Raw genomic sequence first — 144,179 nt, forward strand, 5'->3', positions numbered from 1 at the left:
AATACCTAATATGTATACTTTTTTTTATTTGTTTCACTTTAACACAATAATAGCATTTTTGAAACAAAAAAAATTATGTTTTAGTGTCTCCATGTTCTAAGAGCTATAGTTTTTTTTATTTTTTTAGAGATTTTCTTATGTAGGGGCTCATTTTTTGCGGGATAAGGTGACGGTTTTATTGGTACCATTTTGTGGGACATACGCGTTTTTGATCACTTGGTGTTGCACCTTTTGTGATGCAAGGTGACAATAATTGCTTGTTTTGACACAGTTTTTTTTATTTATTTTTTACGGTGTTCACCCGAGGGGTTAGGTCATGTGATATTTTTATAGAGCTGGTTTTTACGGACGCGGCAATACTAAATATGTCTATTTTATTTTATTTTTTCTATTTTTAATTTTTTTTTTTATTCCTTACTTGGGTTTTTTTTTTTTTTTACATGTGAAACTTTTTTTTATTTTTTTTTTTCAACCCTTTATTTTATTTTTATTTTATTTTACACTTTTCGTCCCCCATAAGGTCATACAAGACCTCTGGGGGACATTTACTTCACTTTTTTTTTTTTTTACACTGTTGATTTCTCCTGTAACTGGGGCTGACATAGTAGCCCCAGTTACAGGACAAATGCACCCCTATAGAGGCTGTACAGCAGCAATCCTGCGCTGTACAGCCTCACAGCAGGGCTGATCGAGGTCTCTGAGAGACCTCACACAGCCCCTGCACTCTCCGGTCACGGCGGTCACATGACCGCCGGGCCGGAACAGGAAGCGCACAGCGCTTCCTGCTCTGCAGACACAGCGCTCGGTGAGCGCTGTGTCTGCAGCGATCGTGAAGGCAGGGACACCTGGGCACTGTCCCTGCCTTGTCTTAGGGTTGCCCTGCTGTCACTGACAGCGGGCAACCCGATCAGCAGCTGCACGATTAGCGTGCAGCTGCTATTTCTGACAGGACGTTTTAAAACGTGCTGTCAGAAATAGACGTCCACCCATAGGACGTTTATATCCTATGGGCGGACGTGAGGCGGTTAAAGATAAAATAGTTAGGGCCGACATTGGCAGTAACAAGCGAGAATTGAGACAGAGTGCGTTATCCTCTCCCAGACAGGGCACATTTCCGTGCCTGAATTGTGTTAACTGCTCAAGCGTCATCAGGGGGACTCATTTTTCTTACCCAAATTCTGGAGAGAGAATTCCCATAAGAGGTGTATTCACGTGTGATAGCAGATTTGTCATTTATATCCTGAAATGTCAGTGTGGACTACTATACGTGGGTGAAACCTCTATGAGAATTAAAGACAGGCTGAGTAAACACAAGTTCACCATCAGAAAGGCTAATTTATTGCTCCCCATACCATATCATTTCCATGAGAAAAAGCATACAATAGCACAATTACGTTACCAGGTGATTGAAAGTGTTCCATTTCCCCGTGGTGGTGACCGAAATAAATTGTTTTTGAAAAAATAAGCGTATTGGATCTATCGTTTGCAAACAATGGAGCCAAGAGGTTTGAACCGTGAATACAATATAAGCAGTCTGATCTGATACTTAAAATCCCTTTTTTTCCTTTTCAGCAGAACTAATTATGGGACTTTTTCCATTGCAACATATAGAGACTTACGGAGCTTCCCTATCCATTAATGTATCTTGTCAGGGGGAGGAGTCAGTGTTGTGATGTCAGTTCCTTTGCATTTGTCTGTTATTTAAGACATGTCATTAGGACACTTGTACATAGTCTGATGAAAGCACGTTTGAGTGCTGAAACGCGTCACTATGAATTAATATGTGACTGGAAATTAAATTCTGCATCTAAAATCAAGCGCGAGTGTCGGTCCTTCCTTTACAACCACAATCCTGTCACCTGTCTTGAGTTTCCGATCTGCTGTTTTTCTCCAACAACACCCCATCTTAGATCAGTTTGAACAGCGTAGGGTTCACTCTTTCCTCCTGTGATTACCTTTCGTGGTACCAAGGCTTCGGGACAATCGTAACCTATCAACAGTCCAACACCAAACTCCTTCAAGCGGGGACATTTCATGACATATGACAGATAGGTGCTCCCATTTTTGACTGTTTCATAGGTAGGTATACAATCTTGATCTAGAGGTATATCGTCTTTTGTATAAGCTGGAGGTAGCTCTAATGTGAAGTTTGAATGAAGTCCTCTAACTCTCAGTCCTTTGACCCTTTGACTGTTCACTACTGTGTCTCTTCCCATCATCGTGGTGAGTTTGAGCTTCACTGGTTCTGTAGCCACTTGTAATTTATTGCAGATTTCTTCATCAATGAAGGTGACGTCACTCTGGGCATCCAGTAGCGCATAGGCGTATACCTTCTTATTCCTCCTTTTAGGATTTGAAATGCATACTGGTACAACCATTGATGTGCCGTTGCTTTCTCCTTCCCTCACTCTGCAAGAGAATACCGATACTTTCTTTTCTTCCTCAGTATCTTTAGGTATTGAGGATTTATCTTTCTTTGGACGATCTTCATGTAGTGGTGTAGGATGGCGTCCTTTGCAAACGCTGCATGTGGCCTTTTTCTTACACTCCTTAGTAACATGGCCTTTTCTTAGACATCCAAAACACAGTTGGTTATCAAGCACAAATTTATTCTTTTCTTCTGGGGACTTCTCCTTCAATTGTTGGCACTTGTGTATGGAGTGGTTCTCTCCACAGAACATATACTTGAAGGTAGTCTGAAGATTTTGAACTTGCTCTCATAGGTATCTGGACCTTTAGCTGCTGTGTTGGTTGCAAAGCCAGTTGCTCTTGCACGTTGTCACGGCCTATGGTGTACGCTGTGACACTGTTGCCACACTTGCGGTTGCCCGCGGCAACGTGTTGCTGTGAAAGCATGCGGTGGCAGTGTCTCGGCCTTCTGGGTGATTGCCGTGACATGGTTGCCACGCATGCTGGTGGTTACGTGTTTGGTATGCTTGTGTATGCACTTCCCCTTTTAGTTGTAGCCTCCCTCTGTCTGGTGCTGTAAGGGTTAACATCCTGACTGGGTGTGGTCACTTGGCTTATCTTCTGTGGTTTCCTGGCTGGCTTTAGTGGTACTTCAGCTGTGGTTGGTGCTGGAGCTCTGCTACAGTCCAGGGTGTTCCATCTGTCCAGTGAGGGCCACCCTTATGGTCATCAATGTCATCTCGGTGTCTCCTTCCCTTCCTGTCCCTGTTTGTATGGAGTGGGTTATGTTCAGGGTGTTTATATGTCTAGCTTGGTGTTACATGTTTGGTTGTGTTTGGTGTCATGTTTACTAGACAGTCCCCTGTCTCATGTTATTGCAGCTATGGTGTCCTGGTCCCTGTGTGGTTTGTGGTGTGTGCTGTGTCCTTTAATGGTGGTGTGGACACCAGCACTTGTACATGGGTTCCAGTCAGTGTGTCTGTGGCAGGTAAGTGTGTTATGGGTTTCGCTTACCTGCCATCTCCATATGCTGTATGTGTTCCCCTCTCCTTGCAGCCTGGCCTCCGTTAGAGACTCCTGTTCCTCCATTACTGGGATGAACAGGTCGTCTCTTCCCTGCTCCTTGGTGAGGGATTACCAGGGTGACTTAGGATTTCTAGGAATCCTGAGTATGAGTCGTCCTACGATCGGGGTCCGCTCATACGGTGAGGAGTCAGGGAGAAGATTAGGGAAGTTGTAGGAGGTGACCTGCTCCCTTATTACTACTTTTGGCCAGTCTGATTCCCTTTTACCTTTTGACACCGCACAGTGGGGGGTTTCCCCCACTCCCCGCCGTGACACATGTCTTATCTCTCTTGCAGGCCTTTCTTCTAAGGATTTTAAGACATAAGATGATGTTACTGGATTACATGCTATCTGTGCTTCCTTATTGACGAACTCAGAGAACTCTTTAAAACTTGGGAAGTTCTTGCCTAGATCTAACTGTTTAATCACATAGCGATTCCATCTAGAAGCCACTTCATCAGATAGCTTGGCTAGCATCCTGTGGTTTTCTAGATAGTCGTTCAGTACTTCCAGTCCTTGAACGTGTGGGATGGCATTGCTGCATGCTTGCAGGAAGTCACCATACTTTTGGAGTCTGAAGTGTTCTTTAGGACTTATTTTAGGCCAGTTATTCAGTTTCTCTCTAAAGGCTCTTTGTACTAAGAAAGGATGACCATATCTTGCATTCAATTTTTCCCAAGATTGCTTGTAGGCTTCTTCGTATTTTCTAAAGAAGTTACCTTCAAGAACTTCCTTGGCTTCTCCACCAACATATCTCCGAAGTTAGAATAACTTGTCAACTGGACTGAAGCAATGATGCTCAATGATCATCTCAAAACTTGCCTTCCACTCTATGAACTTCAGTAAGTCTCCTGAAAATACTGTAGGTTCCGGAATGGGAAGTCTAGCTAGGACTGTTCTCTGTGGTCTTGCTGGCACAATGGTTGTAACATTCTCCTGACCGTTGCCATGGTTGACATCCAGAGATAGAATCATCCGGTTTTATTTTCTCACTTAGTTCTGAATTAGGTGAGTCTCTCTCTTCATCTTTTCCGGTAGAGATAGAGGGTATATTCACACACCTTTTTCCTAACACTGGACTAGGCCTCACTTTGTCTTTCTGAGCAGGGATGGAATGATAATGACTTATTTCCTCACTACATGCTGGAGATTTCCTTCCATTCTCTTGGGAGTATGTAGGAAAGTAGGAGTCTGTCTCCTCACTTAGTACAGATTTGAACCTATGACTACTCTGATTCATATCCTCTTTGTGTACTCTGAGTCTGGCTTCTATGATCTTAAATTCTCTTTGCTTTTCCAGACTTTTCATCTGTTGGTGCTGTGCATTTATTTTAGCTTCCTTTTCAGCCATTAGTTGGCTCTGTGACTCGATGGCAGCTTCTATTTCAATTTCTGCTCTCTTGCCAGCAAGTTGTTCAGCTAATTCCTTTCTTTTGGCTGAAGTATTTGAGGACTCTGATATGTGGGTGGCACTTCTGCTAGCAAAGGAAGTCACACTTGAGATTGTGGTTCCCCCTAAGGACCTAGCATAGTCTCTCATAAAAAGCTTATTCATTCTACTTCTTGGTTTAACTTCATCATAGTTTTCTGCAGATGAAAGTTCTCTCATTAACTTTACCAAATCTTTAGTGACCGCAGTACATGTGTCCATGTTCCTTACAATATCCTAGGAAGGCGTCGTAGACGACCGCAGGTTGACATATGCTGCCAAAGGCTCCGATTCAGATTCTTCTACCGTCTCTACCATATCACTCAAGTTTCCTTTTATACTTTCTTGTTTCAGCTTTCTACGAATGTCTTTAATGTATGATTTCCACCTATCATACATCCAGGCAAACTTTTTTTCTTTTAATGCTGCTTCTTGCTCCAGATTTTCCAGCATTTGTGGGGTCGGTTTTCTGGCATGTGATGAACGTCTTAGTTCATTTGTTTGGGCTAGATTTGTTTGATGCAAGACTAATGCTGCATCAGACTCTTCTAACTCTGACAGGTTCTCTTGCTCTTCACCTTCTATCCTATCTGTCTTTGTATCCTCTAATAATGGCATGGTAATACTAGGCTCAGACATTTTACTTTAAATACCATAACAATCAATACGAATAATAAGGACCTTTCACTTTAAATGCAATTGATAAATGCAGAAATAAATGACTTTCAGTTTAACCACCTCAGCCCCCCTAGCTTAAACACCCTTAATAACCAGGCCACTTTTTACACTTCTGCACTCCACTACTTTCACCGTTTATTACTCGGTCATGCAACTTACCACCCAAATGAATTTTACCTCCTTTTCTTCTCACTAATAGAGCTTTTATTTGGTGGTATTTCATTGCTGCTGACATTTTTACTTTTTTTGTTATTAATCGAAATTTAACAACATTTTTTCAAAAAAATGACATTTTTCACTTTCAGTTGTAAAATTTTTCAAAAAAAACTACATCCATATATAAATTTTTCTCTAAATTTATTGTTCTACATGTCTTTGATAAAAAAAAAATGTTTGGGTAAAAAAAAAATGGTTTGGGTAAAAGTTATAGCGTTTACAACCTATGGTACAAAAATGTGAATTTCCGCTTTTTGAAGCAGCTCTGACTTTCTGAGCACCTGTCATGTTTCCTGAGGTTCTACAATGCCCAGACAGTAGAAAAACCCCACAAATGACCCCATTTCGGAAAGTAGACACCCTCAGGTATTCGCTGATGGGCAAAGTGAGTTAATAGAACTTTTTATTTTTTGTCACAAGTTAGCGGAAAATGATGATTTTTTTTTTTTTTTTTTTCTTACAAAGTCTCATATTCCACTAACTTGTGACAAAAAATAAAAACTTCCATGAACTCACTATGCTCATCAGCGAATACCTTGGGATGTCTTCTTTCCAAAATGGGGTCACTTATGGGGTAGTTATACTGCCCTGGCAATTTAGGGGCCCTAATGTGTGGTAAGTAGTTTGAAATCAAAATGTGTAAAAAATGACCTGTGAAATCCTAAAGGTGCTCTTTGGAATATGGGCCCCTTTGCCCACCTAGGCTGCAAAAAAGTGTCACACATCTGGTATCTCCGTATTCAGGAGAAGTTGGAGAATGTGTTTTGGGGTGTCATTTTACATATACCCATGCTGGGTGAGAGAAATATCTTGGTCAAATGCCAACTTTGTATAAAAAATGGTAAAAGTTGTCTCATTTTCCGCTAACTTGTGACAAAAAATAAAAAATTCTAGGAACTCGCCATGCCCCTCACGGAATACCTTGGGGTGTCTTCTTTCCAAAATGGGGTCACTTATGGGGTAGTTATACTGCCCTGGCAATTTAGGGGCCCTAAGGTGTGGTAAGTAGTTTGAAATCAAAATGTGTAAAAAATGACCTGTGAAATCCTAAAGGTGCTCTTTGGAATGTGGGCCCCTTTGTCCACCTAGGCTGCAAAAAAGTGTCACACATCTGGTATCGCCGTACTCAGGAGAAGTTGGGCAATGTGTTTTAGGGTGTCATTTTACATATACCCATGCTGGGTGAGAGAAATATCTCGGCAAAAGACAACTTTTCCCATTTTTTTTATACAAAGTTGGCATTTGACAAAGATATTTATCTCACCCAGCATGGGTATATGTAAAATGACACCACAAAACACATTCCCCAACTTCTCCTGAGTACGGCGATACCAGATGTGTGACATTTTTTTGCAGCCTAGATGCGCAAAGGGGCCCACATTCCTTTTAGGAGGGCATTTTTAGACATTTGGATCCCAGACTTCTTCTTCACGCTTTAGGGCCTCTAAAATGCCAGGGCAGTATAAATACCCCACATGTGACCCCATTTTGGAAAGAAGACACCCCAAGGTATTCAATGAGGGGCATGGCGAGTTCATAGAATTTTTTTTTTTTTTCCACAAGTTAGCGGAAATTGTTTTTTTTTTTATTTTCTCTCACAAAGTCTCCCTTTCCGCTAACTTGTGACAAAAATTTCAATCTTTCATGGACTCAATATGCCCCTCAGTGAATACCTTGGGGGGCCTTCTTTCCAAAATTGGGTCATTTGTGGGGTGTTTGTACTGCCCTGGCATTTGAGGGTCTCCGCAATCATTACATGTATGGCCAGCATTAGGAGTTTCTGCTATTCTCCTTATATTGAGCATACGGGTAATGAGATATATTTTTTTCCGTTCAGCCTCTGGGCTGAAAGAAAAAATGAACAGCACAGATTTCTTCATTCGCATCGATCAATGTGGATGAAAAAAATCTCTGCCAAAAAAAAAAAAAAGGAGGGGAAAGGCGTCTGCCAGGACATAGGAGCTCCGCCCCAACATCCATACCCACTTAGCTCGTATGCCCTGGCAAACCCGATTTCTCCATTCACATCAATCGATGTGGATGAATAAATCATTGCCGGGATTTTTATTTTTTTTATATATACAAAGTGTTTGCCAAAGTATATGAACACAGCCGCCTCCTCAGCTCATATGCCTCGGCAAACGTATCTTTTACTGCAGAGGAGAAATCTCGTCTTGCAGCGCCGCATACACTGACTTTTGTGTAATCTGGCAGCAGAGCAATGCTTCTGTCAGAATGCACATCAGTGCTGCAGCTAGTCGATCGGTTGGTCCACCTGGAAGGTAAAAAACAAAAAACAAAAAAAAACAGGCCGCAACGCAATAAATTTATTAACTTTATAATAACATTTGAACAGAACATATAAACTTTATTTAACTTTTTGAACTGAACGTTAACTTTTTTGCTTACCGGTGTTTTTTTTTTTTTTTTTTTTTACCTTTATAGGGCAAACCTCTCCTTCCCCATGGGACAATGTGCAAAGCGCAAATCGCCCAAAGATGTGGCGAAGTACATTATGCACTTTATCCCAGGTGAAAGGAGAGGTTTGCAGCAGCTGTGAGTGAAAGGGCCCTAATAGCCCTGTGTGCCTGTCCTGTGAGATGCAATCCCTATGCTAAGTGTACCTGTGTGTGGTACTTCCGGAAACACTCCCCTAAGCATAGGGCAGGGTGGTCAGGGCAGTCAGGACAGAAATAGCGGGTGTCACGCCTTATTCCACTCCTGCTACAGATACGACATCTTTTTCGGGGTGACGGTTGGGTTGAGGTACCAGCAACGACATTGGGGAAATGTCGCTCGTGTAGACGGCTCACTACACTGGTGGTTGGGGCCACGGAACTTCCTGGATACAGGAGGTTCGCGATGATCTCTTCCTGAAATTTGAGGAAGGATCCCGTTCTCCCAGCCTTACTGTAGAGAACAAAACTATTGTACATCGCCAATTGAATCAAATATACAGACACCTTCTTATACCAGCGTCTGGTGCGTCGGGAAACTAAATAGGGAGCCAACATCTGGTCATTGAAGTCCACCCCTCCCATGAGCGCATTATAGTCGTGGACTGAGAGGGGCTTTTCAATGACACTGGTTGCCCGTTCAATTTGTATTGTCATGTCTGCGTGAATGGAGGAGAGCATGTAAACGTCACGCTTGTCTCTCCATTGCACCGCGAGCAGTTCCTCGTTACACAAGGCAGCCCTCTCCCCCCTTGCAAGATGGGTGGTAACGAGCCGTTGGGGGAAGTCCCGGCGACTAGGTCTCACGGTGCCACAGCAGCCAATCTGTTCTAGGAACAAATGCCTGAAGAGGGGCACACTTGTGTAAGAATTGTCCACATAAAGATGGTACCCCTTGCCAAATAAGGGTGACACCAAGTCCCAGACTGTCTTCCCACTGCTCCCAAGGTAGTCAGGGCAACCGACCGGCTCCAGGGTCTGATCTTTTCCCTCATAGATCCAAAATTTGTGGGAATAGCCTGTGGCCCTTTCACAGAGCTTATACAATTTGACCCCATACCGGGCGCGCTTGCTTGGGATGTATTGTTTGAAGCCAAGGCGCCCGGTAAAATGTATAAGTGACTCGTCTACGCAGATGTTTTGCTCAGGGGTATACAAATCTGCAAATTTGTTGTTGAAGTGGTCTATGAGGGGCCGAATTTTGTGGAGCCGGTCAAATACTGGGTGGCATCTGGGACAGGAGGTGGTGTTGTCGCTAAAGTGCAGGAAACGCAGGATGGCCTCAAATCGTGCCCTGGACATAGCAGCAGAGAACATGGGCATGTGAAGAATTGGGTTCGTGGACCAATATGACCGCAATTCATGCTTTTTGGTTAGACCCATGTTGAGGAGAAGGCCCAGAATTTTTTTTAATTCGGAAACTTGGCCTGTATTACACCGGAAAGACTGGGGATAATAGCTTCCCGGGTTGGCGGCTATAAATTGAGTGGCATACCGATTTGTTTCTGCCACGACTAAGTCCAAGAGCTCCGCAGTCAAGAACAGCTCAAAAAATCCCAGTGCCGAACCGATCTGAGCTGTCTCAACCCGAACTCCAGACTGGGCGGTGAAAGGGGGAACTACAGGTGCGGCTGAAGTTGGGGACTGCCAATCAGGGTTTGCCAGCACCTCAGGGACTCTAGGGGCTCTACGGGCCTGTCTGTGCGGTGGCTGCGACGGGGTAACTATTGCACGTGCCACTGTACCAGCTTCAACTGCACTTCTGGTGCTCGCCACTTCACCATGTTGTACGGCAGTGCTGGTACTAGGTCCAGGGGGGGCTGCTGGTGTATGCCTCACCACGTAATCTGACAGCGCCAGCCCCACTCTGCTGCTCTTGAAGCGGATCCTGCGCAACCTGTGGTCTAGCAACAAGGGCCGGGTACACCTGGTGCTATCAGGGACCTCAACCTCCTCATCCGAACTTTGGGTCAGACTGTGTCACAGCCAGACAGCTGAGAAGCGCTCATAGGAGTTTTTCAGATCCTCCTCCTTGAATTTCTTTGTTTTGGTTTAGTTTCTCATCTCGTTAGTCTATCTCAGCTGTCATGCAGTCGGACTGATTGATGTCCTTTAAATTCCTCCCCATAATGCAGTAGTGTGCGGCTGATACAACTTCCTGGAGTGTGTGTGCATGCTGTTCCCAGTTCCCAGTCCTCAGTCGTCTGCAAGTTAAGTGCTGTTTATGTATTTATGATTATCTCTTTTCTGGATCCAGGTGACCCTGACTCCCTCCGTGTCAGTGTAGGGAGCCGGTGGTCGTGTCCCCTCACTATTGTAGGGTCTTCAGGTAATAGATAGCCGAGGAACGTGGATATGCGCCCATCCACCTTTGAGGTGTTCGCATAGGCTGAGCAGTGAGGGAGAGCGGCAGGTCTATTGCAGGGGTCTCCCTTTGTTCCTTAGTTGGGGATCCAGAGAGACATTGTTTATATGGTTTTGTCTTGTTTCCTGTACACCATCCGTGACATTATCAGCCGCCAAAACCGTCTCAAGCATGGATCCGGTTTCACTTTTGGCTGAACGCTTTTAGGGTCTTGCTTTGGAGGTAGCTGATCTCCGTAAGACTTTTTCTCAGTTTCAAGTGACCGGTTCAGCTTGCGTTCATGGAGTTTGTGCTGAGCCTAAGATCTCGCTCCCGGATACGTTCTCCGGGGGTAGTGAGAATTTTGTGCGTTTTAGAGAGGCTTGCAAACTCCATTTTCGCCTTCTTCCCCATTCTTCTGGTGATGAAGAACGGAGGGTGGGGATCATTATATCACTGCTCAGGGGTAACGCTCAGTCCTGGGCCTTTTCGCTGCCGGAGGGGGCACGGCCCCTCCGTTCAGTGGATGAATTCTTTTAGCCCTGGGTCAGATATATGATGATCCGGATCGTATTGCTCTGGCTGAGTCTAGACTACGTCTGTTATGCCAGGGTAAACAATCCGCAGAGATATACTGCTCAGAATTTCGGAGATGGGCAGCAGATACGGGTTGGAATGATGCTGCACTCCGAAGTCAATTTTGCTATGGTCTTTCAGAGGGATTGAGAGATGCATTTGCCTTTCATGAGAGACCTACCTCCTTGGATTCTGCTATGTCTCAGGCTGTTCGTATTGACAGGCGTCTTAGAGAGAGAGGAGAGATCTCTCCTTCCTGTCATACTCAGTCCTGGGACAGTGCAGCGGTCTCATTCTGTGCACAGGGGTCTCAGTCGCTGTCAGCCCCTTCTGAGCAGGAGCCCATGCAGCTGGGGTTGATTGCCTCTGACAATAGAAGATTCAGCCCGCAGGGGAGGGTTTGTTTTTGTTGTGGAGGTATAAATCATCTGGCAAATGTTTGTCCCTCTAGGAGATTCAGGCAGTTTTCTGGGAGCAATAAAGAGACAAAAAGGAAAAAATCTTTTAAAAATGTTCCGTCTGTTACTATTGGCAGGGTTGAGGCGGAAATTGAAGGTTTCCCGTTTGCTTGTAGTTCCCATTTTGTCCTGCCTGCTAGGGTGGCGCTAGAGAGCAAGAGCATTTTTTGTGAGATTTTTGTGGATAGTGGAGCAGCTGTCAACCTCATTGATAATCAATTTGCAATAACTCATGGTTTTCAGGTATGCACTTTGGGAAAAGATATTCCTGTTTTTGCTATTGATTCAGCTCCACTTTCTCAGAAATCATTAAAGGGCATAGTTCACAATATCCGTTTAATTGTGAGTGATGCTCATGTTGAGGATGTGTCATGTTTCGTCCTTAGCGGTTTGCCTACTCCTCTAGTGTTGGGGCTACCCTGGCTCACTAAACATAACCCCACCATTGATTGGCAAGCGAGGCAAATAAATGGTTGGAGTAACTTTTGCAGAGAGAATTGCCTCATAACATCTGTTTCTGAGGTTTTCTACTAAGACTGTACCACCTTTCCTCTCTGAATTTTTGGATGTCTTCTCTGAGAGTGGAGTTCAGGGTTTGCCTCCGCACAGGGAGTATGATTGCCCTATTAATCTCATCCCAGGCGCCAAGCTGCCTAAATCTCGTTTATACAATCTCTCCCAACCTGAGAGGGTCGCTATGCGTGCTTATATCTCTGAGAGTCTGAGAAAAGGACACATACGACCCTCGAAGTCACCTGTTGCCGCTGGTTTTTTCTTTGTTAAGAAAAAAGATGGTTCTTTAAGACCTTGTCTGGATTTCAGGGAGCTGAACAGTATCACTATTCGTGATCCTTATCTGCTTCCTCTGATCCCGGACCTGTTTAACCAGGTTGTTGGGGCTAAAGTCTTTTCCAAATTAGACCTAAGAGGGGCATACAACCTGGTTAGGGTCAGAGAAGGAGACGAATGGAAGACGGCTTTCAATACCCCTGAGGGCCTTTTTGAGAATTTGGTTATGTCTTTTGGTTTGATGAATGCCCCAGCCGTTTTTCAGCATTTCGTCAACAGCATTTTTTATCATTTAATGGGAAAATTTGTATTAGTGTATTTGGATGACATTTTGATTTTTTCTCCTGATTTCAAGACTCATAAGGAACACTTACGTCAGGTCTTGCTCATCCTGCAGGAGAATAAATTATACGCGAAACTGGAAAAATGTGTGTTTGCGGTTCCAGAGATCCAATTTCTGGGGTTTCTTGTCTCCGCTTCTGGTTTTCGCATGGACCCCGAGAAGGTCCGCGCTGTGCTTGAGTGGGAGCTTCCTGAGAATCAGAAGGCGCTGATGCGTTTTTTGGGCTTTGCTAATTATTACAGGAAATTTATTTTGAATTATTCCTCTGTTGTTAAACCACTCACTGATATGACCAGAAAGGGGGTAGATTTTTCTTCCTGGTCGGTAGAGGCGCGTAAGGCCTTTTCTAATATCAAGGAGAGTTTTGCTTCCGCTCCCATCCTAGTACAACCTGATATTTCGTTACTTACCCTTCATAGTTGAGGTTGATGCTTCTGAGGTGGGTGTGGGTGCGGTCTTGTCTCAGGGTTCCTCTCCTGCCAAATGGCGACCGTGTGCCTTTTTCTCGAACAAACTCTCCTCTGCAGAGAGAAATTACGATGTGGGAGATAGGGAGTTGTTGGCCATCAAGTTAGCTTTTGAGGAATGGCGCCATTGGCTAGAGGGAGCCAGACACCCTATTACCGTGTTTACTGACCATAAGAATCTGGCCTACTTGGAGTCAGCCAAGCGTCTAAACCCGAGACAGGCCAGATGGTCTTTGTTCTTTTCAAGGTTTAATTTTGTTGTCACGTTCCGCCCTGGGGTTAAGAATGTGAAGGCAGATGCCCTGTCACGTTGTTTTTTCAGGGAGGTGGGAATTTTGAAGACCCGGGTCCCATTTTGGCTGAAGGTGTGGTGGTCTCTGCTCTTTTTCCTGAATTGGAGGCAGAGGTGCAGGCAGCCCAGTCAGAAGCTCCTGATCTTTGTCCTCCTGGGAGGTTGTTTGTGCCTCTCGCTTTGAGACACAAGATTTTTAAAGAACACCACGATACGGTCCTTGCTGGGCACCCGGGGGCAAGAGCCACACTGGATCTCATTGCTCTGAGATTCTGGTGGCCTGCGCTTCGTAAGTCGGTTGAGGGTTTTGTGGCAGCTTGCGAGACTTGCGCTCGTGCCAAGGTCCCTCATTCACGGCCATCAGGTCCTCTCCTTCCTTTGCCCATTCCTTCCCGTCCTTGGACACATCTGTCCATGGACTTCATAACGGACTTGCCTCGTTCCTCGGGGTAGTCTGTGATTCTGGTGGTGGTGGACCGTTTTAGCAAAATGGTGCATTTTATCCCTTTTCCTGGTTTGCCCAATGCTAAGACGCTGGCGCAGGCATTTATTGACCACATTGTCAAATTGCATGGGATTCCTTCAGACATAGTCTCTGATAGGGGGCACGCAGTTTGTTTCCAGATTCTGGAAGGCTTTCTGTTCTCGCTTGGGGATTCGGTTGTCATTCTCTTCTGCTTTCCATCCGCAGTCGAATGGCCAGACAGAGCGCGTCAATCAGAATCTGGAGACATATCTGCGCTGTTTTGTGGCGGAGAATCAGGAGGATTAGTGTTCTTTTTTGTCCCTTGCTGAGTTTGCTTTAAATAACCGTCGTCAGGAGTCCTCTGATAAGTCACCATTTTTTGGTGCATATGGGTTTCATCCGCAGTTTGGGACTTTCTCGGGAGAGGGCTCTTCTGGTTTGCCTGATGAGGACAGATTCTCCTCGTCTTTGTCATCTATTTGGCAAAAGATTCAGGATAATCTAAAGAGCATGAGTGAGAGATATAAGCGTGTGGCGGATAAGAGACGTGTGCCTGGTCCGGACCTAAATGTTGGTGATCTGGTGTGGTTGTCTACCAAGAATATCAAATTGAAGGTTCCTTCCTGGAAGTTGGGTCCTAGGTTTATTGGGCCTTACAAGATCCTGTCTGTCATCAATCCTGTTGCCTACCATCTTGATCTTCCTCAGACTTGGAAGATCCATAATGTTTTTCATAAGTCCTTATTGAAACCTTATGTTCAACCTATTGTACCCTCGCCTTTGGCCGCCTCCTCGATTTATGGTTGATTGGAAATCTTGAATTTCAGGTCTCTAGATTGTGGATTCTCGTCTTGTCCGCGGTTCCCTCCAGTACCTCGTTCATTGGGAGGGTTATGGTCCTGAGGAGAGGATGTGGGTCCCAGTGACGGACATTAAGGCCTCTCGTCTCATCAGGGCTTTCCATAGGTCCCATCCTGAGAAGGTGGGCTCTGAGTGTCCGGAGTCCACTCCTAGAGGGAGGGGTACTGTCACAGCCAGACAGCTGAGAAGCGCTCATAGGAGCTTTTCAGATCCTCCTCCTTGAATTTCTTTGTTTTGGTTTAGTTTCTCATCTCGTTAGTCTATCTCAGCTGTCATGCAGTCGGATTGATTGCTGCCCTTTAAATTCCTCCCCATAATGCAGTAGTGTGCGGCTGATACAACTTCCTGGAGTGTGTGCATGCTGTTCCCAGTTCCCAGTCCTCAGTCGTCTGCAAGTTAAGTGCTGTTTATGTATTTATGATTATCTCTTTTCTGGATCCAGGTGACCCTGACTCCCTCCGTGTCAGTGTAGGAGCCGGTGGTCGTGTCCCTCACTATTGTAGGGTCTTCAGGTAATAGATTGCCGAGGAACGTGGATATGCGCCCATCCACCTTTGGGGTGTTCGCATAGGCTGAGCAGTGAGGGAGAGCGGCAGGTCTATTGCAGGGGTCTCCCTTTGTTCCTTAGTTGTGGATCCAGAGAGACATTGTTTATATGGTTTTGTCTTGTTTCCTGTACACCATCCGTGACAGACTGCCACTGCTTTCTACAGGTTCATATTCTGACCCGCTAGATTCGTCAGATGAGGGTTCCCATTCCTCATCCGACTGGGTCAGAAGCCTGTAGGCCTCTTCAGAAGAATACCCCCTGTTTGACATTTGGACTACTAAATTTAGGGGTATTCCCTGAGACTACCCAAGAAAAAAAGCAAGCCTGTCTTACAAATGGGAGGCTAGCGAAGTACCGGAGGCCGCTGCGATTGATAAAAAATATCAAAACTGTTTTTTTTATCGCCGCAGCGCTTGTAAAATGATTGTGCAGTGATCAAAAAATAATATTTTTTTTGTCACTGCGGCGGGGCGGGCGTGGGTGAACGCACGTGTGGGCGACCGATCAGGCCCTGATCGGGCAAACACTGCGTTTTGGGTGGAGGGTGAACTAAGGTGACACTAATACTATTATAGATCTGACTGTGATCAGTTTTGATCACTTACAGATACTATAAAAGTACAAATGCTGATTAGCGATACGCTAATCAGCGAATAAGTGACTGCGGTGCGGTGGGCTGGGCGCTAACTGATGCTAACTACCTAACCAAGGGACCTAAACTATCCTAAAACCTAACAGTCAATACTAGTGGGAAAAAAAAGTGACAGTTTACACTGATCACTTTTTTCCCTTTCACTAGTGATTGACAGGGGTGATCAAGGGGTTAATTGGGGTGATGGGGGGGTGATCTGGGGGCTAAGTGTGGTGTTGGGTGTACTCACTGTGATGTCTGCTCCTCTGCTGGAACCAACCGACCAAACGGACCAGCAGAGGAGCAGAGGAGCAGAGGAGCAGAGAAGCCATTTAACACCTTATATTTATAAATACAAGGTGTTAGATGGCTTGTGATTCGATTTTTAAAAATTCAGCAACCTGCCAGCAACGATCATTGGCTGGCAGGTTGCTGACGAAATACTCCTTGAACTTTTGCCGGCCCGCGATGCGCATGCGCGGGCCGGCTTTGAGCGAAATCTCGCGTCTCGCGAGATGACGCGTATATGCGTGACTCTGCCTGCAGCTGCCGCCTCCGGAACGCGATCCTGCGTTAGGCGGTCCGGAGGCGGTTAAATGCAATAGCAATAGATGCAGGCAATAAATGACTTTAACTTTAAATACTTTAGAGTCCGTGTATTACAAACTGTCCTTTTTCTTTTATTCCTGAACACGAAAATGTCTCTTTATACCAAAACCTATGTGCAATGATAAGTAATAAAAGGAAAGCTCTGACTTTATTCTGAAGAGCAGGAACAAATGTCAGTCTTAAAGGAGACGTGTCTTTTCTTGCTGTGATGCGATGCTCTGCGCTGACTTGCGATGCTCTGTGATGACTTGCGATGCTTTGTGCAGACTTGCGATGCTTTGTGCAGACTTGCGATGCTTTGTGCAGACTTGCGATGCTTTGTGCAGACTTGCGATGCTCTGTGCAGACTTGCGCTGGCTTGGATATGCTGCTTCTGGCTTTGGACCTAATGGCGGGAAACTAGCTGGCTGCAGTATGTGGCCTCTTCGTGGATAGCGGTGCGGGCACTCTAGCTCTGGACTTTGGCCTCCCACCATACGTCTCTTTCTCTCTCTAGGGATCGCAGGAGGGTTGGCGCTCTTTCTCTGACTATTTTGCCTTTGCCATTCTGCCACTTTTTGAGTCGGCTGCAGTTTGACTAATGCGCATGTTCTATGGCCTCTATGGTAGCTCCGATGAGGTGTCTTTGCTTGCTCACTTACAGAACAGTTGCTGCGTGGCGGTAAATGCTGGCGCTCTGCTGCTCTAATGCGCTCTTTTCTGTGCAAGTTGAGGAGCGCTATCGCTTCGCCCTCTGAGGGTAATAGTTCCACTGTGGCAGGCGCAGCACTATGAAGTGCCTTTTGCTCTGTGGCATTAGAAGAATTTTGATATCTCAAACTTTTTTAGTCCAACCAGACTGTTACTCTGTAATTCTTCTAGCGCCATTCTATGGAAACAGTAGGTTTAAAGAGCACACCAAATGCTTCAAATAACTTCTTTATTAACTTCAACGTTTCTTCATATATAACACTGCCGCCTCCACAGCAGATAGTCCATGTACATAACACGTGTTGAATAAAGTATCACAAAATGGCCGTATGCATAAGATGGTTGTTTATCTGTTCAATCTGTTCAATCTTGTCATTCAACATAAAATTGTGGATATATTTCTCTCTTCAGTATCTGTACTCTTACTTTAAGTTATTTAATCACTTTATGATCTCTCTGAGAGGTAAATCTGAGGTTAACCGATAGCTCTACTTGCTCAACTGGGTTTGTAGTTTGCCCTATACAATTGCTTATGATCTGGTATAAGCAGTTCGCAGTTTGTATGCAATTTGCAATTTGTGGTTTGGATTGGTGGAACTGTAAGTAAACATACATATAACTAGTTCAGTATACAGTTCTAATCACTACATTAACAATAGGAACATTATATAACTAAATACCTATTTTGTCCTCTTGCTTCCATAAAACACAGCTCTTAGTGGAGTGAATGTCTGTTCAGCTCCTCTCTCTGGTGAATAATGATTCCAGCAGCTCCTGCTAGGGGAATTTCCCACACAAGCTGTGTGTGAGGCTGTCTGTAATTGGTCAAAACTCCTGGGCTGTGTGAGGATAGCTAGGATTGGTGAAGACTTCTGCTTAGCAACAACAGTTTAAATCTATGCTTTCTGTTGTGTCTGCTGTGTCATTGAGCTTACCTTACATTATATAATGAATCTTAAGGCACATTATATTTTTCTGCTTCTGTGTACACAAAATATAACTATTACATGACATCCAAACATGAAGTCACTGTAAATAACTCTGCTTTTGTCTTTAACACACAAACATAGGAACTGTATTAAGGTTATTGGCAGGACTAGCTGTATAAACATACAGTATAAGCTATGTTAGCAACCTAAGACAGATCTGAGCTGGCCAGCTACACCAGTGCAGTAATGCAGTAACATGTAAACTATTTTATTCCATGCCAGTGCAGTAATGCAGTAACATTTTATTCCATGAAATGTAAAAATGTAAAAAACAATGGCATAATTGCTTTTTTCCACCCCCCCCAAAAAAAACTAAATTCCATGTACCCAGAATGGTTTTATTAAAAAATATAAATTGTCCCAAAAAAGCAATGCCATATACATCTATATCAAAGTAATGCAGTAACATGTAAGCTATTTAATTCCATGAAATGTAAAAAATGGTGTTCATGAATAGATATACGCCAATTATGGGGGATTTGCGACCAAATCTGCGACTTCTTCCCTATCCACGCCACGTACGCCAGTTCTAAAAAAAAGGGGGGCGTATCATTTTCTATGCCACTTTTCGGGCTCATGCACACGACCGTTGTTGTTTTGCGGTTTGTTTTTCACAGATCCGTTGTTCCGTATCTGAGTTTTTTTTTCTCTGATTTAATTCCTCTTCCATTCCATTATTCCATAAAACATATCCGTATGGTTTCCGTATGCTATCCGTTTTTTGCGGATCGGAAACGGAAACAGTAACTTATTAATCACCAAACACATGAGAAATATGGGCTGGGCATAGCATTTCTACAGTATGGATCTGCAAAATACAGATGACATGCAGATGTGTTCCGTGTGCGTTCTGTATTTTTTGCGGACCCATTGACTTGAATGGGGCCTTGAACCTTGATTTGCGGCCAATAATAGGACATGCACTACTTTTTTGCGGAACGGAAATACGGAAACGGAACGCACACGGAGTACCTTCTGTTGTTTTTGTGGACCCATTGAAGTGAATGTTTCCTTATACGGTCCACACAAAAAAAACTGAACGGAAGCAAAAAGAAAATACGTTCGTGTGCATAAGCCCTTAGGTTTAGAAAATTATCTAAATCTATACTAGCAAGCGAGCTGGAGTAGATTTAGGCCACATGCGCCTCTACATAATTTAGGCGCATCAAGCGCCAGTGCAGGGTCATTAATAAATGACCCCAAATGTATTTAGCGTCTCACTCGTCTCAAACTAGGGAGAGGGGGTGTTCTACTATCTGACATTCCCATTGCCAGATATATAATGATTTTAAACCTTGTATTTACTGCCAGTGTTGGTTCGGTGGAGACGAGTTTCTCGATTTGTCATATCTAAAAGGGACAACAAGTATATATGTAAAACATATCAGAAACCATCAGCAAAAAACGCATTTATTCTACATTCAAGCTGCCATTTACCCAGCTGGTTACTTAATGTCCCATTCGGACAGTTCCGAAGACTAAAACGGAACTGTACCGAAGAGGTACAATTTGAAAAAGAAGCTTCTGCCATGAAAATGAATTTCATGGCAAAACAATATCCAAGCTTGACATTAGAAGATGCTCTGAAAACGTGAAAAAAATACCAAGGATTTCTCTCTATCAGATAAGTCGGTCCAAAAAACTCAACAGGAGTCTCAATTCAGAATGGTGCTCCCTTCACCACACAATATAGAGGAATTAAAGAAATAATAAAAAGACACTGCACCATCTGTTACAAGACAGACATTGGGTTGCACTTGTACCAGTGAGACCCCAGATCACTTTTACAAGGGCACCCAATTTGGGGATAAAAGTGGCGCCATCTGTTAAGAATAAACTAACCAAAACCCCAGGAAACGGCAACTGGATGAGCCTTAAGAGCTTTTATAGGTGTGGTCAATGTGCCGGTTGTAAGGTCACAAAAGCCCCTAGAAATATCAAAAAGATAGACTCAACCCAAAATACTTCTCCTGGGATGATTAAACAATTCCTGACCTGCAATTCCACCAGCGTGATATATCTCGTCCAATGCCCTTGCTCTAGACAATATATTGGGAGAACCAAAAGGACTTTGAAGGTGAGGATTTCTGAACATGTGTCCAATATAAAAAAAGGATACCTGAAACACTCGCTTTCGAAGCACTTTAAAAGAGGCACATAACCAAGACCCTGGGGGACTGATATTTATGGCCTTGGAGAAGATAGAGACACACTGGAGAGGGGGGAAACATGTAGAAAAATGTCTAGAGCAGAATCCCGACGTATATATGATTTTGGAAGTTTACTACCGGCAGGTTTGAATGCTGAACTTGGAATTTTCGGCTTCCTCTAGATTATGGTGGGTGTGCCCCCCATCTAATGGGGGATCATATGTCTGGCCATTTATTGGCACTCTGATTCCCCCTTGGAGGCGGGCCCACTCACCTATCCCTACGACAGAATCAGAAAGAATATAAATCAAAGAAAATACAGACCGAATTACGCTATGGTTTCTGTCCCTTTTACTACGGGGTACTCCGTCTCCATGTATAATCAAGCATTTGCAGTAACTTTTATTATTTTATACTATTATTTTATATCCATGTCTTTTTTAGAATTTTTAAACATTATCTATTTATATTGTTGTATAATAAAAAAAATTCATTATATATTGATTTATAATTTTTATCACAGATGTATTTATGAGAACATGGATTTAAAACTGTATGTGGCCATTACACCCAGGCCCACTTATATTTACATTTTTAGAATAAATATATAGTAATTTGTATATGTTTATATATTTATATATATTTTTGAGTTTATTTTGAGACAGCAACATCGCAGAGATGTCTCTTTTAGCATATGATCTAATTGCAAACAGATGGAGAGAATATGCAAAAAAACGCAGAAAGATAGGAAAAACCGCATAAAAAACGCATTGATGCCCAGGAAACAGGAAAAAAGTGGATTTCGGTCCAGATTTTCATTAAACCCAGGTGAACTATAAAAGGAAGCAATATTCTAATGGGGGTTGAGCCACTGAGGAAGGGGAGAGACGTCCCTGAAACGCGTCTGGCAAAGTTCACCCCCATAAAGAAAGATCCGGACTAACTGTACAGGACCGAGGACTATATTACTTGTGGAGTGCTCCATATAAATCTTCCGGATTGATATTCGTACGAAAGACCGGACCAAACAGGCAGGTCCCGCGAGACAAACACCACGTGACGCGGAAGTCTCGGACGAGGACGCCAAGCGGGAGGAGAAGACGCCGGCACTAGGCGGTGAGTGGAAATTCAAGTGGCGTTCCCGACACAACAGGGGTAAGGAATTAATTCACGCCCTATCCACCAACTATACCTAACAACTACAGTAACCGGCATACTTAGGTCCCGCCCCCCGACTTTATTCATCGTCCGTACTGTCCCTATCCTAGGGAATACCACCGAGAGAACGCAGTGACATTCAAGTAACTGATATATATAATTATTGTCTCTCTCCAAATACAGTCTTATATCTTGATTTATTCTATGAACTATACGCGACTTTACAATTCATTTAACTGAAAGACTAAGACACATACGCACTTTATCCAGTGCCATCAGTGTGCATATTATCTGCGATTATTTATTTTTTATATTTATTTATTTTCTTATATTTATTCTTTGGATTTTATTGTATGTTTATAATTGTGATTTTATAACAATTGATTGCTGCATTAAATTGCCACGTTCTATGTGATCCACATAATTGAGTGCCAGTCTCATACTATTTCTTACTGCATAGGATCTCCCAACTAAAATTTCAAATAATTGAGTATATTCCAACATCAAGAAGAGGCGGTGATCGATCCAAGACGCTGAAACATAGGGAGGCGTTCTGGATCCATACCTTACAAACCATGACGCCAAAAGGACTTAACAGGGAATACGAGGTACAGGCCTTTATTTAATAAAACTTTTCATCCGGACGGTAACCATATGGATTTCTTTGGAATAGTGGATCAGAAATACATTTCAACCATTTGATAAAACTGTACTCGATGGTCCCCACTATCACCTGACCACGATGATTTATTACCACAAGGATTATGACATTTTATAATATTCTAATATCATCTCTTCTTAATTCCTTCCAGGCTCCATGAATATGAAGCTATACCCAGTGCCGCAGGGGGTATCCTTTTCTATTTTTATTTTATTTATTTTTTTACTTATAGCAATCCTATACCTATATGTCGACCGAGTGGCAGCAGAGTCCATTGGCTATTATTAAATATCTTCAGTCTAGTTTACTGTTAATCCTACAATTTAGCTACCTTCTCTCCCATGGTAACGTACCACTATGTATGCAGTAGATCCAGGTGGAACGCAAGCTTGACCCACCTCCTTCCGGCCGGTGGAACGCACCGCAATACTAGCGGTGCGTTCCACCTATCCACACTTCCGTCACTTCCGGCCGGTGGAACGCACCGCGATACTAGCAGTGCGTTCCACTCTACTTCCGGTCTTTCTAGCGCGAACTGGCCTGCACATCCCGCCCACCACGCCACTGCATGCCAGTCTTATGGCTCCTTTAAAAGAGCAAAGACCGGCCTGGAGTCTATGCACTTATGTACATCTCGGCGGCCATAGGCCCCCATCACTGCACTCTACCAGCATCTCTTTTTACCTCCAGAGGCACGGGTAAGTAACCAATAGCCATACTATTAATCCTGCTTTACAAGGAGACTACTGTTGATGAAGATAACTAATGTAATGGTCACTCTAAAAATGCGAATTTTAGGCACATCTGTGATCTGTGATAACATTGAGAATCTTATCTTTATGCACATCTGTGATAAGACTACTATATTGATCGAATGTTACATAATATATCTTAGAGTACTACTATTAAAAATGTGATGTCAGTAAATGCAATACCCTGAGAATTGATCAGGTACAAGGAACATTTACAAACAGTGAAATATTTTCCTTTCCTTAACAAATAACTAGATATTTGTACCATTGTATTAGATATGAAAATGACTGCATAATCAGGAGACGGCGATTGTTTGTTATATATATATATATATATATATCATGGATATGTACTGAAAAACAATGATGTAATTGAACTGAAACTAATTTTTACTGAAAATACCTATTGTAACCTTTACAGTGCCTGACGAAGGCCAGACACGGCCGAAAACGTTTGCACAACTTTTGCCGCAATCCATTGCAAATAAAACCAATGACAGAAAACCCTTCTGCTGTGATTTATGATTTTGATGATAACGGGGCTGGGAGCCCTATCTACAGCACAAAAAGGCAGACAGCCACAAAGTTTGGTATAAAAAATATATTTATATAGCGTCATATTATTAGTATGGAAGCGTGCCTCCTATCAAGAGTTCATATTTATACAGCAGATGAGCTGATTAATTAGTTACCAAACAATGTTGCAGCATGATCTAATAACATTTCAGCTATGCCAGTCTCCTTATTAGTGTCAATCCCGTATTGTTGGAGCTCTGCATTGTGAGTATGAGATGTTGGCTTCTGTAGTGTACAGTAATGGAGTAGAGGGTGTTGTACCCCAATGTTCGCCGGACATTTTGTTGTAATCTCCTAATTACTACTACTACTTCTTTGATAACAGTGCCAGCGATAGTACCAATAGTATCAGCTGTAGTACATACATAATACCAGCTATAGTACATACATAATACCAGCTATATGGTATAAATGGTAAAAAGTAAAAATCTGAAGGTGTCGGCCTTTTACAGAATGATGAGGGGGGAGTTGCAGACAGCGATGAGGAGAAAGCAAAGCTTAAACTACAAATTGGCGTGGTATTAAAAAGCAGGGAGTGCTCAACCCCATATGCAGTGGTGCATCTATACCGGGGGGGCGGGGGGGGGGGGAAGATCCTGCACTTGTGGTCCGCTGCTAATGGCAATCCCCAGCAAAAATGCATACAATGGAGGATGCCTGCAGTGGACCACAAGTACCACAATGGACATCCTACACAGGATAGCAAATGTGTGGATGTGATAAACAGTGTATATAATATAACAAAAACAGACAGGTGCACTCTGCGGTCTTACTAAGCCCTCAAACTGGTGTTAAAATTGAGAGATTAGCCAACATGTCCTACGTGAGGACATGTCTGAGCCCGAGCACCGCGCCAAGGTTTCTCAAGTAGCTCGGGACCTAACGCTAAACCTACCTGGGCCATGTGGGCAATACCAGGAGCCAGTGGGCGAATTACAGGAGCGCAAGGTCCGACTCAAAGCAATCTCCCAGTAACCTCCAGCATTTTAGAGACAACAAAGTGTACCAGTTCCTAACTGACCCTCCTGTTACCCAGAATACCGACCTCTCATCCACAGACACGGAAGCTTCAGATACAAAGGATAGGTACTCTAAAAATCGAGGCTGTGGGCATGGATCTTATAGATCTAGGGGACGTGGTAATTGCCCCAGGCATAATCCACAGAATCCCCCTCAATCCTTACCTACTGCTTCCTCTGGCTCCCCTTTTTTTAGATCAGGGGGCACACTACCCACTGAGAAGCCGGAACACCCAACAGTCGGTACAACACCCCTAATCTCCACTGATAAACGTGTTATAAATTTATCTTCCCGCCCCCTGACGGCAACTGAGTTGAGGCTACTTAAATGCGGACTCAATTTTGTCTCAACTAACAAGTTTGACATTTTTCGTTGGACGCGTGACCTCCATCTCTTTGCCCGTAAACTCAAGTGGCATAAATTTTCTAAATTGAAAGATAAGAAGGAAAGCCGCGAATTGGGCATCCCGGTAGAAATCCTAAAGGACGTCCATTTACTTTTTTATTTAGACCACTTGCCTACCAATGTCGAAGGGGTCGGCCCCTTCACCTCCCTATAGAATAAGAGTACTAAAATGCCCCCCATGGGAGATCTGTCATGTGTTGACGTTTTTTTACAGCATACCACCTCTGAACTCTCCACCCTCTGTTCCGTCCCGTCTAGATTCAACTGCAGCAAGGAAGAGAGGTTGGCCATTAAAATCCTTGAGACAGACAAAAACATTATAATTAAACCTTCAGACAAGGGAGGCAACGTGGTTGTTATGGATACACCATCGTACAGAGAAATGTGTCTTGCTATCCTAAGGGACCAAACGGTTTATGAGATTCTTCCCACCAATCCCACCAATAGGTTACAGAGGATACTAAGACACATTTTACAGCAAGCTAAAACCGCTAACCTGATCAGTAGTGACGAATTTGATTTTCTTTATACACATCATCCAGTAACAGCCACGTTTTACTGCTTGCCGAAGGTCCACAAGGGGACCTCCCCACTAAGGGGCGACCGATCATCTCGGGGGTGGGCAGCCTATCTCAAAATTGTGGGATTTATGTAGATCAAGTGCTGCGCCCCTTTGTACTGTCATTACCCTCTTATGTGAGGGACACAAGTGACCTGTTAGGTAAACTTGAGGACATCTGTGTAGAACCACATTGGTTCTTGGCCTCCATTGACGTAGAGTCTCTCTACTCTTCTATTCCGCATGAGAAGGGTTTAGAGGCTACTAGTCACTTCCTAAAAACGAGGGGACGACAGTTCATGATGCATAATGCTTTTATTCTTGAGTTGCTGGACTTCATCCTCTCAAGCAATTTCTTTCTTTTTGACAATCGGATTTATCACCAGCTCAGGGGCACTGCTATGGGCAGCTCTTGCGCGCCTTCAAACGCAAATTTGCTCCTGGGCTGGTGGGAGGAATCTGTTGTCTTTGGCGAACCTTCACGGTGGTTCATGGATTATATCGCTCTCTGGTCCCACTTCATCGATTACTTTTTTGTTGTGGAGCAGGCCAGAGAGCGAATTTGATAGACTCGTTTCTGAGCTGAATGTAAATAATCTGAATCTCAGATTTACTTCAGTCATCGTTAAGGATTGTCTCCCATTTTTGGATGTTCTCATTTCTAGAGACGACAAGGGTGGATTATGTACATTTATTTATCGGTCAATATCTTAGATTGAAAAGGAATTGTTCAGAGGAAATTGACTTTAAGTGCCAGGCAAGGGATTTGAGAAATAGCTTTCAGGAGAGGGGGTATCCCGACAAGACCCTTAGATTAGCCTATCAAAGAACACAAGCACATACACGTACAGAACTGCTTCACCCCATGACTCGTGCAGTGCATGAATCACAAGATACTGTTCGGGTCATAGGTACATATGATGCAGCGGCATCCCAGGTCAGGAAGATCTGGCGGAGGTCCTCAGTCCCTCTGTTTCAGTAACTTTCAGGAGGAGCCACAATCTAAAGGATAGGCTGGTACATAGCCATTTTACCCCCCCAGCAAGACCTCATACATGGTTGGATGTGCCATTGACGGGTTGTTATAGATGCGGTCATTGTAGCTTCTGCGACTACCTATCACAAGGAAAAACTCTTAGGGGTGAACCTAACGACACCGTCTATCATGTACGAGATTTTATAAATTGTCGCAAAACTGGCGTAATATACTTAATGACATGCATTTGTGGACTGCGCTATGTTGGCAAGACTTTTAGAGAACTGCGCAAGCGCATGTGTGAACACATCAGTGACATACGGAACAGCAGGGATACACCTATAGCGCGACACGTGCAGAGCTCTCACAACGGCTGTATCTCATCAATCAGTTTCATGGCCATTGAACATATCAAAAAACCACAACGAGGTGGAAACTGGGACAAATACATCCTTCAAAAAGAATGCTGGTGGACCTTCACATTAAATACGATTACTCCCTATGGCCTCAACGAGCAATTGAATTTCGGTTGCTTCTTGTGACCATTTTTTGGCCTTACCAGCCCTTTGGTCCTTTATCCTGTCAATTAATACTTCTTTTTTTTGGTCTGCTTAGAGGGACATTATATAGATTTCTGTGCCCCTCAGCACACATGGAGGTGGTCGGTTGGAGTTGTGGTTTCCCAAAGCCAGTGAGAGGTCTTTTTTCCTCCTCCCCCCCCCTCCCATTTGTTAAAGTTGACACCGGGTTTATGCCCTTCCTTTTGTCATGTCTTTACCAGTATGACCAATAGGGGGCGCCCTTGTATAGTGCCGTGCAAACATAAGGAGATGTGTTGTATGGCATATTGATGCGGTGGCCAGATATGTTACTTTGTTCACCTGTGTAGCTCTTACTGGCCTTAAGGTGTTTACTTGTCTCGCCAGCGCATCTTTGTGCAAGCGCGGCCGGCTCTTTCCCGATCACGTGACCGGCATGATGTTGCCGCTGTATGTGACGTCAGCGGTCGGTGTCCGGTCACGTGACACGGAAGTTACTGCCAGCTTGCGTTCCACCAGGCCTCATGAAATACATTGGGGCTGTCATCTTTGCGCATGCGTGGTCACATGTCTTCTGTACTTTCGATCACGTGACCACAATGGTGAGTCGCATTCACTGACATCATCAGCGGACGACTGGTCATGTGACGCTGATTAACAGGTATGCGTCTCATCTGGCCCCTCTGCCTACATAATGGGGCTGTTTGGCCCCATAAGCTGCTGGTCTCTTCATCCAGGCAGACACCACCACCCTGGTTCTCCCCTTTATTTGGGTCCACAGCCATACGCTGACCGCAGCCATCAAACAGTAAGTCGCCACTTCCCAATCGTCCTGTTTTGTGGACGAATGGTGGTGTTTTATGGTTATTATTCTTATGTGGTTTTCTTTTTCTGTTATGTTTTAGGCTCAGCCATACACTGACTGCAGCCATCAAACAGCTACCCCCTATCTGTTGAGCCATACGCCAGCTGGGGTCACCATCATTATGCCCCGTGTCCCCTGAAGAATCTTGGGCTCACTCTGAGGAAACGCGTCGGGACACCTAAGTATTTTTTTGCTACAAGCCTAATTGTTTTTTTTTGGGATAGTTTTTCCCACACTCTCAATTGAGATTTTTAGCCATGATTTGTATCACTTTATGGGTATATGGTTCCTATATCGCTGTCTAGGGCCTCAACTGGGCATCCAGCATAGGACCAGAGTTCCAGTCGGGGCCACCCCTTGCGGGGGGGTTTTTTGGACCCCGTTCCAAGGATACATTAGTAGGGTGGACTAGGACAAGTAGGGATCCACTAGGGTCAGTGAATACACCATACCAATAGCCTCCACTTCCCTGACTTGATACACCATTCGCTAGTCCATTACTAGTACCCACGGTGACATTTCAGCTTCTCATGGTATTCCTTCTGTAGGTACCTAGCTGAACGATAAATTTTGCGCTATGCGCTGTGTGGTTACTCTTTTCACCTGATGGTCTTATCGTAGCCTCTGTGGTTCTACACATCATTTGATCACACAGGTTTCGATATTACCTTTCTTACATGTTTGTTTGTCTGTAGGGGCTTTTTTATCCTTAATATGATTAAAAGTGATATTTTATTTAGCTACTGCCCCCTCACAATAGTTTAATTCTCATTTTTGTAGCAGCGTTCAGGTAGGGCTTTACCGCCTATCCTGTTTGACCTTCTTTATTATATTAGAGAAAGCAAAGCTATTCATTTTTTTATTCCTAAGAGAACATGATTAGTCTCTGTAACCACGTTTCCATTATGCAGGACTCCCCTGCAAAATAGAAAAGGGTCGGATCTATTTTGCAGCCCATAGACTTCTATTATGACGGAATGAATAAAGGAATACCTGTAAATAGTGATGGACGAACATCTGCCGGGACGGTTCGCGAACGCGATCAAATGTTCGCAAACCGCAAGTTCGCGGCGGGTCCTATTCATTTTAATGGCAGGCGAACCTGAAAAACCTTCAGCTGATATTTGCAGCCAAGAAATAATTACTAGAAGTGCACAAATAGTCCCACAACATGGACAGTGACATACTAGATGTATTATTCGAATTTGCGATCTCCATTCATTTTTTTTTCAATGCGAAATATCGGCAATATAATTTTCGCGTACGCGCATGTGCAAATCCACTATAAAGAAAGTATATTGGTATATAACACCCCGCTTCAATCTGTTTTTTTGGGGGACGACTGGTATATCACACCAGTAGAAAATATTTGTTCCAATAACGCTTGTCCCTCTATATACCTGCAGTATCGCAGCAGAACCGCACACAACTGCCGCACAATACAAATGCACTATAATATACTTTCTAACATAGAAAGTATATTATAACATTGTACAAGGAAGGCAATCCATTAGAATATACATGAAGATAAAACGTAACCTTTAATAATTTTACTATGAGGGTACATTCACACTTCCGTAAGTGTTTTGCGGATCCGCAAAACACGGACACCAGCAATGTGCATTCCGCAATTTGTGGACCGCACATCGCCAGCACTATAATAGAAAATGCCTGATCTTGTTTGCAATTGCGGACAAGAATAGGACATGTTCTATTTTTTGGCGGAAACTGAAGCACAGATGCGGAAGTGCGGATGCGCAAATGCGGAAGTGAATCCGCAAATGCGGATGTGGATCCCCAATGTGGATGCGGACAGCACATTCCGGCCCCATTGAAAATGAATAGGTCTTTACCCGTTCCGCAAAATTGCGGAACGGATGCGGACCCATTTTGCGGACGTGTGAATGGAAAAGATATCCCTCAAAATGAAAATAAATTAAATTATTAAAGTTAAGCAAAAAGCATAGATGTGGTAGGCAATAACAAGTGCTCGGCAGCACTAAATCAAGTGCTCGGCGGCACCAAATCAGAAACCATATGTCCTACCACAATCCGGGGGGTTCCAGTGCACATCGATAAATCCAGGAGGGAAAGCAAAAAAACATCCATCCCTGGGCTAGATGATGATGTGGTATTGAAGGACAGGGTGGGCAAAGAACTGTCCCTGATATTGCCCTACAGGGGGGTGCTATTCTGGCCCCGATAGCCTAACCACAGACCACCCGCCCTGATAAGAGCGACCCCGCCCGGAACCTTACCCTATATAAAAATGGCCCTAGTAAGCCCCTAGCCCCTAACTTCCAGGTGATCACTATATAGATCTATGTGTTTTTGACTCATTTTAAAAGTATATTATAAGTATATCGCACCCCTCTGTGTATCACACATATCGATTGCACACCTATACTAGTGCTTAAAATGACTTTTGTGGCCCTATTAGCTAGCGTTTGGTGTCCCTAACCGCCTGTCCCTGCTCCACACAGCAACCTCTCCCTACACTGGCAAAACACTGAATGTAAAATGGCGGCCAGATCAGGTTTATTTAGAAGGTAGGGGGTATGTCCATGTGCTGAAACGTCTCAATTGGCTGTCCTGTACCACCTGATGGATGTGTCATGGGTCAAAGTTCTTCACAATGTAAAAGAATATGGCGGGCGCGAATTTCTCCATATGTTCGCATGTTCGGCGAATCGCGCACACGCAAAGTTCGCCGCGAAACGACCGCCGGGCGAACCGCAAGGCCATCTCTACCTGTAAAGGCATTCCGTTATGCATTCCGTCATAGAATTGCGTTATAGTTATAGTAATTCTGCTTTTACCACCAAATGAAGCATGAACGAATTTCAAAATATTACATTTGCTCATCTCTAGTGACGAATCAATGGATGTCGTATATCTTGACTTTTCCAAAGCATTTGACACTGTAAAAGGTTAGTATATAAAATGAGAATGCTCGGACTGGGAGAAAATGTCTGTATGTGGGTAAGTAACTTGCTCAGTGATAGAAAACAGATGGTTATTAATGGTACACACTCAGATTGGGTCACTGTCACTAGTTGGGTACCACAGGGGTCAGTATTGGGCCCTAAGTGAGTGATAGAATGGAGAACCACACTCAATTCAGTAGTCTCTGGTGCCAATCAAGGGCTGGGAACAGCCAATGTACATATAGCGAAAATTGAGGCACTCAGGCCCAATATTAATCCTTGGTATAAACAGTGTACAGTCGTGGCCAAAAGTTTTGAGAATTACATAAATATTGGAAATTGGAAAAGTTGCTGCTTAAGTTTTTATAATAGCAATTTGCATATACTCCAGAATGTTATGAAGAGTGATCAGATGAATTGCATAGTCCTTCTTTGCCATGAAAATTAACTTTTTTTTTAAATTTATCTTTATTTTTATTTTTAAAAAAGAAACATAGAATTGATACATAGCCAATTAATAATCACTTTAGTGTATAGTATATGTAAATATATCACATATCACGACCGTGTACATAACATAAAAAACATGCACATTCCTATAGCCCCCCTCCCATTGGCTGTCGTTCCCCTCAGTTCAGTCAAGAAAAAGCACGAAACATAAATAGCTTATTTCTACGTGGCTCTACGTGCATCTCTCCGATTCCTTTCAATCTCTTCATATATTTTAATTTGCTGCAAGTATAGAGCCCACTCCCTTGACGAGGGCGGGGCGGCAGCGCCCCAATACCTGACCAATATGACCTTTGCTACCATCAATCCTCTCATCCAGATCCGTCTGACATACGAGGGAACTTCTGTTTCTGAGCCATAATCGCCAAAGATTACTATCAAGATCCCCGGGTTATAATTCATTGAGGATTCCTTTTGTAAGGCAAGAAAAACCTCGTCCCAGAATTTCCTAACTTTGCTGCAGCTCCAGAGCAAATGAACATAATTCGCATCCACAAATCCACATTTAGGGCAACAACAGGCCCGATCCCTGTTTTGGGGAAACTTTCCCTGGGTTTTAGGGGTATAATACAGTCTATGGAGAATCTTAAATTGGGTTAATCTATGAGCACTGGAAACTGATGCCCTTCTCACATTCCTATAGATAGTGGGCCACTGTAGGGGAGAGCAATTCAGCTCTTGCTCCCATCTACTTGGGCTTTTAAAAGGCGTTACAGTTGCCAGTGCTCTACGGAATTTAGCGTATAAGCTAGATAGCTTCACCTTCACATCCCTCTGGGCGTCACAGTAATCAAAGAAAATATTCTCTTGTGGAAAAATACGGCCCCTATTCCTAGAGGCTTCGAATATATGTTTCAAGCGTGCATACATAAATAAGTCTAATGGTGAACTATCGGTTAAACCAAATTCTGAAAGTGACTTAAAGTGACCTAAATAAAATAAGTGAGACACCCTACTGATGCCTTTACGTGTCCAGTAACCAAAATCAGTAATTTTACAAAATTCCTCTAGCCCCTCGTTCCTCCACAAAGGGGTGAAAACAAGCGGGCCGGGAACTTTAAGTATCTCTTTTAACCTATTCCACACCCTCTGTAGTGAATAAGGGATCAACAGCGACTTCCTCATTCCCATAATCCCTGTTTCCAAACATGCAAAAATATTATCTATTGGTTTATTAATAACTTTATTCAGAAAACGTATAAGTAGGTTCTCTTTCCCATTACAACACTGTTGAATCTGTGCACAAAAATAGTAGCCCTGAAAGAAGGGCAATGACAGCCCACCATCCACCTCCGAGAGACATAAATATTTCTGCTTTATACGCACCCTCTTTCTGCCCCAAATTAGGTCATTAATGGAGGTCTCCAATCTATGAAAAAAGATGTCATCAATCCAAATAGGAGAGGCACATATTGGGAACAGAACCATAGGCAGAATAATCATCCTAATCAATGCGATTCGATCTATCTGTGCCAGATTCAATTTACGCCAAGCACCAACCTTAGTCCTAACTTTATCCAGAACTGGGGCCAGATTAAGATCATAAAACCTACTTATTGGAATCCCGATCTTAACCCCTAAATAATCTAAAGTATCATCAGGGGCCAAAACTCGAACTCGCGTCCCTACATCTACAGCTTTCCGGCTCAGCGGGAGGAGCGATGACTTTATCCAGTTAATCATATATCCTGATAATTTACCATACTGTTCTATTACCTCTATAACATATGGGAGGATTTTATAACCCTGGTCCAAAAACAGAATCACGTCATCTGCATATAGACTTATTTTGTCGCTCACTCCCGCGAGCCCAAAGACCTCTATGGATTTATCAAGACGGATCCGACAAGCCAGCGGTTCTATAAAGAGAGCGAAGAGGAGAGGAGACAGGGGGCAACCCTGTCTCATCCCTCTCCGCATCATAACAGGAGAAGTACCCATACCATTGATCTTAATATATGCAACCGGCTGTTCATATAGCATTTGAGTCATGTCCAAAAATGGTTTACCGAAACCAAAGCAAGACATTGTACCCCAAAGAAAAGGCCACTCCATCCTGTCAAATGCCTTTGCGGCGTCTAATGACAGGATGGAGTGGTCCTCACTGCCCCCTACAGACAGATTCAGATGGACCCTATATATGCTCGTGTGTATTTGGCGACCCGGGATAAAGCCCGTCTGATCAGGATGCACCAGACCGGGCTATAACTCTCTCAAGCGAGTAGCCAGGATTTTTGCGAAAATCTTATAGTCGGTATTTAGGAGCGATATAGGTCTATATGACCCCACATCGCGCGGGTCCTTATCCTTCTTCAAGACCATAACAATCACGGCTTCTCTAAATGAAGGGGGTAAAGAACCGAATGCACAGGATTCATTAAAGAGCCCGAAGAGATAGGCAAGAGTGATTTTGCATGATACCTATAGATTTCAAATGGCAGACCATCTAAACCGGGAGATGAACTATACTTTAGGGCCGGGAGAGTCGCCTGAAGTTCCTCCAAAAGAATCGGAAAATCCAACATTTTTCTGGCTGCACTAGATAGCTGAGAGAGCGATAATTGTTGCAGGTAGTAATCAATGTCAGAGCGACTAACCATAGACTCAGATTTATATAGAATAGAGTAATATTTCACGAATTCCTCTCTAATCTCCTCTGCTGATCTCACTCCAATTCCCTGTGAATTCCTAATTTCTTTAATAGTAGTATCCTCTCTCTGATTGGCCACCAAACGAGCCAAAAACCTGCCCATTTTACCAGACTCGCAAAAACGATTTTGGCCCTGAAATAAAAGCTTGTGTTGTGCCTTTTTATATAAAAGTGTCTTAAGCTGAAAATTAGCCTCCTTTATTTGGGTAATGAGTTGCTCACTATGGCAACCAATCAATGCGGCACGTAAGCTCCTTATTAAGTCTGTGAGTTCTTTCTCCCTTCGTCGTGCTTCCTTTCTAAATCTATGGATCTTATTAAAGTACAAACCCCGAATGTGGGCCTTCAACGCGTCCCACACAAAATGTATGTGTGTCGAACCAACGTTTGAAGCCCCAAAATTCCTGAATATCCTGATCTACTTGGGACTGCTCCCCTATCACCTCAAACCAATGCGAGTTCAATTTAAAAGTTCTTCCGGAGGGTAAATCCTCCGTAAACGCAATCAGAACTGGGGAATGGTCCGAAATTCCATGCGGTTCATACCTCATCCTCAGGACCGCGGCCGCACAGATTCCCGACTTGCGAAGGCATAGACCCGTATGACTGGCTAAAGCAAGAAAAGATTTTTTTGTTGCCATAAAGGTGGCGCCAGATATCAACCAGCGCCAGCTCTTGGCACACATCGATCAAAGGAGATCCACTGCGACCACGCCTGGATGCAGAGGAAAACCGATCCAACTCAGGATCTAGTACTGCATTGAAATCACCTGCCACAAATAAGGCACATTGATTTTTGGTAGTTATATATTGGGCTAAATGAGAAAAAACCGTTGATTTAAATGGCGGGGGGACATAAAGGCCAGTATCACCTCCTGCCCTTTCCAATACCCGTGGAGGAATACATATCTCCCTTCTTTATCATTGATACTATCTAGTGGATGGAAATCCAACCCACGATGGATATATACACTAACACCTCTTGCATAAGAAGAGTAGCAGGCATGGTACTCAAAAGAAGCCCATTTCCTTTTCAATGTAAAAATCCTATCTTCTATTACGTGGGTCTCTAGTAGTGCCACAATCGCAGGCAAATGACGGACCACAAGATCGAAAACCACCGTCCTCTTCACTCTATCTCCCAACCCTCTCACATTCCAACATAGAATGTTACCTACCATAAGAAATACAAGGAAGTAACCCCCCTCTCAGTGAAGAGGCACGCACAGCCACGAAGAAAAAGAGAACGACAGCCAATCCCTCCCTCAAACCCACCCCCAAGAAACCCCCCTGAATGGTTGACAGGGCATTGTACAATACCCATCAACCTCTCTCCTTCCACCAGACCGCCCCCCCCGCCACCTCCCCTCATTAACCTCCCCCCTCACCCCCTCTTCATTTTGTTTCAAAAACCCCTAGAATCCAACCATTGCGCCGCCTCGAGATGTGTGGGGAAAAAGCAAACAGAGTCATTGTGTACTACTCTTAATTTAGCAGGGTATATCATTGAATACTTAATTTGGGCTGAAATCAGCCTTTTTTTAACCTCAAAAAAAGATCTTCTTTTGTTTTGAGTCTCTCGGGAAAAGTCCGGAAATATTAATATCAAGTTACCATCAAAAAAAATTTCTGATACCTCTCTTTTGCGTCTAAGAACCCAATCCCGATCTTTTGAACAGACAAATTTTGCTAGAATTGCCCTGGGGGGGCACCTGGAGGAGGTTTTTTAAAAGGGATTCTGTGAGCCCTTTCCACACAGAAGGAGGCTACGTCATAGTCTGGCCCCAAACTTTCTATCAACCATTTCTGGATAAATTTTGCCGGATCATTCTGTTCTACCCCTTCTGGAAATCCTACTAATCGAAGATTATATCTACGGGATCTATCCTCCAACTCTATCACTTTCCTTCTTAACCAGATACGATCTTCATCTACTTCTACCAGTCTGTTCTTTAATGCCCCGTTCTCTGCAGTGACAGATTTCACTGCGGTCTCCAATTTCTTAACCTTTACTCTCAACTTCGTCACTTCATCTCTTATTATAGTAACGTCCCCTTGTACTACCGCCAGAGAGGAAGTCAACTCTGCAACCGAGGTACTAGTGGCATTTACCACTCCCAGTATATCCTGCAATTTATTATTTATACTCTCAAAGCCTTCACTATGAGAGGAACCGGTCTTTGATAAGGCCTGCTCCAACCGGTCCGCATTGTCTGGGACTAGCTCAGCCTGTGGGCCGGATCTCAGTACCCCTCCTCTAGTTTTAGGTGGTGGTGACTTCAAAAACTTATCTAGACGAGCCTGTGGGCTCCCCTCTGAACCACTTTTTGGGGAGGTCAGACCACCAGATTTACGGTATTTTGGCGGCATTTTTACACAGAACAATATATTGTGTCTACCTACAAAACTCCTTGAAAGTAAAATTGAGGCACACAATTTTACTTTCATGTATATTGGCTGCTTGCAGCCCTTGATCGGCACCAAAATATTAGTAGTGTGCGGTTCTCAATTTTTCTTCAAATTCTACCTACAAAACTCCCACTCGGCAATATCTCATGTATACAGATCACCACCTCTCAAAAAATTAGCAAAACCCTATAGAGGGAGGGTACAATTGAGTATATAGAAAGAAATAAACAAAGAAGAGATACAGAAATTCTAATAATGATAAATGCTGAAACCATATAAAAACTTCAGGTAACCGTGATAGATGCGAGCTAGCTGGTTAGTCCCCCACAGATAAGAAGAGAATATACATGCCCACAACTAAAAAGCGGACATATAACTATGGATGGCACAAAACCAATCAAGCTCTTAACCAGTTACTGAAGCTCAGATTTATAAATCTTTAACGGAAGGTTAGTGTCTCTAGTTCGGCAAACAATATCGAAGTGTCCAGGAATTTTCCAGTTGGCAACGGTATCTTACCAGCACCGATACCCAGCACCTCCCAGGCAGCCAGAGAGAAAGCGGCTGATCACAACAAGGTGGGTCAGGCAAGCCGAGATGACCTGGCGGCACAGATCAGAGCACAGCTCCTGCGCCTGGCGCGCAGCAGCACCTGCAGCAACGGAGCACCACACGGCCGGTCCCAGCAGAAGTGCAATAGCGGGTCAAAGCAAGCGGCGTTCGGTATTCACTCGGAGGATTGGTGTCCCAGGAGTACTTATAAAGCTGCTGTCTATTTTACAACAGAGTAGTCCTCCAGCAGGGTTCTAATTACCACTCAGGATTCATTCCTCTGGACACTCTCTCTCAAATATGATCCAATCCACAAAGCCCCAGCCGGATCCAGACCCCCAGAAAGGACAGAGGGAAAAACGTATCAGCTCCACTGAATGTGAAAGTCAATGCCCACACCATCACAGGCGGGCCTCCCACAGAGGAACCACACGAATAGCTCAACTGGTCCAGCTGCCACCACGAAAAGCAAACACCACCAGTCTGGTGTTCCCTGGGGTATTGCATGAGATAGAGGAGGGTTTAAATCACCTAACGAGCACTCATATTGCTCATATCTTTTCGGTTTTGATGTCCCATCCCTTCTTTACTAATATGGCATAGGCTTATCACCACAGTCCATACAGTTCAATCATGCAGAGCGATCCAAGCAAGTTCTGTCTTCATCCACCTGTACAGGGATCTGTCACTCCACTCCACTCTTATTCCATCGGCACTATCCGCACAGCCCCCAAAAATAGGGAACACATTGAGACCACCAACCTCTGGCTTCCTTGTCTGTTATCCAGGGGTCAAGTGCGCACACCAGAGCTTCCTTCTCCCGTCCCGTTTGTTACGGCCGCAGACCGGGTGGGGGAGGATGCCATCGCAGGGCCAGGGCAGGAGCAGCGAAACCCGCAGGCGAATAGAGGGACGCCAGTACAGGGTGAGGAACAAAGGCAACAGGCTAGGAGAGGATTACCGGCATAAGTCCAGAGTTTGAGGCGCTCGAAGCGGCGAGGTCAGGTCAGCGTTCGCATGGCATCGCTGAAGTCCGGGAGCCGGGTGGAGGAGGAGGAGAAGGACGGGAGGAGCCGCAGCACGCTTACGTGCTTACGTCATGCCGTCCGCTGAAGACCCTTACGTGCTTACGTCATGCCGTCCGCTCAAGACCATGAAAATTAACTTAATCCAAAAAAAAAACTTTCCACTGCATTTCATTGCTGTCATTAAAGGACCTGCTGAGATCATTTCGGTAATCGTCTTGTTAAATCAGGTGAGAATGTTGACGAGCACAAGGCTGGAGATCATTATGTCAGGCTGATTGGGTTAAAATGGCAGACTTGACATGTTAAAAGGAGGGTGATGCTTGAAATCATTGTTCTTCCATTGTTAACCATGGTGACCTGCAAAGAAACGCGTGCAGCCATCATTGCGTTGCATAAAAATGGCTTCACAGGCAAGGATATTGTGGCTACTAAGATTGCACCTCAATCAAAATTTATAGGATCATCAAGAACTTCAAGGAAAGAGGTTCAATTCTTGTTAAGAAGGCTTCAGGGCGTCCAAGAAAGTCCAGCAAGCGCCAGGATCGTCTCCTAAAGAGGATTCAGCTGCGGGATCGGAGTGCCACCAGTGCAGAGCTTGCCCAGGAATGGCAGCAGGCAGGTGTGAGCGCATCTGCACGCACAGTGAGACTTTTGGAAGATGGCCTGGTGTCAAGAAGGGCAGCAAAGAAGCCACTTCTCTCCAAAAAAAACATCAGGGAAAGATTGATCTTATGCAGAAAGTATGGTGAATGGACTGCTGAGGACTGGGGCAAAGTCATATTCTCCGATGAAGCCTCTTTCCGATTGTTTGGGGCATCTGGAAAAAGGCTTGTCCGGAGAAGAAAAGGTGAGCGCTATCATCAGTCCTGTGTCATGCCAACAGTAAAGCATCCTGAGACCATTCATGTGTGGGGTTGCTTCTCATCCGAGGGAGTGGGCTCACTCACAATTTTGCCCAAAAACACAGCCATGAATAAAGAAAGGTACCAAAACATCCTCCAACAGCAACTTCTTCCAACAATCCAACAACAGTTTGGTGAAGAACAATGCATTTTCCAGCACAATGGAGCACCGTGCCATAAGGCAAAAGTGATAACTAAGTGGCTCGGGGACCAAAACGTTGACATTTTGGGTCCATGGCCTGGAAACTCCCCAGATCTTAATCCCATTGAGAACTTGTGGTCAATCCTCAAGAGGCGGTGTGGACAAAACAAAAACCCACTAATTCTGACAACACCGACAGAAGTGATTATGAAAGAATGGTTGCTATCAGTCAGTAATTCTGGCCCAGGAAGTTGATTGAGAGCATGCCCAGTCGAATTGCAGAGGTCCTGAAAAGAAGGGCCAACACTGCAAATACTGACTCTTTGCATAAATGTCATGTAATTGTCGAGTAAAAGCCTTTGAAACGAATGAAGTGCGTGTAATTATATTTCACTACATCACAGAAACAAACTGAAACAAAGATCTAAAAGCAGTTATAGCAGCAAACTTTGTGAAAAACTATATTTGTGTCATTCTCAAAACTTTGGGCCACGACTGTATTGAGGACCAGAATTTCGGTCATTTCAGGACATTCATCAGTGGTCACATTTTTTTTATCTGAACAATATATAGTACAAAGATGTGAGTTGGTATGGAAAAAAAACGGGAAAATTTATTTTTTTACATAAAAAAGGAAATTTTTGTTATATACATGTATGTAGTAATCCAATTCGTTGCTAAATTGACACATAATGGAACTTCCACAGACGTCTTAGGATGGGAAAAAAACTAGATAATGCAGAGTTTCACGAGACTCAGGGATATTTAGAAAAAGAAAAAAAGGTACACGGAGATGTTTCTGTACAGAGTTGGTCAGATGGATGTTGTCAGGGAAACCCGTATAGTATATCACAATACAGGGAGTGCAGAATTATTAGGCAAATGAGTATTTTGACCACATCATCCTCTTTATGCATGTTGTCTTACTCCAAGCTGTATAGGCTCGAAAGCCTACTACCAATTAAGCATATTAGGTGATGTGCATCTCTGTAATGAGAAGGGGTGTGGTCTAATGACATCAACACCCTATATCAGGTGTGCATAATTATTAGGCAACTTCCTTTCCTTTGGCAAAATGGGTCAAAAGAAGGACTTGGACAGGCTCAGAAAAGTCAAAAATAGTGAGATATCTTGCAGAGGATGCAGCACTCTTAAAATTGCAAAGCTTCTGAAGCGTGATCATCGAACAATCATGCATTCATTCAAAATAGTCAACAGGGTCGCAGAAGCGTGTGGGAAAAACCAAGGCGCAAAAATAACTGCCCATGAACTGAGAAAACGTCAAGCGTGCAGCTGCCAAGATGCCACTTGCCACCAGTTTTGGCCATATTCAGAGCTGCAACATCACTGGAGTGCCCAAAAGCACAAGGTGTGCAATACTCACAGACATGGCCAAGGTAAGGAAAGGGCTGAAAGACGACCACCACTGAACAAGACACACAAGCTGAAACGTCAAGACTGGGCCAAGGAAATATCTCAAGACTGATTTTTCTAAGGTTTTATGGACTGATGAAATGGAAAGTGAGTCTTGATGGGCCAGATGGATGGGCCCGTGGCTGGATTGGTAAAGGGGGGCAGAGAAGCTCCAGTCCGACTCAGACGCCAGCAAGGTGAAGTGTGGAGTACTGGTTTGGGCTGGTATCATCAAAGATGAGCTTGTGGGGCCTTTTCGGGTTGAGGATGGAGTCAAGCTCAACTCCCAGTCCTACTGCCAGTTTCTGGAAGACACCTTCTTCAAGCAGTGGTACAGGAAGAAGTCTGCATCCTTCAAGAAAAACATGATTTTCATGCAGGACAATGCTCCATCACACGCGTCCAAGTACTCCACAGCGTGGCTGGCAAGAAAGGGTATAAAATAAGAAAATCTAATAACATGGCCTCCTTGTTCACCTGATCTGAACCCCATTGAGAACCTGTGGTCCATCATCAAATGTGAGATTTACAAGGAGGGAAACAGTACACCTCTCTGAACAGTGTCTGGGAGGCTGTGGTTGCTGCTGCACGCAATGTTGATGGTGAACAGATCAAAACACTGACAGAATCCATGGATGGCAGGCTTTTGAGTGTCCTTGCAAAGAAAGGTGGCTATATTGGTCACTGATTTGTTTTTGTTTTGTTTTTGAATGTCAGAAATGTATATTTGTGAATGTTGAGATGTTGTATTGGTGTCACTGGTAAAAATAAATAATTGAAATGTGTATATATTTGTTTTTTGTTAAGTTGCCTAATAATTATGCACAGTAATAGTCACCTGCACACACAGATATCCCCCTAAAATAGCTAAAACTAAAAACAAACTAAAAACTACTTCCAAAAATATTCAGCTTTGATATTAATGAGTTTTTTGGGTTCATTGAGAACATGGTTGTTGTTCAATAATAAAATTAATCCTCAAAAATACAACTTGCCTAATAATTCTGCACTCCCTGTAGGGTGTATGGAAATCATAAGCGGATGCACAAAGCGCAATAACGTACATACTCGGTTATTGGCAACATCTATATCTCGTACAGAGTTGTAGATGGGTAAGTAATAGCGTCTAGACGGTATCTGTCGGACGCATAATAGAATATTTTCGCATAATGTGGAGTTGGCATATGTGGGTAGGTAATATAATCTGGGCGGGATCTGCTGAATACACAGGATAACATTGTCATGTTCTATCGATGGATGGCTATACAAACGCATATGCATCATATGGTATCACCTGTAACGTACAGTTGTTTTCAAAATTATTCAACCCCCACTGAAATTGAGTGTTTTGGCCAGTTTGACATTGATTTTGATCATTTCGGTCATCTTGTTTACAATTAAATCAAAGAGGCACTTGTAAGTCAGACAAATATAACATACCATTTATAATGAAATAACCACAAATGTCTTTTCTGTGCTCACATCATTATCAGTTTTATTCAACCCCCAAGTGACATTCAATCTTAGTACTTAGTACAACATGCTTTTCCAGTTATAACAGCTTTTAAACATGAAGGCATAGCTTGGACCCCAAGTGTCTTGCAGCGATCTACGGGTATCTTCGTCCCCATTCTTCATGGGCATAAAGCCTCCAGTTCAGTCACTTCTTAGGCTTGCGCGCTGCAACTGCTTTCTTTAAGTCCCACCAGAGGTTCTCAATCGGATTTAAGTCTGGTGGGACTGCGATGGCCACTTCAAAAATGTTCCAGCCTTTAATCTGCAACCATGCTCTAGTGGACTTGGAGATATGCTTGGGATCATTGTCCTGTTGAAAGGTCCAACGTCTCCCAAGCCTCAGGTTTGTGACGGGACTGCATCACATTTTCATCCAATATCTCCTGGTACTGAAGAGATTTCATGGTACCCTTGCTTGCGCTGAAGCTTCCCTGTACTGTAGAAGCAAAAACAGCCCCCAAAGCATGATTGACCCCCCACCATGCTTCACTGTAGGGCAAGGTGTTCTTTTCTTCATAGGCCTTGTTCTTCCTCCTCCAAACATAGCGTTGATCCATGGGCCCAAACAGTTTAATTTTGTTTCATCAGGTCCACAGAACACTATCCCAAAACTTGTGTGGTTTGTTCCCACATGACTTTTGGCATACTGCCAGTCGACTCTTCTTATTCTTTGGAGACAGCAAGGGGGTGCGCCTGGGAGTTTCTGGCATGGAGACCTTCATTACGCAGTGTGCGCCTTATTGTCTGAGCTGAAAAACTTCAGTACCCACATCTGACAAATCTTTTTTCAGTTCCTCAGCAGTCATACACGGGGACTTTTCTCCACTTGCGCTTCAGGTAGCGCACAGCAGATCGAAGTCAGCATCTTCTTTCTGCCATGACCAGGTAGCATTTCAACAGTGCCCTTTGCCTTGAATTTGCGAATGATGCTTCCTATGGTGTCTCTTGGTATGTTTAACATCTTTGCAATCTTCTTATAACCATTGCCCCTTCCTGTGAAGAGAAAATCCCTCTTCTCATGTCTTCCTGGGACCATTCTCTTGACTTCACCATGTTTGTAAACACAACCAGTAAATGTCTAGAAGAAGCTGAGTATCACAGTCCTTTTAAATCTGCCTAATTGGTCCTTGTTATGCTTGATTGCTGCTCCTTGACATTCCACAGTGTGTTTTCAATACCCTGATCGAAAAACACTTGAATGAACCTCTGTTCTTAAGAGTGGTAGTCTTTTAATTGGCGGTTGAATATTGTGTCAATGAAGAAATAACAAAAAAAACATTGTAATACTGTATTGCAAAAACAATTGATGTCATTTTAGTTGCATTTGGTTCTTTAAAAAGTCCTTGTAAGATTTCATTCTGAACACAATTACAAATGTGCACTAAATTCTCTAAAACCCTTTACAGCATTGGGGGTTGAATAATTTGAAACACAACTGTACATTCAAGAGGTTTGTGTTGAATCTGACTTATGTACAAATAGCAGTACCAGAATGGGATGTATTATTTTCATGGACGGCGGTATATAACAAGGTATCTAGAGGTATTGTATGGTATATGCCGGGTACATGTACTAGATATATCTGACAATCCTATGTATATATACATGTTGGATACATCTTCAAATAGACAGTGCTCTATTGGGTATATAGTACAGTGACGCAAAAATCAGGTTCCACGTGTAAATAACGAAGCCGCTGAGGTGAAACGCGCGTCGAGGTCTCGCGCTCAGGGTCTGACATCCACCTTGCTACCATGTCTTCAGGTACGTCTTGTCACTAGTACAGCTCCATACATCCTATAGGGCACCTCTGTATGTATCCATAGTGGGTCCTTTGTATTTAGGTGCATGCTATTTCTGATTTCCAGCCATTGATTCTTATAATTTGGATTTACTACTATTGGTCGGTCTTGGCGCCTATGTATTTTGGTGTATGTGCGGTTATGGCTCACGGTTCACCAGATTTGGTCTGTTGTACCTTGTTGTACATAACCCTATTGGGGCGACCCTTATATGTCATACTATTCTGGTTATCCCTGAGCTTTACGCCTTGATTTTTTGGTCGTACCTACCTGTGCTTTACACTGCACAGATTTACTGGTAGTTTTCTTGGTGTTACTGGCCCTGTGCTTCTCCGTACACTGTATACCATCCTGTTGTTTTTCCATACTTTATATATTTTATAATATAAATGGACATTTTGATACATTATTTCCACTTGTTTGGTTTTTGTCTATTCTGGATGTTGTACAAGTGGTAATTATAGCTGTCTAAGTTGACAGAGCTGCCTTTGTGTAGGTTAATAATCCACGTGTAAGTAAGGCAGATATGAAGGATATGTATATATATATACACACATGCCAGGTATAACAACATCAATATGAGGGCAGAGCTCCAATAGGTATTGCTACAGAGTTGATACCACAATCTATTATGTATTGGTTTCCAGGCCGAAGTTCACTGGATGACAGGTGTCTATACAAGGGATGCCCCGGTCTTCCGTTACCTAAAAAAGACATATGTTTAACTTTTTACCTGTTCTGGCAGGGAGGTTTGGACATCAGGGCTCGGATGTGCGGTGTCACTATCGCACCTACCCGTGCCTTAAATGTATGGGCTCTCTGTACATGTACCCGGCATATACCATACATATACCATGACTAACGTATTTCCTACGACACAAACACAGCAGAAAGCATAGTATTGGGGGTACATCTTCCCAACGAATTTCTACACATACCGAATTACGAGATTAAAATTCAGGAATATGAACGTGACCGCAGACGCCTTACTGGATGGGAGCTACACTGCAGCACACTGACGGAATATTACAAGAATAATCGCATACCACGAGGTCTGAGGTCGAATCTGAGACCTACACTCTTTGCGGAGAAGAAAAATTCCTGTGAACGATTCGAAAACATCCTTAACAAATGTTCCTTTGACCTTATTCTCTTACCAATCGAAGAATTACAGACCTCAATTAGCGACCTATCCAAGAAAATCGAAACCACTGAAGTCCAACTTACATCTACTACCCCGGAAGAAGAATTGACAAAGGCCAAAGAAAGGATTGAGAAACAACTACAAGAACACAAGAGAAACACCGAACAAAATAAAAGCCTGAAATTTCTACGCGACGCTGAGGACTACAGAGCAGATACAGTCTACCGGTGGAAAAACAGCAACCAACAACAATCAAGCTACAAAGGATATCGCAACACCTACGACTGCGCGTCTCATCAAATTCGGACAGCTATAGATCCGGAAACTACGGATACCAGCCTAGTTTTTTAGGCCATTATCCACGGAGAGGCAGAGGAAGACGCGGAAGACCAGGAGGGGTGGCAGAAAGTCAATAAGATCGCATACAGACACGCTCCCAGGTGAGGACAACTTAGTTATTAACATCTCATCCACCACTCTATCACCTGCAGAGATTACTGTCCTACAGAAGGGCTTATCATTTTGCCCAACTCCAAAACTTAATACCTTCACTCTAGAACAGGAATTACAAAGGTTCTACCGGACATTGAGACTAAAAACCCACTTTCAGGAACTCCCAACACAAGAACCACACACACCCACGATGCCAGGATTATTATCCATTGATCACTTAAGCTTAAGGAATAAGAGCTCTTTCATGCCACCCAAGAACAAACATCCAGTAGAGACATATATGTCCCTGTCTCAGAATCTGATAAAAGACATACTCACGACACATACACAGGGCCATTACAAACACACCAACAACTTATCCTCTGAAGAAAAATTGGCGCTTGATTCGCTACAAAACAGCAAGGAAATTATCATCAAACTGGCGGACAAGGGAGGGGCACTAGTTGTAATGGACAAGGCCGATTACCTAATGGAGGTTAGGAGACAATTATCTGACACAGATACATACAAAATATTACTTAGGGATCCCACCATACAGAAAAAAGGTCTAATCTCCAGCACCATTAATAGGTATTCTGAATCCGGAGTCATTGGAACCAAAGGACTTTCCTCACTAAACAAAATCCCATTATTCCCGTTTTTTATACATTACCAAAAATTCATAAAAGCCTCATCAACCCCCCAGGTCGCCCCATAGTGGCCTCCACCGACTCTATCCTCTCCCCTCTTGCCATCTATATGGAGAAGATACTCACACCACTAATTGAAACATCCAAATCTTTCATATTAGACACCACCGACTTTTTCTCAAATATCGACTGCCTGGAAGAACGTATTAAGAAAAAAAAAAAGTATTTATTAAACTCTAGATAAAAGACGGGAAAGGACTGTATATCACTTTCCGTGACTATCAGGCTTCCAGACTCAGGTAATGTAGGTGTAGGAGTTTGATTGGATCCACAACACAGCCTAGAGTCTGGACAAAATCCGTATCCAGTTAGCACATTGGTGCCAATAATATACTGGGAAGGGAATCAGGACACGGTTTCTTATATTTGAACCAGGCACAGGTGCGTGATCAAAAGCAGTCCTACCTAGCATAAATTGTAAAGCAGCTTCGAGTGAATATTAAGCTGGTTGTCAGGCAATCCAGCATCCTCACAGAGTGCTATTATTTATGTGAACGCTCACCCAGCTGCCTACAATAAGCTACCCATTCATGTAGTCACACCACTGGGTCTCGTATCAGACCGCATACACACTGGCAGTCAGCTGTTGCGCTGCTTGACACTGAATCTGCACCCTGCCTAGGAGAGCCGTGTCCTAATTGTAGATCACCGGCTCAACGCGTTTCATATGGCACTGTAAGCCACAATCATCAGGAGCGAGAATCTCTCATTAAATAGAATAGCCTGTGGAGCAGAACCAGCCTCACACCTTTTGCGTGTCAAGGGGCTCTCCGGCGCTAGATTGCCGCACGCAGGCCGCTCAGACGCCGAGGCAGATATCAGATAAGCCCTGCCTAGGATGGGGGCGTGTGCTAGCACTCCGCGGAATCAGCCAGAGGCGCGTCATCTGACATTCGCCCCTGATCCGCCCATTGCCCACGTCACAGCACACGTCCTCCTTACCAGCGCAACAAGCGCTCATATATAGGGGGAATCGAAGAGCGCGGCTTCAGTGTATGTCATCTCAACGGCCTCGTTCTGGTTTCAGAATAACAAGGAACCCTAGCAAGTGACAGAGCGGTGTATATGTGCATCCATTATGAAACCATACTAAGGAAAACACAAACCAAAATTAATACACACTGTGTTGCCCTTGTACTCCCCGCTTGTTTCCTACCTGATCTGTACACTGCAGCTACCGCTACTTGCAGTGGACAGATAAGAAATTAAAGAAAGAAACAAGCATCAGGGGACAGCCACACAATTCAGAATATGTTATAAGCGCAAGCATCCGTGGAGTATCCATGCTGTGTGATATATCTGGCTCAATTGAAGGCATGCATAGGAAATCGCTTCATTAAGGCCCTAGGCTGGATGGTTTGGTAGCTTAAAAATCCACATTGCTTCTTTGCGGAGTGGTGGTGTATCCACATCTCCGCCACGTGTGGATCTATTCTGCATAACAATCCCCTGAACCCGCAATACATCTGGATTAACATCATGTGTCTCACGCACATGACGAGACACCGTAGTGTCCCGTAAGTTGCGGATATCCGATAAGTGTTCGCCTATTCTCCTCCTAAGCTCATGCTTGGTCTTACCTACATATTGTAGGTCACTTTGCAGGTAATCATGTACACTACACCCACGAGGTACATCTAATGAAGGACCGGATATTATATCTCTCTCCAGTAGAAGAACTGGTAAAAGGAGTCTCCTTTCATGATGTACTTGCTTATGATGCAAGAACCACAGGGAAGTTGCCTTTTGCTGTATTTTCTGAGCCATGTTTCAGGCGTGCGCCGGGTGTACAGGCTATGCACCAATCGATCACGTAGATTGGAGCCACGTCTGTATGTAACCGATGGACGATCGGGATATAGATGGTCCCGATATCTGGATCCGACTGGAGAATAGACCAATGATTTTGCAGAATTTCACGGACTTGACGGTGGGCCTTGTCAAAATTGGGCTAGGATACGTGGAGCAGAATCGGTATGTCCCTGATTTTAGGGACCAGCAATTCGCTCCGATTCGCACTCATAGGGGCAATGATGGTATGCCTTTTCAAAGTATATTCCGGGTATCCTCTATTTTTAAACCTACATTTGAGGTCCGAAGCTGCGGCCTTAAACTCACCAATCTCAGAACAGTCCTCCTGGCCCCTGAGATACTGTCCCTTCGGGATACCACTTCTCAAGCCAGGGGATGTCCACTCTCCCAATGTAGGAGACTAATTAGTGGAAGTTTGTTTTCTAAAGAGTCTGGTGGTAATTCTCCTATCCCTACCTATAGAGATGGTAAGGTCTAGAAACGTAATCTGCTCTCTTGCATTTCAGATGTAAAGAAAAAGGCCAACCACATGGTGTTCAAGGTCTCACAAATTCTAGAAATCCATTTTTAGTACCACCTCCACAATATCAGTACATCATCCCAGATATCTAATCCATAACTGGATACAGGATGTGTATTGGTCCATCGTGTCCGTAAACACCACCTCCTTCTCCCACCAGCCCAGGAAGAGGTTCGCGAAGGTTGGGGCACAAGGACTGCCTATCGCGACCCCCCTGAGCTGGTGGTAGATACGTTGGTCAAAGAGGAAGATGTTTCGTGTTAAAATAAAATCGCAGGAGTTGCATAATGAAGGCATTATGGCCGGCGACACTGATCACCCCTCTGTTGGAGGAAAGTCCCCACAGCCTCACATCCCCAGATCATGGGGTATGGAGGTGTATAGGCTTCGACGGGTCCAAACTACGCCAACCATATTCCCTCATCACAATAGATCCCATCAGCCCTCTGTAACACATCCATGGTGTCATGGGCATAAGATGGCAGGCTCACTACAAATGTACGCAAAAAGATGTCCACAGTACGTACTAAGATTTGCAGGGGAGGCTGCCAATAGCCCAGAGACAATGGGTCCTTGCCATTCAAGAGGGGGCCTTCCTTTATGTAGCATATGGCAAGTCCTATAGAAGGTGGCAAGGGACAGAGATATGTAGGTAGTAAATAAATTCATACTCTCGCCTTGTCCTACTCAGGATCTCTCCCCTCCCCATAGCCATCACTAAGTATTGTCATGAGTTGGGTCTTAAAAGTTCAGGATGTAGGGTCAGAACCCAGGATATTGTAGGTCTCTTTTATCCGCCAGGAGTCTGAGACACATCATTCGACTAGGTATCATTGGTCCCATGATCAACAATTAGTGCCGCCACTGTTGTCCAGGGGCTTAATGACAATATTGGTGTCATTCTCCAACTGCTCCAAAGCGATCCTTTCCTCATGGTTCATATTGTCGTGTCCCATAGATACACCGTCAAGTTTCTGGAGATCACGGGTTACCACGTTTAGAAAGGTATCGATTGGAGTGTTGTCGTTAAGGGGTGGGAATATTTTTGATGGATTCTTCAGGTTGGTGTATGGACCATCACCTATGTTCCTATCCCCCTCCTCCGATAGGCCCACCAAAAGGTTTAGAAATTTCTTCCACTTAAGCTTGCGTACATACAGTTGTAGATCTTTAATCCAGTAGAACAAATTAAACTTTTGAAGGGGTACAAAGGACAAGCCCTTTTGAAGAACCTCTATTTGTGATGGAGAGAGGTCACATTTGGACAAGTTAACAACCTGAAGTTCATCTACTTCGGATCCACTGGGGCTTTTTTGTGGCGTAACAGGTAGTCGGATACCGGTGGGGTCTGATCTAAAAAAAAAACTTGTGAACCTCTCCCTGATCTACCTCCTTGTTTTGGTCCCCGTGGTCCCTAAGATCTTCTATTAGAATTGCCATGTCCACGTGGTGGCACTATCCCCCGCTCACCGTCAGTGTCGCATTCAGAAGAAGATAGATCCGTGTCTACCTCTGAAGTGACCGGACGTTTCGAGCCAAATTCTAGTACCCTCCCTTCCTTAAAGTCACTGGTGTCTCTGTTGTACAGGAGGTGTTTTCTTTCTTTAATTTGGGCTGTAAAGCGCTCAATATTTTGTTGTAAGAGCGTTTCTTTTTTGCTAAATTCACTATGATCACTGAATTTTTTAGCTTGTGTGATGCATTCCTTTAATTCAGTCACGCTCACTATTAGTAGCCGTTTCTCTTCATCCAATAATAACCACATTAAGCGGAGGGAACCTTTGATGGATTCCTGTTCCCACTTTTTGAGAAACTCATTAGAGCGTACACGTGCTGTAGGGAGGATCGGACTTCTAAGACCTCTTGGGACTATGTTGTTTTTTATGTATATGTCCAAAGTCTGAACCTCCCACCAGCATCTGACGTGATCTTTATATATATACAGTTCAAATGTTTAAAGGATGCAGTGATACCGACTTTCTCACAAAACTGAAGGGCATAACTATCACACCGGGAAGCATCCTCCTAACCCTAGATGTCAACAGCCTCTACACATCTATAACACACGACAAGGGGTTACAAGCCACAGCAAGGTTTTTACAAAACCAGTCTACCTTGGACAACACACAACAAGAATTTTGCCTTAAAATCTTAGAGATCATACTCACAAATTTTTTATTTTTATTTGGGGACACATTTTTTGGCCAGTAACGGGGTACCGCGATGGGGTCTAACGTGGCCCCGCCCTACGCAAACGCATTCATGATTGCGTTCGAGGAGGACCATGTATACACAAACCCCTTGTTCCAACAATATGCCGACATTTGGTATCGTTTCATAGACGATATCTTCTGTATCTGGAGAGGACCCATGTACACTATACAACAGATGGTAACTGATCTGAATCAGATCTACGATGAATTAGGCTTCACCTCGCATACCAGCACGGAGGAGATAAGTTTCCTTGACACACTGGTCAAGATCGACCCCATAGGCCAACTGTCTATAGACTTATATAACAAACCAACCGACCGTAATAGCCTGCTCCATTACAAGAGTTGCCACCCCAGGGCCACAAAACAATCCTTACCTCGATCTCAATATACACGCGTTGACCGCATCGTTAGTAACGACATGATAAAAGACACACAATTCAAGGCCAGGACGAAAAAATTCTGCAATAGGGGTTACCCAAAGGCCATCCTAAAAAATACCCTACAAGATTTTACCAAGATACAAGAGCCACGACCGAAGACAAATAATGAAAATAGAATCGCATGTGTAACCACATACCATCCCTTAATGCCGAAAATCCAACGGGCCCTTAAACAACACTGGCCACTCCTAGCTAAAGCCTATCCCACCATACAAGAGTTCAATCAAACGCCTCTGACATGCTACAAAAGGTCTCCTAACATCAGGGATAAATTAATAAAAGCGGACATAGGGAGTTTTTCTAAACTACCGAAACAAACCTTTTTACAGAGCAGACGATTAGGCACATGCCCATGTCTCCATTGTGCTCAATGTTCCAGCGTTATAAAAGGCGAATATGCCACACATCCACGTACTGGACAGAGGATTCCGATCCGTGGATTCTATACCTGCGACTCAAGTTTTGTTGTTTATCTTATAAAATTCCCATGCGGACTCGCCTATGTAGGAGAAATGACGCAACACATACGGGACCGCATAAGCAAGCACAAGTCGACCATCAGACTTGGGCACACTTTCTTACCCATACCACATCACTTTGTGGACAAAAAACACCAAATTTCACAACTGCGTTTCCAAATCCAAATCTTGGACCAAATTGACCCATCCAGGAGAGGAGGCAGTCGGATACTCCTCTTAAGACAACGGGAGGCATTTTGGATCCACAAACTAGGGACACTTTCGCCCAATGGACTGAACCGCGAATATGACTGATACATATCAATGTATGAACTAAATGATGATGGGAATATGGTCCTTACATCCCTTTGTTTTTTCCTCCTACAGACCCGCTGAGAAACAAATATTATGTCTACATCTGGTGTGGGTGAGATTATCTCTTCCCCTACTATCCCACTAACTTTGCCTTTTTCTCTTTATTTCTTCCCTGAATGGCTAACCTTTCATTCCCTCTTCAGGTCCCCCTTCCTCTATCAATCCTTCTTTTATTCAATCCCCTATAATGATTTGGGGCTATGTACCACAAAACGTATTATGCACCGCTTGTATGTCCATTGAGAAAAAGAATGACCAGATGATCAGGCCCTACATTATGTTATATATCATATATTGTCCTCCCTGCTATGTAAATGGGGCCCTAGTAGTCTGTAATTTGCTAAATGTACATTTTGACATGAGAATATGACGGTGGAACGCATACCGCCTCCTTCCCGATCACATGACGCCCCTGTGGAACGCATACTTGCGTCCCAGCCGCCACGTGACTTCCGGTCACATGACCGGAACTACAGAGAGCCCATACATTTAAGGCATGGGTAGGCGCGATAGAGACGCCGCACATCCGAGCCCTGATGTCCAAACCTCCCTGTCAGAACAGGTAAAAAGTTAAACATATGTCTTTTTTAGGTAACGGAAGACCGGGGCATCCCTTGTATAGACACCTGCCACCCAGTGAACTTTGGCCTGGAAACCAATACATAATAGATTGTGGTATCAACTCTGTAGCAATACCTATTGGAGCTCTGCCCTCATATTGATGTTGTTATACCTGGCATGTGTGTATATATATATATATATATATACATATCCTTCATGTCTGCCTTATTTACACGTGGAACCTGATTTTTGCGTCACTGTACTATATACCCAATAGAGCACTGTCTATTTGAAGATGTATCCAACATGTATATATACATAGGATTGTCAGATATATCTAGTAACCATGTACCCGGGCATATACCCTTACCATACCTCTAGATACACCTTGTCTATACCGCCGTCCATCTGAAAATAATAACATTACATTCTGGTACTCGCTATTTGTACCAACAACGACCACGATACAACACTAACCTCTTGAATGTACGTACAGGTGATACCATATGCTGCATATGCGTATGTATCGCCCATCCCATCGGTAGAACATGACAATGTTATCCTGTGTATTCAGCAGATCCCGCCCAGATGATAGAGAGTGCCTCAATTTTCGCTATAAGTATTGGGCCCTATTCTCTTCAATATATTAATGATCTTGTAGAGGGGCTGCACAGTAAAATATCAATTGTCGCAGATGACTCTAAGCTGTGTAAAGTAATTAACACAGAAGAGGACAGTATACTACTACAGAGCGATCTGGATAGATTGGAGGCTTGGGCAGATAAGTGGCAGATGAGGTTTAACACTGGAAATGTAAGGTTATGCACATGGGAAGCAACAATGCAAGTCACCAGTACATACTAAATGGTAAAACACTGGGTAACACTGACATGGAAAAGGACTTTTAGTGGACAGCAAACCTAACTGTAGAAACCAGTGTCAGGCAGCTGCTGCCAAGGCCAATAGGATAATGAGTTGCATCAAAAGGGGCATAAATGGACATGATGAGAACATAGTCCTACCACTTTACAAATCGCTAGTCAGACCACAAATGGAGTACTATGTACAGTTTTAGGCTCCTGTGAACAAGGCAGACATAGCAGAGCTGGAGAGGGTTCAGAGGAGGGCAACTAAAGTAATAACTGGAATGGGTGGATTACAGTACCCTGAAAGATTATCAAAATGAGGGTTATTCACTTTAGAAAATAGACAACTGAGGGGAGATCTAATAACTATGTATAAATATATCAGGGGTCAGTACAGAGATCTATCCCATCATCTATTTATATCCAGGAGTGTGACTGTGACGAGGGGACATCCTCTGTGTCTAGGAAAAAAGGAAACAAGGTTTCTACAGAAACATAGAAGAGGATTCTTTACTGTAAGAGCAGTTAGACTGTGGACTCTGCCTGAGGAGGTGGTGATGGTGAATAAAAGGAAGCGGGCTGGCAGGCCCAGCTCATTCATAATTTTCTACGCCTGTTTTAGATGTAGTAAATGGCCTAAATCTACGCTAGCAAAAGAGCAGGCGTAGATTTAGACAGGCGGTGGATACATAAATTTGGTGCATATAAAACCAGCTAATGGAGTATTAAGACGGCATCTAAAATGCCGTTCTCAATAAAAGACCCCCAATGTCCCCCAAAAATAATTGAGCTGTGCCAGGTTGCCCCTCACAGTAATAGTGCACTCCAAAATCCCACCAATAGTTATAATTCTCTGCCACTTAGTGGTAACAGTTTCCCCAATAATAATAATGCCCCCCATTGTGCCCCAGAAGTAAAATGTCCCCATAGTATCCCAACTAGTAATCATGTTCCCCATAGTCTGCCAGTAGTAATAAAGCCTACCATAATGCCCTTCAGTAGTAATAATTCCCTTTATAACGTGTGCCAGTAGAAAAAATTCCTCATAATCTGTGCCAGTAGAAAATATGCCTCTTATAATGTGTTCCAGTACAAAAAATGTCTCCTTATAATGTCTGCCAGTATAAAAAATTTCCCTTATAATGTGCCATTTCAAAAACTGCCCTCTTAAAATGTGTCAGTACAAAAAATGCCCCTTATAATATGTGCCAGGTACTTAAAAGGCCTCCTTATGTGTGCTAGTATAAAGGTGCTCCCTTATGTGTGCCAGTACAAAGATTCCCCCTCAAAACGTGTCCCAGTACATAAAATAAAAAAATACCCCCTGTATAATCAATGTCCCCATTGTGCCTCCCTCTTATGTTTGCCAGGACCAAAAAAATGCCCCCTTATGTGTGTCAGTAGAAAAAATGCCCCTTTTTATTGCCCGTGGTAAAACCAATGTGCATATAGTACCCTCCAGTTATAATAATGACTCCCCCCCCATAAAGGCCCAACAGCATGCTGCCAAAGAAAAACAAACTCAAATACTTACCTCCATGCAACTGTCAGGATGTGGTGCAGGACACAGGCCTCTTCCAGTCTGTGTCCTGAGCTGTATGCTGCCTGGCGGAGGCGGTGCAATGATTATGACCCCATCACCTGCAGGGAGACATTGCTCCATCTCTCCCCAGCTGCAGCATTTAACAGTATCGCAGTCCTCAGAATACAGTTAAATATGGAGAGGTGAGCGCTTCCACAATGGTAGTGCTCATTGTCCAGAACCCTGCTACCTCCCCCACTCATCCCTAGGTGGTTCCGCCTGAGGCAACCGCCTCACCTCGCCTTTTTGGTGGTGTACCCCTGCCCCCACCACCACCCCACAGAGATTTTTACCCAGCTTTTCTTCCTATTCATCCTATTATAAATGGGTAAGTCCTATGTATTATAGAATACCTAGTTGGATTTCCTAGCTAAGCTCCTTGAAAAGCAAAATAACAGTGCCAGTGACAAATCCTCCATACTGTAGCATAGATAGACAGATTTGTCATTCAGGTTCCAGTTATGCTGGGTAATAAATTATATGGACCTATAATAGGACATGCTAAATACTAAGTCTACCTAAAAAAATCCATCCTCACTCCCAAATAGTGTCACAGCTAGGCAGATTTGTCTTTCAATCCACCTCTACATTCCTAATAGTGTAAAAAAAACCCGCAGATTTGCCTTTCAAGGTCCTGGGAAAGCTGAGTTACTTGCACAATGCAGGGGTAACGTTATTGGACAGTGTGTACAGCACCACAAGACGTTTAAATCCAGCTTTTCAACACTGATGAATGTATATTTTTCTAGACAACCATTAAGAAATATCTCCTTGCTAGATAAGCAAACCTAACATTTAAACTGATGGGAAAGCTGGGTAGCTGTAGTGTTAGTGCCTTCATACTCTATAGTAGTATACCTGCACACATACAGGGGGAGGTTTTGTAGGTAGCTGCAGAAGTTTTACAGTTACCACCTCTTGCACAGTGCCCTGACTTTTCATTGGAGTTGTGACTTCAGCAACTAGCATTTATTATGTAGAGAAAGTTAATACAAGGCACTTACTAATGTATTGTTATTATTCATATTGCTTCCTTTGCTGGCTGGATTTATTTTTCCATGACATTATACACTGCTCGTTTCCATGGTTATGATCATCCTGCAATTCAGAAGCGATAGTTGTGCTTGCACACAATAGGAAAAAGCACCAGCCTATGTGCGCTCCAATGGTCCTGGCCACCATAAAGGTTAGCACGTTTTCTTATAGTATGCAATCACATCATCCAATGGTCGTAACCATGGAAACGAACAGTGTATAATTTCATGGAAAAATGAATCAAGCCAGCAAAGGAGGCAATATGGACACAGATTTTCACGTCTTAACCATAATGATCCATTCTATGAAATGAACATGTTATTTATCCCGCATAGTGAACAAAATTTTCGTTCATCCTCCTCCACCAAAAAGGAATGACATCATTAAGTCCTACATACCCCAAAAGCTTCAACTCACCCTGAAAAAAGTAAGCCTTCATGAAGCACTGTCGATACTAGAAAAGAAAGTTATGTTCAGAATGTGGTGACACAAAAATAAATGTTTTAAAAATTTGTGTTTGAATTGTAATGCAAAATAACTTTAAAGGGAAGAGTTCCATAATGATGACTAATTACCCAGGACCAGGAAGACGGGTAGGCAAGTTTAGGAGCTACCTCCCTACCTGTAAGGCACCTTTCACACGGGCGAGTTTTCTGCGCGGGTGCAATGCGTGAGGTGAACGCATTGCACCCACACTGAATCCGGACCCATTCACTTCAATGGGGCTGTGCAGATGATCATCACTTGTGCGTTGTGTGAAAATCGCAGCATGTTCTATATTCTGCGTATATATATATTTTCACGCAATGCAGGCCCCATAGAAATGAATGGGTCTGCGTGAAAATCACAAAGCATCCGCAAGCAAGTGCGGATGCAATGCGATTTTCATGCATGGTTGCTAGGAGATGTTAGTAAATTGATAAGTTGGTAAGGCTGAGGTTCAGCCTGCATTTGTGGGAGGGGCTTGAGCCTATTTAAACCCCCACTTACCTCATCACAGTGGGCGTTCCGGTTCTTGTCATTCACTGGCTAGTGTTCGTGTGTTCCTGGTACCTACGGTCGCCTCTTGCAGAGTTCGTGTCTCCTGGTGGTAAGTAGGGGGGCTCTTTCGCAGGGCAAGGACTGCGGCGGTCTGGCACCCTCCCTCCACCTCATGCTGCCGGTGCGTTCCAGCGTGGAGCGCACGGGCTTCCGGGTCCCCTCTTCCTCCGCTCGTCTCCCTGTGTTTCCTGGCGGTATGGCGTCAGGAAGCGCACCCGGCAGCCGGCCGGCTCATCATGCCGGGAAAAGGGGGGGGAGGTTTTCCCTGGTCTGGCCGGCTCACCTCGTTCCCGGCACGGCGCAAGAAGGCGTGCGTTCCAGGGTGGAACGCACGCACTTCCTGGTTCCGGTCCCCGCCCGCTCCGCTTGCTCCCGGCGGCAGCAGGGATGAAACGACGCCGGCCGACAGCTACCCGATCATCGGGGAGGGGGAGGGGGGGGGGTTGGGTTCCTGGGCGAGGCTGCACCTCGGTGCGGCATGGAAGCCGGTGCACATAGGCGTGCGTTCCAGCCTGGAACGGCGCGGGCTCACGGGCAGCCAGGCCGGACGCGGAGGGGGGGGGGGGGGAAGTAAGGAGGAAGTAGTAAAATGAAGAATTCATAAATAAATGAAATAAGTAATTGGTGTAAAGTGTGTGCGGTAAAACCGCCACATAGTCTGATAAAAAAAAAAAAGAGGGGAATGAAAATAAGTACGTTTTGTTAAAACCCGCCATATAGTCCGCATAGACTTAAAAAAAAAAAAAAAAAGGTGTAATAAATAATTAAATAAGAAAATAAAAATATGTATATGTAAGTATTTACAGCACAAACCCGCCATATAGTCGGATCGTCAACCAAAAAAAACCCAAAAAAAAACAACATTAATATATAAGTATTTGCGGCACAACCGGCCATATAGTCGACACCGACTAACCCACAAAAAAAAAGAATTATTTAATTTTCCCTGTTTGGACAAGGATAGGTGTCCCACGTAGGACCGATCTGGCTCCACCCCACCTCGGGCACCTGGTTACGGCCAGGGTGTCTGGTCTTCCTGGTTTCGCCCAGGCCACCGGGTTTTGTCTTGTTGCCAAGTCGTTGTCGGCCGGTCACAGTCAGGTGTCCGGTCGCGGTTGGTGGCGCCTCCTCCTTCCCTGGTACGCCCGGGGCTCGGTTCACTCCTGGTACGCCCAGGTCTTCATGTTTTTTCTTGTCTATCACACGGGTTCACGCACCTGTCCTTCGGCTTTCAAGTCTTCCAAAGGGGCCGTCCTCGGCTTCTCCCCGGGTCATTCTTGCTTTCCGTAACTCCTAGGTTTATGGCTTACCACTGCCCTTCGCGGGCCGCTGCTACGCGCAGCCTCTTTTTCATGGCTACGCGCCTTCTCTCCTGTCAAACCGCCTGGTACGCTCAGGCGGCTCTCTTTTCGGTCAGGTGTTCGATCGATGCGCTCGGATGGTCACTTGGCCTTAGGGTGAGCCCCAGCCTGGCCAGTTCGCCTGGTCCGCAGGTTGGTGGGCACCCGTGTCCTCTGCACTTTCAAATGTTTTTTTTGCCTGTGCTTTATTTACAGAAGTTTGTTCCCAGTTCTCCGTTCCTTTCGTCCTGTTCAGGTAGTTCGCACTGGCACCACCTCGGTCCCAGTCAAGTCATAACCACGCGGTTAATTGTCTTCGTCTGTTCGGTTAGGCCAGGTTCGACTGAGCCGTCTCGTGAATTCCGTTACCGGTACGTGTCTCTCTGTCGTGCACCAAACCAAATTCCAGTACATCGTCACCCTCATTTATTTTTTTTTCTCCTTTTATTTTGTTATGCCTTGTTTTTTTGTTTAGCTGCTCTGCCATGTCTCGAGCCTCGGACATGGAGGACGGCCTTTCCATCTCCGGCTCAATCTTGTCAAGCCAAGCGGGTCCCTTATCCTTCGGAGTTGACCATCCCAAAACTGTTGGCCGAGTTGAACCGAAGAGGCATTCCACATCCGGCCACCGCAAGAAAGGCAGAGCTATACAAACTGCTCATGACCAGCCCCAGCACCACAACAGTGCAGCCAGAGGCGTCGGCCATCTATTTGTCCCTGGTGCAGCTACAGGCGACCCTGAATTCCTTGGTGGACTCGGTGGCGGATGTGCGGGCAAGGGTTTCGGAGCTCGAATCCCGGCCACCCGTGGTACCCCCGGCTCCCGTTCCGCTGAGGACTCCCTCTACATCAGGCTGGCTGGCTACAGGTACGCCAAGACCCATTCCACATGTGTCCCCCTCTCACTTCATTCCTGATAACCTTAAGAGAGACATCCTGGCAGGGAAAGATGTCAATCTGGCATCAATCCTCATTGCCGCTCAAGATGTTCCCGAGAACCGGGTCATCAACTGTGGCGATGTGTCGGTGGTCCTTCGGGCCAAGGATTCGCGGCTCAACCGCAAGTTGTCCATTCCGGAATTTGTCCTGGCCTTCAGCCTCTTCAGGGACATCGTCTGCACCGCACAGCCGGAGAGAAGAGAGGAGCTTGACAGCTATTTGTACCTGGTCACTGACCTAGGGCACAAGTATGGTGGGTCGGCCTTCTATGACTACCACCGTTCCTTTGCAGCTAAGGCGGCGGCAGCTCTGGCCCAGTTCCAGTATGTCACCAGCTGGTCCTTGATTGACACCGAGCTCTTCTGCCGTCACTTCGCTGGCCTCAGGGCTCCAACTGTGCGACGTGTCAGTCGATTTTCCACTCCTCAGATTGGTGCCCCAATACCGCGCACCGCCTCAGGACAGGGCCATCCCGGGGACCTCCGGGTCATTTCCATCCAACCCTCCACAGACAAGCTCGGCAGACCTATTGTCTACCTGGGGAAGAGCCAGGTCTGTAATAACTTTAATTCAGGGGGGTGCTCATATGCCAGCTGCAGGTCACTCCACGTCTGCTCCCTGTGCTTCAGGGCCCACCCACGGTCCGCCTGCCCAAAGAAATCTTCCAAAGGTTCCTGACTAGCGGACATCAACGTGGACCTCTTGGCGGCACTCCTTCACGATCACCACGATCAAGACTTCGTGGCGTTCCTGTTGGCAGGCTTCCGCCAGGGGTTCCACACAGGGCTCATCACCCTGCCGCAGGTGCCCTGGCAGGGCAGGAATCTGCTGTCCGCCACCCTGGACCCTCCAGCAACTAGCGAGTTGCTCCAGTCGGAAGTTTCCAAGGGGTTCCTCATAGGCCCGTTCCCACGCATCCCGTTTTCCTCATGGCGCATTAACCCCATCGCTTAGTGGCAAAAAAAGAACACTAATAAAAAAAGATTTATTTATGATCTGTCCGCCCCTCATGTGTCCGGTATTCCAAGCCTTAATTCTCTGATTCCCTCAGAGGAATTTTCCATGCGTTATTCCTCGGTGGACGACGCCATCCAGGCCATCCTGTCACATGGTAGGGGCGCTTGGCTGGCAAAGGTTGACATTGCGGATGCATTTAAACTCCTGCCCATCCTGCCGCAGTTATGGCAATTCTACGGCATTGAGTGGGCCGGCCAGTATTTTTTCGCCAACAGGCTCACGTTTGGATCCAAGAGTAGCCCGTGGTTATTCGACCAGCTGGCCAAGGCGCCTGCATTGGATCCTGATCATCACGGGGGCCTCCGGTCGGTCATCCACTACCCTCGACGATTTTCTGGTTGTCGAGGATCCGCAGGGCGGGTCCGGCATACTCACCATCCTCCTCGGATTGTTCGCCAGTCTGGCTGTTCCGATCGCGGAGTCAAAGACTGAGGGTCCTGCCACGAGGGTCTCATTCTTGGGCATCGTCCTGGATTCGGTTTCTGTTGCAAGCCAGCCTACCGGAGGAGAAACTCACTCAGTGTCGGGAGGTCATTTCCCATGCGGCAGCCACGGGATGACTCACTAGAGTCGAGTTGCAGTCTCTTCTGGGGCGGCTCAACTTTGCCTCCAGGATTATGCCCCAGGGAAGAACCTTTGTGTCAAGGCTGCTCCAGCTTCTTCCCTCAGCACCCGAACAGGACAGCATCATCCGTTTGGACGGCCAGGCCATGGCAGACCTGGCCATGTGGGAGTTGTTCCTGTCCCGATGGAACGGCGTCTCCTTTTTCGTGTCACCTTGGTCTTCCTCCTGCCCGACCATTTTTTCAGACGCAGCTGCATCTTGCGGCTACGCTGCCATTTGTGGTTCCCAGTGGCTAGCGGATCGTTGGCCCAGTACCATCTTAGAGGAGGCTGAATCCATCCGCACCTCCTCTTTGTTGGAATTGTACCCCATCGTGGCAGCTGCTCAGGCATGGGGCCACCTCTGGGCTGACTTGCCGGTGATGTTTGTGACAGATAACCAGGCCTTGGTCGACATCTTGGCCAAGGGCAGGGCCAGGTCCCCCAAGATCATGGCGCTGTTGCGCCAGCTGGTTTGGCTGGCCCTGTCACATAACTTCCATGTGCATTGTAGCCACATCCCGGGGGAGAGGAATGTAGCAGCCGACGCGCTGTCTAGGTTTAATTTTGAACTCTTCTTCCAGGTCATGCCGGAGGCCGAGCCACGCAGATATCCCACCCCGCCTTTCAGTTCCCTGTCAATGGACTAGGCTTGCTCGTCTCGTCAGCAAGGGACCTGGCGCAGCAGTCCCTTGCCCTAAACACGGCCAGAACTACCTTTCAGGCCTGAAAACCTTCAGGAGTTTTCACGTCTGCACCCGCAGGCGGGCCTGGTGGACATTCCTTACATCATGGCCTTCATCGCCATTGCCACCACCAGTTACACCTCTCCTACAACACCATTAAGTTGTACCTAGCAGGCGTCCAACACCACACCATGCTCCGCAACCCAGGGGGCGGGTCAATTTTTTCTGCGCATGCAGTCAAGGCCACCTTATGAGGGGTCCAGAAGGGTGGGTACAATCCCTCGTCCCGCAGGCAGGGCGTCACGGGAGAGATGTTCCGGAAATTATCTTCAGCCCTGGATGGTGCTCCTTTTGGCCCTTTTCCAGCTTAATCATCCAAAGCTGCCATGTACTTAGCTTTTTACGGCTTCCTTAGGCAGGCGAGTTCACGTGCAGCACGGCGGGACGGTGCAGCCTGCACCGAGAGCAGCTGGTGAGGGTGGTTGACCATTACGCGCTGAAGATAATTATCTCCAAAACCAGTCAAACTGGCCCCCCGGTGGAGGTCCAGTTTTTCCCCACTAGTAATGAATGGTGCCCGTTACAGGTATTTGACCAGCTCATCCTCGCCCTCCGGGATGCGCCACCTCACAGCCCTCTGCTACCCCATCTGAAGGGAGCTCTCACCACGGCGCAATTCATCAGCCACATCCGCACGGTGGCTGCTGGCTTGGGGTTGGACTCAGGAGCAATATCCAGTCATTCCTTCCGCATTGGGGCAGCCTCCGCGGCTTCCCGGCAGGGGGTCCCCGCCCACGTCATCCGAAAGATGGGGAGATGGCGTTCGTCTTGCTTCACCAGATACATACCTAACCCGCAGGTGGAGATTTCGCAGGCATTTCGGTCTTTGGTGTTATAAGGTAATAAAGTCTTACACCTTAACTATTTTGTTGTCATTTTGCCCCCTTTTAGGCTACTCTCATACCCGGCTCCAGGCACACCTCAGCCGGTTAGGTTCCAGGCAGGCACGCTGCCCAAGTTTCGTATTTAGCCTTGACCACAAGTTGGTAAGGCTGAGGTTCAGCCTGCATTTGTGGGAGGGGCTTGAGCCTATTTAAACCCCCACTTACCTCATCACAGTGGGCGTTCCGGTTCTTGGTCCCACCCACCCATTCCCTTCATTTCAAGGGTCCTCCTTAGGGTAGCCCCCTTTTAGGCTACTCTCATACCCGGCTCCAGGCACACCTCAGCCGGTTAGGGTTCCAGGCAGGCACGCTGCCCAAGTTTTTGTATTTAGCCTTGACCACAAAAGTCAATTACTGTAATAATTATCCCTTATAACATGGTTATTATAAGGGAAAATAATTGCATTCTTAATACAGAATGCTTACTAAAATGTTGCTTGAGGGGTTAAAAAATAAAAAAAAATTAACTCACCTCCTCCTCTTGTTCGCGCAGACCGGCATTGTCTTCTTTCTTCATCTTTTAGTACCTGCAAAAGGACCTTTGATGAAGTGGTGAGCCTGGTGACGTCAGCGCAGGTCCTGTTGAATTAAGTTTAAAAGGATCTTCTATCTTCATTCAGCAGGACCTGCGCTGACGTCACCAAGCTCACCACGTCATCAAAGGTCCTTTTGCAGGTACTGAAAGATGAAGAAAGAAGACGATGCCGGCTGCGTGAACAAGAGGAGGAGGTGAGTTAATTATTATTATATTATTTAACCCCTCAAGCAACATTTTAGTAAGCATTCTGTATTAAGAATTCTATTATTTTCCTTTATCATAACCATGCTATAAGGGAAAATAATAAAATGAATAGAATACCTAACCCAAACCCGAACTTCAGTGAAGACGTTCCGGTTCGGGTACCACATTCAGTTTTTTCTTAGGTACTTTCACACTAGAGTTTTTCTTTTCCGCATAGAGTTCTGGTCACAGCGGCTCTATACCGAGAAAGAACTGACCAGGTATATCCCCATGCATTCTGAATGGAGAGGTAATCCATTCAGGATGCATCCGGATGTCTTCAGTTCAGTCGTTTTGACTAATCAGGCAAAAGATAAAACCGTAGCATGCTACGGTTTTATATCCGGCGAAAAAAACTGAAGACTTGCCTGAATGCCGGATCCAGCATTTTCCCCCATAGGAATGTATGCCGGATCCGTCCTTCTGGCCTGCGCATGCGCAGACCGGGTAGAATGTGAAAAAAGATACAAGACGGTCCGGCTGTCCGCATAACAAGCGAAGAGACGGATCCGTTCTTGCAATGCATTTGTGAGACGGATCCACATCCGGATTGCGTCTCATAAATGCTTTTCAGTCACAGCCAGATCGGCGGATCCGGCGGGCATGTTCCGATGCCGGATCACACTCGCGCGAGAAAAAACAGAACAATCGGAACGCAAGTCACAGTCAAAACTGACTGCATTGCGTGGCCTACTCGCACGGTTTCCCAAAGTGCACACACGACGCATCCGGAGCAAAACTTGGGGAAGGCCCATGTGAAAGAGGCCTAAGGGTGGGGGCAATCTGGGCTGCTGGATCTCTTGTGATCACGTCATCGTACGGACCACCTGGCACAGGATCAGTGGTATCATCCAGGACCCTCAGGGCCAACATGATCGGCAAGAGGTCTGATGCCTTGGCCAGGAGGAACAGGAGTGAGGTGTGTGTTTGTTTTTTATATTATTTATTGATACTAAACATCGGCACTACTAGGGCACCAAGGAAGGGGGGGGGGGGGGAGTGGGACATTGTATATACCTGGCACCACAGAGTGGGTCATTATATACTGATACTATGGGTGGCACTACAAGAGGGACATTATATGTAGTGTCCCACTAGGTAAATGTGGGCACTACATAAGGGTTAATATGATCAGTATAATTGATATGATGTGTTATGTGTATTTTCCTGTGTTATATGGGTATCAGGCCTGTTAGGGTGTAGTTCCTCCTCCTAGACATTAGAGGGAGCTAGGGAACCTCTAATGTATATAGTTAGGCCCAGACAGGAAAGGGTAGTGTAATCCAGGTGGCTAGCAAGTGTATACCAGCCAGCCTGTGTATATTGAGCCAGAGTTAGCTCAGAAGATTATCACCAGGGGAAGAGTTGCCTCCTGAGAAACCAAGTTCCCATAAGCAGAGCAGAGCCAGTATTCCAGCTAGACAAGTAAGCTGAAGGGCAGAAGTATTATACCTAAAGCAAGGATATATACCTGAGGAAGTTTGCTACCAAGGATAAAGCCAGCATTAGGGCATATGGGCCTTGGGATACAGACAGCCAGGATTTCTGAGGAATAGTGCAGCCTGGTCTGTAAGTGTTGTTTTTACCCTCTGAGTATCTTGCAAAGAACATTGTACCTGTCATTGATGTGAAAGCCTGCTTTATACTGCTGCATTACCTGGAACTTTACAAAAGACTGTACAAAGTTAACTGTTTCCAGTAAAGGAAGTTTTGGTTCACCATAACAACGTGTTCCTCACTTATTACCACTATCATCAACCGGTGTGCCAGTTACAGGCACTGGCGTCACGAACCTTAAAGGGACCTTGCCCTAGGTACATTAAACATCTGCAACATCCATGGCACCTCACCCACCATCAGGCCTGGTCCCTATATACAGAGAGTGCCCCAGAGGACTTCTGTGCCAGCCTCTCCATCACTGCTGTACGCCTGCCCAGGGTCTTCCTACAAACTGTGAGTAACCCATAGCAACCCTCGTTTGCCTAAGTAACCGTGACCTCACATCGCTACACCCTGCGGGGCTGCGTACTGCATATTTTGGCGTCACAAACAGGATCCACTGATTATTCCTGCGCCATTGTGGAATGTAAACTGTGTGCCGTTATTTGCCATAAAGTGATAAAGGCCCCAAATAGTCCAAACCACTGGCCGCTTAAGTGGTTTGGACTATTTGCGCGCCTCGTTGTGTCCGTTTGGCGCGAAAAAGACAAAGAGAAGGTACCGCCCAGCTTGCAAGAAGGAAAAACGCCGCCCTGTCTGGAAGGAAGATACCACCTACCTTGAATCCCGGAGCTCCAAGAGGGCGCGCCTACCTTCTGACGCTGCGCGTGGGACTCCCGTCTGACGTAACCACGCATCTCGCGAGATTTGGACCGAACATCGCCGGAGTAAGTAAAAACTTTCATATTCACCGGCTCCTTCATATACCCGCACCGGGGAGGTCCCGACCACTGCAAAGAGACGCGGGAAGGTCCCCCACTAGTGATAAGAGACTTAACCCGGGGGGGAAGTGCGTCCACCTTAGATCCGGTCTGCTCCGTTGTTTCTTAAAGGGCCATACCCACTCCATAGCCTCCTTAGCAACCCTATGTCCGTACCTGAAGAAGCGGGGCAGGCAGCCCCCGATGTGCCTTCCGAAGTGTACGCAGCTGATAATAGGGCGCCTGACCATGCCATATTATTTCGGGGCCCCCTGGTTCCCGCGATATTCCGGGGAAGCCCATAAATTGAAGGACTTTAGAGACCAGATCCTGGCCTCATTCCGGCTTTACCCTATCTCTGCTGAACAACAAATGGAGATCCTCCTAGCTCAGTTAGAGAGGGGCCCGCCCGCAGGGAAGTATGTATGGCCCCAGTCTGAAAAGCGTAGCCTGGAACAGATCTTTGATCGCCTCGGCACCACGTTTGAGGCCAGAACGGTGTCCGAAGTTAAGATGCGATTTCAGTGCCCCCGTAGATGACCCCATAGTGCCCCCCCTTCCCCATAGTACCCACCATAATGTGCCCCCCCAGTATAAAATGCCCCTATACAGAGCCCCCCAAATAAAATACCCCTTCTTTTTAGCCTCAGTTGATGCCCCTATAGTGCCACCCAATAATCTGCCAGTAATAAGTGCCCCAATAGATGCCCCCAGTCATGTGCTAGTAAGATGTGCCCCCATAGATGCCCCCCAATCATGTGCCAGTAAGATGTGCCCCCATAGATGCCCCCAATCATGTGCCAGAAGCCAGAGCCCCCCATATCATGTGCCAGTAGCCAGAGTGCCCCCCTATCATGTGCCAGTAGCCCCCCCTATCATGTGCCAGTAGCCCCCCTTATTATGTGCCAGTAGCCACCCTCATGTGCTAGTAGCCCCCTTATGTGCCAGTAGCCCCCCTTATGTGCCAGTAGCCTCCTTATGTGCCAGTAGCCCCCTTATCATGTGCCAGTAGCCCCCCTTATCATGTGGCAGTAGCCCCCCTTATGTGCCAGTAGTCGTCCTTATGTGCCAGTAGCCCCATCATGTGCCAGTAGTCGTCCTTATGTGCCAGTTGCCCCCCCCTCTATCATGTTCAGTAGCCCCCCTTATGTGCCCAGTAGCCCCCCTTATCATGTTTCAGTAGCCCCCCTTATGTGCCAGTAGCCCCCCTTATCATGTTCCAGTAACCCCCTTATGGGCCAGTAGCCGCCCCTTATCATGTGTCAGTAGCCCCCCTTATCATGTACCAGTAGCCCCCCCATCATGGTCCAGTAGCCCCCCTTATGTGCCAGTAGTCGTCCTTATGTGCCAGTAGCCCCCCCTTATCATGTTCCAGTAGCCCCCCATCATGATCCAGTATTGTACCTATATAAAAAAAAAAAAACACTTATACTTACCTCCAGCGATGCGATGCAGGCCTCTTCCGGCCTGTGTCCCTCGCTATATGACTCAGGCAGCACGATGACGTCATTGCGCCGCCTGCACCGGCCTAGTTCTGGCAGCCTATCAGAGGAACAGGAGGGGACACACCTCTCCCTTCCCTGCCATATCATAGACATCTGTATCACCGTCCTGAGGACGGCGATACAGATGACTATGGAGATGAGCGCTTCCACAATGGAAGCGCTCATCTCCTGCTGTGCCCTGCCGCCGGCCGCCCCCACTTGTCACCAGGGCCGCGGCCTTGCGGCACTCAGGCCTGCCGGCCTAACGGGAGTATCCCGGCAGGCCAGTCCGGCCCTGGCTGCAGAGTGACAGCAAAGCATCCCAGAGAGAAGGCAGGGACAGTTCCCAGGTGTCCCTGCCTTCTAGATCGCTGTATATACAGCGCTCACCGAGTCTTGGGCTCTGGATTTTTTGCCCAGGGCCTTGAAAGTAGGGGCCACTGCAAAACTGTATGGCCACCCTCAGAATGGCGGTACAGTTTAATAGTGCTGCAGGGCACAGGAACCAATGATCCGCAGGCCCACTGTTCACTCTTCCAGGCCACTAGGTCTGAAGCCTATGAGGCGACGCAGGCAGTCATGAAGTGGTCCCATATTCGCAATTGCTTGTGCCAGGTATCAGGCAGATCACACCAGGGTGCAGGCGGTGCCATGACTTTATTACGACCACCTGCTCCGGGACACTGGCTACTCAGGCTACTGGCTTTACATTCAAGTGGTCTACCTGTACATTATGCCTCAATTATACTTATACTACTACTAACTTTGCTTTCTCAGGAACTGATAAACATGAACTCTGTTACTCATATGACAGGACTACTCTTTTATCTTTTATCTAATACCGGATTGTTTGCATTCCACAGATATCCTACGTACATCCTGCCACCTTTACCTGTGAATTATTATCTTATCTTCCTAATCTAGACTACTGTTACTCTCTATTGTCAGACTATGCTGATAACATATTATCCGAATATATAAGACATTTATGATTTTGGTTCGTTGTTTTTCACATAAATAGGCATGTATTTTTAGATGACAGACATGTAAAATATTTGAAATGCAAGAATATAATATAGCATAAGATGAATAGAGAGAGTAAAATGCACTAGCTGCAGCAGTATTATCAATCTTTATTGGTACATAATTATATATGTATAAGGCCTCATGCACATGACCGTTGTGTGTTTTGCGGTCTGTAAATCGCGGATCGGCATAACATGGATGGCGTCCGTGTGCGTTCCACAATTTGCGGAACGGCACGGACAGCCTTTAATATAACTGCCTATTCTTGTCCGCAAAGCGTGGACAAGAATAGGACATGTTATATTTTTTTTGCAGGGACATGGAACGGAGCAACGGATGCGGACAGTACACGGAGTGCTGTCCGCATCTTTTGCGGCCCATTGAAGTGAATGGGTCCGCATCCTGCGGCTCGGATGCGGACCAAAATAACGGCCGTGTGCATGAGGCCTAAAAGACATAAAAACAGCCCAAACAACAAGCCAGGACTCAGCGTCTTCGCACATCCGCATAAAACAGTACCGCGGTGCTCCAGCCTCAAGAACAACACAAGTAGTCCTTTATTCCTCGAGAGACATGGACAATACAAGGCCAGGGCAGGACAGCTTACACACAAGTAGGAAAAGCAGCGACCGACGTTTCGCGCTTGCGCACTTTCTCAGGCCACTATCGTCATCACGCACTCACGTGCCTCCTTTATACGTCACCACACAGGGTTGCCATAGAAATCTCTGATGCTGCCCCATAATGACATCTTTAAAAAACAAACATAATAACATAATAGCAAATACCACATACAGTGGCGGAAATAATTATTTGACCCCTCACTGATTTTGTAAGTTTGTCCAATGACAAAGAAATGAAAAGTCTCAGAACAGTATCATTTCAATGGTAGGTTTATTGTAACAGTGGCAGATAGCACATCAAAAGGAAAATCAAAAAAATAACTTTAAATAAAAGATAGCAACTGATTTGCATTTCATTGAGTGAAATAAATATTTGAACCCCTACCAACCATTAAGAGTTCTGGCTCCCACAGAGTGGTTAGACACTTCTACTCAATTAGTCACCCTCATTAAGGACACCTGTCTTAACTAGTCACCTGTATAAAAGACACCTGTCCACAGAATCAATCAATCAAGCAGACTCCAAACTCTCCAACATGGGAAAGACCAAAGAGCTGTCCAAGGATGTCAGAGACAAAATTGTAGACCTGCACAAGGCTGGAATGGGCTACAAAACCATTAGCAAGAAGCTGGGAGAGAAGGTGACAACTGTTGGTGCGATTGTTCGAAAATGGAAGGAGCACAAAATGACCATCAATCGACCTCGCTCTGGGGCTCCACGCAAGATCTCACCTCGTGGGGTGTCAATGGTTCTGAGAAAGGTGAAAAAGCATCCTAGAACTACACGGGAGGAGTTAGTTAATGACCTCAAATTAGCAGGGACCACAGTCACCAAGAAAACCATTGGAAACACATTACACCGCAATGGATTAAAATCCTGCAGGGCTCGCAAGGTCCCCCTGCTCAGGAAGGCACATGTGCAGGCCCGTCTGAAGTTTGCCAATGAACACCTGAATGATTCAGAGAGTGACTGGGAGAAGGTGCTGTGGTCTGATGAGACCAAAATAGAGCTCTTTGGCATTAACTCAACTCGCTGTGTTTGGAGGAAGAAAAATGCTGCCTATGACCCCCAAAACACCGTCCCCACCGTCAAGCATGGGGGTGGAAACATTTTGCTTTGGGGGTGTTTTTCTGCTAAGGGCACAGGACAACTTATTCGCATAAACGGGAAAATGGACGGAGCCATGTATCGTGAAATCCTGAGCGACAACCTCCTTCCCTCTGCCAGGAAACTGAAAATGGGTCGTGGATGGGTGTTCCAGCACGACAATGACCCAAAACATACAGCAAAGGCAACAAAGGAGTGGCTCAAGAAGAAGCACATTAAGGTCATGGAGTGGCCTAGTCAGTCTCCGGACCTTAATCCAATCGAAAACCTATGGAGGGAGCTCAAGCTCAGAGTTGCACAGAGACAGCCTCGAAACCTTAGGGATTTAGAGATGATCTGCAAAGAGGAGTGGACCAACATTCCTCCTAAAATGTGCGCAAACTTGGTAATCAATTACAAGAAACGTTTGACCTCTGTGCTTGCAAACAAGGGTTTTTCCACCAAGTATTAAGTCTTTTTTTGTTAGAGGGTTCAAATACTTATTTCACTCAATGAAATGCAAATCAGTTGCTATCTTTTATTTAAAGTTATTTTTTCGATTTTCCTTTTGATGTGCTATCTGCCACTGTTACAATAAACCTACCATTGAAATGATACTGTTCTGAGACTTTTCATTTCTTTGTCATTGGACAAACTTACAAAATCAGTGAGGGGTCAAATAATTATTTCCGCCACTGTACATGGACAAATAGCATATATACATTACAGAAAAACTCTTAAATCATTTTTTTCCACCTCATCCACCATGACACCCTTTCCCTGACTAAGGCTACATGCACACGACAGTTGTTTTCCTCTGCGTCCGTTCCGTTTTTTTTTTGCTGTGCGTCCGTTCTGTTTTTTTGGGCTGATTGGATGGTTACCCATGTATTTCTATGAAGCCGTTAAAATTGCGGTGACGTCAACCATTTATTTTCCGCGTCCGCTGTCTGTGTTTACCGTCCGCAAAAAAAGTATTGCATGTCCTATTCTTGTCCGCAATAAACGTTTTACGGACCCATTGAAGTCAATGGGTCCGCAAAAAAGGCGGATGACCAACGGAAGCCATCCGTTTCTCATCCGCATCCTTTTTTTTTGCGGATGGTTGCTGGGAAACCTGTATATACCTACCTGTATCCTGGGTGGGGATATTTACATTTCAAGAACTACAGCCTTCAGGGTTTTTTTTCGGACCGCAAAAAAAAACTGAAGACACATGGAAACACAACCTACAAAATTTGCGGACAAACGGAACGGATGTGGATGTGAAAAAAACAGGAACACGGATCCACTATTTGCGGACCACAAAAAACAACTGTCGTGTGCATGTAGCCTTAGTCGAGTTAATGTGTTCTCTGAACCTCTCATACATGCATTTAATTGTTTTCCCGATGTAAAATCGCCCACACTGACGTCACCAAATACACCACAAATGTACTCCTACATGTTGTTAGACTAGTTACCTTATGATAAATCCCTCCAAAAGTGAGGACTTTACTTTGAGAGTTGTATTTACAGAAAGAACAATTACCACACCTAAAATTGCCCTTAAGTCTCCTATTCTGCAACCAATTACTGCGTCTTTTTTCCACATAACGACTCCTCACTAATCTATCCTTTATGGTGTGACTCCTCCTAAATGTGATTAGAGGTTTATTCTTAGTGCAGTCAGACAGACTGATATAATTTTTTAAGATGTCCCTATGAGCTGCCGCCTGGCTGTGTCCTTAATAAGGGTCTGGGCTACAGCCTGGTGGAGCAGTTTGATTTTAGTTGGTTTTGAAATTGACTTATTTAAATCTGTACGTAAGATATATCTCCATAAGATGTTCAGTGATGTACCCCAACAGGAGAATGGATGTTTTAGAACTACTAATCGTGCAGCTGCAGACAGGGCCGGACTGGGGATAAAAACCAGCCCTGGAAAAAGTTGCATACTAGCCCCACAGCATTGCGTCATTATTTACTTGTTTATAATAGGAGAAAGCATTCATTTTAAAACACGTGTGGCCAACTATTTAATGATTGTTGCATGCAACATTTTACTTGACCAGCTATTTTAGATATTCTACGACAGTCCTGTTACAATCCCCCCTCCCCCCAATGAGCCTTTCGACCAAATAATAAAAATATTTATAAAATCTCACCCATATGCTGCAAAAAAAAAAAAAAATCTGCAATGTAAAATCCATAATAAAGATCAACTACAAACAAACATATTTAACATGAAAACTTACAATTACTTGGCTTGGCCCTTGGGGATCTCGGACACCACTTCACCACTTTGGCCGGGGGCTCGGTGGAGCTGATGTTGTGTTTTATCCTAATGAGAAAGATTTCATAATAAGGATTTGGAGAATGGACAGAGGAATAGCAGAGCAGGGAGAGGCTGGTGCTGCTACTAGGGGGTCATACCATGGGGGAGTAATAAAGCCCACCATAATGCCCCCCCCCCCAGTAGTAATAATTCTCCTTATAATGTGCAAAACAAACCCATTTGTAATGCCCCCAGTTGAGCTAATGTTCCCATAATGTGGCAATATAAAATACCCCTTCTCAGTGCCCCCATAGATGACCCCATAGTGCTCCTCCCCCCCTTCCCCATTGTACCCACCATAATGTGTCCCAGTATAAAATGCCCCTATACAGAGCCCCCAAATAAAATACCCCTTCTTTTTAGCCTCAGTAGATGCCCCTATAGTGCCACCCAATAATCTGCCAGTAATAAGTGCCCCAATAGATGCCCACAGTCATGTGCTAGTAAGATGTGCCCCCATAGATGCCCCCCAATCATGTGCCAGTAAGATGTGCCCCCAATCATGTGCCAGTAATAAGAGCCCCCCACCATCATGTGCCAGAAGCCAGAGCCCCCCATATCATGTGCCAGTAGCCAGAGTGCCCCCCTATCATGTGCCAGTAGCCCCCCTTATTATGTGCCAGTACTCCCCCTTATGTGCCAGTAGCCCCCCTTATGTGCCAGTAGCCCCAATCATGTGCCAGTAGCCCCAATCATGTGCCAGTAGCCCCCTTATGTGCCAGTAGCCGCCTCATGTGCCAGTAGCCCCCCTTATGTGCCAGTAGCCCCCTTATGTGCCAGTAGCCCCCTTATGTGCCAGTAGGCCCCTTATCATGTGCCAGTAGCCCCCCTTATGTGCCAGTAGCCCCCCTTATGTGCCAGTAGCCCCCCTTATCATGTGCCAGTAGCCCCCCTTATGTGCCAGTAGTCGTCCTTATGTGCCAGTAGCCCCCATCATGTGCCAGTAGTCGTCCTTATGTGCCAGTTGCCCCCCTTATCATGTTCCAGTAGCCCCCTTATGTGCCAGTAGCCCCCCATTATCATGTTCCAGTAACCCCCTTATGGGCCAGTAGCCGCCCCTTATCATGTGTCAGTAGCCCCCCTTATCATGTACCAGTAGCCCCCCCATCATGGTCCAGTAGCCCCCCCATCATGGTCCAGTAGTCGTCCTTATGTGCCAGTAGCCCCTCCTTATCATGTTCCAGTAGCCCCCCATCATGATCCAGTATTGTACCTATATAAAAAAAAAAAACACTTATACTTACCTCCAGCGATGCGATGCAGGCCTCTTCCGGCCTGTGTCCCTCGCTAAAGGACTCAGGCGGCACGATGACGTCATTGCGCCGCCTGCACCAGCCTCTGATAGGCTGCCGGCCTAGTGATGGCAGCCTATCAGAGGAACAGGAGGGGACACACCTCTCCCTTCCCTGCCGTAGCATAGACATCTGTATCGCCATCCTGAGGACGGCGATACAGATGACTATGGAGATGAGCGCTTCCACAATGGAAGCGCTCATCTCCTGCTGTGCCCTGCCGCCGGCCGCCCCCACTTGTCACCAGGGCCGCGGCCTTGCGGCACTCAGGCCTGCCGGCCTAACGGGAAATTTCCCGGTATCCCGGCAGGCCAGTCCGGCCCTGGCTGCAGAGTGACAGCAAGGCATCCCCGAGAGAAGGCAGGGACAGTTCCCAGGTGTCCCTGCCTTCTAGATCGCTGTATATACAGCGCTCACCGAGAGCTTTGTATACAGATCACGAAGCGCTATGCTATGTCCCGGCATGTGGTCATGTGACCGCCGGGGCTGGGAGAGTGCAGGAGCTGTCGGATCTTCCACAGACCTCGATCAGCCCTGCACTGAGGCTGTACAGCGTTGTATTTTGCTGTACAGCCTCTCTGGGGGCTGTATTTCCCCTGTAACTGGGGCTACTATGTCACAGGAGAAATCAATAGTGAAAAAAATATAACAATTTTAAAAGTGTTTTATAAAAAAAAAATGTTTCACATGTAAAAAAAAATTCCCAATTAAGTAATTTAAAAAAAGTTTAAACTAGAAAAATAAAACTAAAATAGACATATTTGGTACTGCCGCGTCTGTGATGGCCGGCTCTATAAATATATCACATGATCCCCCCGTCCTTTAAACACCATAAAAAAAAATAAAACTGTGTAAAAAAAAAGGCATTTTTGTCACCTTACATCACAAAAATTGCAACACCAAGTGATCAAAAATGCATATCTCCGACAAAATGGTACCAATAAAACCATCACCTCATCCTGCAAAAATTGAGCCCCTACATAAGAAAATCGCTCACAAAATACAAAAACTATAGCTCTCAGAACATGGAGACATTAAGGGCTCTTTCACACTTGCGTTCTTGTCTTCCGGCATAGAGTTCCGTCGTCGGGGCTCTATGCCGGAAGAATCCTGATCAGGATTATCCTAATGCATTCTGAATGGAGAGAAATCCGTTCAGGATGCATCAGGATGTCTTCAGTTCCGGAACGGAACGTTTTTTGGCCGGAGAAAATACCGCAGCATGCTGCGCTTTTTGCTCCGGCCAAAAATCCGGAACACTTGCCGCAAGGCCGGATCCGGAATTAATGCCCATTGAAAGGCATTGATCCGGATCCGGCCTTAAGCTAAACGTCGTTTCGGCGCATTGCCGGAGCCGACATTTAGCTTTTTCAGAGTGGTTACCATGGCTGCCGGGACGCTAAAGTCCTGACAGCCATGGTAAGTGTAGCGGGAAGCGGGGGAGCAGTGTACTTACCGTCCGTGCGGCTCCCCGGGCGCTCCAGAGTGACGTCAGGGCGCCCCAAGCGCATGGATCATGTGATCACATGGATCACGTCATCCATGCGCTTGGGGCGCTCTGACGTCACTCTGGAGCGCCGCACGGACGGTAAGTATGCTGCTCCCCCGCTCCCCACTACTACTATGGCAACCAGGACTTTAATAGCGTCCTGGGTGCCATAGTAACACTGAACGCATTTGGAAGACGGTTCCATCTTCAAATGCTTTCAGTACACTTGCGTTTTTCCGGATCCGGCGTGTAATTCCGGCAAGTGGAGTACACGCCGGATCCGGACAACGCAAGTGTGAAAGAGGCCTTAAAACATCATATTTTTTTTTTCAAAAATGCTGTTATTGTGTTAAAGTGAAATAAAGAGAAAAAAGTAGACATATTAGGTATTTGCTCGCCTGTAACAACCTGCTCTATAAAAATATCTCATGACCTAACCCCTCAGGTGAACACCGTAGAAAATAAAAAATAAAAACTGTGTCAAACAGTGCCATATTTTGTCACTTAACATCACATAAAGTGCAACTCAAAGCGATCAAAAAGGCATATGCACCCCAAAATAGAACCAATCAAACTGTCACCTCATCCCGCAAAAAATGAGTCCCCAATTAAGACTATCGGTCAAAAAATAAAAAAAGCTATGGCTCTCAGACTATGGAGACACTAAAACATAGTTTTTTTGGTTTCAAAAATGCTATTATTGTGTAAAACTAAAATAAATAAGAAAAAGTATACATATTAGATATTGCCACATCCGTAACGATCTGCTCTATAAAAATGTCAAATGACCTAACCCCTCAGGTGAATGCTGTAAAAATAAATAAATAAATAAAAACTGTGCTAAAGTAACCAATTTGTTGGTCACCTTCCTCCATAAAGTGTAATAATGAATGATCAAAAAATCTAATGTACCCAAAAATGGTACCAATAAAAACGTCAACTCTTCCTGCAAAAAACGAGCCCCTGCACAAGACAATTGGCAGAAAAATAAAAAAATATGGCGTTCAGAAAATGGAGACACAAAAACTAAATAAAAAAAAAAGCTTTATTATGTAAAACTGAAACAAACAAACAAACAAAGTAGACATATTTAATATCATTGCATCCATAACCACCTGCTCTATAAACTTAGCACATGATCTACCCTGTCAGATGAATGTTGTAAAAAATAAAAACAGTGTCAAAACAGCCATTTTTTGGTTACCTTGCCTCACAAAAAACGTAATATAGAGCAATTAAAAATCATATCTACCACAAAATAGTACCAATAAAACTGGCACCTTATTCCCTAGTTTCCAAAATGGGGTCACTTTTTGGGAGTTTCTACTCTAAGGGTGCATCAGGGGGGCTTCAAATGGGACATGGCATCTAAAAACCAGCTCAGCAAAATCTGCCTTCCAAAAACCATATGGCGCTCTTTTTGTTCTGCGCCCTGCCGTGTGCCCTTACATCAATTTATGACCACATGTGGGGTGTTTATATAAACTGCAGAATGTAATTTTGCATGAATGTAAGTAAACCTTTTGTCATAAGACTTGAAATGTAAGGCTAGTTTCACAACTCCGGTGTGAAACTCCAGCATGGCTGTTCCGACAGATAAGCTGAGAATCAGCAGTATGCCGGCAGACATTCCATCCGCATCCAGCAGTGTTACATCCAGTGAATTCCAGCAAGCCGTTCATTGATGGAACAGCCTGCCGTAATTCACACAGGAGGTGGGAATAGCCTAACTCTGGGGGCCTCCCATTTCTCTTGATCATTTTTTACATGTTTCTAAGATTGGAGTGCACCTGTGGTAAATTCAGTTGATTGCACATGATTTGGGAAGACACAGCCCTGTCTATATAAGGTCTCACAGCTGACAATGCATATCAGAACATGGATTGTGTGGAGGCACAGGCCTGGAGGAGGGTATGAAAAAATTTCACTGCACTGATAGTTCCCAAGAGCACAGTTGTCTCCAAAATTCTTAAATGGAGGAAGTTTGGAACAATCAGGACTCTTCCTAGAACATGCCCCACCAAACTAAGTAAGCCGGGGAGAAGGGCCTTGGTAAGATATGTGACCAAAAACCCAATGGGCATTCTGGCTACACTCCAAAAACCCTGTGTGCAGATGGGAGAAACCTCCAAAAGGCCAACCATCACTGCAACATTCCAGCAATCTGGGCTGTATGGCAAAGTGGCCAGAAAGAAGCTTCTCTTCAGTAAAAGACATACGAAAGCCTGCCTGAAGTTTGCAAAAAATCACCTAAACCCTCATACTGTGAGAAACAAGATTCCCTGGTCTGATAAAACCAAGATTGAATTTTTTGGCCTCAATTTTTTTTGTCTGGAGGTAGAGGTGGACTGCCCATCTGGCAATTCTAGCAAATGCCAGATGGGCTGATACCGGTGTGGCCCGCCTCAGGCTAGGCCAAAACATCTGGGTCTTGGGCTCTGGATGTTTTGCCCAGGGCCTTGAAAGTAGGGGCCACTGCAAAACTGTATGGCCACCCTCAGAATGGCGGTACAGTTTAATAGTGCTGCAGGGCACAGGAACCAATGATCCGCAGGCCCACTGTTCACTCTTCCAGGCCACTAGGTCTGAAGCCTATGAGGCGACGCAGGCAGTCATGAAGTGGTCCCATATTCGCAATTGCTTGTGCCAGGTATCAGGCAGATCACACCAGGGTGCAGGCGGTGCCATGACTTTATTACGACCACCTGCTCCGGGACACTGGCTACTCAGGCTACTGGCTTTACATTCAAGTGGTCTACCTGTACATTATGCCTCAATTATACTTATACTACTACTAACTTTGCTTTCTCAGGAACTGATAAACATGAACTCTGTTACTTATATGACAGCACTACTCTTATCTTTTATCTAATACCGGATTGTTTGGATTCCACAGATATCCTACGTACATCCTGCCACCTTTACCTGGGGATTATTATCTTATCTTCCTAATCTAGACTACTGTTACTCTCTATTGTCAGACTATGCTGATAACATATTATCCGAATATATAAATCATGTATGATTTTGGTTCGTTGTGTGTTCCCTTTAAAAGATACATGTATTCCCCTCAATCATGTTATACCATAGAGCACATTGTCTACTATATAATACGTCACCTATGAAGTAACTTTTTCCATTATTGTATATATTGATCTAATATTCACTTGTCTATACACCAGGCCGTGAACAAGGTCTAAGGCTAGACCGAAACGTTGGCCAGTGGCTAATTTTTGGATGTATAAAGAATTAATGGAATGAAATAAAACAAGCAACTTAAAGCAGCTATAGAGTGCCTGTGGCCTGTTTCCCAGACTGAGGCATGGAGTGGCACTCAGATGAGTATTTAATATTTTATTTTTTGTGACTTGGCAATACGGGGATCAGTATAACTACTGGGGACACTACAGGGGGATATAATAAATACTGGGGGCACTAAAAGGTGACTCTATAGCTATTCGGGGCTCTACAGAGTGACATTATTGGTGGGGCAATACAGGGGCACATTATTACTACTGGGGGAACTGCAGGAGGACATTATAAATACTGTGAGCACTACAGAGGGACATTTTAAGCAATGGGGAAATACAGGGGGCATTATAACTACTGGAGCCACTATAAGGGGTCATTATAACTATTGGAACCACTGCAGATGAGCATTATAGCTACTAGGGCCAATACAGAGGGTATTATAACTACCGGGGGCACTACAGGGGGGCATTATAAATACTGGGGCAATGCAGGGGGGCATCATAAGTGCTGGAGCACTACAGGATGACACTATAACTACTAAGGGCAATACAAAATATTACTTTTTTCTCCGCTTTTTATGACAATAATCAGATTTTTCAATAGTATCCAGTAGATGCCAGATGTAGTTGTGCACCTTCATATTCTTCATCTTCTTAGTACTCCTCTATAGAGTGTACTAAGGAGCAGAGTATATGAATCATCTATGAATAAGTCATAGCACGGTATAACCTTCTGACAACATTGCAATCTAACTGGAACTATATACTTAACTATCGGCAAGTAATATGGACACTCTCCAAAGTACTGTTATTATAAGATTACATAGAGGAACAAATAACTACACAGGCTGCTGTATTCAAAGCAATATCTATTCAGAACTGTATGACTGGTACGAGGACCCTGGTTTTCTCTTCCTCTTTATATTAAACACTAATATCGAATAAATAATGACCCGACACTGCTATATGCTGAAAAGGGGGTCATCCACAGCTTTATTTATGGACAACATTGAAGACCTTCTCCGCTCTTGAAACATTAACATCTAAAAGGCAAGGATCGTATTCAGTGTCCTTTAGGGTGACCTCGCGATGAGAAGAGCGGGACAAGATCCTCCCTAAACCGCCAGCCATGACATCTAAAAGTAAGCAATTGAACAAAATATGAACAAATAAAAGCAAGAAAAACATATTAAAAAAAAATGAAATTCAAAGAGAAGGAGTGTGAGCTGTCAGCAAAAGCATGTGTAGGCACTTAAAGACCGCCCTCACATGTGACTTTTCTCCACTCGAAAATTACTAAGGTATTAGCACACAAGAGAGAAGAAGCCACCACCCAAACATCCTTAAAGGAGCCGCGCCAGTCAACACTTCTTGGCTGAATTACTCAGTAAGTTTAATTATATGTAGTTAGAAAATGTGACCAATTTGGGTGTTTTGGTATTGATTTCCAGCCTGAGGGTGTCACAGATCTTTCTGAATCCCTTTTATATTACTGTTTTACAGTTATGCCATCTTTGATATTGGAAGGGTTTGTTGATTTATATCATTTGAATGGCAAAAGCCAGGATGTCTTAAAGGGAATATGTCGTCAGGAAAGAACTCCTTTTTAACCCCTTCAACCCCGGGCCTGTTTTCACCTTCCTGCCCAGGCCATTTTTAGCAAATCTGACATGTGTCACTTTATGTGGTGATAACTTTAAAACACTTTTACTTATACAGGCCATTCTGAGATATTTTTACCACTGTCATGAAGTACAATATGTGACGAGAAAACAAAGTAAAAAAAAAACATTTTTATTCATAAAAAAATACCAAATTTACCAAAAATTCTGAAAAATTAGCAAATTTCCAAATTTCAATTTCTCTACTTTTATAATAGATAGTAATACCTTCAAAAATAGTAATTACTTTTCATTCCCCATATGTCTACTTCATGTTTGGATCATTTTGAAAATGACATTTTATTTTTTGGGGACGTTAGAAGGCTTAGAAGTATGGAAGCAAATCTTGAAATTTCCAAAACCCACTTTTTGAGGACCAGTTCAGGTCTGAAGTCACTTTGTGAGGCTTACATAATAGAAATCACCCAAAAATTACCCTATTTTAGAAACTACACCCCTCAAGGTATACAAAACTGATTTTACAAACTTTCTTAACCCTTTAGGTGTTCCACAAGAATTGATGGAAAATGGAGATAAAATTTCAGAATTTCACTTTTTTTGGCAGATTTTACATTTTAATCATTTTTTTCCAGTAGCAAAAATGGTTAAAAATAAAACTCAATATTTATTACCCTGATTCTGCGGTTTATAGAAACACCCCACATGTGATCGTAAACTACTGTACGGGCACACGGCAGGGCGCAGAAGGAAAGGAACGCCATATGGTTTTTGGAAGGCAAATTTAGCTGAACTGGTTTTTAAATGCCATGTCCCATTTGAAGCCCCCCTGATGCACCCCTACAGTAAAAACTCCAAAAAGTGACCACATTTTGGAAACTACGGGGTAAGGTGCCAGTTTTTTTGGTACTATTTTGCAGTACATATGATTTTTTATTGCTCTATATTATGTTTTTTGTGAGGCAAGGTAACAAAAAGTTGATGTTTTGGCACAGTTTTTATTTTATTTTTACAGCGTTTAACCAAGGGATTAGGTCATGTGACTTTTTTATAGAGCAGATCGTTACGCATGTGGCAATACCTAATATGTCTACTTTTTCTTATTTATTTAAATTTTACACAATAATAGCATTTTTTAAACCGAAATAATGATATTTTAGTGTCTCATAGTCTGAGAGCCATAGCTTTTTTTATTTTTTGACCGATTCTCTCAGGTAGGGTTATAGAGCTGTTTGTTATGGACGTGTCTATACCTAATATGTATACTTTTTAAATATTTTTTTCACTTTAGCACAATAATAGCAGTTTGGAAGCAAAAAATAATCATATTTTAGTGTCTCATAGTCTGAGAGCCATAGCTTTTTTTACGGATTCTCTCAGGTAGGGTCTCATTTTTTGCGGGGTGAGGTGACGGTCGGATTGGTACTATTTTGGGGGGCATACGCCTTTTTGATGACTTGCTGTTGCAATTTTTGTGATGTAATGTGACAAAAATTGCTTTTTTTACACTTTTTTTTTTTTTTTAAGGTGTTCACCTGAGTGGTTAGGTCATGTGATATTTTTATACAGCTGTTTGTTACGGACGTGGCGATACCTAATATGTATATGTTTTTTTTTATGTATTTTACTTTAGCACAATAATAGCAATTTTGACACAAAAAAAAATGATGTTTTAGTGTCTCCATGTTCTGAGAGCTATAGTTTTTGAATTTTTTGGGCGATTGTCTTAGGCAGAGGATAATTTTTTTGTGGGATGAGGTGACGGTTTTATTGATACTATTTTGGGGGGCATACGCCTTTTTGATCGCTTGGTGTTGCACTTTTTGTGATGTAAGGTGACAAAAATGGCTTTTTTTTACACAGTTTTTATTTTTATTTTTTTATGGTGTTTATCGGACAGGGTGGATCATGTGATATATTTATATAGCCGGTCATTACGGACGCGGCGATACCTAATGTGTGGGTTTTGGTTTTTTACAGTTTTTTATTATAAAATAAGGGGAAAAGGGCGTTTTTTTTTCTTTTTTACTTTATTAATTTTATTACTTTATTCATTTTATTAAAAACACTTTTTTTTACTTTACTTTATTTATGACATTCACTTTTGGGGGTCTGATCCCCTCTGCAATGCATTACAATACATCTGTATTGTAATCGATTGCCTGTTAGTGTATGACACTGAGTCATATACTAACAGGTTGCCTAGGAGACCCAGCCTGAGGCTGGATCTCCTCGGCTCCTGTAGAAGGCAGTTCCCGATGCCGTGCAAGGCATTGGGCAGCCTCTGCACGGCATCGGGCTGCCTTGTGTCGCATCGGGTCCCCGCCACAGAAGCGCGGGGACTCGATGCTCTCCCCCTTACCCGACACAAACCTCTTCTATGCCGCGGCATAGAAGGGGTTAATCCCCGGCACCGGCTTTTACAGCAATGCCAACGGATACAGAAGGGGCCCGGCTACCACGGACTTCCGGGCCCCTGCAGTGATCGCGCGCACCGCTCCGGTGCCCGCGCGATCACTATGACGTACTATTACGTCAAATTGCGGGAACTCAGTGGTTCCCATGACGTAACAGTACGTCAAAGGTCGGGAAGGGGTTAAACCCCTTAGAGACCAGCCTGTTTTGGGCCTTAGTGACCAAGCAATTGTTTTCATTTTTGTCATTGTCACATTCCAAGAGCTATAACCTTTTTAAATTTTTTCTGTTGAGCGAAATGGGGTCTTGTTTATCGTGGGACAAGTTGTAGTTTCTAATGGGACCATTTTGAGTACACTTACTAATTTACAGTTTATTACAAGAGTTAATAAAAGTTAAGTCAGATGACACTAAACTGTGTAAAGTAATTACCACTGAAGAGGACAGTATGCTGCTACAGAGGGATCTGGATAGATTGGAGGCTTGGGCAGAGAAGTGGCAGATGAGGTTTAACACTGACAAATGTAAGGTTATGCACATGGGAAGGAATAATGCAAGTCACCAGTACATACTGTGGCAATGTGAACATTGAGGTGTTGTTTCCCCAGGTTCCAGTCCGGGACTTGAGACATGCTCATGTCCAGGGATCCTATTTAATCCTGCTACTGGATCTTGGGTGTTTCACTCTGGAGAGTGTGCAGACAGAGGCCTGATGAGGCTCTGTCAGTGTGGTCTCAGCTAGGCAAGGCTGAGGGGCCACGAGGCTATGCAATAGCCTGGACTTTGGGGGACTCAGCGACACCCAGGAACAAGCATTGAAAGGTCAGAGTCAGGAGGACTGCTAGACCACAACCCCCTCCAAAGGTACTGCATTTGTTACAGCCTGAGGGCTGGTGGACTGTATGTCTGGGGTAAGCAGCACCTGGTTCCATGTGGGAACGCTATCGTATAGCCGAGTTAGGGATACGATGTTTATTATGTTTAGGTAGAGCCCAGACAGGCAGGCTTTTGTTTTATGCCATGTTGTGTATGAAGAGTGTAAAATAAATTGCTCTGTTTGGACCTGAAACCCAGTGGTTATGAAGATCATTGTGAGAATGACCCCCGAATAAGAGGCGATCCCTTACAATACTAAATGGTAAAACACTCGGTAACACTGTGTCACCGCCACTTCTGTGAGAAGGTCTGGCAGACGTTCTTCTCTACCTCTTGTATGATGTACTTTGTTTTGGTTTCACTTTCTCATCTCCTTTCCTTCTGCCAGGTGTCACTTATTTAGACATAATCGTCTTCCTTTATATTCCCTCCCATACTGCCTCACTTTGCGGTTTATACTACTTCCTGGATGAAGTGTTCACTGCTGGAGGCTGCGTCTGCTGTTTGCTCAGATAAGTCCTCTACTTTATTGTGTTTGCTTGCTGGCTTGATTCTAGGTGACCCTGACTCCCTCCGTATTAAGTGCAGGGAGTCGGTGGTCGTGTCCCCTCACTATTATAGGGTTTTCAGGTGTCACACAGGCTTAGGTATGTGGGCATTAAATCGTCTACCATCGAGACCCTTGTATGTGCATAGCAGTCAGGGAGAGCTCTTAGGGTTTTATAGGGCTCACCTAATAGCTCCTTAGTTTGGGATCAAGCCAGTCGCTCGTTTATTTATAAGTTCCAGCTATCTGCAAATCTCATCCGTGACATTATAAACCGCCATAACTGTCTTAAGCATGGATCCGGTTTCAGCCTTGATTGACCGCATGCAAGGTCTTTCACTGGAGGTAGCAGATCTCCGTAAAACTGTGTCTCAGTTTCAGGTGACCGGTTCTGCTGGCGTTCATGGAGTTTGTTCCGAGCCTAAGATCTCGCTTCCGGATACGTTTTCCGGGTGTAGTGAGAATTTTGTTCGCTTTAGAGAGGCTTGCAAACTCCATTTTCACCTACTTCCCCATTCCTCTGGTGATGAGGAGCAGAGGGTGGGGATCATCATCTCGCTGCTCAGGGATAGTGCTCAGTCTTGGGCCTTTTCGCTGCCGGTGGGGGTACGGCCCCTCCAATCGGTGGATGAATTTTTTGTAGCCCTGGGGCAGATATATGAGGACCCGGATCCATGGGTGTAGGAACCCCCAAAAATCTGGGGTGGACAGCATTTTTGCTTGCCGGGTATAAACTTACAGTTCTGAAGACTCAGGGGTGCTGGCTTGGCCGGGCAGAAGGAGTGTGGGAGACTGTGAGGCCTTTTTCTCCAAGCTGCTCCGGATCAGTGCTCTGGGCTGGAAGTGGGCACAATAAGAAAAAAATATTTTTCATTACACCTCAGGTCAGACCACCAATCAGACCCCCAATGTTAATCAGACCTCAGCTAACAGCCCAAATAAGATCCCCAATGTTAATAAGACCTCAGATCACACCTCAGCTCAGACCCCAATATGAATGACCCCCAATCAGACCTCAGATAAGAGCCCCATGCCTCATAGCAGCCCCCAGTGCCTCTCCAGCAGCCCCCAGTGCCTCTCATCAGCCCCCCAGCGCCTCTCATCAGCCCCCCAGCGCCTCTCATCAGCCAGTAATAACAGCCCCCCCTCAATCATGTGCCAGTAATAACAGGCCCCCCCCCAATCATGTGCCAGTAACAGGGCCCCCCCAATCATGTGCCAGTAATAACAGGCCCCCCCCCCAATCATGTGCCAGTAATAACAGGGCCCCCCCAATCATGTGCCAGTAATAACAGCCCCCCCCAATCATGTGCCAGTAATAACAGGGCCCCCCCCAATCATGTGCCAGTAATAACAGGGCTCCCCCCAATCATGTGCCAGCAATAACAGGCCCCCCCCCCATTATGTGCCAGTAATAACCAGGGCCCCCCATTATGTGGCAGTAATAACCAGGCCCCCACAATATGTGCCAGTAATAACCAGGCCCCCCCATTATGTGCCAGTAATAACCAGGCCCCCCCATTATGTGCCAGTAATAACCAGGCCCCCCCATTATGTGCCAGTAATAACCAGGCCCCCCTATTATGTGCCAGTAATAACCAGGCCCCCCCATTATGTGGCAGTAATAACCAGGCCCCCCCATTATGTGCCAGTAAAAAAATAATTAACACTTATACTTACCTCTTTGGAGCGATGCGATGCAGGACTCTTCCGGCCTGTGTCCCGGCTCCAGCGCTGTACGGCTCTGGAAGCGCTCATCTCAGTGCCTGCCCTGCCGCCGCCGCCGCACACACTGCCGCTGGGGGGGATTTGACCAAACCTGTCCCCCCCGCATTATTTCCTGGGGGGGATCCGTCCCCCCCGCTTCCTACGCCCATGCCCGGATCGTATTGCTCTGGCTGAATCTAAGCTGCGTTTTTTATGCCAGGATAAACAGTCCGCAGAGATATATTGTTCTGAATTTCGGAGATAGGCAGCTGATACTGGTTGGAATGATGCTGCACTCCGAAGTCAATTTTGCCATGGTCTTTCGGAAAGATTGAAAGATGCATTCGCTTTTCATGAGAGACCAGCGTCCTTAGAGTCAGCCATGTCTCTAGATGTTCGTATTGACAGGCGTCTTAGAGAGAGAGAGAGGAGACTACTCTTTCCTGTCATATTCAGCCCAAGGACAGTGGGGCTGTTTCATTCAATGTGCAGGGGTCTCAGTCTGTCTCAATCCCCTCTGAGGAGGAGGCCATGCAGCTGGGTTTGCTTGCCTCTGATAGTAGAGGATTCAGCTCTCAGAGGAGGGTTTGTTTCTGCTGTGGGGGTATAAATCATTTAGCTAATGTTTGCCCCTCTAGGAGATTTATTAAGTTTTCTGAGGGTGATAAAAACAAAACAAAACAAAAACCCTCTAAAAACTTTCCATTTGCTACTATTGGCAAGGTTGATGCGGAAATTGAAGGTTTGACGTTTGCTTGAAGTTCCCGTTTTCTCCTACCTGCCTGGGTGGCGCTAGACAGCAAGAACATTGTTTGTGAGATTTTTGTAGATAGTGGAGCAGCTGTCAATCTCATTGATAATTAATTTGCAACAACGCATGGTTTCCAGGTATGCACTTTGGAAAAGGATATACCTGTTTTTGCTATCGATTCCGCTCCACTTTCCCAAAGATTGTTAAAGGGCATAGTTCACAATATCAGTTTGACTGTGGGTGACGCTCACGTTGAGGATATGTCATGTTTCGTCTTAAACGGATTACCTACTCTAGTGTTGGGGCTACCCTGGCTCACTAAACATAATCCCACCATTGATTGGCAAGCAAGGCAAATAAATGGTTGGAGTGAGTTTTGAAGAGAGAATTGCCTCATGGCATCTCTTTCAGAGGTTTCTACCAAGACTGTGCCATCTTTTCTCTCAGAATTTTCGGATTTGTTTTCCGAGAGTGGCGTCTAGGAGTTGCCCCCTCACCGGGAGTACGACTGCCCTATTAATCTCATCCCAGGCGCCAAGCTGCCAAAATCACGTCTATACAATCTCTCCCAACCTGAAAGGGTCGCTATGCGTACTTATATCTCTGAGAGCCTGAGAAAGGGACACATCCGACCTTCGAAGTCACCTGTTGCCGCTGTTTTTTTATTTGGTAAGAAAAAAGATGACCTTGCCTGGATTTCAGGGAGCTGAACCGTATCACGATTCGTGACCCATATCCGCTTCCTCTGATCCCGGACCTGTTTAACCAGATTGTTGGGGCTAAAGTTTTTTCTAAGTTGGATTTAAGAGGGGCATACAACCTAGTCAGGGTCAGGCAAGGGGACGAATGGAAGACGGCCTTCAATACCCCTGACGGTCATTTCGAAAATTTGGTTATGCCCTTTGGTTTGATGAATGCTCCGGCCGTCTTCCAACATTTTGTGAACAGCATTTTTTATCATTTAATGGGGAAATTTGTACTGGTGTATCTAGATGACATTTTGATTTTTTTCTCCTGATTTCAAGACTCATCGGGACCACCTATGTCAGGTCTTGCTGATTCTGCGGGAGAATAAATTGTACGCTAAACTGGAAAAATGTGTGTTTGCAGTTCCGGAGATTCAATTTCTTGGTTTTCTTCTCTCCGCTTCTGGTTTTCGGATGGACCCTGAGAAGGTCCGCGCTGTGCTTTATTGGGAGCTTCCTGAGAATCAGAAGGCGCTGATGCGGTTTTTGGGTTTTGACAATTATTACAGAAAGTTAATTTTCGATTATTCCTCTGTTGTTAAGCCACTCACTGATATGACTAAAAAGGGGGTGGATTTTTCCTTGTGGTCGGTAGATGCGCTTAAAGCCTTTTCTACTATTAAAGAGAGTTTTGCTTCTGCTCCCATTTTGGTACAACCTGATGTCTCTCTACCTTTTATTGTTAAGGTGGATGCTTCTGAGGTGAGTGTGGGTGCGGTCTTGTCTCAGGGTCCCTCTCCTGCCAAATGGCGACCGTGTGCCTTTTTCTCAAGGAAACTATCATCTGCAGAGAGAAATTACGATGTGGGAGATAGGGAGTTGTTGGCCATCAAATTAGCTTTTGAGGAATGGCGCTATTGGTTAAAGGGAGCCAGACACCCTATTACCGTGTTTACCGACCATAAGAATCTGGCCTACTTGCAATCGGCCAAGCGTCTGAACCCGAGACAGGCCAGATGGTCTTTGTTCTTTTCTAGGTTTAATTTTGTGGTTACTTTCCGCCCTGGGGTAAAAAATGTGAAGGCAGATGCCCTGTCACGTTGTTTTCCGGGAGGGGGGAGCTTTGAAGACCCGGGTCCCATTTTGGCTGAAGGAGTGGTCGTCTCTGCTCTTTATCCTGATTTGGAGGCAGAGGTTCAGGCAGCCCAGGCAGAGGCTCCTGATCTTTGTCCCCCTGGGAGGTTGTTTGTGCCTCTCGCTTTACGACACAAGGTTTTTAAGGAGCACTGCGATACTGTCCTTGCTGGGCACCCGGGGAGTAGAGCCACAGTGGATCTCATTGCTCGGAGATTCTGGTGGCTGGCTCTTCGTAAGATGGTTGAGGGTTTTGTGGCAGCCTGCGAGACCTGTGCTCGTGCCAAGGTCCCTCATTCACGGCCATCGGGTTCTCTCCTCCCGTTACCAATTCCTTCCCGTCCTTTGACGCATCTGTCCATGGACTTCATTACGGACCTGCCTCGTTCCTCGGGGAAGACTGTGATTCTGTTGGTAGTGGACCGTTTTAGCAAAATGGCACATTTCATTCCCTTTCCTGGGTTACCCAATGCTAAGACGCTGGCGCAAGCGTTTGTTGATCATATTGTTAAATTGCATGGCATCCCTTCAGACATCGTTTCTGATAGGGGCACGCAATTTGTTTCCAGATTCTGGAAGGCCTTCTGTTCTCGCTTGGGGGTTCGGTTGTCGTTCTCTTCTGCTTTTCACCCGATGTCGAATGGTCAGACCGAACGTGTCAATCAGAATCTGGAGACGTATCTGCGCTGTTTTGTGGCGGAGAATCAGGAGGATTGGTATTCTTTTTTGTCCCTTGCTGAGTTTGCTTTAAATAACCGTCGCCAGGAGTCCTCTGATAAGTCACCGTTTTTTGGTGCATATGGGTTTCATCTGCAGTTTGGGACATTCTCTGGAGAGGGGTCTTCTGGTTTACCTGATGGGGAGAGATTTTCCTCGTCTTTGTCATTTATTTGGCAAAAGATTCAGGGTAATCTGAAGAGGATGAGTGAGAGATATAAGCGTGTGGCGGATAAGAGACGTGTGCCTGGTCCGGACCTGAATGTGGGTGATCTGGTGTGGTTGTCCACAAAGAATATCAAACTGAAGGTTCCCTCCTGGAAGTTGGGTCCTAAGTTTATTGGGCCTTACAAGATCTTGTCCGTCATCAATCCCGTTGCCTTCCATCTTGATCTTCCTCAGACTTGGAAGATCCATAATGTTTTTCACAAGTCCCTATTAAAACCTTATGTCCAACCCACTGTACCCTCCTCTTTGCCTCCTCCCCAGATTATTGTTGATGGTAATTTTGAATTTCAGGTCTCTAGGATTGTGGATTCTCGCATTATCCGCGGTTCTCTCCAGTACCTCGTTCATTGGGAGGGTTATTGTCCTGAGGAGAGGATGTGGGTCCCAGTGGCGGACATTAGGCCACTCGTCTCATCAGGGCTTTCCATAGGTCTCATCCTGAGAAGGTGGGCTCTGAGTGTCCGGAGTCCACCCGTAGAGGGAGGGGTACTGTCACCGGCACTTCTGTGAGAAGGTCTGGCAGACGTTCTTCTCTACCTCTTGTATGATGTTCATTGTTTTGGTTTCACTTTCTCATCTCCTTTCCTTCTGCCAGGTGTCACTTATTTAGACATAATCGTCTTCCTTTATATTCCCTCCCATACTGCTTCACTTTGCGGTTTATACTACTTCCTGGATGAAGTGTTCACTGCTGGAGGCTGTGTCTGCTGTTTGCTCAGATAAGTCCTTTACTTTATTGTGTTTGCTTGCTGGCCTGATTCTAGGGGACCCTGACTCCCTCTGTATTAAGTGCAGGGAGCCGGTGGTAGTGTCCCCTCACTATTATAGGGTTTTCAGGTGTCACACAGGCTTAGGTACGTGGGCATGCAATCATCTACCATCGAGACCCTTGTATGTGCATAGCAGTCAGGGAGAGCTCTTAGGGTTTTATTGGGCTCACCTAATAGCTCCTTAGTTTGGGTTAAAGCCAGTCGCTCGTTTATTCATAAGTTCCTCCTATCTGCAAATCTCATCCATGACACACTGACATGGAAAAGGACCTAGGAATTTTAATAAACAGCAAACTAAGCAGTAAAATAATGGGTTGCATCAAAAGGGGCATAGATGCCCGTGATGAGAACATAGTCCTACCACTTTACAAATCACTAGTCAGACCACACATGGAGTACTGTGTACAGTTCTAGGCTCCTGTGAACAAGCTAGACATAGGAAAGCTGGAGAGGGTTCAGAGGAGGGCAACTAAAGTAATAACAGGAGTGGGGCAACTACAGTACCCTGAAAGATTATCAACATTAGGGTTATTCACTTTAGAAAAAAGATGAATGAGGGGAGATCTAATTACTATGTATAAATATATCAGGGGTCAGTACAGAGATCTCTCCCATCATCTATTTATCCCCAGGACTAGGACTGTGACTGTGACGAGGGGACACTCTCTGCGTCTGGAGGAAAGAAGGTTTGTACACAAACATAGAAGAGGATTCTTTATGGTAAGAGCAGTGAGACTATGGAACTCTCTGCCTAAGGAGGTGGTGATGGTGAGTACAATAAAAGTATTCAAGAGGGGCCTGGATGTATTTCTGGAGTGTAATAATATTACAAGCTATAGCTACTAGACAGGGGTCATTGATCCAGGGAGTTAATCTGACTGCCTTATTGGAGTTAGGAAGGAATTTTTTCACCCTTAAGTGGGGAAAATTGGCTTCTACCTCACAGGGTTTCTTGTGGGATAACAGGCTGAACTGGATGGACAAATGTCTTTTTTCGGCCTTATATACTATGTTACGATGTTTCTGGGGGGGGGGGGGGGGGAAACAGCAATACTGCCACTGAGTTATACATCTTGCGAAGTTCATTTTTTGGCATAAAAACCATGATAACTTTACTCTCTTGGTCAGTACTATTACAGTAATACCAAATACATATAGTTTTTTATGTTTTATTACTTTTGCATAATAAAAACACCTATAAAAATGTTTTTCACCGTATCCCAAGACCCATACGTGTTTTTTTTTTATTTCTACAAAACTGTGACGACTTGTACTTTTTATTGGTATCATTTTGGTGTACAAAATTTATTTTGATCGCTTATTACTTCTTTTTTTGTGCGAAGAATAAGCAAAAAATTCTGCCATTGTTTTCTTCTTGTGTTTTTTTTTTTATGGCTTTCACTTTGCGGCATAAATGATGTAATAACTGTATAGTGTAGGTCGTTACAGACATGGTGATACCAAATATTTTTAGAACTTTTTTTAATTGAAAAATGAACTTATGGGAGTGACTCTTGACAGACAATATGGATGGGCCCATGGCTGGATTAGTAACAGGCACAGAGCTCCACTTTGACTCTAGCAAACTTGAGGCAGGGTGCTTCTATGAGCTGGTATTATTAAAGATGAGCTAGCTGGACCTTTTAATGTTGAAGATTGACTCAAAATCAACTTCCATACCTTCTGCCAGTTTTTAGAAGACACTTTCTTCAAGCAGTGGTGCAGGAAAAAGTCTACATCTTTCAAAAAAAATCATGATTTTTATGTAGTCTAATGCTCCATCTCAAGCATCGAAGTAACCCACTGCATGGCTAGCCTGTAAAGACCTTAAAGATTAAAGAATAATGGCATTGCCCCCTTCCTCACCTGACCAAAACCCTATTGTGGGTCTTTTTTAAATAGGAAATATATGTTGAAGGAAAACAGTGCTTCTCTCTGAATAGTGTGTGAGAGGCTGTGGTTGCTGTTGCACAAAAAGTTTGTCAACAGATTAAGGAACTGATAGAATCCATGGATGGAAGTTCTTATGACTGTTATTGAAAAAAAGGGTGGCTATATTGGTCACTCATTTTTTTTTTTTTAAATGTCAGAAATGTTTATTTGTGCATTCTTAGTTGTTTGTTTATTATTCCAACTATAACAGATGAAATAGTGAGTGGGGAAATTTTAGCCTTTTTCATTTACACAATAATTCTGCACACTGATAGTTGCCAGATAATTATGCACACAGATATTTTTTAAAAAGCCAAAACTTCACTTTCTTAAATAATCAGGTTTGATGGACAAACAGCACTGTAGTTGTTCAATAATAAAATAAATTCTCAAAAATACAACTTGCCTCATAATTGTGCACACAGTGTATAACAAACTGCAATGAGCAGCAATGTTCTTTTTGGAGAGCAGCGGCTTTCTCATTGCAATCCTGCCATGCATTTGAGTCCAGCAGTTGATTACTGGACCTTTAAGGCCCCTTTGCGCTGCTAACAATGATCTGCCTTTGTAAAGGTGCAGCAGATTACTTGATGAACGAGCGGGTAATGGGATTGTTTGATGTATAGTGATGGACGAACATCTGCTGGGACGGTTCGCGAATGTGATCGCGCGAACGCGATCAAATGTTCGCGAACCGCAAGTTCACGGCGGGTCCCATTCATTTTAATGGCAGGCGAACCTGAAAAACCTTCAGCTCATATTTGCAGCCAAGAAATAATTACTAGAAGTGCACAAATAGTCCCACAACATGGACATTGACATACCAGATGTATTATTCGAATTTGCAATCTCCATTCATTATTTTTTTTAATGCGAAATATCGGCAACATAATTTTCGCGTACGCACATGCGCAAATGCACTATACAGTACCCAAATGCACTATAAAGAAAGTATATTGGTATATAACACCCCGCTTCAATCAGTTTTTTTTGGGGGGGGCGACTGGTATATCACACCAGTAGAAATTATTTGTTCCAATAACACTTGTCCCTCTATATACCTGCAGTATCGCAGCAGAACCGCACACAACTGCCGCACAATACAGGGAGTGCAGAATTATTAGGCAAATGAGTATTTTGACCACATCATCCTCTTTATGCATGTTGTCTTACTCCAAGCTGTATAGGCTCGAAAGCCTACTACCAATTAAGCATATTAGGTGATGTGCATCTCTGTAATGAGAAGGGGTGTGGTCTAATGACATCAACACCCTATATCAGGTGTGCATAATTATTAGGCAACTTCCTTTCCTTTGGAAAAATGGGTCAAAAGAAGGACTTGACAAGCTCAGAAAAGTCAAAAATAGTGAGATATCTTGCAGAGGGATGCAACACTCTGCAAGCTTCTGAAGCGTGATCATCGAACAATCAAGCGTTTCATTCAAAATAGTCAACAGGGTCGCAAGAAGCGTGTGGAAAAACCAAGGCACAAAATAACTGCCCATGAACAGAGAAAAGTCAAGCGTGCAGCTGCCAAGATGCCACTTGCCACCAGTTTGGCCATATTTCAGAGCTGCAACATCACTGGAGTGCCCAAAAGCACAAGGTGTGCAATACTCAGAGACATGGCCAAGGTAAGAAAGGCTGAAAGACGACCACCACTGAACAAGACACACAAGCTGAAACGTCAAGACTGGGCCAAGAAATATCTCAAGACTGATTTTTCTAAGGTTTTATGGACTGATGAAATGAGAGTGAGTCTTGATGGGCCAGATGGATGGGCCCGTGGCTGGATTGGTAAAGGGCAGAGACCTCCAGTCCGACTCAGACGCCAGCAAGGTGGAGGTGGAGTACTGGTTTGGGCTGGTATCATCAAAGATGAGCTTGTGGGGCCTTTTCGGGTTGAGGATGGAGTCAAGCTCAACTCCCAGTCCTACTGCCAGTTTCTGGAAGACACCTTCTTCAAGCAGTGGTACAGGAAGAAGTCTGCATCCTTCAAGAAAAACATGATTTTCATGCAGGACAATGCTCCATCACACGCGTCCAAGTACTCCACAGCGTGGCTGGCAAGAAAGGGTATAAAATAAGAAAATCTAATGACATGGCCTCCTTGTTCACCTGATCTGAACCCCATTGAGAACCTGTGGTCCATCATCAAATGTAAGATTTAGGCCTCTTTTACACGGCCGTTTTTTTTTCCCGTTTACTGGCCGTTTTTTGCGGCCCGTATACGGTCCGTATACGGAACCATTGATTTCAATGGGTCCGCAAAAAAAACGGAATGTACTCCGTATGCATTCCGTTTCCGTTTTTCCGTTTTTCCGTTCCGTTTTAACATAGAACATGTCCTATATTTGGCCGCAAATCACGTTCCGTGGCTCCATTAAAGTCTATGGGTCCGCAAAAAAACGGAATGCATACGGAAGTGCATCCGTATGTCTTCCGTATCCGTTCCGTTTTTTGCGGATCCATCTATTGAAAATGTTATGCCCAGCCCAATTTTTTCTATGAAATTACTGTATACTGTATTTGCCATACGGAAAAACGGAACGGAAACGGAAACACAACGGAAACAAAAAACGGAACAACGGATCCGTTTAAAACGGACCGCAAAACACTGAAAAAGACATACGGTCGTGTGCAATAGGCCTTACAAGGAGGGAAAACAGTACACCTCTCTGAACAGTGTCTGGGAGGCTGTGGTTGCTGCTGCACGCAATGTTGATGGTGAACAGATCAAAACACTGACAGAATCCATGGATGGCAGGCTTTTGAGTGTCCTTGCAAAGAAAGGTGGCTATATTGGTCACTGATTTGATTTTGTTTTGTTTTTGAATGTCAGAAATGTATATTTGTGAATGTTGAGATGTTATATTGGTTTCACTGGTAAAAATAAATAATTGAAATGGGTATATATTTGTTTTTTGTTAAGTTGCCTAATAATTATGCACAGTAATAGTCACCTGCACACACAGATATCCCCCTAAAATAGCTAAAACTAAAAACAAACTAAAAAATACTTCCAAAAATATTCAGCTTTGATATTAATGAGTTTTTTGGGTTCATTGAGAACATGGTTGTTGTTCAATAATAAAATTAATCCTCAAAAATACAACTTGCCTAATAATTCTGCACTCCCTGTACAAATGCACTATAATATACTTTCTAACATAGAAAGTATATTATAACATTGTACAAGGAAGGCAATCCATTAGAATATACATAAAGATAAAACGTAACCTTTAATAATGTTACTATGAGGGTCCATTTACATGTCCGTAAGTGTTTTGCGGATCCGCAAAACACGGACACCGGCAATGTGCATTCCGCAATTTGCAGACAGAACATTGCCGGCACTATAATTGAAAATGCTTAATCTTGTCTGCAATTGCGGACAAGAATAGGACATGTTCTATTTTTTTTTCTGAAACGGAAGCACGGATGCGGAAGTGCGGATCTGCAAATGCGGATGCGGACAGCACATTCCGGCTCCATTAAAAATTAATTGGTCTGCACCCGTTCCGCAAAATTGCGGAATGGATTTGGACCCATTTTGCGGACGTGTGAATGGAAAAGATATCCCTCAAAATGAAAATAAATTTAATTATTAAAGTTAAGCAAAAAGCATAGATGTGGTAGGCAATAACAAGTGCTCGGCGGCACTAAATCAGGTGCTCGGCGGCACCAAATCAGAAACCATATGTCCTACCACAATCTGGGGGGGTTCCAGTGCACATCCATGAACCTTACCCTATATAAAAATGGCCCTTGTAAGCAGGGATGGACTGGGACAATAAAGTGGCCCTGGACTTCAGCCAGACCGGCCCACTTTATTTTTCCCAAACACACTAAAAAAAAAACATAAGTAAAAACATTCCACTGTAAGTATAAACAGGTTTTTTATTTTTACTCTTAATTTAGAAAAAAAAAAATGCATGCCAACATTACAGATGCCTTTAGAATGACATGTGTAAGTTACACTCCATTCAATGGCGGGTGTAATAAATAAGGAAAACAGTTATAAATAACATCTTATTTTTAAATATAACAACAAGAAACAGTTCAACCAATAACTTGTGGGAATCACAAACATAAAAAGACAGCGAAAAATCCACGCCAACATACAATTAACAAGGCAGTATAAACGGCTAACCACCCAAAAATGTTCAAAATCACTGGTAGGGCCTATAGCAGAAGCTTAGAAAATAATTCACTTTTCTCTGCAACTTTGTCAATGATCACATCAGAGTCAAGAGAACAGAGGATGTCCTTTTCTGTGGACATCAACATAAAAGCTTGACTGTGGATGACACATACCGTATATAGCATCTTATGCTATGTGTCATCCACAGATACCCCTCCATAACAGTGCCATCCACAGATCCCCCCCATAACAGTCATCCACAGATCCCCCCATAATAGTGTCATCCACAGATCCCCCCATAACAGTGTCATCCACAGATCCCCCTCCATAATGGTGCCATCCACAGACCCCCCCCATAAGTGTCATCCACAGCCCCCCCCCCCCATAAGTGTCATCCACATGACAGACCCCCCCCCCATAACAGTGCCATCCACGGATCCCCCTCCCTATAACAGTGCCGTCATCCATAGATCCCCCTCCCCGCCACTCACAGTAGTATACATTAATAAATCGGTATCCTGCAGGCTGCAGACAGTAACTTTAATTTTAACACAGCGCTCATCTCTTTACTACCTTACATTCAGCTCCCGCCTCCAGCCTCCAGTAACAAGTGCGGGCGGCAGCGCTCACTCACTGACGTCATGCGCCTGCGCCGCCTAGTGGGAGGAGCAGGCGTGTGACGTCAGTGAGTGAGCGCCGCCCCCACACTGCCTGCTGTTACTGGAGCTTTACCCCCCTGATGGCGGCCCTGGCCGGCCCATAATTCGATCGGCCCACCGGGATTCTCCCGGTACTCCCGATGGCCAGTCCATCGCTGCTTGTAAGCCCCTAGCCTGCTGACTTCCAGGTGATCACTATATAGATCTATGTGTTTTTGACTTATTATAAAAGTATATTAGAAGTATATCGCACTCCTCTGTGTATCACACCTATCGATAGCACACCTATACAAGTCCTTAAAATGACTTTTGTGGACCTATTAGCTAGCGTTTGGTGTCCCTAACCGCCTGTCCCTGCTCCACACAACAACCTTTCCCTACACTGGCAAATCATTTACTGAATGTAAAATGGCAGCCAGGTCAGGTTTATTTATAAATTAGGGGGTATGTCCATGTGCTGAAACGTCTCAATTGGCTGTCCTGTACCACCTGAAGGATGTGTCATGGGTCAAAGTTCTTCACAATGTAAAAGAATATGGCGGGTGCGAATATCTCCATATGTTCGGCGAATCGCAAACACGCATAGTTCGCCACGAAACGACCGCCGGGCAAACCTCAAGGCCATCTCTATTGATGTGGTCACCTAAAGTGACCTACAGTAAGGGGGCACATATCCGGGCATAAGTACAGTGAGGGGACACAAAAGTGTGCATACCTACTGTGCGGTAGACCTCTGCAGCTCTTGAAAAGCAGACTGTCACGGTCTGGAGTCAGGCTCGGAGGTCAGTAGCTATAGCAGCGGAGTAGATATTCACACTGGTCACCCTGGCTGATGACACGGGTTCACCTGAGGTGCGGGGTCTAAGTACTAACCGGTATTCACCAGAGCTCCTGATGGTGGAGATGGACTTTGCTGCATGTTAGTACCAGGTCGCAGTCCTCAGGATAGCCCAAGCAGGAGGTGAGCAAGCCAAGGTCCAGTAGCAGATATAGCAGGCAGGGATCAAGCAGAAGCGTGGTTGAGAAACTAGCCAAAGTCGGTAACGAATAGTGCAGGTTGGGATTAAGCAGGAGCGTAGTCGAGGAACAAGCCAAATGTCAGTAACGGATGATAGCAGAGATACGGTCGGCAGCAGGATAGACAGGAGCAAGATATTGGCTGGTAAAGGCACAATATTCTGGCAACCAGGAAGTGCAGAGACATGGCTTAAATCAGGAAGTTCATGGGAGGAGCAAAGAGTTCACGGTTCAAGGCAAACAAGATTCAAGACAAGATCATTCAAGGAATTGTCTAAGGAACTGTCCAGCATTTCAGGTGGCTCAGCAAGTAGAGGCACCGCCAGACGCAGCAGAGGTCCCGGGTTCAAGTCCAGATCCTAACAGTACTCCCCTCCTACCTGGATGTCTTAGAGCCAGGTTTGTGAGGAAACCTCTGGTGGAATTCCTTTGTTAATCTAGGGGCATGAACATTCTCATCAGGCTCCCAAGAGTTTTCTTCTGGCCCATATCCTTCCCATTGAACCAGATATTGTAATTTGTTCCGAAAGATCCTGGAGTCAAGAATTTTTTCCACCACAAATTCTTCTTCACCCTATACTTCAACAGGTGGAGGATGAATTCTTCCAGAAAAAGTATTTTCATGAAACGTTTTGAGTAGCGATACATGAAAAACAGGGTGAATCCTCATATTGTCGGGAAGTTTTAGGCGAAAAGTGACCGGGTTGATTTGAGCAGAAATCTCAAAAGGTCCCACAAACTTTTGACCCAACTTAGCACATGAAACCTGAACCTTCAAATTTTTGGTAGATAACCAAACTTTGTCACCTACGTGAAAGGTGGGGATTGATCTCTGATGTCTGTCAGCAGCCTTCTTGTAATATTCCTGAGCCTCCTTTAATGTATCCATCAATTTCTCCTGGATCTCCTGTAATGAAGTTAATCTGTTGGTAACAGCAGGAATTGGAGTTGAAATAGGTAGATCTGGAATAAAAACTGGATGATACCCATTGTTTAGAAAAAGGGCTTTGGGAACGTGGAGCTTTGTTAGAGTTATTATAAGCAAACTCTGCTGTAGGAGGTGTCCACCCAATCATCCTGAAGATAACTCACAAAACATCGAAGGTATTGCTCCAAAGTTTGATTGGTCCTCTTGGTCTGACCATTAGACCTGTGGATGAAAGCTGAGGACATATTAATTGTTACACCCAACGCTGAGCAAAAACTCTTCTCCAAATTAGGAGGTAAACTGTACTCAGTCAGACACCACATCATCAGGATTCCATGTAGTTTAAAAACTTCCCGGACCATTACTTCTGCAGTATGTTCGGCAGAGGGTACCCCCTTAACTGGAATAAAATGAGCCATTTTAGTGAGACGGTCTACAACTACCAGGATGGTGGTCATCCCTTTAGAAAGGGGAAGGTCGACCACAAAGTCCATAGAAATTGACCCCATGTCTAGATGGAACAGGCTGTGGTTGAAGTAACCCCAGAGGAGAAGATCGGGGTGTCTTATTGCGAGCACAGGTTCGACACGAAGCCACATAACTCTTGACATCTTTCTTGTACCCCAGGCCACCAAAAGAAACGTGATAAGAGTTCCTCTGTTTTAGAAACCCCAAAATGACCAGCAAGTTTAGAGTCGTGAACCAACTGAGGGCTTCTACTCGAACTGATTCAGTACATAGAGGCAATGCGCTTGAGTCCAAAAACCGTTGCTGTACTTGAGGTTAAAGTCTTTAGGAGGATGATAAGAAGTGGGTCCATTCTCTTACCCCTCCTTGAGAAGATTAAGAAAGGTCTAAGAACTACTTGGCCCCTAGAAATTTCTTTGAGGCAGGATCGTACATTCAGAGTTTCTTTCCTGGAGAGGCCCAGACAACATCCGTGACAGGGCATCAGCCTTACCATTCCTTGACCCAGGGCGGTACGAGATAACAAAATTGAACCTCGAGAAGAATAGGGTCCAACGTGCTTGTCTAGATGACAAACCTCTTGGCAGAACGAATAAATTCTAAAATTTTTGTGATCCGTGAGAACGGTTACATGGTGCTTAGCCCCTTTCAGCAGATGCCTCCACTCAGAAAATGCTTGCTTAATTGCCAGCAGCTCCTTGTTTCCAATGTCATAATTCTTCTCGGCTGGAGACATCAGTCGAGAGAAATAAGCACAAGGATGAAGCTGCAATTTTTTCTCCAATTCGCTGAGAAAGGATAGCTCCCACAGCAGCCATCTGAAGCATCAACTTCTACGATAAAAGGTAGTTCAGGATCTGGATGTACCAGTACTGGTGCAGTAGTGAAGAGAGTCTTTAGTTTACTAAAGGCAGCCTGTGACTCAGGTGACCACAAAAAGGGGTATTCCTTTCTTTGTCATCTGTGTAATTGGAGCTATTACCTTGGAGAAATTCCTTATAAATCTCCTGTAAAAGTTGGCAAATCCAACAAATCGTTGTATCTCCTTAACATTCCTAGGGACAGGCCAATCCACCACTGCTTTGATCTTATCGGGATCCATGCTTACCCCTTCAGAAGAAATTATGTAACCCAAGAACTGGATCTGACTTTGTTCAAACTCGCATTTTTCTAGTTTGATGTAAAGTTGATTCTGCCTTAGTCTCTCGAAGACAATACAGACATGCTTGTGGTGTTCTTCCAAATTATCAGAAAAAATTAGAATATCATCCAAATAGGCTATTACAAACTGATCCAGCAAATCTCGGAAAACATCATTAATAAAATGCTGAAAGGTTGCGGGAGCATTGCACAGTCCAAAAGGCATGACCAAAGACTCAAAATGTCCATATCTGGTTCTGAAAGCAGTTTTCCATTCATCTCCAGGACGAATGCGGACAAGGTTGTATGGCCCCCGTAAATCTAATTTGGTAAAGAGCTTGGCGGAGCGGAGTCTCTCGAGCATTTCTGGAATCAGTGGGAGTGGATAGCGATTTTTAATTGTGATCCTGTTTAAATCTCTGTAGTCTATACACGGACGCAGGGTTGAGTCCTTTTTCTCCACGAAGAACAAGGCTGGCCCCAGCAGGAGAGGTTGAGTGTCTGATAAAACCCTTCTCCAGATTCTCATTAAGCCACTCCCGGAAGCACCTTCAGTTCAGGTTCGGATAAAGAAAAAAGGCGACCAAAGGGTATTTCTGCCCCTGGAAGCAATTCAATGGGGCAATCATAAGAGCGATGAGGAGGCAGCTGATCGGCGTTCTTTTTATCACAAACGTCCCGAAACTCAAGATATTGTGGAGGTAGCTTGTCGTATGACTGGGTAGTTACCATAACTGCTTGTGAATCCAGAGTTGGTGGAGGGCTTATTTGATAAGTTTCCGTTGCAATGTGTTTTGCAATGGTCAGATGTAAAACTTAAGGAACGTGTTTCCCAGTTGATGGAGGGATTATGGATAGAGAACCAAGGAATGCCAGGATGATAGGGAACTTGGGTGATGTGATCAGCTGAAAGCTGATAGTCTCCTGATGGTCAGTCTCTATTCGGAGTTTAAGTGAAACAGTCTCATGGGTAACAGGTCCTGAAGATAAGGGTGAGCCATCCCCAGTTTCCATATCAATAGGGTTGAGTTTATTTCTTATTTGAATGTTATGATTTTGGGCAAATTCAATGTCCATGAAGTTTCCCCCAGCCCCTAAGTCCAGCATAGCAGAACAAGGTATTTCACCATCTTCAACGATAAGCTTTATAGGGATGATAAAATGACTTGATAAAGAATTACTTTATTTGCTCCCTGGATCAAAGGAGAGACAGACTGAGAAATTGAGTTATTTGTTCAGATACAACATCAGTTGCCGCAATTGTTCTTCTGAATTTATTGGGACAATTAATTGCGTAGTGTCCAGAGTTTCCACAATAAAGACATAAGTTTCTGAACGTCGTCTTTCTTTCTCCTGAGTAGTAATAGATCTTTTAATAGCATCCACCTGCATAGGTTCAGGACTGTCAGAATCCGGAAGAACTCTTGGACCTTTAGGAGTAAACTGACTAGTAGAAAAACGCATGTCGCCATTACTGCCTAGGATTCCCCAGTCTCTCTTTTTTCCTTTCAGTAAGCCTCTGATCAATTCGAATACATAATTTAATAAAAGCCTCAAGGTCTTCAGGACTTTCTACTCTGGCTAGCTCATCTTTTTACTTGTTCAGAGAGTCCTTGACGGAACTGACTCTTTTGTGCTGCTGGATTCCAATTGGTATCTGAGATCCAACTTCGGAATTCCGTGGTGTACTCTGCAACTGAGCGTCTACCCTGCCGTAATTTGTGTAATTTTGCCTCAGCAGTAGCGCAGCGGTTAGGATCATCGAAAACTTGATTCATAGCAGCCACAAAATTATTGAAATTATCCAGGATAACATCATCTTTCTCCACATAAGGGGATGCCCAGGCTAAGGCTTCCTCAGTCAGGAGATTGATAATACACAGCACCCTTTTCCTGTCAGAAGTAAATGCAGCTGGTTGCATCTGAAAGTATATACAACACTGATTAAGGAAACCTCTGTAATGGTGACGGTCTCCATTAAACTTGAGTGGTAGGGGCATTCGTGCGTTAGTATCTACGGCAGCAGTATCGCGGGAACGAGAGTCCCGCAATTGTCTATGCAGATCAAAGATGTCCTCTTGTAGCCCTTTCACTTCAATTTGTAAATCAGCAAACTTTTCCTGGTAGTTAACACCAAATGCCTGCAACTCAGAGAGCCACAGCAGCTGCTACAGCGGCCTCCATGTTTTGGGCCAGAATATTCTGTCACGGTCTGGAGTCAGGCTCGGAGGTCAGTAGCTATAGCAGCGGAAGTAGATATTCACACTGGTCACCCTGGCTGATGACACGGGTTCACCTGAGGTGCGGGGTCTAAGTACTAACCGGTATTCACCAGAGCTCCTGATGGTGGAGATGGACTTTGCTGCGTGTTAGTACCAGGTCGTAGTCCTCAGGATAGTAAGAAGATTGCAGCACACAGTTTTTCTTGTTGCTATTAAGTTTTAATTTTCCCCAAAAAAAATTTCAGCACATAATTAGAGTTCCGGTGCACTAATCACAGCTATGGGCATAGAAGAAAACAACCAGACGTTTCGGCCTTTCACGGCCTTCCTCAGTGGTCTTAAATCTTTTGTGCTGTGTGCTGCAATCTTCTTACTATTATAGTACGACTGAATAAGTCCTTGCACGCACCAGTGAACCCAACAGGAGTGCGGTACTCCAAGACTCAATACTAGTAGTCCTCAGGATAGCCAAGCAGGAGGTGAGCAAGCCAAGGTCCAGTAGCAGATATAGCAGGCAGGGATCAAGCAGAAGCGTGGTTGAGAAACTAGCCAAACTCGGTAACGAATAGTGCAGGTTGGGATTAAGCAGGAGCGCAGTCGAGGAACAAGCCAAATGTCAGTAACGGATGATAGCAGAGATACGGTCGGCAGCAGGATAGACAGGAGCAAGATATTGGCTGGTAAAGGCACAATATTCTGGCAACCAGGAAGTGCAGAGACATGGCTTAAATCAGGAAGTTCATGGGAGGAGCAAAGAGTTCACGGTTCAAGGCAAACAAGATTCAAGACAAGATCATTCAAGGAATTGTCTAAGGAACTGTCCAGCATTTCAGGTGGCTCAGCAAGTAGAGGCACCGCCAGACGCAGCAGAGGTCCCAGGTTCAAGTCCAGATCCTAACACAGACACTGCACAAGCACCTTTCAGGTTAAGAATCCATATTCTTTATTGTCCTTCTTGCAGAGTAAAATGCCTTGCACATGGGGGCATACAAAGCATATAAGCTGTAAGCTACTATTTACAAATAACTGGGACAGCAATGGGTGCAATATCCCCCCAGTTATTAAAAATAATTTATGGTTTTGCAGGAGGAGCAACACATCTTTAGTACAAATCAAAGTGTAATAAAATGATGGAGGTATGTTAATGATTTTACTCTAGCAGGAGAGGAGGAGAAAGGTATTATGTTCATAGACACCATTAATCTAAACAACTTTGGTTTACATATGACTTGAGAAAAAGTCAAAAAAATATTCATTTTTTAGACCTTTCGTAAAAAGGGAATGGCATGCACACAGGGACGTAGTCACATAGGCTGGAAAAAGACATCCATCCACTTCAAAAAGATGTCCATCCAGTTCAGCCTGTTATCCCTGCAAAGGTAATCCAGAGGAAGGCAAAAAAACTCCATGAGGTAGAAGCCAATTTCCCTCATTTTAGTGGAAAAATTCCTTCCCGACTCCAATCAGGCAATCAGAATAACTCCCTGGATCAACAACCCTCTGCAGAGCGAACGTGGCTGGTGCCCGTCTTTTGCGCATCTGCAGTTTGGAATCCGCAAAAATGGGCATGGTCATCTCACTGTCATGTGAATGTGGCCTAAGTGAGTTTTCTGGTTTCCATCAACATCCTTTAAACCGCCTCAGGACCCGCCTAACGCAGGATTCGTCCTGCGGGCGGTCGATCTGTTCCTCTGGACGCATCGGCGCGTCCTCTCGCGAGACGCGAGATTTCATGCGAACGCGCGCACACAGCAGCGCGCGTTCACAGGAGCGGGAGGGTAAACGAGTACATCTACAGCGTGCCAGCGGCGATCATTCGCTGGCAGGCTGTAAATGCGATTTTTTTTAACCTCAAAAAAAGGTATATTAGACGCTGTTTTGTTAAACAGCGTCTAATATACCTGCTTACCTGGTCCTCTGGTAGTCCCTTTTGCTTGGATCGACCACCAGAGGACACAGGCAGCTCTGTAAGTTGCACCAAACACCACTACACTACACCCCCCCCTGTCGCTTATTATCCCCTTATTAACCCCTGAAACACCATATAGACTCCCTGATCACCCCCCTGTCATTGATCACCCCCCTGTAAGGCTCCATTCAGACGTCCATATGTATTTTGCGGATCCGCAAAACACTACGGACGTCTGAATGGAGCCTTACAGGGGGGTGATCAATGACAGGGGGTGATCACCCAATATAGACTCCCTGATCACCCCCCTGTCATTGATCACCCCCCTGTAAGGCTCCATTCAGACGTCCGTATGTGTTTGCGGATCCACGGATCCGCAAAACACATACGGACGTCTGAATGGAGCCTTACAGGGGGGTGATCACCCCCATATAGACTCCCTGATCACCCCCCTGTCATTGATCACCCCCCTGTAAGGCTCAATTCAGACGTCCGTATGTGGTTTTGCGCAAAACACAGACACTGCGGATCCACAAACACGGACACTGGCAATGTGCTTTCCGCATTTTGCGGATACGCACATTGCCAGAACTATATAGAAAATGCCTTTTCTTGTCCGCGGACAAGAATAGGACATGTTCTATAGGCTCTACAAAAAACGCAGTGTTCGCCCGATCAGGCCTGATCTTGTGCGCACACTTGCGTTCAGTCTGCCCCACCGCAGTGACAGAATTTTTTTTTTTCTGATCACTGCAAAAACAATCGCTGCGGCGCTATAAAAAGATCACTTTTGAGGGACATGGCGAGTTCATAGAAGATTTTTTTTTTGGCACAAGTTAGCGGAAATAGATTTTTTTTTTTTTTTTTTCTTACAAAGTCTCATATTCCACTAACTTGTGACAAAAAATAAAATCTTTCAAAAGAAGGGCTGGGCACTCGCAATATATGGAGTATGTGGTACTTTATTAAATAAAATGCTATAATACTGATAAAATTAGCAATAACGATAAAAATATAATGACACTACAATCAATAACACAATAAATAGGTCTGGCCAGACTATATAGTACCTTCACAATAAAAACAATTAATTATTAAAACCACAGAGTTCCAATAAAACGCAATGGTTAAATCCGATGTCCATAAATTTCGCATCAATTGACACAAGTCCAAAATTTCGTATAATAATCAATATGAAAAGAGTGGTAGTATATTCAAGATATTCGACCCAATGTCCCAACATCTACATATAATCGTAGGATTGTCCGAATTTTTTGTATATAGATTAGTCTGTAAAAGGACCAAGTTGCAACGTCAAGAGATAGGACCTATGTGCCGATTATATAGTCGCAAATACTTATTCCATCTATGGTTATGTTATTTACTCACGAAACAGATGTCTGCAGGCGGATCCAATCGAGCAGACCGCGGCGTTCCCGCGTGGTGATCCAGATGCGATCCTCGCTGCTGCCTTTATTCACGTGAGTATCGATTTTGTTTGTCGAATAGTTATATGCGGTTCTGCTTAGCAGGTTTTCAAGGAATTTCGACAGCTGATGTCCTTTACTTTAACAAGCTTTCACTTACTGGCGCAGTAGTTTCATTCACAGTCCACAGCTCCACAAATGCATGTGATAGGTCCTCAATAAGTTTTCTCCAGAGGAATTCAGAGCTGTAGAAGTTGGTGGTTCTGTGTTAAATGAGGGGGTCCAGTACCAAACGCGGTTTCGGGGCTCTTAGTGGCCCCTTCCTCAGTGGTTGACCTCCCATCCATAATGCTGCTCCTTTTATAGGGAGATTTGGGAGTTTGCAAAATGGGAAATGAGTCCCGGTTGTCCTCAAATTCTGTAATGGATTTTTACCTGGAATCGATTTGGATCGAATAATGCTCTTTTCTCTAATAAAATAAATACTTTCCACATTGGTATTCACTGTGCAAACTCACTACATTCTATAGATCACATTGCACAAAAAAAAAATATATATATATATCTCAAAAAAACGCATATGCGTTTTTGATGCGTTTTCATTGCGTTTTTGTTGGAAATCACTTTTTAAGCTATGTTAATCCATAAATAATCAATATTCATCTTAAAAGATTGTGTATTAAATACTAAAACATCTAAAATGTCTAAAATCAATGATGCCCCATGTTGATATATTTATGACGTAGAGAAATAGATAAAAATCTAAAAACAATATCAAAAAATATCAAAGATATAGTAAACGGCTGGTTAAAAACGCATTGATCAATTTTATATGTCAATGGTGGCCTCCTGTGGCTCGAATTGTTTAAAATTCACAGTTCAATGTTCAATATTCAATGTCGTATGGTATGGGTGAGTGCCATCGGCTTAAGAGGGACCGGCCACCTTAAATATGGTACGGTTCCTAGTCAGCCGGTGGCACCCACCCCAAAACAAACCTACAGGAAGCCAAATAATTCAAAGTCGGAGTTCAACCCCATTGGCAGGAGTGTGTCGAATTCGAAAATCTTCTGTGTCTCTACTCTTGACATCCTGCCAATGTGGTCCCCTCCCCTCCAATCCTTATGTACCTTTTCAAGGGCTACGAATTTCAGGCCTGAGGGATCCTGATTATGCTTATCTTTAAAATGCTCGAGAGGGAGTGATTATCGAAGCCCTTTTTAATCTTAGCGATATGCTCCGCTATTCTCTTCTTTAATATTCTCTTTGTTCTCCCAATATATTGTAATCCACAAGGGCATTCGATGATATAGATTACGTCACTTGAATCGCAGGATAAGAATTCTTTATGCATGTGTTTATGTCCATTTGAGGTAGATGTTATCTCCATTGTCTTTTTTGGAAAGGTCGTGGACTTGCAATTATTGCACTGTCCACACCTAAAAAACCCCTTTAATATTGGCCCATTTTTGTACTGTTCGTGCTTTTTTTGTCCTAGATTTAATGGATGGGGCTACCTTCAGGCCCAAATTAGGGGCCTTTGTAAAGGAGATTAACGGAAATTCTGGCATCATGGCCCCAATGATCTTATCTTTCTGGACCATGTGCCAGTGTTTCCTAATAATTTTTTGGACTTTTGCATATTGTTCATTATATGGCAATATCATCCTCACCTGGTCATCAATAATCCTTTTTTGAGGTAAAATGCTATCATCGAAAAAGGTCTTCCTATCCATGTTGCAGACCCTATCAAGGGTTTCATCGAGCATTTTTAGGGAATATTGTTTCTCTAAAAACTGTTTTTTCATCCTTATTGCCTCAACCTCAAATTCTTGGTCCGCTGTGCAATTTCTTTTTATTCTTCTGAACTGCCCTTGAGGTATTTTTAAGAGCCATTTTGGAAGATGGCAGCTATTATATAGTATGAAAACTATTGCGAGCCGTTGGTTTAATGAAGTGCTGCAACTTATTTTATCATCCGCAATTTGGATTTGTAGGTCCAAAATTCTAATCTTGTTTGGCTTATTGTGGAGGGTAAATCTCAAATTAAATTATATTATTAATATAACTTAAAAATTGGTCCAAATTAGATTGGCCTGATTGCCAGATAAAAAATACATCATCGATGTATCTCTGCCAGAGCACCAGGTCTGTCCCCCAGTTTGGGAGTAATGGTGGTCTCCTCCCAAATTGGCCATAAAAAGGTTGGCATAACGGGGGCAAACCTGGTGCCATGGCAGTGCCCTGAGTCTGTAAATAAAATTGGCCATTAAAATCAAATAATTGTGTTTGAGAATAAAATCTATTCCTTCAATGATAAATCAACCTGTGCATCAGGAAGAGTCCTATCCTTAGAAAGTTCTTTTTTTATTGCATCTTTCCCTTGTTCATGGTCGATTACTGTATATAATGACTGTACGTCCAAGGTACCCATTATCCAATTTGATTTAACGTCTAAATTTTCTATTATTTTAATAATTTGGGTTGTGTCTTTTGTGTATGACGGTATTAATTTCACCTTGGGCTGGAGTAGTATATCGATATATTGGGATAGGTTTGCAGTTAATGATCCAATGCCCGAGACTATAGGTCTCCCTGGTGGGTCTACTTTATTTTTTATGGATCTTTGGGAGGCAATAAAACAATTGTATTCTTGGTTGGTTATTCAGGATAAAAAGATGTTCGTCATCTGTTAAAATACCTTTTTTCAGACCTCTGTTACACAATGAAATCATTTCTTTTTGAAATCCTTCAGTAGAGTTTCTTGTAATAAGTTTTGTATGTATTCGTGTCTGATAATAGGCGGAGGCATTCAGCATCATATCTTTCCTTATCCTGAATAACTATCGATCCGCCTTTGTCGGCCTGGGCGGATAATAATTTTATTTTTCCTCTTGTAGTTCCCTTATTGCCTTCACTTCACAATTGGTTAGGTACTCCTCCTAAATCTTGGGTTTTCCTTTAATTTTCTTATATCATTCTCGACACATTTTTGAAAGTGGTCAATTCGGGACCATCTCGTTACGTGGGTATTTTTAGATTTTTTTTTAAGGTGGGATGTATAAATTCATCCTTGGACACCTCCTCCTTCATCCCTTATGTTTCTAATATGGGATTTTTTGAGACACAATCGTCTTATATATTTCTCAACACCATAAATGTTTCAAATTTGTTGAGTTTTTTCGTAGGAGCGAATTTTAGGCCTTTGTTTAATAATTTTTTTTGAGTGTTCGTGAGTTGAAATGTGCTCAGATTTAGAATAGAATCACTATCCAAATCTGACTTCTCTATCTGTGACATTCTCGTGTTCTTCTTTCCCTCTCTTCTAATCTTCCTCCCTGTTCTCATTATGGGTGATCGGTGTCTTTGAGTGTAGTGATTCTCCTGGTATGTGTCCCGTGTTAAGGTTCTCTGCTGGTGACGTGATTTGTGCTCCTGATGTGGGGTGTGGTGCTTGTTCCTCAAATTGTATTTGTGACTGGGAGGGGAGTTTATACTGTGCATGTGCATCCTTAATTGGGGAGTCTTTTGACGTGTTCGTGGTTTTGTGGTGGGTGGAGTTTGGTCTAAAAAATGCTCCCATTCCTCTAAAGCCTCAAATCTATTGTGGACCGGAATCTGAGCTATCATATCTCTCTGGATAGGAGTATCATTCAACTCCTCTCTACCATAATAGGTATCTCTATTATTCCTTGATTGGTCATTTCTGTCCATCTGGCTTAATTGATTTTTATTTTTATTTTTTACTATTATTGTATCTCAATTTGTTAGTTTTTTTGTCCATTATATCATATTCTACCTTATCTAGGTTCTTACACAATCTCCCCTGCCACATATATTCGTCGTTTTTAGGTAATATAACAATAATATCATTGACTTCATTAATTTTACTGGAAACTTCTTCAAGTATTGTCTTCCTCCTTTTAATGACGAGTTTAATGAGGGCTATAGACTGTTGATGTAATAACGCCTCCCATTCATCATTAAACGAGGGTTCCCATAAATCCTGTGCAGGGGTTTTCGTTAATGTAAGACTTTTTGGGACTTTATCTAACATAATATATTGTTCCAAGGTTTTAATTTCCCATCTTTGTTTAAGTTCCCTAGTCAGTAACATTTCCAGTTCTTTGAATGTGTCCCTTATAGATACATCTCCATTTATCTCTATACCAATCTCGCCATCAAACATGAAGGCCTCAATTTTCTGTCTCTTGTTTTCCACATGACTCCAGATATCCATGGTCACCTACACACAGAATGCTGGTCTTGAGGGTGATACAAAAGTAGGATTTGGAATAAACCAGAAATAGACCGCACTGCGTATGAGGTGGCCCGGATGGGTGCTCTCAGCCCACAGATTCACCCAATCTATAGCTGCAACAATGTTTCCAAAAGAAGGGCTGGGCACTCGCAATATATGGAGTATGTGGTACTTTATTAAATAAAATGCTATAATACTGATAAAATTAGCAATAACGATAAAAATATAATGACACTACAATCAATAAACACAATAAATAGGTCTGGCCAGACTATATAGTACCTTCACAATAAAACAATTAATTATTAAAACCACAGAGTTCCAATAAAAACGCAATGGTAAATCCGATGTACATAAATTTTGCATCAATAGACACAAGTCCAAAATTTCGTATAAATAATCATATAAAAATTGTGGTATTATATTCAAGATATTCGACCCAATGTCCCAACATCTACATATAATCGTAGATTGTCTGAATTTTTTGTATATAGATTAGTCTGTATAAGGACCAAGTTGCAACGTCAAGAGATAGGACTATGTGCTGATTATATTAGTCGCAAATACTTATTCCATCTATGGTTATGTTATTTACTCACGAAACAGATGTCTGCAGGCGGATCCAATCGACAGACCGCGGCATCCCGCGTGGTGATCCAGATGCGATCCTCCGCTGCTGCTTTATTCACGTGAGTATCGATTTTGTTTGTCGAATAGTAATATGCTGTTTGCCTTGCAGTTTTCAAGGAATTTTCGACAGCTGATGTCCTTTTACATTAACAAGCTTTCACTTACTGGCGCAAGTAGTTTCTTTCATAGTCCACAGCTCCACAAATGCATGTGATAGGTCCTCAATAAGTTTTCTCCAGAGGAATTCAGAGCTGTAGAAATTGGTGGTTCTTGTGTTGAATGAGGGGGTCCAGTACCAAACGCGTTTCGGGGCTCTTAGTGGCCCCTTCCTCAGTGGTTTGACCTCCCCTCCAAATGCTGCTCCTTTTATAGGGAGATTTGGGAGTTTGCAAAATGGGAAATGAATCCGGTTGTCCTCAAATTCTGTAAGGGATTTTTACCATGAATCGATTTGGATCGAATAATGCTCTTTTCTCTGATAAAATAAATACTTTCCAATTGGTCTTCACTGTGCAAACTCACTACATTCTATAGATCACATTGCACAAAAATAAAAAAAAATAAAAATATATATATATATATATATATATATATCTCCAAAAACGCATATGCGTTTTTTGATGCATTTTCATTGCGTTTTTGTTGGAAATCACTTTTTAAGCTATGTTAATCCATAAATAGCCAATATTCATCTAAAAGATTGTGTATTAAATACTAAACATCTAAATGTCTAAAATCAATTGATGCCCCCATGTTGATATATTATGACGTAGAGAAATAGATAAAAACCTAAAAACAATATAAAAAATATCAAAGATATAGTAAACGGCTGGTTAAAAATGCATTGATCAATTTTATATGTCAATGGTGGCCTCCTGTGGCTCCAATTGTTTAAAATTCACAGTTCAATGTTCAATATTCAATGTCGTATGGTATGGGTGAGTGCCATCGGCTAAGAGGGACCGGCCACCTTAAATATGGTACGGTTCCTAGTCAGCCGGTGGCACCCACCCCAAAACGAACCTACAGGAAGCCAAATAATTCAAAGTCGGAGTTCAACCCCATTGGCAGGAGTGTGTCGAATTCGAAAATCTTCTGTGCTTCTGCTCTTGACATCCTGCCAATGTGGTCCCCTCCCTCCAATCCTTATGTACCTTTTTTTTAAGGGCTACAAATTCAGGCCTGAGGGATCCTGATTATGCTTATCTTTAAAATGGCTCGAGAGGGAGTGATTATCGAAGCCCTTTTTAATCTTAGCGATATGCTCCGCTATTCTCTTCTTTAATAATCTCTTCGTTCTCCCAATATATTGTAATCCACAAGGGCATTCGATGATATAGATTACGTTCACTTGAATCGCAGGATAAGAATTCTTTAATTATGTGTTTATGTCCATTTGAGGTAGATGTTATCTCCATTGTCTTTTTTGGAAAGGTCGTGGACTTGCAATTATTGCACTGTCCACACCTAAAAAAAACCTTTAACCACTTCCCGCCACGCTAACGCCGAAAGGCGTCATTTCTGCGGCGCTCCCAGGTCACACTAACCGCCGATTGGCGTCATCTCGCGTGAGCCGAGATTTCCTGTGAAACGCGCGCACACAGGCGCGCACGCTCACAGGAATGGAAGGTAAGAGAGTGGATCTCCAGCCTGCCAGCGGCGATCGTTCGCTGGCAGGCTGGAGATGTGATTTTTTTTAACCCCTAACAGGTATATTAGACGCTGTTTTGATAACAGCGTCTAATATACCTGCTACTTGGTCTCTGGTGGTCCCCTTTGTTTGGATTGACCACCAGAGGACACAGGTAGCTCTGTAATATGTGCACAAGCACCACTACACTACACCCCCCCTGTCACTTATTAACCCCTTATTCACCCTTGATCACCCCTGATCACCCCATATAGACTCCCTGATCACCCCCCTGTCATTGATTACCCCCCCTGTCATTGATCACCCCCCTGTAAAGCTCCATTTAGATGTCCGCATGATTTTTACGGATCCACTGATAGATGGATCGGATCCGCAAAATGCATACGGACGTCTAAATGGAGCTTTACAGGGGCGTGATCAATGACTGTGGTGATCACCCCCATATAGACTCCCTGATCACCCCCCTGTCATTGATTACACCCCTGTCATTGATCAACCCCCTGTAAAGCTCCATTCAGATGTCCGCATGATTTTTACGGATCCACTGATAGATGGATCGGATCCGCAAAACGCATACGGACGTCTGAATGGAGCCTTACAGGGGTGTGATCAATGACTGTGGTGATCACCCCATATAGACTCCCTGATCACCCCCCTGTCATTGATTACCCCCCTGTCATTGATCAACCCCCTGTAAAGCTCCATTCAGATGTCCGCATGATTTTTACGGATCCACTGATAGATGGATCGGATCCGCAAAACGCATACGGACGTCTGAATGGAGCCTTACAGGGGCGTGATCAATGACTGTGGTGATCACCCCATATAGACTCCCTGATCACCCCCTGTCATTGATTACCCCCTGTCATTGATCAACCCCCTGTAAAGCTCCATTCAGATGTCCGCATGATTTTTACGGATCCACTGATAGATGGATCGGATCCGCAAAACGCATACGGACGTCTGAATGGAGCCTTACAGGGGCGTGATCAATGACTGTGGTGATCACCCCATATAGACTCCTGATCACCCCCCTGTCATTGATTACACCCCTGTCATTGATCAACCCCCTGTAAAGCTCCATTCAGATGTCCGCATGATTTTTACGGATCCACTGATAGATGGATCGGATCCGCAAAACGCATACGGACGTCTGAATAGAGCCTTACAGGGGCGTGATCAATGACTGTGGTGATCACCCCATATAGACTCCCTGATCACCCCCCTGTCATTGATTACACCCCTGTCATTGATCAACCCCCTGTAAAGCTCCATTCAGATGTCCACATGATTTTTACAGATCCACTGATAGATGAATCGGATCCGCAAAACACATACAGGCGTCTCCCTGGAGCCTTCCAGGGGGGGTGATCACCCCATATAGACTCCCTGATCACCCCCCTGTCATTGATCACCCCCCCCTGTCATGCTGCATTCAGATGTCCGTATGATTTTTACGGATCCACGGATACATGGATCGGATCCGCAAAACACATACGGACATCTGAATGGAGCCTTACAGGGGGGTGATCAATGACAGGGGGGTGATCACCCCATATAGACTCTCTGATCACCCCCCTGTCATTGATCACCCCCCTGTCATTGATCACCCCTCTGTAAGGCTCCATTCAGACATTTTTTTGGGCCAAGTTAGCGGAATTATTTTTTTTTTTTCTTACAAAGTCTCATATTCCACTAACTTGTGTCAAAAAATTAAATCTCACATGAACTCACCATACCCCTCACGGAATCCAAATGCGTAAAATTTTTTAGACATTTATATTCCAGACTTCTTCTCACGCTTTAGGGCCCCTAGAGTGCCAGGGCAGTATAAATACCCCACATGTGACCCCATTTCGGAAAGAAGACACCCCAAGGTATTCCGTGAGGGGCATATTGAGTCCATGAAAGATTGAAATTTTTGTCCCAAGTTAGCGGAAAGGGAGACTTTGTGAGAAAAAAATAAAAAATATTAATTTCCGCTAACTTGTGCCAAAAAAAAATAATTTCTATGAACTCGCCATGCCCCTCATTGAATACCTTGGGGTGTCTTCTTTCCAAAATGGGGTCACATGTGGGGTATTTATACTGCCCTGGCATTCTAGGGGCCCCAAAGCGTGAGAAGAAGTCTGGTATCCAAATGTCTAAAAATGCCCTCCTAAAAGGAATGTGGGCACCTTTGCGCATCTAGGCTGCAAAAAAGTGTCACACATCTGGTATCGCCGTACTCAGGAGAAGTTGGGGAATGTGTTTTGGGGTGTCATTTTACATATACCCATGCTGGGTGAGAGAAATATCTTGGTCAAATGCCAACTTTGTATAAAAAAATGGGAAAAGTTGTCTTTTGCCAAGATATTTCTCTCACCCAGCATGGGTATATGTAAAATGACACCCCAAAACACATTCCCCAACTTCTCCTGAATACGGCGATACCACATGTGTGACACTTTTTTGCAGCCTAGGTGGGCAAAAGGGCCCATATTCCAAAGAGCACCTTTAGGATTTCACAGGTCATTTACCTACTTACCACACATTAGGGCCCCTGGAAAATGCCAGGGCAGTATAACTACCCCACAAGTGACCCCATTTTGGAAAGAAGACACCCCAAGGTATTCCGTGAGGGGCATGGCGAGTTCCTAGAATTTTTTATTTTTTGTCACAAGTTAGTGGAAAATGATGATTTATTTTTTTTTTCTTACAAAGTCTCATATTCCACTAACTTGTAACAAAAAATAAAAACTTCCATGAACTCACTATGCCCATCAGCGAATACCTTGGGGTGTCTTCTTTCCAAAATGGGGTCACTTGTGGGGTAGTTATACTGCCCTGGCATTCTAGGGGCCCAAATGTGTGGTAAGGAGTTTGAAATCAAATTCTGTAAAAAATGACCAGTGAAATCCGAAAGGTGCTCTTTGGAATATGGGCCCCTTTGCCCACCTAGGCTGCAAAAAAGTGTCACACATCTGGTATCTCCGTATTCAGGAGAAGTTGGGGAATGTGTTTTGGGGTGTCATTTTACATATACCCATGCTGGGTGAGAGGAATATCTTGGCAAAAGACAACTTTTACCATTTTTTTATACAAAGTTGGCATTTGACCAAGATATTTCTCTCACCCAGCATGGGTATATGTAAAATGACACCCCAAAACACATTCCCCAACTTCTCCTGAATACGGAGATACCAGATGTGTGACACTTTTTTGCAGCCTAGGTGGGCAAAGGGGCCCATATTCCAAAGAGCACCTTTCGGATTTCACTGGCCATTTTTTACAGAATTTGATTTCAAACTCCTTACCACACATTTGGGCCCCTAGAATGCCAGGGCAGTATAACTACCCCACAAGTGACCCCATTTTGGAAAGAAGACATCCCAAGGTATTCGCTGATGGGCATAGTGAGTTCATGGAAGTTTTTATTTTTTGTCACAAGTTAGTGGAATATGAGACTTTGTAAGAAAAAAAAAAAATCAGCATTTTCCGCTAACTTGTGACAAAAAATAAAAAGTTCTGGGAACTCACTATGCCCATCAGCGAATACCTTAGGGTGTCTACTTTCCGAAATGGGGTCATTTGTGGGGTGTTTGTACTGTCTGGGCATAGTAGGACCTCAGGAAACATGACAGGTGCTCAGAAAGTCAGAGCTGCTTCAAAAAGCGGAAATTCACATTTTTGTACCATAGTTTGTAAACGCTATAACTTTTACCCAAACCATTTTTTTTTTACCCAAACATTTTTTTTTTATCAAAGACATGTAGAACAATAAATTTAGAGCAAAATTTATATATGGATGTCGTTTTTTTTGCAGAATTTTACAACTGAAAGTGAAAAATGTCATTTTTTTGCAAAAAAATCGTTAAATTTCGATTAATAACAAAAAAAAGTAAAAATGTCAGCAGCAATGAAATACCACCAAATGAAAGCTCTATTAGTGAGAAGAAAAGGAGGTAAAATTCATTTGAGTGGTAAGTTGCATGACCGAGCAATAAACCGCTAAAGTTGTGGAGTGCCGATTTGTAAAAAAGGACCTGGTCTTTAGGGGGGTATAAACCTGTGGTCCTTAAGTGGTTAATATCGGCCCATTTTTGTACTGTTTGTGCTTTTTTTTGTCCTAGATTTAATGGATGGGGCTACCTTCAGGCCCAAATTAAGGGCCTTTGTAAAGGAGATTAATGGAAATTCTGGCATCATGGCCCCAATGATCTTATCTTTCTGGACCATGTGCCAGTGTTTCCTAATAATTTTTTGGACTTTTGCATATTGTTCATTATATGGCAATATCATCCTCACCTGGTCATCAATAATACTTTTTTGAGGTAAAATGCTATCATCGAAAAAGGTCTTCCTATCCATGTTGCGGACCCTATCAAGGGTTTCATCGAGCATTTTTAGGGGATATTGTTTCTCTAAAAACAGTTTTTTCATCCTTATTGCCTCAACCTCAAATTCTTGGTCCGCTGTGCAATTTCTTTTTATTCTTCTGAACTGCCCTTGAGGTATGTTTAAAGCCATTTTGGAAGATGGCAGCTATTATATAGTATGAAACTATTGCGAGCCGTTGGTTTAATGAAAGTGCTGCAACTTATTTTATCATCTGCAATTTGGATTTGTAGGTCCAAAAATTCTAATCTTGTTTGGCTTATTGTGGAGGTAAATCTCAAATTAAAATTATTATTATTAATATCACTTAAAAATTGGTCCAAATTAGATTGGCCTGATTGCCAGATAAAAAAAGACATCATCGATGTATCTCTGCCAGAGCACCAGGTCTGTCCCCAGTTTGGGAGTAATGGTGGTCTCCTCCCAATTGGCCATGAAAAGGTTGGCATAACTGAGTGCAAACCTGGTGCCCATGGCAGTGCCCTGAGTCTGTAAATAAAATTGGCCATTAAAATCAAAATAATTGTGTTTGAGAATAAAATCTATTCCTTCAATGATAAAATCAACCTGTGCATCAGGAAGAGTCCTATCCTTAGAAAGTTCTTTTTTTATTGCATCTTTCCCTTGTTCATGGTCGATTACTGTATATAATGACTGTACGTCCAAGGTACCCATTATCCAATTTGATTTAACGTCTAAATTTTCTATCATTTTAATAATTTGGGTTGTGTCTTTTGTGTATGACGGTATTAATTTCACCTTGGGCTGGAGTAATATATCGATATATTGGGATAGGTTTGCAGTTAATGATCCAATGCCCGAGACTATAGGTCTCCCTGGTGGGTCTACTTTATTTTTATGGATCTTTGGGAGGCAATAAAAAATTGGTATTCTTGGTTGGTTATTCAGGATAAAAAAATGTTCGTCATCTGTTAAAATGCCTTTTTCCAGACCTCTGTTACACAATGAAATCAATTCTTTTTGAAATCCCTCAGTAGGGTTTCTTGTAAAAAGTTTTTTATGTATTCGTGTCTGAAAATAGGCGGAGGCATTCAGCATCATATCTTTTCTTATCCTGAATAACTATCGAGCCGCCTTTGTCGGCTGGGCGGATAATAATTTTATTTTCCTCTTGTAGTTCCCTTATTGCCTTCACTTTGTTGTGGAAATATATTAAATACAATAGGATGTGTATTTAATATATTGTGCATTGTCATCATGTCTCTCAGTGTCAGGGTGTCACTACCAGAGCTTTGGGACGTTCTCACAGCTCTGTTTCTCCACCCCTGTGATGATGTCACTACTAGAGCTGGGAGGAGTTCTCACTACTCTGTTTACTTTTGGTTTCTTTCACCACAGCTGTTCTTCATGTGTTTGATTTCCCTCTCTTTATATCACCCCTCCTCCTATGATAGGATGTGGTTTATAGTTCTCACTTCAGTTGTAGCTCTTGCTTTAGTTTCTTCACTTGTGGCTATCAGTTCACTGGACCTGTGTTCTGCTGCAGCAAGCTCTCCGGATATTGCCAGCCTGTCCTTGGATCCGTCTTCTCTGCGGCTGCAACACCTCCAGCTAAGTGTGCAGACATTGTTGTGTTCCTGTTTATTTCTGACTGGATCTGAGGTGGCCACGGTTCCCTCCATATACCGAGTAGGGCACTGGTGGCCGTGCCCCTTCCACTATTGTAGGGGTTACAGTGGTCATTAGTCTTAGGCACGTGGGCATGCCTCGTTCCGCCATTGGGATCCGGGCATGTGCTTTAGCAGAATAGGGAGAGCGTTGAGGGTTGGACAGGGGTCACCCTTTATCCTCCCTAGTTCTGGGTCCAGTCAGTAGCTCTGTACTGTGTATTACTATTGTTGCTCACAAACAGCCGTGACATTATAATCCACCAAAACCGTCCTTTTTTGACATGGATCCGCTTTCTGACCTGTTTGATCGCATGCAGGGTCTTTCTTTGGAAGTAGCGGATCTCCGTCAATCTATGACCCAGCTTCAAGCATTGGGCCCTGCTCCGGCTCATGGAGTCTGTTGCGAGCCAAAGGTCTCACTTCCGGAGACGTTCTCCGGGGGCAGTGAGAATTTTGTTCGTTTTAGAGAGGCATGCAAACTCCATTTTTGCTTGTGTCCTCACTCTTCTGGTAATCAGGAGCAGAGGGTGAGGATTGTCATTTCCCTGCTCAGGGGTAATGCTCAGACTTGGGCTTTTTCGCTGCCATCAGGGGATCCCTCCCTTCGATCCGTGGAGGGATTTTTTGTGGCCCTGGGGCAGATTTATGATGACCCGGATCGTGTTGCTCTGGCCGAATCTAACCTACGTGTTTTATGCCAGAACAAACGGTCTGCGGAGCTTTATTGTTCTGAATTTCGGAGATGGGCAGCTGATTCGGGTTGGAATGATGCTGCACTCCGGAGTCAGTTCTGTCATGGTCTCTCGGAGAGATTAAAAGATGCGTTTGCTTTCCATGAGAGACCAACGTCCTTAGAGTCTGCCATGTCCTTGGCGGTACGCCTTGACAGGCGTCTAAGAGAAAGAAACGAGACCTCTCTGTCCAGCCATTGTCAGTCTAGGGGCAGTGGTGCGGACTCATTCAGTGTGCAGGGGCCTCATCCTGTCTCGCTCCCCTCTGAGGAGGAGCCCATGCAGCTAGGTCGACTTGCCCCTGATAAAAGAGGATTTAGTCCTCAGAGTATGGTGTGTTTTTGTTGTGGGGGCATAGGTCATTTGGCAAATGTTTGTCCGTCTAGGAGATTCTTTAACCGTACTAAGAGCGATAATAAGAGAAAAATCTCAAAAGGTGAATCATCAAGTTCTGCTTCATCTGCTACTTTGGGCAAAGTTGATGTAGGATTTGATGCTTTTCCTCTGACCTGCAGGTTCCCGTTTTCTCCTGTCTGCCAGGGTGGCGCTAGAGAGCAAAGTCATTCTTGTGATATTTTTATCGATAGTGGAGCGGCCGTCAATCTTATGACACTCAATTTGTAGCCATGCATGGTTTATAGGTTTGCACTTTAGATAAAGATATACCTGTTTTTGCTATTGACTCTGCTCCACTCTCACAGAGATCTCTGAAGGGCATTGTTCACAATACTCCGGCAAGCTGTAGGTGACACTTATGTGGAGGATATATCTTGTTTTGTCCTTAACGGATTGCCGTCTCCTCTAGTTTTGGGGTTACCCTGCTCACTAGACATACCCCACTATTTGATTGGCAAGGAAGGCAAATAAATGAGTGGAGTGATTTTTGTAGAGAGAACTTGTCTCACAGCGACTTTTGCAGAGGTGTCTACTAAGACGGTGCCATCATTTCTCTCTGATTTCTCGGACGTGTTTTCCGAGAGCGGTTTTCAGGAGCTACCTCCTCACCGGGAGTTTGACTGTCCCATTAACCTCATTCCGGCGCCAAGCTGCCAAATGCCCGCCTCTACAATCTCTCACAACCGGAAAAGAATCGCTATGCGAACTTACATCTCCGAGAGTCTCGAAAAGGGGCATATTCGTCCTCAAAGTCACCTGTGGCCGCGGGTTTTTTTTTTGTTAAAAAGAAAGATGGCTCTCTGAGACCTTGCCTAGATTTTAGGGAGCTGAACCGTATCACGATTCGCGATCCCTATCCCCTTCCTCTGATCCCGGACCTCTTCAATCAAATTGTTGGGGCCAAGGTGTTTTCCAATTGGATTTGAGAGGCGCGTACAACCTGGTCAGGGTCAGAGAGGGGGATGAATGGAAAACGGCCTTTAATACCCCTGACGGGCATTTCGAGTCCTCGTTATGCCTTTCGGCCTCATGAATGCTCCGGCCGTCTTTCAGCATTTTGTTAATAGTATTTTCTATCATTTAATGGGGAAATTTGTATTGGTGTTTCTTGATGATATTTAGATTTTTTCCCCTGATGTTCAGACCCATCAGGATCATCTTTTTCAGGTTCTGCAGATTCTGCGGGAAATAAATTGTACGTCAAGCTGGAGAAATGTCTTTTTATGGTATCGGAGATTCAATTTCTGGGTTTTCTCCACTCTGCTTCTGGTTTTCGCATGGATCCCGAGAAGGTCCGTGCTGTACTTGAGTGGGAGCTTGCCTGAGAATCAGAAGGCATTGATGCGCTTTCTGGGTTTTGAGAACTATTACAGAAAGTTCATTTTGAAATATTCCTCTGTTGTCAAAGCCCTCACTGACATGACAAAAAAGGGGGGCGGATTTTTCTCTTGGTCGGAGGAGGCGCTTACAGCCTTTTCTAAGATTAAAGAGAATTTTGTGTCTGCTCCCGTCTTGGTTGCATCCGATGTTTCCTTACCTTTTATTGTTGAGGTGGATGCTTCCGAGGTGGGTTGTGGGTGCGGTTTTGTCCCAGGGCCCTTCTCCTGCCAAATGGCGACCCTGTGCCTTTTTCTCTAAAAACTCTCCCCAGCAGAGAGAAACTATGATGTGGGAGATAGGGAGTTGTTGGCCATCAAGTTGGCTTTCGAGGAATGGCGCCATTGGTTGGAGGGGGCCAGGCACCGACCATAAGAATCTGGCATACTTGGAGTCAGCCAGGCGTATGAATCCGAGACAGGCCAGATGGTCTCTGTTCTTCTTCTCCAGATTCAATTTTGTTGTTACATCGACCTGGATCAAAAATGTGATGGCTGATGCTCTCTCTCGCTGCTTCTTCCGGGAGGAGGAAACTCCGAGGACCCGGGGTCCATTTTGGCGGAGGGGGGTAGTTGTTTCCTTCTGGGAAGTTGTTCGTGCCTCCTGAGCTACGTCACAAACTCTTTAAGGAGCATCATGATATGGTTCTTGCTGGTCACCCCGGGAGTAGAGCCACGGTGTAGATCTCATTGCTCGGAGTTTTTGGTGGCCGGCTCTTCGTAAGTCGGTGGAGGGTTTTGTGGCTGCTTGTGAGACGTGCGCTCGCGCTAGGTCCCTCGTCACGGCCTTCAGGTCCCCTTCTCCCGTTACCCATTCCTCCCGTCCTTGGACACACTGTCCATGGACTTTTATCACGGATCTTCCTCGTTCCTCGGGGAGTCGGTGATCCTGGTGATAGTGGACCGTTTTAGCAAGATGGCTCATTTCGTACCTTTCCTGGTTTACCCAATGCTTAAAACGTTGGCGCAAGCTTTTGTCGACCATATTGTTAAATTGCTCGGCATTCCCTCTGATATTGTTTCCGATAGAGGCACGCAGTTTGTGTCCAGGTTCTGGAAGGCTTTCTGTTCTCATGCCTGGGGGTTTCGGCTGTCCTTCTCTTCTGCTTTTCATCCGCAGTCGAATGGTCAGACTGAGCGCCTCAATCAGAATCTGGAGACATATTTGCGCTGTTTTGTGGCAGAGAACCAGGAGGATTGGTGTTCATTTCTCCCTCTTGCTGAGTTTGCTCTGAACAACCGTTGTCAGGAATCTTCTGATAAGTCACCATTCTTTAGTGCATATGGGTTCCATCCGCAGTTTGGGACATTCTCGGGAGGGGCTCTTTCTGGTTTACCTGAGGAGGAGAGATTTTCCTCGTCTTTGTCTACCATTTGGCAAAAGATTCAGAGTAATCTTAAAAAGATGAGTGAGAGGTATAGGCGTGTGGCTGATAAGAGACGTGTGCCTGGTCCGGACCTGAATGTGGGTGATCTGGTGTGGTTGTCTACTAGAAACATTAAGTTGAAGGTTCCCTCCTGGAAATTGGGTCCCAAGTTTATTGGGCCTTATAAAATCTTGTCAGTCATCAATCCTGTTGCCTTCCGTCTTGATCTTCCACGGGTTTGGAAGATACATAATGTATTTCACAGATCTCTCTTAAAACCATATGTCCAGCCCACGGTACCCTCCTCTTTGCCTCCTCCTCCGATTTTGGTTGATGGCAATCTGGAGTTTGAGGTTTCCAGAATTGTGGACTCTCGCATTGTCCGCGGTTCTCTTCAGTACCTCGTTCATTGGAAGGGTTATGGTCCTGAGGAGAGGATGTGGATTCCGGTGTCGGACATTAAAGCCACTCGCCTCATCAGGGCATTTCATAGGGCTCATCCTGAGAAGGTGGGTCCTGGGTGTCCGGAGTCCACCCGTAGAGGGGGGGGTACTGTCACTACCAGAGCTTTGGGACGTTCTCACAGCTCTGTTTCTCCACCCCTGTGATGATGTCACTACTAGAGCTGGGAGGAGTTCTCACTACTCTGTTTACTTTTGGTTTCTTTCACCACAGCTGTTCTTCATGTGTTTGATTTCCCTCTCTTTATATCACCCCTCCTCCTATGATAGGATGTGGATTATAGTTCTCACTTCAGTTGTAGCTCTTGCTTTAGTTTCTTCACTTGTGGCTATCAGTTCACTGGACCTGTGTTCTGCTGCAGCTAGCTCTCCGGATATTGCCAGCCTGTCCTTGGATCCGTCTTCTCTGCGGCTGCAACACCTCCAGCTAAGTGTGCAGACATTGTTGTGTTCCTGTTTATTTCTGACTGGATCTGAGGTGGCCACGGTTCCCTCCATATACCGAGTAGGGCACTGGTGGCCGTGCCCCTTCCACTATTGTAGGGGTTACAGTGGTCATTAGTCTTAGGCACGTGGGCATGCCTCGTTCCGCCATTGGGATCCGGGCATGTGCTTTAGCAGAATAGGGAGAGCGTTGAGGGTTGGACAGGGGTCACCCTTTATCCTCCCTAGTTCTGGGTCCAGTCAGTAGCTCTGTACTGTGTATTACTATTGTTGCTCACAAACAGCCGTGACACAGGGTAAACCATTGGAGTGGATATCTTCCTGTGTATGTCCTGTCACAGCTGCTGGGCGCAGAGGTCTCCGTCGGCGAATGGTCCATGTGCTAAGCACTGGGCTGTGGGCCGGGGGAGACTGATGTGTTCAGCAGAGCAGTGTTTTGTTGGCTGATGTATGGACACCGGCTAGGGCCCCCGCGCAAGACGCGGATTTATTGGCTTGGTGTGGATGCATTTGTTAAGAGAACAATATAACGACAGGAACGTGCGTTTGTTGTCTCTAGTGCGCCTGATCAGCCGCTGGAGATAATGACGTTGTCCTGTAAATAAACATGCATGAGGATCATAGTAATTTTATCTGGCATTGATCATAGAGCAAGGCTGGATAAAATTAGCTCCAGTGGTAATGGTAGGTTATAGTATACATGTGTTTGTTAGCTAGATAGGTTATTCTAAATGATGGTGTCTTGTCTTCCTATGTCATCACTTCCTGTTCCCTTGTTTTGGGCCAGCCCCTTTACACCTTTTGTTAGTAAATAAAAGTGAGCAGACTGAGCAGGGCGGGGGCAGATGCTCCGCAGAACTTAACATGAGAACACCTTTGGCTGACTGCGGTTGAGATTTTTACCTCTCCTTACACAAATACATTGGAGAGCAGATTTTTGAATATTAATATTTCTACAACAGATAATATTTCTATTTCAGATGGCGAGCTTGGAAGGATTCAACAGATTTTTTCCTCTGCACAGCAGGTTAAAGGGAGAGAAACTGTAGTTTTGTCTGCTGTGTCAGAGAAAATTTCTGCTTGTTAAAAGAACATTTTTCGCTCTATTTGCGTAAGGATAAGGTAAGCGTTTTTCCGTTGTATTGATTGTACAGAGATTGTAGAGATTGTGATGTGTGTGCTGAGCAGTACAGGGTATTGTGTTTTTTTTGTAACTTCTTAACTTTTATGTTACTGTTATTTTGTAAGAGGCAATTTTATAGAGGTTTATAGAGGCAGCAATTGGTTTTAGTGTTTGTACATTAGAGACAGCATTTAGAGAGTATTTTTATATTGTTAACCTGTAAATCACCCACAGAGTGGAGGTTTTGCTCTGGTTTCAAGGTGTAGGGAACAGGAAATATAGAACAGTTTTTATTGTGGATATTGTAGACACTATCTTGATTTCCTTTGTGTGATGACCATGTGCTTGTCGGCCATCTTTATGACCATGTGGTATGTCGGCCATCTTTAAGTTTGTCGGCCATCTTAGTCAGTTTACTATGGAAAGCGATCTGAATTGTTTTTTGCCTGAAATGTTAGTTTTGTCGAATAGTTTATCTTGTCTTTTTGTAACCTTTCTATGTACAGTTTGATTTTGTTTTGTAAGTTTTGTGCTGGATATCAGTTGAGTGTTCGTTTATGGTATAGCGCAGTGACCAGTCTGATACAGGAATCATTGTGTGAGCATTAGTGGCAGTTTAGTGTGAAATTGTCCTTTAGTTGATGATTCTGCTTAATGTTTGTATATCTGTGGCTGTTACACTGAATTGTAGACTTGTTTGGCATAATTAATACGGGTACTACAGTGTAGAAAGGTTCTGTGCCAAAAGTATTGGGACAACTCCTGGAAATTGGTACTAGAGTTTTGTTTTTTGTAGCAACGATTGTGGTGTTTGTTTTTGTGCTATGGAAAGTATTTTTAAAGAAGTAGCAAAGTTGAATGACACGGCGGCCATTCTTCAGGCTATGCAGGGATCTACTGATCCATGGCTGCAGGCTCAGAATTGTGTAGCAAACCTGATCGGTACCAAAAAATGGCACAAAAGGAAAGGCAAGTATGCTCTGATTTTTGCTGCTGGGTGGATAGCGGATAAATATCAGAAGTCTTGTAGGCTGAAGCTGAGTTTGGAAGGAGAAGTGGAAGATTTAAAAGTGGCAATTGTTAAATTGAGAACTCTTGTCCAGCAGGCAGCTGAAGCTAGCGCTAATTATGAATGTACTGTGAGGTGTAATACTGAGCTGTGCAAGGAAAATGAAAGTTTATCTGAAAGCCTGATGCATGCACAGGGTGCTGTAAGGGAATTGCCAGAGTTATTGAAACAACCGTTGGAGAGTAATGTGTCTGGGATTAGAGGCAATGTATGCACTGTAAGCATGGAGAAGTCTGATGATTGTGGTTCAGATAGTGGAACCGACTCAGGAATGGAGATGGACAACGTGTCTGACCCTGGAGTTGGAAGCATTAACAGAAGGCCAGAAGATTCCTCAGATGAGTCCGTGGTAAGTGGACTCAATACAGATAGTAGTGTGGGGGTCTAGTCATGCTGGGATGGTTAATGTGCGCCAAGTCAAATCACCATGTGCCCAGACAAGGTATTATGCAGGGAGGCGAGCTATCCTTTGTTTTGCATGCAGGGAATATGGGCACATTGCACGATATTGTGACGTTGCTAATGGCAACAGACACAGGTATGTTAATACCCCAGAACCACACCTAGAAGTGAAGTGGTTTATTCAGCAAGGTGGGGTAATGGTCCCAGACATGCTTCTTTGCAAAGGCAGAGAACCCAGGGACAGCCAAGGTCATTGATCAATGAAGCGGATTTTAAATCACAATATGAATGGTTAAAATGTGAAGCTCAGAGAGGAAAGAGATCGGTTCTTGGAATTTTGAATAGAACCCCTTCCACTAGGAAAAAACGGTTTTGGGACATTGAAATGTTAAATCTTGCTTCTCTGGTAAAATGAATCTGAAGCTGTTTGGGGCTGGACAAATTAACATTTCAATGACTGGGTGGGTAGAAAGTCTCCTGTACGGTTTCAGGGGAACCCTCCAAGACATTGATTTGTTAATTCAGTCCTACACAATTGTATGTGTTCCTAAGGGTTTAGTTTTTGTATGAGTTTTGGGTTTTAAGTTAAAATTAACTTTTTACTGAATCTCAATGTATATAGCAGGACTGTCTGTAACTGAAGTTTGCTATGTTTGTTTTTCTCTCCTGTTTACAGGTCTTTTTCTACGAATCCATTTTTATTTTTAGGTTTTATTGTTGTAATCAAGTTTTTTCCTTTTTTATTTTTCTGTTATTTTTGTCTATTTTCGTTTGGGTATTTCTTTGATTAATTTACATTTTTTCTTCTTTTACTAATCCATTTTAATTTTTTAGGTTTTTATTGAAGTTTCTTTCAGTTTTTCCTTATTTACCAACCCATTTTTATTTCTAGTCTATTATTAGTTTTTTTTCCTTTTTAATCCATTTTAATTTTTTAGGTTTTTATTGATGTAATCAAGTTTTTTTTCAGTTTCTGCAGTTCTATATTCAATCTTAGCATACTTTTTTCCTTCCATTACTCTTTTCCAAGTGACGGTTCTACACTCCAGGACTCTTCTCTCTTTAACAACCAGAGGTTAACCCCGTATTTATTTTTACTTTATTAGCAGAGATTGACTGGAGGAGCCACATTGAGCTGGGAGAAAAGCGGAGGTCTCAATTATTGGCTAGTCGTTGCTGACCAAACGCAGGCGTAGCTCAGCTGTGTGTATAGCCCTTTAGGAGGCATACTGGAATCCAGCAAAAGGAGCTTTTGGCTTAAATGCCCTGTGGGAGTGGAAATAGCATTGAGAGTAGCAATAGGCCTTCCTCAGTGCAAGAGATTTCTAGCTGTCCGACATAGACTGTGTAAAAGTCGGGGTTGGACAGACCTACCGTAAGAATTAGCCGTGCAGTACCCTCCATGTACGGTCAAAAGCGTGTCCCTGGACGCAGGCAACACTGGTAAGGCTTGGTTAACCAAGGATGGGTTGTGGTAGATCCATTTTTGGGGGGGGAAACATAGTTCCCCTCGTGGGGTCAGACGGCTGCTCAGTACATGAGATCTAGTTATGGGGTGAAGGCCACAAAGCCCCTTAAAGAATGGAGTAGGTGGTCCAAGGGAACTAATTGGAGTATCCCTCTGGAAGTTAGGTAGCGCAATTGTGGCTGCAAAAGTCAATCATGGTAATTAAGCAGGGCGTACAGAACCCAGTTTTAATCCGGAAGAACCGAGTGATGTACGGCCTGGCCTGAGGGTAAACTGAGTTTAGGGATCCGATGCAGGAAGCAGAGGAGGCTCTATCTGGGCTGACTTGCTGAAACAGGCCGGATCCACTTAACCCGGGCCTACTGAAACAACCAGTACCCGAGGTAAGTGAGATCCCTAACGTCACTTCCACCTCCACTACTGAAAGGGTTGCTTTTCTCTATCTATCTCTCTCTCTCTCTCTCCTCATCCCTCCCTCATCCCTCTATCTAACCTTGAGACGATGCACCATGTTTAATCCAGCTTCTCTTCATCCTGGTTTTAAAGGACGATCAGAAGGGGGGGAAAGTGGTGCAGAAACAACAATCTTCAAACTTTTTATTAACCATTCCAACCTCTCAAATGTCAATAATTTTTCTAACCTAGTAGAGAATTACGTCGAGAACCATCCAAACTGCCTTTTCTTTGACGTTACTTGGGTCATATTTTTGCAATGAAGGTAAAAAATCACGGCGATCCCATGGCCTGAATGTTCCGCTGTAACCCTTTATTCCAACAGGTGATTGGGTCGTGCTAAAGAAAACATCCGAGGACGGGACTAGAGCCGAGATATCTTGGGCATTCCAGGTGCTGCTGATGACGCCAACCTCTCTGAAGTTCGAGGGACGAGACAACTGGATCCACACGGGTCACTGCAAGAAGCTGCTCAACTACGTTCAAAGAATGAAGAGTATCACTTTTGTTTATTTGTTTAGTTTAATGTTTGTTTGATAGCACTGGATTTATATTCCTATAGGGTAATATCAGCCTATAGGTTTAATAATAGCTCTGGCTCCTGCTCCTCGCTTGTTAATCCTGTATGGGTGTCCCAGGCAGCTGAGGCGGCCCGTAGATGTGGTAAAGGGCATAAGTTTGTGGGATCCCTCCAGTAGTGAGGAAGGTATAACAGACAACCTTACTAATGAAACCCCCGATCTCTTTAATAACACCCATAGACCAGATAGTATCTTGCTGGAAAGAAGGGTGTGATGTTCAACTCAGGGAGCGATCCCTCAGTATATTCAGTTATTACTGGAAGCCTGTGACCGTCAGAAGTTCTTGTGTGGAGTATGACGGGTCCGTACTATTTCCTATGCGGTTGTTTCGCCGCTTATAAGGTAATTCCCCCTAATGCCAGAGGTTCATGTGTCCTGGTGAAGCTCGTCCCTGTATCTTACTTTGCAGCCGATGGGAGAAACTGATGGAGTGAAGGAGGTAAGAAGGGCAGGAGAGCTGGAAGGGATTTGTTTTCTGGCTGGACGGGATGGGGGAGGTTGGACTTATGAAGCGATTTGAACAATTTCTTCGTCCTAGTGGATGAGATGTTCAAATAAACCGTTGAGGTCGTGAGAGAGATCATGAGAAACATCAGTAGAGCGTCCAGAGGAAGGTTTCTGTGAATTAGATGACTGTTCTGCCTGGCTTGCAGACACCATTGACAAGGGTCAGGCCCATACTGACAGGAGCAGAGCAGAGACGGAGCTATGACTAGTGAGGGTTGGAATCCTTTTTAAAGCTTTGGGAGGTCTTGGGGCTCACTGGTTTTCCATTGGATCCGGGCGAAAGAAAATAGGACATGTACTTATGTTTTTTGTTTCCATTCCTTCTATACGCCGGAGTGAGATGTTCCTGATGTCTAATCCCGAACAGACAAGATACCCTGAAGACCAAGGACCAGATGCAGAGGATTCCAAACCAGCCGGCGACCAGCGGGAAAAACACCACCTCCTGAGTCAGCTCTCGAAGAAAAGAATCTCCGAGTCAAGATTTGTTTTAAGCTATGTGTCAAGATTGACTTTCTGTTTTCCATCATCTGTTTTGTTTTATGGATTCAGGACTTTTCGCAGACAAGACTGTTTTTTTCAAAGAAGAAGATTGAGATTTGTCGAGAGACACTGGGGAGCATATGACAAAGAGGAGGGACTGTTGTGGAAATTTTATTAGGATGTGTATTTAATATATTGTGTATTGTCATTATGTCTCTCAGTGTCAGGGTAAACTATTGGAGTGGATATCTTCCTGTGTATGTCCTGTCACAGCTGCTGGGCGCAGAGGTCTCCGTCGGCGAATGGTCCATGTGCTAAGCACTGGGCTGTGGGCCGGGGGAGACTGATGTGTTCAGCAGAGCAGTGTTTTGTTGGCTGATGTATGAACACCGGCTAGGGCCCCCACGCAAGACGCAGATTTATTGGCTTGGTGTGGATGCATTTGTTAAGAGAACAATATAACGAAAAGAACGTGCGTTTGTTGTCTCTAGTGCGCCTGATCAGCCGCTGGAGATAATGACGTTGTCCTGTAAATAAACATGCATGAGGATCATAGTAATTTTATCTGGCATTGATAACTGAGCAAGGCTGGATAAAATTAGCTCCAGTGGTAATGGTAGGTTATAGTACACATGTGTTTATTAGCTAGCTAGGTTATTCTAAATGATGGTGTCTTGTCTTCCTATGTCATCACTTCCTGTTCCCTTGTTTTGGGCCAGCCCCTTTTACACCTTTTGTTAGTAAATAAAAGTGAGCAGACTAAGCAGGGCGGGGCAGATGCTCAGCAGAACTTAACATGAGAACACCTTTGGCTGACTGCGGTTGAGATTTTTACCTCTCCTTACACAAATACATTGGAGAGCAAATTTTGAATATTAATATTTCTACAACAGATAATATTTCTATTTCAACTTCACAATTGGTTAGGTTACTCCTCCTTAATCTTGGGTTTTCCTTTAATTTTCTTATATCATTCTCGACACATTTTTTAAAAGTGGTCAATTCGGGACCCATCTCGTTACGTGGGTATTTTTTAGATTTTCTTTTTAAGGTGGTATGTATAAATTCATCCTTGGACACTTCTCCTTCATCCCTTATGTTTCTAATATGGTATTTTTTGAGACACAATCGTCTTATATATTTCTCAACACCAATAAATGTTTCAAATTTGTTGAGTTTTTTCGTAGGAGCGAATTTTAGGCCTTTGTTCAATACATTTTTTTGAGTGTTCGTGAGTTGAAATGTGCTCAGATTTAGAATATAATCACTATCCAAATCTGACTTCTCTATCTGTGACATTCTCGTGTTCTTCTTTCCCCCTCTTCTAATCTTCCTCCCCTGTTTCTCCTTATGGGTGATCGGTGTCTTTGAGTGTAGTGATTCTCCTGGTATGTGTCCCGTGTTGGGGTTCTCTGCTGGTGACGTGATTTGTGCTCCTGATGTGGGGTGTGGTGCTTGTTCCTCAAATTGTATTTGTGACTGGGAGGGGAGTTTATACTGTGCATGTGCATCCTTAATTGGGGAGTCTTTTGACGTGTTCGTGGTTTGTGGTGGGGTGGAGTTTGGTCTAAAAAATGCTCCCATTCCTCTAAAGCCTCAAATCTATTGTGGACCGGAATCTGAGCTATCATATCTCTCTGGATAGGAGTATCATTCAACTCCTCTCTACCATAATAGGTATCTCTATTATTCCTTGATTGGTCATTTCTGTCCATCTGGCTTAATTCATTATTTTTATTTTTACCATTATTGTATCTCAATTTGTTCGTTTTTTTGTCCATTATATCATATTCTACCTTATCTAGGTTCTTACATAATCTCCCCTGCCACATATTATATTCGTCGTTTTTAGGTAATTTAACAATAATATCCTTGACTTCATTAATTTTACTGGAAACTTCTTCAAGTATTGTCTTCCTCCTTTTAATGATGAGTTTAATGAGGGCTATAGACTGTTGATGTAATAACGCCTCCCATTCATCATTAAACGAGGGTTCCCATAAATCCTGTGCAGGGGTTTTCGTTAATGTAAGACCTTTTGGTACTTTATCTAACATAATATATTGTTCCAAGGTTTTAATTTCCCATCTTTGTTTAAGTTCCCTAGTCAGTAACATTTCCAGTTCTTTGAATTGTGTACCTTATAGATACATCTCTATTCATCTCTATACCAATCTCGCCATCAAACATGAAGGCCTCAATTTTCTGTCTCTTGTTTTCCACATGACTCCAGATATCCATGGTCACCTACACACAGTATGCTGGTCTTGAGGGTGATACAAAAGTAGGATTTGGAATAAACCAGAAATAGACCGCACTGCTGTGTGAGGTGGCCCGGATGGGTGCTCTCAGCCCACAGATTCACCCAATCTATAAGCTGCAACAATGTTTCAAAAGAAAGGCTGGGCACTCGCAATATATGGAGTATGTGGTACTTTATTAAATAAAATGCTATAATACTGATAAAATTAGCAATAACGATAAAAATATAATGACACTACAATCAATAAACACAATAAATAGGTCTGGCCAGACTATATAGTACCTTCACAATAAAAACAATTAATTATTAAAACCACAGAGTTCCAATAAAACGCAATGGTTAAATCCGATGTCCATAAATTTTGCATCAATAGACAAAAGTCCAAAATTTAGTATAAATAATCATATGAAAAGAGTGGTATTATAATCAAGATATTCGACCCAATGTCCCAACATCTACATATATTCGTAGATTGTCCGAATTTTTTGTATATAGATTAGTCTGTATAAGGACCAAGTTGCAACGTCAAGAGATAGGACTATGTGCCGATTATATTAGTCGCAAATACTTATTCCATCTATGGTAATGTTATTTACTCACGAAACAGATGTCTGCAGGCGGATCCAATCGACAGACCGCGGCGTCCCGCGTGGTGATCCAGATGCGATCCTCCGCTGCTGCTTTATTCACGTGAGTATCGATTTTGTTTTTGGAATAGTAATATGCGGTTTGCCTTAGCAGTTTTCAAGGAATTTCGACAGCTGATGTCCTTTTACTTTAACAAGCTTTCACTTACTGGCGCCAGTAGTTTCTTTCACAGTCCACAGCTCCACAAATGCATGTGATAGGTCCTCAATAAGTTTTCTTCAGTGGAATTCAGAGCTGTAGAAATTGGTGGTTCTTGTGTTGAATGAGGGGGTCCAGTACCAAACGCGTTTCGGGGCTCTTAGTGGCCCCTTCCTCAGTGGTTGACCTCATCTCCATAATGCTGCTCCTTTTATAGGGAGATTTGGGAGTTTGCAAAATGGGAAATGAATCCGGTTGTCCTCAAATTCTGTAATGGATTTTTACCATGGAATCGATTTGGATCGAATAATGCCCTTTTCTCTGATAAAATAAATACTTTCCACATTGGTGTTCACAGTGCAAACTCACTAAATTCTATAGATCACATTGCACAAAAAATAATAATAATAAAAAAAAAAAAATATATATATATACAGTACAGACCAAAAGTTTGGACACACCTTCTCATTCAAAGAGTTTTCTTTATTTTCATGACTATGAAGTCATCAAAACTATGAATTAACATATGTGGAATTATATACATAACAAACAAGTGTGAAACAACTGAAAATATGTTATATTCTAGGTTCTTCAAAGTAGCCACCTTTTGCTTTGATTACTGCTTTGCACACTCTTGGCATTCTCTTGATGAGCTTCAAGAGGTAGTCCCCTGAAATGGTCTTCCAACAGTCCTGAAGGAGTTCCCAGAGATGCTTAGCACTTGTTGGCCCTTTTGCCTTCACTCTGCAGTCCAGCTCACCCCAAACCATCTCGATTGGGTTCAGGTCCGGTGACTGTGGAGACCAGGTCATCTGGCGCAGCACCCCATCACTCTCCTTCATGGTCAAATAGCCCTTACTTTCAAAGTTTTCCCAATTTTTCGGCTGACTGACTGACCTTCATTTCTTAAAGTAATGATGGCCACTCGTTTTTTTTTACTTAGCTGCTTTTTTCTTGCCATAATACAAATTCTAACAGTCTATTCAGTAGGACTATCAGCTGTGTATCCACCTAACTTCTCCTCAACGCAACTGATGGTCCCAACCCCATTTATAAGGCAAGAAATCCCACTTATTAAACCTGACAGGGCACACCTGTGAAGTGAAAAACATTTCAGGGGACTACCTCTTGAAGCTCATCAAGAGAATGCCAAGAGTGTGCAAAGCAGTAATCAAAGCAAACGGGGGCTAATTTGAAGAACCTAGAATATGACATATTTTCAGTTGTTTCACACTTGTTGGTTATGTATATAATTCCACATGTGTTAATTCATAGTTTTGATGCCTTCATAGTCATAAAAATAAAGAAAACTCTTTGAATGAGAAGGTGTGTCCAAACTTTTGGTCTGTACTGTATATCTCCAAAAAACGCATATGCGTTTTTGATGACATTGAATATTGAACATTGAACTGTGAATGTTAAACAATTCGAGCCACAGGAGGCCACCATTGACATATAAAATTGATCAATGCATTTTTAACCAGCCGTTTACTATATCTTTGATATTTTTGATATTGTTTTTAGGTTTTTATCTAATTCTCTACGTCATAATATATCAACATCGGGGCATCAATTGATTTTAGACATTTTAGATGTTTTAGTATTTAATACACAATCTTTTAAGATGAATATTGATTATTTATGGATTAACATAGCTTAAAAAGTGATTTCCAACAAAAACGCTATGAAAACGCATCAAAAACGCATATGCGTTTTTTGGATATATATATATATATAATATTTTTTTTTTTTTGTGCAATGTGATCTATAGTATGTAGTGAGTTTGCACAGTGAAGACCAATGTGGAAAGTATTTATTTTATCAGAGAAAAGAGCATTATTCGATCCAAATCGATTCCATGGTAAAAATCCATTACAGAATTTGAGGAAAACCGGATTCATTTCCCATTTTGCAAACTCCCAAATCTCCCTATAAAAGGAGCAACATTATGGAGAGGAGGTCAACCACTGAGGAAGGGGCCACTAAGAGCCCCGACACGCGTTTGGTACTGGACCCCCTCATTCAACACAAGAACCACCAACTTCTACAGCTCTGAATTTCTCTGGAGAAAACTTATTGAGGACCTATCACATGCATTTGTGGAGCTGTGGACTGTGAAAGAAGCTACTGGCGCCAGTAAGTGAAAGCTTGTTAAAGTAAAAGGACATCAGCTGTCGAAATTCCTTGAAAACTGCTAAGGCAAACCGCATATTACTATTCCACAAACAAAATCGATACTCACGTGAATAAAGCAGCAGCGGAGGATCGCATCTGGATCACCACGCGGGACGCCGCGGTCTGTCGATTTGGATCCGCCTGCAGACATCTGTTTCGTGAGTAAACAACATAACCATAGATGGAATAAGTATTTGCGACTAATATAATCGGCACATAGTCCTATCTCTTGACGTTGCAAATTGGTCCTTATACAGACTAATCTATATACAAAAAATTCGGACAATCTACGATTATATGTAGATGTTGGGACATTGGGTCGAATATCTTGAATATAATACCACTCTTTTCATATGATTATTTACACAAAATTTTGGACTTGTGTCTATTGATGCAAAATTTATGGACATCGGATTTAACCATTGCGTTTTATTGGAACTCTGTGGTTTTAATAATTAATTGTTTTTATTGTGAAGGTACTATATAGTCTGGCCAGACCTATTTATTGTGTTTATTGATTGTAGTGTCATTATATTTTTATCGTTATTACTAATTTTATCAGTATTGGGCCTCCTGCACACGACCGTTGTGTGCACCCGAGGCCGTTGTGCCGTTTTCCTTTTTTTTTTTCCCGGACCCATTGACTTTCAATGGGTCCGTGGAAAAATCGGAAAATGCACCGTTTGGCAGCAGCATCCGGATTAGAGAAAACTCTGATCCTATGGTATATTAACTCCTGACTTTACATTGAAAGTCAATGGGGGACGGATCCATTTTCAATTGCACCATATTGTGTCAACGTCAAACGGATCCGTCCCCATTGACTTGCATTGTAAGTCAGGAGGGATCCGTTTGGCTCCGCACGGCCAGGCGGACACCAAAACGACTTTTTTTTCATGTCCGTGGATCCTCCAAGAATCAAGAAAGACCCACGGACGAAAAAACGGTCACGGATCACGGAAAAACGGAACTCGATTTGCGGACCGCAGGAGGCCTTATAGCATTTTATTTAATAAAGTACCACATACTCCATATATTGCGAGTGCCCAGCCCTTCTTTTGAAACATTGTTGCAGCTTATAGATTGGGTGAATCTGTGGGCTGAGAGCACCCATCCGGGCCACCTCACACAGCAGTGCGGTCTATTTCTGGTTTATTCCAAATCCTACTTTTGTATCACCCTCAAGACCAGCATACTGTGTGTAGGTGACCATGGATATCTGGAGTCATGTGGAAAACAAGAGACAGAAAATTGAGGCCTTCATGTTTGATGGCGAGATTGGTATAGAGATGAATAGAGATGTATCTATAAGGGACACATTCAAAGAACTGGAAATGTTACTGACTAGGGAACTTAAACAAAGATGGGAAATTAAAACTTTGGTCAAAAGACTCCCCAATTAAGGATGCACATGCACAGTATAAACTCCCCTCCCAGTCACAAATACAATTTGAGGAACAAGCACCACACCCCACATCAGGAGCACAAATCACGTCACCAGCAGAGAACCCCAACACGGGACACATACCAGGAGAATCACTACACTCAAAGACACCGATCACCCATAAGGAGAAACAGGGGAGGAAGATTAGAAGAGGGGGAAAGAAGAACACGAGAATGTCACATATAGAGAAGTCAGATTTGGATAGTGATTCTATTCTAAATCTGAGCACATTTCAACTCACGAACACTCAAAAAAATGTATTAAACAAAGGCCTAAAATTCGCTCCTACGAAAAAACTCAACAAATTTGAAACATTTATTGGTGTTGAGAAATATATAAGACGATTGTGTCTCAAAAAATACCATTTTAGAAACATAAGGGATGAAGGAGAAGTGTCCAAGGATGAATTTATACATACCACCTTAAAAAGAAAATCTAAAAAATACCCACGTAACGAGATGGGTCCCGAATTGACCACTTTCAAAAAATGTGTCGAGAATGATATAAGAAAATTAAAGGAAAACCAAAGATTTAGGAGGAGCAACCTAACCAATTGTAAAGTGAAGGCAATAAGGGAACTACAAGAGGAAAATAAATTTTTTATCCGCCCAGCCGACAATGGCGGCTCGATAGTTATTCAGGATAAGGAAAGATATGATGCTGAATGCCTCCGCCTATTATCAGACACGAATACATACAAACTTATTACAAGAAACCCTACTGAGAGATTTCAATAAGAATAGATTTTATTGTGTAACAGAGGTCTGGAAAAAGGCATTTTAACAGATGACGAACATCTTTTTATCCTGAATAACCAACCAAGAATACCAATTTTTTATTGCCTCCCAAAGATCCATAAAAATAAAGTAGACCCGCCAGGGAGACCTATAGTCTCGGGCATTGGATCATTAACTGCAAACCTATCCCAATATATCGATATACTACTCCAGCCCAAGGTGAAATTAATACCGTCATACACAAAAGACACAACCCAAATTATTAAAATAATAGAAAATTTAGACGTTAAATCAAATTGGATAATGGGTACCTTGGACGTACAGTCATTATATACAGTAATCGACCATGAACAAGGGAAAGATGCAATAAAAAAAGAACTTTCTAAGGATAGGACTCTTCCTGATGCACGGGTTGATTTTATCATTGAAGGAATAGATTTTATTCTCAAACACAATTATTCTGATTTTAACCGCCTCACGTCCGCCCATAGACTATAAACGTCCTATGGGTGGACGTCTATTTCTGACAGCACGTTTTAAAACGTCCTGTCAGAAATAGCAGCTGCACGCTAATCGTGCAGCTGCTGATCGGGTTGCCTGCTGTCAGTGACAGCAGGGCAACCCTAAGACAAGGCAGGGACAGTTCCCAGGTGTCCCTGCCTTCACGATCGCTGCAGACACAGCGCTCACCGAGCGCTGTGTCTGCAGAGCAGGAAGCGCTGTGCGCTTCCTGTTCCGGCCCGGCGGTCATGTGACCGCCGTGATCGGAGTGTGCAGGAGCTGTGTGAGGTCTCTCAGAGACCTCGATCAGGCCTGCACTGAGGCTCTACAGCGCTGGATTGCTGCTGTACAGCCTCTATAGGGGTGCATTTGTCCTGTAACTGGGGCTACTATGTCAGCCCCAGTTACAGGAGAAATCAACTGTGAAAAAAAAAAGAAAAAGTGAAGCAAATGTCCCCCAGAGGTCTTGTATGACCTTATGGGGGACGAAAAGTGTAAAAAAAAATAAAGGGTTGAAAAAATAAAATAAAATAAAGTTTCACATGTAAAAAAAAAAAAAGTTCCCAAGTTAGGAATAAAAAAAAAAAATTAAAAATAGAAAAAATTAAAAAAAGTATACATATTAGGTATTGCCGCGTCCGTAAAAACCAGCTCTATAAAAATATCACATGACCTAACCCCTTGGGTGAACACCGTAAAAAAAAAAAAAAAAAAACTGTGTCAAAACAAGCAATTTTTGTCACCTTGCATCACAAAAGGTGCAACACCAAGTGATCAAAAATGCGTATGTCCCACAAAATAGTACCAATAAAACCGTCACCTCATCCCGCAAAAAATGAACCCCTACATAAGAAAATCTCTCAAAAAATAAAAAAACTATAGCTCTCAGAACATGGAAACATTAAAACATAATTTTTTTGTTTCAAAAATGCTATTATTGTGTAAAACTTTAATAAATGAGAAAAAGTATACATATTAGGTATCGCCACGTCCGTAACAATCTGCTCTATAAAAATGTCACTTGACTGAACCCCTCAGGTGAACGCTGTAAAAATAAATAAATAGAAACTGTGCTAAAACAACCAATTTTTTGGTCACCTTGCCCCATAAAGTGTTATAATGAATGATCAAAAAATCATATGTACCCAAAAATAGTACTAATAAAACTGGCACCTTATCCCCTAGTTTCCAAAATGGGGTCACTTCTTGGGAGTTTCTACTGTAAGGGTGCATCAGGGGGCTTCAAATGGGACATGGCATCTAAAAACCATGTGGAGTTCCTTTTCTTCTGCGCCCTGCCGTGTGCCCATACAGCAGTTTATGACCACATGTGGGGTGTTTCTGTAAACCGCAGAATCTGGGTAATAAATATTGAGTTTTGTTTGGCTGTTAACCATCGATGTGTTAAAGAAAAAAATTGATTAAAATGGAAAATCTGCCAAAAAAGTGAAATTTAAAAATTTGATCTCCATTTTCCTTTAATTCTTGTGGAACGCCTAAAGGGTTAACAAAGTTTGTAAAATCGGTTTTGAATACCTGAGGGGTGTAGTTTCTACAATGGAGTCATTTATTGGGGTATCCACTATGTAGGCCCCACAAAGTGACTTCAGACCTGAACTGGTCCTTATAAAGTGGGTTTTGGCAATTTTCTGATAAATTTGAAGAATTGCTTCTAAACTTCTAAGCTTCTAACGTCCTAAAAAAATAAAATGACATTTCCAAAATTGATGCCAACATAAAAGTAGACATATGGGGTATGTTAAATAATAAATATTTAAATGAGGTATCACTTTCTGTTTTAAAAGCAGAGAATTTGAAATTTAGAAAATTGCGAATGTTTCAAATTTTGGGTAAATTTGGGATTTTTTCATAAATAAAGGTGAAATATTTTGACTCAAATTTATGACTATCATGAAGTACAATGTGTCACGAGAACACAATCTCTGAATGACTTGGATAAATAAAGGCGTTCCAAAGTTATTACCACATAAAGTGAGATATGTCAGTTTTGCAAAATTTGGCCTGGTCAGGAAGGGGGCAAATGGCCCAGATGGGAAGTGGTTAATGGCCAATTTTATTTACAGACTCAGGGCACTGCCATGGGGACCAGGTTTGCCCCCAGTTATGCCAACCTTTTTATGGCCAATTGGGAGGAGACCACCATTACTCCCAAACTGGGGACAGACCTGGTGCTCTGGCAGAGATACATCGATGATGTCTTTTTTATCTGGCAATCAGGCCAATCTAATTTGGACCAATTTTTAAGTGATATTAATAATAATAATAATTTTAATTTGAGATTTACCTCCACAATAAGCCAAACAAGATTAGAATTTTTGGACCTACAAATCCAAATTGCAGATGATAAAATAAGTTGCAGCACTTTCATTAAACCAACGGCTCGCAATAGTTTCATACTATATAATAGCTGCCATCTTCCAAAATGGCTCTTAAACATACCTCAAGGGCAGTTCAGAAGAATAAAAAGAAATTGCACAGCGGACCAAGAATTTGAGGTTGAGGCAATAAGGATGAAAAAACTGTTTTTAGAGAAACAATATCCCCTAAAAATGCTTGATGAAACCCTTGATAGGGTCCGCAACATGGATAGGAAGACCTTTTTCGATGATAGCATTTTACCTCAAAAAAGGATTATTGATGACCAGGTGAGGATGATATTGCCATATAATGAACAATATGCAAAAGTCCAAAAAATTATTAGGAAACACTGGCACATGGTCCAGAAAGATAAGATCATTGGGGCCATGATGCCAGAATTCCGTTAATCTCCTTTACAAAGGCCCCTAATTTGGGCCTGAAGGTAGCCCCATCCATTAAATCTAGGACAAAAAAAGCACAAACAGTACAAAAATGGGCCGATATTAAAGGGTTTTTTAGGTGTTGACAGTGCAATAATTGCAAGTCCACGACCTTTCCAAAAAAGACAATGGAGATAACATTTACCTCAAATGGACATAAACACATGATTAAAGAATTCTTATCCTGCGATTCAAGTGACGTAATCTATATCATCGAATGCCCTTGTGGATTACAATATATTGGGAGAACAAAGAGATTATTAAAGAAGAGAATAGCGGAGCATATCGCTAAGATTAAAAAGGGCTTCGATAATCACTCCCTCTCGAGCCATTTTAAAGATAAGCATAATCAGGATCCCTCAGGCCTGAAATTTGTAGCCCTTGAAAAGGTACATAAGGATTGGAGGGGAATGGATCACATTGGCAGAATGTCAAGAGCAGAGACAAAGAAGATTTTTCGAATTCGACACACTCCTGCCAATGGGGTTGAACTCCGACTTTGAATTATTTGGCTTCCTGTAAGTTCGTTTTGGGGTGGGTGCCACCGGCTGACTAGGAACCGTACCATATTTAAGGTGGCCGGTCCCTCTTAGCCGATGGCACTCACCCATACCATACGACATTGAATATTGAACATTGAACTGTGAATTTTAAACAATTCGAGCCACAGGAGGCCACCATTGACATATAAAATTGATCAATGCATTTTTAACCAGCCGTTTACTATATCTTTGATATTTTTGATATTGTTTTTAAGTTTTTATCTATTTCTCTACGTCATAATATATCAACATGGGGGCATCATTTGATTTTAGACATTTTAGATGTTTCAGTATTTAATACACAATCTTTTAAGATGAATATTGATTATTTATGGATTAACATAGCTTAAAAAGTGATTTCCAACAAAAACGCTATGAAAACACATCAAAAACGCATCAAAAACGCATATACGTTTTTTGGAGATATATATACACTCACCTAAAGAATTATTAGGAACACCATACTAAATCGGTGTTGGACCCCCTTTTGCCTTCAGAACTGCCTTAATTCTACGTGGCATTGATTGCACAAGGTGCTGATAGCATTCTTTAGAAATGTTGGCCCATATTGATAGGATAGCATCTTGCAGTTGATGGAGATTTGAGGGACGCACATCCAGGGCACGAAGCTCTCGTTCCACCACATCCTAAAGATGCTCTATTGGGTTGATATCTGGTGACTGTGGGGGCCATTTTAGTACAGTGAACTCATTGTCATGTTCAAGAAACCAATTTGAAATTATTCGAGCTTTGTGACATGGTGCATTATCCTGCTGGAAGTAGCCATCAGATTATGGATACATGTTCTCATTCTGTTTACGCCAAATTCGGACTCTACCATTTGAATGTCTCAACAGAAATCGAGACTCATCAGACCAGGCAACATTTTTCCAGTCTTCAACAGTCCAATTTTGATGAGCTCGTGCAAATTGTAGCCTCTTTTTCCTATTTGTAGTGGAGATGAGTGGTACCCAGTGGGGTCTTCTGCTGTTGTAGCCCATCCGCCTCAAGGTTGTGCGTGTTGTCGCTTCACAAATGCTTTGCTGCATACCTCGGTTGTAACGAGTGGTTATTTCAGTCAACGTTGCTCTTCTATCAGCTTGAATCAGTCGGCCCATTCTCCTTTGACCTCTAGCATCCACAAGGCATTTTTGCCCACAGGACTGCCGCATACTGGATGTTTTTCCCTTTTCACACCATTCTTTGTAAACCCTAGAAATGGTTGTGCGTGAAAATCCCAGTAACTGAGCAGATTTTGAAATACTCAGACTGGCCCGTCTGGCACCAACAACCATGCCACGCTCAAAATTGCTTAAATCACCTTTCTTTCCCATTCTGACATTCAGTTTGGAGTTCAGGAGATTGTCTTGACCAGGACCACACCCCTAAATGCATTGAAGCAACTGCCATGTGATTGACTAGATAATTGCATTAATGAGAAATAGAACAGGTGTTCCTAATAATTATTTAGGTGAGTGTATATATATATATATATATATATATTATTTTTTTTTGTGCAATGTGATCTATAGAATGTAGTGAGTTTGCACAGTGAAGACCAATGTGGAAAGTATTTATTTTATCAGAGAAAAGAGCATTATTCGATCCAAATCGATTCCATGGTAAAAATCCATTACAGAATTTGAGGACAACCGGATTCATTTCCCATTTTGCAAACTCCCAAATCTCCCTATGAAAGGAGCAGCATTATGGAGGGGAGGTCAACCACTGAGGAAGGGGCCACTAAGAGCCCTGAAACGCGTTTGGTACTGGACCCTCTCATTCAACACAAGAACCACCAACTTCTACAGCTCTGAATTCCTCTGGAGAAAACTTATTGAGGACCTATCACATGCATTTGTGGAGCTGTGGACTGTGAAAGAAACTACTGGCGCCAGTAAGTGAAAGCTTGTTAAAGTAAAAGGACATCAGCTGTCGAAATTCCTGGAAAACTGCTGAGACAAACCGCATATTACTATTCCACAAACAAAATCGATACTCACGTGAATAAAGCAGCAGCGGAGGATCGCATCTGGATCACCACACGGGACGCCGCGGTCTGTCGATTGGATCCGCCTGCAGACATCTTTTTCGTGAGTAAATAACATAACCATAGATGGAATAAGTATTTGCGACTAATATAATCGGCACATAGTCCTATCTCTTGACGTTGCAACTTGGTCCTTATACAGACTAATCTATATACAAAAAATTCGGACAATCTACGATTATATGTAGATGTTGGGACATTGGGTCGAATATCTTGAATATAATATCACTCTTTTCATATGATTATTTATACGAAATTTTGGACTTGTGTCTATTGATGCGAAATTTATGGACATCGGATTTAACCATTGCGTTTTATTGGAACTCTGTGGTTTTAATAATTAATTGTTTTTATTGTGAAGGTACTATATAGTCTGGCCAGACCTATTTATTGTGTTTATTGATTGTAGTGTCATTATATTTTTATCGTTATTGCTAATTTTATCAGTATTATAGCATTTTATTTAATAAAGTACCACATACTCCATATATTGCGAGTGCTCAGCCCTTCTTTTGAAACATTGTTGCAGCTTATAGATTGGGTGAATCTGTGGGCTGAGAGCACTCATCTGGGCCACCTCACACAGCAGTGCGGTCTATTTCTGGTTTATTCCAAAAAATAAAATCTTGCATGAACTCACCATACCCCTCACGGAATCCAAATACGTAAAAATTTTTAGACATTTATATTCCAGACTTCTTCTCACGCTTTAGGGCCCCTAAAATGCCAGGGCAGTATAAATACCCCACATGTGACCCCATTTTGTAAAGAAGACACCCCAAGGTATTTCGTGAGGGGCATGGCTAGTTCATGTAAAATTTTATTTTTTGTCACAAGTTAGTGGAGAAGTAGGGTAATGTGTTTTGGGGTGTCTTTTTACATATACCCATGCTGGGTGAGAGAAATATCTCTGTAAAATGACAACTTTGTATAAATAAATGGGAAAAGTTGTCTTTTACAGAGATATTTATCTCACCCAGCATGGGTATATGTAAAAAGAAACCCCAAAACACATTGATCTACTTCTCCTGAGTACGGCGATACCACATGTGTGACACTTTTTTGCAGCCTAGGTGCGCAAAGGGGCCCAAATTCCAATGAGAATCCTTACGATTTCACAGGGCATTTTTTACGCATTTGGATTCCAAACTACTTCTCACGCTTTAGGTCCCCTAAAATGCCAGGGCAGTATAAATCCCCCACAAGTGACCCCATTTTGGAAAGAAGACACCCCAAGGTATTCCGTGAGGGGTATGGTGAGTTCATGTAAAATTTTATTTTTTGTCACAAGTTAGTGGAATATGAGACTTTGTAAGAAAAAAAAAAAAAACATTTTCCGCTAACTTGTGACAAAAAAAAAAAACTTCCATGAACTCACTATGCCCATCAGCGAATACCTTAGGGTGTCTTCTTTCCGAAATGGGGTCATTTGTGGGGTGTTTCTACTGTCTACTGGCATTGTAGAACCTCAGGAAACATGACAGGTGCTCAGAAAGTCAGAGCTGCTTCAAAATGCGGAAATTCAAATTTTTGTACCATAGTTTGTAAACGCTATAACTTTTGCGCAAACCAATAAATATACACTTATTGCATTTTTTTTTATCAAAGGCATGTAGAACAATAAATTTTGAGAAAAATTTCTATAGAAATGTAGTTTTGTTTGAAAAATTTTACAACAGAAAATAAAAAATTTCATTTTTTTGCAAACATTTCGGTCAATTTCGATTAATAACAAAAAAAGTAAAAATGTCAGCAGCAATGAAATACCACCAAATGAAAGCTCTATTAGTGAGAAGAAAAGGAGGTAAAATTCATTTGGGTGGTAAGTTGTAGGA

Source organism: Bufo bufo, chromosome 2 (assembly GCF_905171765.1).
Source record: "Bufo bufo chromosome 2, aBufBuf1.1, whole genome shotgun sequence".
Taxonomy (NCBI): Eukaryota; Metazoa; Chordata; class Amphibia; order Anura; family Bufonidae; genus Bufo; species Bufo bufo.